Source organism: Protomyctophum bolini (genome assembly GCF_963924005.1).
Source record: "Protomyctophum bolini genome assembly, chromosome: 21".
NCBI classification, from domain to species: Eukaryota; Metazoa; Chordata; class Actinopteri; order Myctophiformes; family Myctophidae; genus Protomyctophum; species Protomyctophum bolini.
The window spans coordinates 8,655,087-8,784,365 of NC_137882.1; the positions used below are offsets into that span (position 1 = coordinate 8,655,087).

General features: G+C 42.1%; 8 protein-coding genes across 15 annotated transcripts in view; 5 read left to right on the plus strand and 3 right to left on the minus strand.

The window, feature by feature from the left end:
* The window catches only part of ctdspla (CTD (carboxy-terminal domain, RNA polymerase II, polypeptide A) small phosphatase-like a), a 35,617-nt gene extending 35,327 nt beyond the window's left edge, over positions 1-290 (minus strand). For both annotated transcript variants that reach the window (XM_080793379.1, XM_080793378.1), the window contains exon 1: positions 1-290. This exon is cut by the window's left edge and continues 153 nt beyond it. The gene's annotated coding sequence lies outside the window, so the exon portion shown is untranslated.
* A 4,934-nt stretch (positions 291-5,224) lies between these two features.
* Positions 5,225-13,356, plus strand: LOC308336595 (glycine--tRNA ligase-like). Its single transcript, XM_080794015.1, has 17 exons — positions 5,225-5,516; positions 6,708-6,809; positions 7,070-7,172; positions 7,862-8,003; positions 8,291-8,379; positions 9,408-9,484; positions 9,587-9,732; positions 9,832-9,981; positions 10,065-10,227; positions 10,572-10,736; positions 10,956-11,062; positions 11,187-11,333; positions 11,424-11,509; positions 11,739-11,848; positions 11,959-12,052; positions 12,165-12,355; positions 12,927-13,356. Exons 1-17 carry the CDS (start codon positions 5,244-5,246, stop codon positions 13,047-13,049), a joined length of 2,268 nt encoding a protein of 755 aa, XP_080650141.1. The 5' UTR covers positions 5,225-5,243; the 3' UTR covers positions 13,050-13,356.
* Positions 13,357-16,487: 3,131 nt separating this feature from the next.
* LOC308336141 (glycine--tRNA ligase-like) lies at positions 16,488-24,455 on the plus strand (the record flags this gene model as incomplete). The annotated part of the gene is made up of 17 exons (XM_080793400.1): positions 16,488-16,629; positions 16,835-16,936; positions 17,128-17,230; positions 17,358-17,499; positions 18,141-18,229; positions 19,080-19,153; positions 19,448-19,593; positions 19,720-19,869; positions 19,990-20,152; positions 20,770-20,934; positions 21,032-21,139; positions 21,857-22,002; positions 22,193-22,278; positions 22,365-22,474; positions 22,744-22,837; positions 23,043-23,233; positions 24,342-24,455. The coding sequence occupies exons 1-17, from the start codon at positions 16,585-16,587 to the stop codon at positions 24,453-24,455; spliced, it is 2,028 nt and encodes a 675-aa protein (XP_080649526.1). The 5' UTR covers positions 16,488-16,584.
* A 1,710-nt stretch (positions 24,456-26,165) lies between these two features.
* Positions 26,166-37,117, plus strand: hhatlb (hedgehog acyltransferase like, b). 3 transcript variants are annotated; one of them, XM_080793217.1, is made up of 12 exons: positions 26,166-26,387; positions 27,860-27,999; positions 28,926-28,993; positions 29,980-30,093; positions 31,242-31,436; positions 32,480-32,689; positions 33,198-33,369; positions 34,099-34,243; positions 34,367-34,402; positions 34,512-34,713; positions 34,839-34,980; positions 35,502-37,117. In XM_080793217.1, the coding sequence occupies exons 2-12, from the start codon at positions 27,894-27,896 to the stop codon at positions 35,753-35,755; spliced, it is 1,644 nt and encodes a 547-aa protein (XP_080649343.1). In that variant the 5' UTR covers positions 26,166-26,387; positions 27,860-27,893; the 3' UTR covers positions 35,756-37,117. The 3 variants fall into 3 exon arrangements, with proteins under 3 accessions (XP_080649343.1, XP_080649342.1, XP_080649344.1); XM_080793216.1 differs by having other exon boundaries at positions 26,166-26,383; XM_080793218.1 differs by having other exon boundaries at positions 26,166-26,383; positions 27,863-27,999.
* Positions 37,118-38,480: 1,363 nt separating this feature from the next.
* On the plus strand, positions 38,481-43,919 carry klhl40b (kelch-like family member 40b). The gene is made up of 6 exons (XM_080793382.1): positions 38,481-39,848; positions 40,745-40,905; positions 41,229-41,336; positions 41,422-41,607; positions 41,928-42,077; positions 42,224-43,919. The coding sequence occupies exons 1-6, from the start codon at positions 38,709-38,711 to the stop codon at positions 42,333-42,335; spliced, it is 1,857 nt and encodes a 618-aa protein (XP_080649508.1). The 5' UTR covers positions 38,481-38,708; the 3' UTR covers positions 42,336-43,919.
* On the minus strand, positions 43,400-76,487 carry zbtb47b (zinc finger and BTB domain containing 47b). Its single transcript, XM_080793381.1, has 10 exons — positions 76,340-76,487; positions 58,958-59,154; positions 57,053-57,412; positions 56,314-56,449; positions 55,402-55,780; positions 54,657-55,012; positions 53,527-53,674; positions 51,960-52,075; positions 51,701-51,845; positions 43,400-51,186 (listed from the first exon to the last, which is right to left on the minus strand). The coding sequence occupies exons 1-10, from the start codon at positions 76,340-76,342 to the stop codon at positions 50,750-50,752; spliced, it is 2,277 nt and encodes a 758-aa protein (XP_080649507.1). The 5' UTR covers positions 76,343-76,487; the 3' UTR covers positions 43,400-50,749.
* Positions 76,488-81,578: 5,091 nt separating this feature from the next.
* Positions 81,579-104,256, minus strand: nktr (natural killer cell triggering receptor). 5 transcript variants are annotated; one of them, XM_080793619.1, is made up of 17 exons: positions 104,168-104,256; positions 101,516-101,594; positions 100,494-100,568; positions 98,415-98,522; positions 97,958-98,002; positions 96,296-96,383; positions 95,024-95,053; positions 94,507-94,652; positions 92,505-92,721; positions 92,067-92,243; positions 91,307-91,394; positions 89,734-89,885; positions 86,458-89,220; positions 86,150-86,236; positions 85,613-85,669; positions 83,596-83,703; positions 81,579-83,083 (listed from the first exon to the last, which is right to left on the minus strand). In XM_080793619.1, exons 2-17 carry the CDS (start codon positions 101,571-101,573, stop codon positions 83,035-83,037), a joined length of 4,248 nt encoding a protein of 1,415 aa, XP_080649745.1. In that variant the 5' UTR covers positions 101,574-101,594; positions 104,168-104,256; the 3' UTR covers positions 81,579-83,034. The 5 variants fall into 5 exon arrangements, with proteins under 5 accessions (XP_080649745.1, XP_080649746.1, XP_080649747.1 ...); XM_080793620.1 differs by lacking the exon at positions 104,168-104,256 and adding an exon at positions 101,832-101,879; XM_080793621.1 differs by lacking the exons at positions 100,494-100,568; positions 101,516-101,594; positions 104,168-104,256 and adding an exon at positions 97,033-97,058 and having other exon boundaries at positions 98,415-98,483.
* A 360-nt stretch (positions 104,257-104,616) lies between these two features.
* sec22c (SEC22 homolog C, vesicle trafficking protein) lies at positions 104,617-115,310 on the plus strand. Its single transcript, XM_080793182.1, has 8 exons — positions 104,617-104,874; positions 105,251-105,462; positions 106,451-106,614; positions 108,361-108,549; positions 109,307-109,425; positions 110,486-110,551; positions 110,702-113,761; positions 114,089-115,310. The coding sequence occupies exons 2-7, from the start codon at positions 105,281-105,283 to the stop codon at positions 110,900-110,902; spliced, it is 921 nt and encodes a 306-aa protein (XP_080649308.1). The 5' UTR covers positions 104,617-104,874; positions 105,251-105,280; the 3' UTR covers positions 110,903-113,761; positions 114,089-115,310.
* The last annotated feature ends 13,969 nt before the right edge of the window (positions 115,311-129,279 follow it).

The window sequence follows — 129,279 nt, forward strand, 5'->3', positions numbered from 1 at the left end:
TCCCTGACTCTACACACACAAGGCTGCTAGAACGTCCGTCCACTGTTTGCAGGCAGGCAGCATTAAAATCCCATTTTATTCGACGTATGCGGTCACATATACTAGTCGCTTGATCAAAACAAAAACAGTCGTCGGCGAGCTGCGATACAGTGTCCAACATTTGAGACGAGAGTCCCGGGGTAGGTATGCTATCCTATTCTTGGAAGAAAATCAAATTCAAGAGTCAATCCTCCTGCTGCGCTTGAAACCGTGTCTGCTCTGCTCCCTGCTGTTGGTTGTTTTTGCAGGCAGCGGAGGAGCCCCCGCCTCCCCCGCTACTGTAAACCCTGATGGGTTCAGCTGTGTCATACGGTCGGGTAGGGAGTAGGGTATATGGACTTTTGTTTACTTCGACCAACAGTCAGACCAGACCACCCTGCACCCTCGACTCCTGACTGTGTATTATTCAATATTCTTCTGATCAGTGTTTCTCAACTTTTTCTCCCAAATAAAATGACCCTCAAAATAATTATTATTTTGAGGGGGGTCATCATAATCTGAACTGGGGGATCGACACTTGATAATCCTTGATAATCACTTGTGATTGTGAATATAGTCTATCTATATCCAATGTTTGACCCCCCTCCCCTCTCTCAAATCATGTGGGGAACTGATCCCTGGGTGTCCCGACCCACAGGTTGAGAACCCAACATGTTGAACCGTGATGACATAACATTAGCCTAACCCTGGAATCCTGGACTTTGGTAGCATCTTTCAGGCTAAATCAGGGATGCAATAACAACCAACAAAAACGAATTTCACTCACTCCTTGTAAATCTGTGATGTGAAAGCTGATTCTGATTCTGAAATGCACAAATAATGTTACAATTATAGGCTATAGGTAATTATCGATCGATTGATGTCTTTATTGTTAATATATATTTCATTTCATGGGTATAGGGTTCGCTTTTTTGCGTTATCCTGATCCTGTTGACATCATCATCATATATGTGTCATATATGTGATGATATATGTCAACAGGTTAACGTGTGTGTGTGTGTGTGTGTGTGTGTGTGTGTGTGTGTGTGTGTGTGTGTGTGTGTGTGTGTGTGTGTGTGTGTGTACGTGCTGAAGGGGGATACAGACACATTCACAATTTACCATCTACAATATAGTACAAGTACATGGTGCCAACTGCTGCCATAGGGTTCCCAAAGTCCCAAGCCAAGGCCCATATTATGAGTTCAGGAGCCTATTTCTGTAGCATGAGGCAGCTTGATGCACAAGTACAACCCCTGGACATGACGCTAGTTTTATGTCACAGGAACGTATCCCCAATCCACCCCTTGATATGCTGAGTGCCAAGCAGGGAAGCATTGGGTACCATTTTTATAGTTTTTGTTATGACTTCAACTTGGCCGGAGATTGAACCCTGAGCTCCCAGTCTCCGGCGACTCTAACCACAGCAATAAGACCCTATTCTTATTGCTGCCATCAGGGGATTATTTACTTATTTTTATGGGTTTTAAGAGGATGACATTTTACTCTTGTGTAATGCATGTGTTGCCTAAGCGTAGCCTAACCATCTATATTCAAACCCAGGTGTACTGCATGAAATAAAACATCAACTTGTCGGACAAAGGGGATTCCTCTTCCAAGGGACATAATATAAATTCATGTGCGTACTCTGCTGTTTGTAGAGTTGTACCGATAGCATTTTCTTTCTTCTTCCGATAACTATAACTTGCATATCAGTCGATACAGAGTATACCATTCCTATACCATTGTGTCATTAAAAAGAAAATCTAGGACGTTCTAGGAGGTTCCAGGGACCCTCAAGGTTCATTGAGGGTGTTTCAAATGGACCCTTACAAGTCTGTAACTCTAAGGGTGTAGAAATGGAAGTAAATGGACCCTTACGGGCAGTTCCATTTGTACAACCTCTGAGTTATTCCACTGATTACTAAATCTCCTCATGTGATAATCTGGTATCGTAATCGGAACATCAGACATTCCAGATTTGCACAATATCAAAAGAGCCCCCAAAAGTTGCAACAGCTCGAGAGTGTACACATCAAGGGAACCATCTAATTATATTAATGATGGCCAGTATGTTTGTCATAATATGACATATGTGGTCATCTTCAAATTACAGGTTTTAATCAACAGTGTGTTCTTTCAATGTGGGTCACATCTGTCTTGATGCTTGTAATAAGGGCAAAGTACAGTTGACACCACAATACACCTCTAGTGTTTCTGAACAACTTCACATTACAAACTCTCTCACTGCTTGGTCACTGCATCAGTCTCAGGTTACAATGTCACGAGACTGACCCGCTGAAATCAATCTGACCAGTGACCACACAGTAGCACTGTGTGATCAGTGACCACAACCTGATTATATTACAGAGGCAAAACAGAGATAAGCTCAATCATTCCTCAAATTAAAATGTGATAATTTATAGAGAGTAGTAGGTTGGAGAGGCTTATTGTCGGTATCAGCCAGCTAGAGGACGGGATTCTCTTTGCAATGCAAAAAAATGGGAATCCTCTCTGGGTCTCTCCCAGTAATAAAACCAAGGTGTTGCATAATAAGGGATAGGGAAAAAGCACAAGAGAAACACTGCTGTCTTATGTTAATATCACTAAAGGTTTTGATGTTCTTCTTTCCAAATATTACTGTACAATGATACTAGTGCATGAAAATCTGCACCAAAACTAGGGTGTTTGTGTGTGCTAAATATGACCAATTCTCCCTGATTCGAAAAGATCAAACAATGGAAAATGCTTAGGCCTGCTTATGAAGTGAAACACTTCATTGGAATTTTCAGCCTGCCACATTAAGTCACATCCACTAGGTTGGACTCTGAATAGATTTGTTCAAAGAACCTTGCCTAATTGGAGTCAGTATCAATCATTACCCTTTTAGATAGATGACCCTGTGACATCATTTCTTTGGGCTTAGGCCTATAGCAGTTGAGTCTTTTTGTTAGAGAAGCCATTAAGACCATCTTTGTTTGTGTTTGTCATGCACACATTAATTACCAGTAAAACGGTTCTCACTCTTGTTATGACTCTCTCTCTCTCTCTCTTCTGTCTGAAAACAATAGGGTGAAAGATTGCTGTGAGGAAGTGTCTCTGTAAAACCCAGCGTAGTCGCAAAAATAACATTCAGTGGAAATAATTAACAGTATTTTTTTTTTTTTTAATCTCTCTGGGCACACAAATAATCATTCTTAGAAAGATGACTGCAGGGCACCGGGAAGTGCTCTGGAACTCACCCTGTTAATTAATAAGAGCGTGGAATGGAGGAGCACGATACAGTATATACAGTACACTATACCTGATGATGAGTGAGAAGAACTGTAGTAGTGTGGGTGTGGGCAAGTTGGGCAACACTCTTTGCACGATGAGTCATATCTGTACTGATGAATAATTAAATCAAACATGGTTTTGATATTAAGTTGATGACATATACTCGCCATTCTTACCGAGTTTGGGTATGTCACTGGTGGATGATTTATGAATGTGGGTGTAGTGTAGTTGAGTGAGGAATTGTAATCTCATAATCCTCTCTGGGGCTTTTGGCAAGTAATTGAGTTATTCTGCTTTCTAAACACTGGCATGGGTGACAGTTACAGACTGATATCATTCAGTTAATCATACTGTAACTGGATCGGGAATGCATTCTCAACTCGCATCGTTCTTGACTTTGTATTGTTCCAGAGTTGGCCATATAGGCTACCACTTTTATTTATAGCGCATTTAAATAACAAAGTTGTACCAAGTGCTTTACAATACAAAAAAACACACACCTCATTAAAAAACTATGTTAAAAACATACACAGTGTCACTTTCAGCATGCTGTGCTTGGAAATGCCAAAGTATAAAAATTTGACTTGAGGTGTGATTTAAACACCTGAAGGGGGCTTGTTTTATGTGCATCATCATCCTCTTCCTTGCAGATTACAGGATATAACAACAGAATGAACAGATCGGCTCGTGACTGAGGCTACAGGATATAGAAAGTATACTATGCTGCATTGTGTGTGTACTGGATACTCTGGAATTGTAGCCTTTCCCCACACTGGGAATCTCTGTTTGTTTGTAATTACAGGGGGGAAAAGTTAAGGATCAATAGAATAATACAAGTATAACTTGATGTACTTAATATACGATGTTGAATTAAATTGACCACTATTTGGGTATTTACTCCTGAGGAGTCAAGTCTGACTCAGTCACGTGGTAAAGGATCTTTAACACTACATTTTCATCATAATAGAAATACAAATCTTACTGTGTGTGTGTGTGTGTGTGTGTGTGTGTGTGTGTGTGTGTGTGTGTGTGTGTGTGTGTCATAGACTGCTGTAGTGTGTGTGTGTGTGTGTGTGTGTGTGTGTGTGTGTGTGTGTGTGTGTGTGTGTGTGTGTGACATTCATTCGTTAGTGGCGAGGAAGACATTTTCATTTAATACAAATTTAGGGTATTGCCTCAGCATATTTATAGCAGTGTGCCAATGTTGCCACCTTGTGGGGAATAGTGGTTAGTTGACCAACCGTGCAACTGATCTGACACAAAACACTTAGGTGTAGCTGGCACAGTGGTGGCACTGGCACAATTACCAAATTAAGATTTGACCACACACTAGGTGGTTCTCAAATTGGGGTCCGGGGACCCCCAGGGGTCCTTGAGGAAGTTGAGGGTGTTCCAGGGGGTCCCTAGCAAATGTGCATCACAATATTGTAAAATTATATAATTTTAACACCTTGTCCCCTTTATATCTATATAATTTCATTTCATCATCATAACCACTACATGGGAATCGAACCCACGACTCGCTTGGAGCGTAGTCTAGAGAAACCTAGATTTTCTTTGCACCAAATAATTTCTAGTTAAAACCATAGGTTAATACAGGCAGCCTACTGATTTCAATCAAATAAATAAGTTTGTTCATTTCTACAATATAAATTACCATAACGTTTACTTTAAATGTTTTAACCATTTGAACCGCGGCCGGCGCCGTTAGCCCAAAAATAGCACAGACAAACTCTGAGGGGTGTAAGTGGTCAATTTAAATAGAAATATACAAAAAGTTGAAAAGTAAAAAATCGATCATCACATTCTTCGAATCTGCTCCGACATCACCAAGCGCATACATTTACCAAAATTGCGTGGCGAAAGTGCTTGCACGGAGCGGCAGCGCCATGTACCTAGCTGCAGAGATTTCATCATTCTTTTGGCACCGCGCTGTGGTGGCCAACCATATGCTTCTGCTCCGTAGCGCAACATCAGCACTGCTGAGGACCCGGAGCACCACTACCATCTCCTCCAACTTGTTCTGCCCGCCGCAGAGAGCCTCGCCCCGCCACCAGAGACCCTTCTCACTGTCGGTCTGCTCGCGGAAGAGGAAGAAGCACAACAAGGACTTTTGGTCGCAGCAGCAGCAGCTAGTCTCCCCCGAAGGACAACAAAACCACACCATGGATGGTAACATAGAAGAGGTTCTGGCCCCGCTCCGGGTGGCAGTCAAAGAACAGGTAAATCCCCGGGGCCGGTATAGTTTACCGTCCTGCCCTTGTATGAGATGTGGATGGTTTGTTATGTCACAGTCACACAACCTTTTTAGCACTGTGGTGGTGGTTCAATACTTGAATGAATGCTAGTGATAAATAGTCAATTTGAATGAAGCCTGGAGTTTAGTTAGCCTGCGTGGGTGTTAGCCGGCAACGTTAGCTGACATTTGGTAGTTTCTCTATCGCCACGTTTCAGCACGCTGCGTGTTGCTGTCTGACTGTGCGACACACATCTGTGGAGTGGACTGGGTGGGGTTCAGAAGAAGTGTGTGTGTGTGTGTGTGTGTGTGTGTTGGTGCTGCCTGCTACACACAGTAAAATCTGTAAAATAACAGTGTTAAAGCTGCGCTCACTGAGGATTTTATCTGATGATTGGATCTCTGTGACTGTGTAGACACTAGACAGTGTAGCCTACACTGGTTTAGAGAGCTCATAGCTTTGGATCAGAAGACGGTCACAGTCTTGCATCAAGACTAGAGAGCTAGTCTAAATCATAAACATGCTGTGATAGCAGCAGCCTGGAAGGATACATTAAAATCTAGCTCTAATGCGTTGGATTTGGACCAGAGCTACATTAAACCGAATGTAGACAATAGTCATATTAAATGTGTCTATTTGCTCGCATAGCTTTAATGCTAATGCTGATATTTAAGTTGCAATATTACCAAGTTACCAACCCTGAACCCTTGATGGCCCATTCAAGTCCCATTGGTTCTGATTGTATTAAACATTTATGTATACACTATTGCAGCAGCTGTAAGAAAAGCTTGGGTTATCCTCTTTGTATCTGTCAAGAATCAAGATACTGTCAAATTCTGTATGCAGGTGATTATTTTGTGTTTGAGTTGCAAGGTCCTGTTGCCTCCTGCATTGAGCAATTTCGAAAACATTTTAAAAACAGGTAGTACAGGTACGCACTACGCAGGACCATTGAGTGATTTCCAATGAGCGCTTCCAAACTCAAAATCATCTGCAATACAATGAGATGGCACTTTTTGGTTTCAATGAATGGGCTGTCATGGTTTGTTAATGGGTATTGCAACTTGATGCTAGATAGCATTATAGCATCTAAGTTGCTTGCGGCTAAAATGTTTCTATGGTTTTTCCTCCATGATGTCTAGTTTCCATCTATGTTTTTTTTTTCTTTTGTTTTAGGGAGATTTGGTGCGCAAAATGAAAGATGAAGGCGCCCCTGATGTAGACGTCGCTAAAGCTGTTGCTGAATTAAAAGCAAGGAAGAGAACATTTGAGGCCAAGGTCAGTCAATATTTCTTGCTGAGTAAATCGGTTAACAACTTAAACCCTATATACAGTACATACTGTATATATTGACTTAAGGGTTGTACATTTATTTGTTTAATTTACATCGACACATTGTGAGCTTGTAGCTCGGCTATTTGAACTATTTTAAAATGTTTTCAAAGGATGCCTAACAAGTTTAGCCATAAGGGGTATGCAATGATGGATGCAATTTGGCTAGTTGACAGACTGTGCCACAACTGTTAATATCTTCTTAGGAACTGGCCTTGCAGCCCAAAGATGACATTGTTGACAGAACCAAGATGGAAGACACTTTGAAGAGGCGATTCTTCTACGACCAGGCCTTTGCCATCTATGGCGGTAAGAAAACTATAGAACCGTGGGCCCCAAAGCATTTTTGAGCTACCAGTGATTTTCTGCCATGCATTTCTATGGTAAAGACACGCTGGAACGCTCATCTTCCTAGCGTGGAGCATTGCATTTCAGTGCTCTCGGCGTCCAGCGTTCTTTTGGCACTATGCTTTCTTCTGTTTTCTGGAGAGGTTCCTGCGCAGAGGATGGTTAGGAAGACACGCTAACAATCATTGAGCAGAGGGGTCTCGGTTGGGATCCTTTTAGGATTTGAATAATTCCCTCTCAAAAAGGTCCAAATGGACCCTTACAGGTCTGTATCTCTGAGAGTGTACAAATGGGGTCCACTAGGTTCCATTTGTACACTCAAGTGGTGGCCTAGAAATGATAAAGAGAGCCACCAGAATTATAATTGTATAACAGACATTGAAGTCCACATACCGGCTCTGAAAGTGTGATTAAAACCGGTTCAGGTAACTGTTCTGAATTTGATGGAACAGATTCCGGTTCCTAAATGTTGGATCCGGGTTCCTCCGGTTCCGGATCCCAACCCTGTGTGTAGTGCTCTGGACATGTCATCAATCCAAAGTGCTCCGTCACGCAAACGCTTCATGTGGACACGGCCCCTAAATCTAAAACAAGATTAATGACACACACACACACAGACAACTCTGTTACCCTACAGTAATATTCCTCAGGTGTGAGCGGTCTGTATGACTTTGGCCCTGTGGGCTGTGCCCTGAAGAACAACATCCTGCAAACCTGGAGGCAGCACTTCATCCAGGAGGAGCAGATTCTGGAGATCGACTGCACCATGCTCACCCCAGAGAATGTCCTCAAGTAAGTGCACCACACTGGTTCCTTGTTAAAGCAATGGTTGTCTGGTTTCAAACTGGAACCTGAATTTCATTCTTGCTTGTGAAATCAATGTATCCAGGCCGATCGGTGGCCGATTATTGGAGCATCTCTAAAGCTGCGTTCAGACCTGAAAAAATAAATAAAAATGTTACACTACATTGTCTGACAAATAATCAATACTTGGAGTGGTGCCGATCATTATGATGTATGATGAATGTCATTCATAAATCCCTTTTCAGGCCTACATAATAATTTATGCATTTCCCAAGGACCTCAGGACATGTGGAGAAGTTTGCTGACTACATGGTGAAAGATGTCAAGAATGGTGAATGCTTCAGGGCTGACCATCTCCTCAAAGGTAAGCCAGTCTGCCTGTATTCCATTGAGTTTACTCAGACTTGGGTTTCATTGGCCACTTCTCGGCTTTAGAAAGTAAATCCTTGTTTCACTCGCTTGCACCCTTTCCTGAAGGGTAGGATCTTCAGAAATTCAGTCGAGTTAATGTTCAGTATTTCATCAAGAGTGGATACTATAGTCTTGTTGTGTGAGGCCTCTGCTAGTTGGCTAAGCTGGAATATCAGTGATGTGCCTGAGGGAAAAGGGAAACTGCAGGATCAGCAAGGATCACACTGGATTCCCATAAGAATACAACATATCTGGCATGACAGGGGTTGGAGCAATGCCAAAGCTCGTGGACAGAGCACTCGGGAGGGATTTTCAGTCTGTCTTTTAAGTTACTTGCTATTTGAAAATGTGAAAGTTTAGATTTTTCTGACTAGTGTTTTCCATCATTTTTGTGGCATTCATGCTGCAAAAAGTATTTTTTTCTCCTACAAAGACTTTATCCTTACAGCATGAACCTGATTGCGATGTTAGTCAATGGGAAAATGACCCTATAGTTCTCTTTTGATTCATTACCTCTAACATCTTTCCTAATGAAGTCTGCCTATTTTGTAAATGATGGCCCCATTTAAAGTAACATTGTATGCTTGATTTATGGCGTGGCTACATTGTGAATGACAAGTCAGAAGTCACACTACCACATTTGTTGTTGGCTTGCTGCTTATTCTTGTGCTATGGCTTGCTCAGGCTGAACAGACAGCTCTCCCTCCCCAACTCCGAGTCCCTACGCCTACGGGCCTGATTCAGTAAGCCCAGACAGTTGAGTGATTGAACCCTGGCTGTTAATGTCTTACTACCACCAACACGTGTCGGAAACTCCACAAAACGTGTCTGCTACAGATGCTCGATGGCCCTACGTTCGCTTTTTGTGTTTGATTTTTCCATTTAGAAACTAGTCATCTTCATCCAGCCCTAGATATAAAAGGCATGCTACACAAAATTAAGAGAAAGCCAAACTGTTCTTTCTTTATATGCATCCCACAGCCCACCTCCAGAAGCTGATGTCTGATAAGAAGTGTGCTGCAGAGAAGAAGGCTGAGATGGAGGAATGCATCACTCAGGTCAGTACAACTGAAGACGAGTGGTCTTGAAGGGAATCATGAGCAACATTCTGTATGTGGGATGATGTAACAATCTTGAGTTTGTTTGTGTTTGATTTCCAGATGGACAACTTCACCCAGCAAGAGTTGACTGACTATTTTGTGAAATACGCCGTCAAGTCGCCCACCTCAGGAAATGACGTCTCCGCCCCCGTCGCCTTCAACCTGATGTTTCAGACATCCATTGGGCCATCAGGCAATATGAAAGGGTAAAAAACGAATATAAACACTGTAAACAAACATTGATTTTGGAAGGCTTGTCTTGTACGTGTTATCTGGCAATTAAGTGAATGAATCCAAATTTTCAGCTATCTGAGGCCCGAAACCGCTCAGGGAATCTTCCTCAATTTCAAACGTCTGTTGGAGTTTAACCAGGGAAAACTTCCGTTTGCTGCTGCTCAGATTGGCAACTCCTTCAGGAATGAAATCTCTCCCCGCTCAGGACTCATTCGTGTCAGGTGAGTGCTTCTGTGGAGACGCACTGCACACTCTGATTCACATGGTTATGCTCATACAAGACCTAAACCCGATTCTCTTACAGAGAGTTCACCATGGCTGAGATCGAGCACTTTGTGGACCCGACTGAGAAGGTCCACCCTAAATTCTGCAATGTAAGAGACCTGGATATAATGCTGTACTCCTCCAAGGCCCAGACCAGTGGCCAGTCAGCCTGCGTCATGAAGCTTGGTGATGCTGTGGACAAGGTAATGACATGCTGTACTTATTACTGAGATTACCTTCGGGACATTGTGGAAAAATCCATTTGATGGCCCCCCACCCCCTTACTATATGTTTTTTCCCCTTTTAAATTTGTACATCTCTAAATGTTCTGAATTGAAAACGGTGGACCCTGTTGTAAACAAGTGTAATGCTTTACCAGTGTGTTGTCCACAGTAACAGTTTTTGTATTGAGTTGTGCTTTCATTTGAAATGTACCCATTCTGCAAACTGTTAATAAATAATAATAATAAATACTTCAATAATTCATATTGGTCATAATGCTGCCTTCGGGGAAACCAATCTGATGTCAATGTTCTGTCTGTTTTAGGGAGTAATCAATAACTCCGTCCTGGGATACTTCATTGGTAGGATCTACCTCTATCTCACAAAAGTTGGTGTTTCCAAAGATAAGCTACGCTTCCGTCAGCACATGGACAATGAGATGGCCCATTATGCCTGTGACTGCTGGGATGCAGAGACCAAAACCTCTTACGTAGGTCCTCCTTGGTGCTTTTGCAATATTTCTCCATTGACCATATTCACACAGTTGCCATTTTGCATAATCATCATATCCCGCCTGGGTGGGGTTTTCCCTTGAGTATGATGTTACAGTAAAATGGCCGCTTGTGTCAGTATGGTCAACTAATGGATGCATCTAAATGTAAGTTGTCTGTAAATTGTCTTTGCTCATCTTTGTTTGTGTCCCCTGCAGGGATGGATAGAGATTGTAGGATGCGCTGATCGTTCATGTTTTGATCTCCAATGCCACGCACGGGCTACAAAGGTCCCTCTGGTTGCTGAGAAGCCTCTGAAGGAGCCCATATCCTTTTAAACTCCTGCTTATGCCAACACACCAGTTAGAGCATAATAAATCTTTTAACCTTTTATTAGGAATGCTAAACTGCCTCTTAATTCCTCTGTTGTTCCCCTTAACATCATCACACAAGGTTGTAAATGTTGTACAGTTTGAGGCCAACAAAGGGGCCCTGGGCAAGGCCTACAAAAAGGATGCCAAGCTAGCGATGGAGTACCTTGCTGTGTGTGATGAGTGCTTCATTACGGAGCAGGAGCAGCTACTCAGTGAAAATGGGTGAGTGATGACAATCTTGATTATATCGGGGCTGATAATCTGTGTGACTTCTTAAATTATGATATCAATAATCTCATGTGTTTCTTACAGAGAGTTTACAATCGAGACTGAAGGAAAGTCTTTCAAACTCACAAAGGACATGGTCAGTGTAAAACGCTTCCAGAAGACACTGCATGGTGAGTTGAATGATTACCCAATACTGTGCAGTAACTTCTAAATCAGTAGTTTTCGTGCCAAGGACCCCCAAATTGTATGCATTTGGCTGCTGAAAATGTTTTGTGCCAGTGACAAAAAGCAAAAACAGCAGAAGCAAAGCTTGCAGCATGGCATTAAGTGACGGTGTATTGGGTTAAGAAGTAACGAAGGGTGAATGAGAGACGACTAACTTTTTATTTATTTTTGCAGTGGAGGAGGTTGTTCCTAATGTAATTGAGCCCTCGTTTGGAATTGGCAGAATAATGTATAGTATCTTCGAGCACACATTCCAAGTCAGAGAAGGTGACGAACAAAGAACGGTAAGTAAGCAATATTAACGAGAGTAGACGTTCAACAGTGCTACTAGTTCTTGAATACCGTTTTCCGAGTATTCTATTCCCTCCATACTGACACTGATTTGTTTTTTCAGTATTTCAGCTTCCCTGCCACTGTGGCTCCATATAAATGCTCCGTCCTTCCTTTGAGTCAAAATCAGGAATTTGTGCCTTTCGTGAAGGATTTATGTAAGTGCCAGCATAATGATCATGATATTTGTTTTTACCAGCGAAAAATAAAAAACATACTCGTACCATGTTGTCACTCACTGGTTTTCTCTCTCATCCCCCCTACTCCTAGCCGAGGCGCTGACCAAAAACGGTGTTTCTCACAAAGTGGACGACTCTTCAGGATCCATCGGGAGGCGCTATGCCAGGACGGATGAGATCGGGGTGGCTTTTGGCATCACCATTGACTTTGACACAGTGAACAAGACGCCTCACACAGCTACTCTGAGAGACCGTGACTCAATGACACAGATCAGAGCCGAGGTACACATGGATTTTACTCTCATTGGCATTTAAAGGGGTTGAGTTTGCAGATACAAGGCTCATTAAACCTCTTGCCATCACAACTTGGTTTCATACTGTTGAAGGGCAACTTCCCTTCTATGCTCTTCCTTGGCATCAGGTGCCAAGAAACAAACAATTCCTATTTAACTGCTGACAAATTATGCAAACATTCAGGACTCACTTTAGTGCAAATATAACATACCAGGGAAAAGTTGACAACACAACCTAATTTATGTATTGAACTACCGTCTGTTGGTCACATCAGTGCTGGCAGCTCTTGGCAAGCTCAAAATGGTTTTGGTTGTAGTGAAAATTTATATTGATTGTTGAATCGATTATCAAACGGTAAAGCTGTGTGTAAGAGAAGAGTCTGGGTTGATAAAGAAGAGAGACACATTTGTATTAATGTTTTTGTGCAACTTGCATAAAGTTATCGTCTGATAATGTAGTTTCAGGTTATCAGAAGAAAATACAATTACGAAAATCTTTGTTCGTTTGTTTAGAATAGACTAATCTAAAAATAAACAAACTACTTTGCCTCTTTTCTTAGGTCAGTGAGTTGCCCGAGATTATCCGAGATCTGGCCAACGGCACCTTGACTTGGGGAAACGTCTGTGAGAAGTACCCTATTTTTGAAGGACAGGAGACCAGCAAGAAAGACACTGAAGAATAAACTTCACACTAATCTGCCTGTCGGGCCTATGAATACCTAGAGACGTTTTGCATATGAACCCGCAGGAAGAGTCTTGCAACTGTAATTTGACAAGCAACTGATTGACTTGACTGCACAGAGGATGTCCTTATTGTGTTAGAACAACTTATTCACCGAAATTCAGTGTTATGTATAATCATACGTTAAAAGGGAGACCACCTGTCAATGTTATTGAGTCTTGTGTGAAAGAAGGCTTTCACCATTCCAGATTTCAGGCAATTTGAATTTATTAAACACAACCAGCACTTAACTGGACATGGGCTTGTAATCATAGTATGTGTCAAGTTTCTGAAGCACGATACCACAAAGAATATTGTTCCTTGAAACACATGCTCTCCTGGTACAGAGAATGTTCCTAGGATACTAGGTGGTATGACAGTTCTAATCCATGTATTCTCATAGGAGAAAGCCTGTGACAAAGCTAATTATGTCAAGTGAGTGTTAACACTCATCTGGTGTAGTGTACTTATGATGGTGTAGTGCAATGTTGATACTATTTCTACAGGTAGCGGTTCTGTAATCTAGGTCTATCTGTCTACAAAGCACCACCCAATAATCAATATTATAAAGTAATTTATTCTCTTACTACACCAGTGGGGAACTGGAAAGAAATCCAGAAGAACTTCAAAGTTTGTTTCCAGTAAGAAGTAAAACTGTTGAACTCTTCATTCCGCCGCTCAAATATTAGGACGTTTCAAATGTTAAGTCGCCGGAAAAAGGGTCAAACAAGCAGCTGTTTGACTACGGTACAACTTCTTGCAAGTCAGCCAATTTAGGTTGGATAATAGACTCAAAGAATATCAATAACTTCCATTCTGCTAGAGAGGTTAGGGCAGTGATACTCAACCTCAGGCCCGCGGGCCACATCAGGCCCGCGGGACCATTATGACTGGCCCACCAATGAAAATCTAAAAAAAAGGAAAAAAAATCTGGAAAATGAAAAAAATAAATAAATCTGAATGAAGTTATCTTTAATTACATTATTATAAGTAATACTATTAGAGTTGTACTATTACTCGAACGAAAATAAAAGCTTGGGGGGGGGGGGGGAGATCCAATGCAAATGAAAGACATACTGTGTATCCCTATTCCCTGACATAATTTTATAGCTAAACGGACAGAATTCTATTTTATTTGAATGATGAAACCCAGCTGCCATTAATAGTTGGAAATGGAAATGGAAATTGCGGAAATAATGGAAATTGCGGAAATGGAAATTGCGGAAATGGCTCTTCACTTATAGCTATCTATTTTCAGGTAGATTGTTTTATTTTACTCAGTCAGCCATATCACTACTCATTTTTTTTCATGAAAAAGGTCATAGCTGGGTAATCTATTTTCAGGCAAATTGTGTTTATTGTATTTTATTTTACTCAGCCATAACAATTTATTTTCTGTTAACCAACTTGCTGGCTGGCAGGCAGGCAGACAGCTACTCATAGACAGGCAGACAGACAGACAGCTACTCATGGAGAATTGGACAGGCAGGCAGTCAGACAGCTACTCATAGACAGGCAGACAGACAGCTACTCATGGAGAATTGGACAGGCAGGCAGACAGCTACTCATGGACAATTGGACAGGCAGGAAGGCAGACAGCTACTCATAGACAGACAGACAGCTACTCATGGACAATTGGACAGGCAGGAAGGCAGACAGCTACTCATAGACAGACAGACAGCTACTCAGACAATTGGGCAGGCAGACAGCTACTCATAGACAGACAGACAGCTACTCATGGACAATTGGACAGGCAGGAAGGCAGACAGCTACTCATAGACAGGCAGACAGACAGCTACTCATGGACAATTAGGCAGGCAGGCAGACAGCTACTCATAGACAGGCAGACAGACAGCTACTCATGGACAATTAGGCAGGCAGGCAGACAGCTACTCAGACAGGCAGACAGACAGCTACTCATGGACAATTGGACAGGCAGGCAGGCAGACAGACAGCTACTCATAGACAGGCAGGCAGACAGCTTGCACATTGTACTTTGATACATTTTGCGAAAATAAAGCAATTGAAAGAGAGAAGTTATCAAGTATCATTAATGTCGTCATTTTATCTACTGGCCCCTGGCCCCTTGCCATTTTTGTAATGTGGCCCACAGGTAAATCTATTTGAGTATCCCTGGGTTAGGGTGATGTGTGAACATTAAGATTCAGGGCTATGCCTCCCAGTCTAGGTCCTACAAAAGCCTTTGAGACAACAGACCTTTTTAATTAAATTTAAAGAACAGTGTGTCCAACTTCCAAGCATTTCTAATTGTTAAATCAGTAATAGACATCTTTGTTAAAATTGGCTTGTGGGTGACCAGGGGGTGTCACACAAAAAAACTAAAAGACTGAAAGTGAAAGGTTTAATGTCTGGCACTCAGCCAAAACACCAGAACAAGGCCTGTCCTGATATAGAAATATATAGGTTTGGTTTCAAAGTCCATACACTGATGATAATTAATCCATCACAGTGAAACCAAAAGACAGTGAGAGACAAGTTCAGACAACGTGCCCTGAAATTTAAATCTAAACCGTAAATTATAGCCATAATGTGTAAATAAGTTACTGTAACTTAAGCCTTTTATAGTATCTCATCAACAGCCATCATACATCTGACTACTTTATGAGGTCAGGCATCAGTTTCTCTTAACCACTACCCATTTTTGATAAAAGGTTATACAGTAGGTATTATGGACATAACACTTTCTATTGTTTCTAACCATAATGGAGTGTTATGGCAAACATGCATGGTTTGGTTGCCTTTCAAATATTGTGCTGTAGTTAATTAGGTTAGATCACGTTAAATTAAATCAGTGTCCCAACAAGTATTCCTATTATGTCTTAAGGCACAACTGAAAGTGAAAGGCTTGACATGATCTGACACACTGACAACTGTCATGGTTAATAATAGAATATAGAGTTGGCTATTAACAATGCCACCCCTTCAGTAGAATTCCATCACCAAGAAACCAAAAGAGCTAAAACCAAAGGGGCTAGAGAGAGAGAGAGAGACAGTATGCACTCAAAACGCTTGTGTCAAGATCTCATGTGTCAAGAGTTGCTTAAAAGCTTGACATTACTGCATAATGTCAACCTCAACCTACAAGCTGCATAGCTTGTAAATCGATAACGTGTGAGCTTGTATGCCTGTATTTTCGACGCGAGACATTACAACCTGGTATGATAAAGTTATGAATCGTGCTTTACGCATAGCTCTCTATGGCTTTACGCAGTTGGAAGATGGGTGCACAGTGCCCCCTGTGGGCTGGCACAGTAACCTGACAGCAGTTAACCTGTTTCTCCTATTTTTTCTTCATGGATGATGCAACAAAAGGACCGGTTACAGAGACTACGATTTACTGCTGGCAATGCGCCACTCCCTCCTTCTGCTCAGTGCTTATGCATGAGACAATCTCCAGGTCCAACTGAACTCAGTCACAGTTGAGTTGTAGTAGTAGTAGTAGTAGTAGGCTACGCTACCTGTGCCTTTTTGTCAAGATGGAAGAGGTTCTGGCTCCTCTGAGAGAGGCAGTAAGGAAACAGGTGAGCTGACAACTAAATTACAAATTAAATGTATGATTTTTGGGAAATAATTTAACTACACCTGTGGATGAAGACTATAATAGATGTATAGAAGTCTTGACTTACTTTACTGTATCTCCAAATGTCAAAACCGATAAAATACATCTCTATGACAGACATAGTCATAGACAGTAAATACTTGAGAAAAAACTTTTCTTTTCCCAAGGGTGATTTGCTGCATGAAATGAGAGAGCAGGGTTCCTCTGAAGCAGACATCAGTAAAGCAGTTGCAGAGTTGAAAGCACGGAAGAGAATCCTTGAAGCCAAGGTGAGGTTCACATTACAAACCTATATTTCCTCCTTTTCACAGTAAATTTGTCAGAAATGAGAACGTTAATGTCAGCTGTATAGGGCCTAGGCTATGCAGATCGTCTTTAAATTAGAATTGATTGCCCAAGTTTTCAATAATGCCATAAGCTGTCTACTGTATGAATAATTCATCCATTCTTAAATCTCCAGGAGCTGGCTTTGCAACCCAAAGATGACACGGTGGACAGATCAAAGATGGAAGATACCTTGAAGAGGAGATTCTTCTATGACCAGGCATTTGCCATCTATGGAGGTAAAAGATCACACAAATTCTAAATCAATAATAAAGGAGCATCCGAATGTGTCACTTGAACTACATCTTAAAAAAGCATTTAAGGTATACTGCCAATGTAGCCCAATAGAACCTGCTTGTTGCTCAGGTGTGAGCGGTCTGTATGACTTTGGCCCTGTGGGCTGTGCCCTGAAGAACAACATCCTGCAAACCTGGAGGCAGCACTTCATCCAGGAGGAGCAAATATTGGAAATCGACTGCTGCATGCTGACCCCAGAGCCTGTCCTCAAGTAAGTACCATCAGTCAGCAGTGTCTTGTCTCCCCACTTCCCCCGTGTACTCGCAAGCCACTTATTTTCACCTGACAGTGAGGCGTTTCACTGGGAGGATGTAGCTCATGTGGAGTAGAGGTGCTCCGATCGATAAAAGTCAATCAGATATATACAGTAGTAGTATATCATTTTGCATCTTTGTGACAGGCCTAAACATCCTCCCCTTCCTCCTCACACACACACACACACACACACACACACACACACACACACAGGGAATCATTTTGACGTGGGTTTTATAATAAATAATATTGGAAACGGCCGATCGTGAGAAAAAACAATCGATGATCGGGATCAGTCTAAAAAAAACCTGATCAGAGAACCTCTAGTGGAGAGACACGCTATTCTTCCCAGTTCTGCCCCCCCACCCCCAGTGAACTACCGTATAGTATAGCCTGAATGTCAGACTGAAGTCCACTCAGTGACTCGGCGGAGTGAGTCTGGACTCTGGAGCCAGGCTACCACTGAACAGGCACCCACAGCAACCTGTATGACTATGACTCACTCGCAGCGACAGATATTTCCCTGCCCTTCCCCAAACACGGCCAATTATGTCTGTATTGAACAATAAAGTATAACTAACAAATGATCCTTTACAGGACATCAGGGCATGTGGACAAATTTGCTGACTACATGGTGAAAGATGACAAGACTGGGGAATGCTTTCGTGCTGATCACCTCCTTAAAGGTGAATAATTATGTTCTCTCTAAAGCCATAATGTTGTTCTAGTCTAGTGCAGCCCAGGACCTTTTATCATCCTACTGTTCCTACCTATATTAGTAAGACCTAGGCCTAGACATCTCATGTCAGTGTACAGCCCAGATGGGGAAGAGAATGAGCAATGTTTCTTCAAGAAAGCCCAACTTATAGGCCAAAAGGCAGCTGGGAGTGTCTATTTCATAAATTGTCCAACACAATAGGATCACATCAGACATCATCAGCTGGGCATTTTAACAATGACAAATTCTGCCGAACTGTCTTTTATTTGAATATTTACTAATATATATATATATATATATATATACTAATAATATTTACTAAGTTTTTAACAAGGGGATCTCTAGTGGGCATGATTTAACCTGTCAGCAAGTTATTTAGCCTCCGGTGTTAGGTCAGGTGGGAAGTTGAGTGGTGGGTTTTTCAAGTCTGCCGTTACTGAGAATCAGCTGACGTCACATCACCAGCTCAGACCCTTCAGTCCTAAACCAAACCAAAGACTTGAGTCAAAGATTGTTGTGCTTAAAGGGACACTTCAAAGAAAATAAACTTTACTATACAGTATGTTAGTTAAAACCCATTTTGGGCGGGAACCCCTTTTGGTGTTTTAAACATCATGTTATAATTTAGCGATTGAAAAATACTACGAGCTTGTAGGCCTGCGATCTTTGAAAAATCGTGAAAATATTTATTTCAGAAAACTGGAGGATTTAGAAGATTATTTTTAAATTTTGAGGTCAGGCCTAAATGGGTTAAGCTAAACATCTGCCTGAGTCAGTTGCCAAATCTAAATAAAGTTGCTAAATGTGTCTAACCACAGCTCACTTGAAAAAACTGATAGACAACAAATGTTCAGTGGAGAAGGCAGAAGAGATGGAGGATGTCATCACTCAGGTCTGACGCACACATGCACACACACACACACACACACACACACACACACTTATGTCGAAGCTGCAAAAGTCCAAAGCCTTTACGCGAAGTGAAACTTAATAACCTATATACTGGTTAATTAATAACATATACTACAGCTAACGCATGTCTATTTGAAGGAGTAGAGCCATAGAATATTAATAACCGCCTCACTCCAAGCATCCTTTCACCCCACAGCTCTGAGATAAAAGATATGTTCTGCTCTTCCCTGACATCTGCTGACATGTCAACATGTTTTCGGCTTCTCCGTTTCAGATGGACAATTATTCTCAGCAACAGTTGGCAGATCTCTTTGCGAAATATAATGTGAAATCTCCCTCAACTGGAAATGGCCTTACACCACCAACCTCCTTCAACCTGATGTTCCAAACATCCATTGGCCCAGCGGGGAACATGCTAGGGTATGGATCATCACAACACAACAACAAAGCATGCTACAAAATAGACCAGCCTGAAGGATGGGACCATAGCCTGCATCATATTGATTTACCTTCATTCATTGTATTACACTTTTTTTAATTTTACAGATATCTGAGGCCTGAAACTGCCCAGGGAATGTTCCTTAACTTCAAGCGTCTGTTAGAGTTCAACCAGGGCAAGCTTCCCTTTGGTGCAGCTCAGATTGGTAACTCCTTCAGAAATGAGATCTCTCCTCGCTCTGGACTCATCCGTGTTAGGTAGTCATGAAACAAACAAAGTCTGCCATTTATAACTGCAAACCTAGAGCACTAAACATCATTATGGGTTTATAGCTTTCTAAATGTACAGCATAAAACATTTGTCATTCCTCCGTACAGAGAGTTCACCATGGCTGAGATCGAGCACTTTGTGGATCCAACTGAGAAGGTCCACCCCAAGTTCTCCAATGTGGCCAACCTTGAGATCTTGCTGTACTCCTCCAAGGCCCAGACCAGTGGCCAGTCAGCCCACATCATGAGACTGGGCGATGCTGTGGAGCAGGTATAGTAGTCCGGCAGCCAACAGGCTTTTTTTGATTCGAAGTGGGAAATTTTGTATATTGTTTTTTTATTGGCCTAAAATATTGTCTATATATATATACAGTCATGAATCCACGTGCTGACCGGCTGTTAGCGTTTAGCAATTTATTTTATAGGGGGCTATTATGTCACCATACCATTAACAACCTATGGGCAACATTTACAACATTTCATTATGCTTTCATTATGCTTTTACATGTGACATGTTAAAACTAGGGGGTTTTCATCATTCTAAATCCATTCCAAGCAATAGTTTTGCACGAAAAACACTCGTTGGGCTCAATTCAGCCATAGCTTAATTAATGAAATTATCCCTTATATACACACCGGTAGGTTGTTAATGGCATGGTCACATAAGTTAACCCCCTATATACAGCCGTGGATTCATGAATGTATGTACAGTATATATTTTAGGCCAATAAAAAATATATATATACCAAATTTCCCACTCTACGCCCCCGGCTGCTGGACTATAGTGAAGAAATATCCTCGTCATAGACTAATTAAGGAGGCTTGTGATTATGGCCTGTTAAGCATGAATACAGAATTCACAATGTTTGTCTCTGATCGTGTCTCCAGGGAGTCATCAACAACTCTGTGCTGGGTTACTTCATCGGTAGAATCTACCTCTATTTGATCAAGGTGGGCTTGTCTAAAGAGAAAGTACGCTTCCGTCAGCACATGGAGAATGAGATGGCCCATTACGCCTGCGACTGCTGGGATGCAGAGGCCAAAACATCTTACGTAGGTTCATCCTTGCTATCTTATACTAGGTTGTAATTATAAACAAATATCAATACCTATATTTAATAATAGTTCATACTTTTTGTTCCCCCATCAGGGCTGGATTGAGATTGTAGGATGTGCCGACCGCTCTTGTTACGATCTCACATGTCACTCAAGAGCCACCAAGGTCCCTCTAGTGGCCGAGAAGCATCTGAAAGAACCCATATCCTTCCATGCAGAGAACCTGACAAACTGTGATGTCCTACAGTATGTTTCAGATATTCTGTCCAGTGTCCACTGTGTCCCAAATTAATGATCCCGAGTCAATTACCATGTATGTGTACCAATATGTGGTAGTAGGGTATTGTAGTCGGTCCTGTCCGTTTGTGTGCTTGTTAGATAACTGCAGCTCACAATCAACAAACAGGTGTTGGTGCAGGCAGGGTTTTCACAGGATTGTGTTTAATTAACACAGTAGTGGGAATACTAGTACAATTACTTAATTCCCCCCTGTTCTGTTCCACATTATTCCTTAGTCATCACCCTGTGTCCTACAAAGTAATTTAAGTACAGGGGGCACGGTGGCACAAAAAAAAACATGCAGTAATCCTAGTCTCTAAAACTACCACCCCTTGGCCAGCCAGGGTGCCTGATGGAGGGGAAAGGAACTGGTCGGAATAACGCTACGTCCGGCCAGGGAAATTCCCCCCTGTCAGGTGAAAAGAAGCAGCTTGGATTCCTCATGCATAGAAGGAGGCATGAGGTCAGTCCTGCAGCCTCCCCCAGGTTGGCAGAGAAGTGTAGCGTCCAGGATTACATTAGATAATTGGCACTGGGTGAAAAAAACTGGGTTGCAAAATCGTGGGATAAAAAGTCATGTAAGTAGTAAAGTACTATGTTGCATTTCCATTCCACTTCATTGTCCTTAATATATTCACACAAGGTCGTAAATGTTGTACAGTTTGAACCCAACAAAGGAGCCATAGGCATGGTACACAAGAAGAATGCCAAGGCAATTCTGGAGTTCCTGGCGATCTGTGATGAATGCTACATTACTGACCAAGAGAAGCTACTCACTGAGAAAGGGTGAATATTGACTGAGGTGGTTATTGTCGGTTTCAGTGGCCCATGAACTTTCTTACCTTTGTGAGATATGTTTTTTTTAAATGTTATATTAGATCTACAAGTGAAGTAACTTCCACTTTAGTTGACGATATTTTGCACCGCTATAAAAGGATAATTGGTAACTGTAAAGGCAACTATGCTTTTTATACAGGGAGTTCTCCTTTGAGACAGAAGGCAAAACCTTCAGTCTCACCAAAGACATGGTCAGTGTAAAGAGGATCCAGAAGACCTTGCATGGTAAGAAAGTACTCCAAACACAGACTAAGACCTGTACCATTTTGTTTTCTCGTGGGAAAACCCAGCTCTCCATTTTCCCCACACAGTGGAGGAGATTGTTCCCAATGTAATCGAGCCGTCCTTTGGCATCGGAAGAATCATGCACTGCATCTTTGAGCACTCATTCGGTGTCCGGGCCGGTGATGAACAAAGGACGGTAGGATTTCTTTGAAGCTGAACTAAAATGCCCAGTAAACTACAACCATATCCTCATCCATCAATATTTTGTCAAGCTAGAACGTAATTATTGTATGTTATATTACACTCTAACACTCATTACATAACTACTAAGTCAGCGTTTATATTTTACAGTTGCATTTATATTGTATTTTACACCCTCAGTGTACTCTCAGTGAACACTATTAATGTAACTAATAATTAGTATGTTGCTCCTTTCCAGTAAAGCTGACATTATCTGCTCTCCAGTTTTTCAGCTTCCCAGCTACGGTGGCACCATATAAATGTTCTGTCCTTCCTTTGAGCCAAAAAGAGGAGTTCATGCCTTTTGTCTGGGAATTATGTGAGTAGTGACGGTATCTCATCTTACTAATTTATTGTACTCATTAACGTTCATATTTTACAAAATGTTGTAAAATATTTGTATAATTGCTTTTTTATTTCAATAATTTAGATAAATTATCTAATCAATATTTACATATTGTGTACTAGGTGTGAATCAAAGCCTCCGTTTTACTTTTTCCTCTCTCTGTTAAATGTATTCCCAGCCGAGGCGCTGACCAGAAACAGTGTGTCTCACAAAGTGGACGACTCTTCAGGATCCATCGGGAGGCGCTATGCCAGGACGGATGAGATCGGGGTGGCTTTTGGCATCACCATTGACTTTGACACAGTGAACAAGACGCCTCACACGGCTACTCTGAGAGACCGTGACTCAATGACACAGATCAGAGCCGAGGTACACACTACAGTGACTACACAACGCTCAACATTTAGCTCAGCTTTAACAGCACAAAATAATATGATTGATTCCAATCAATTATGCCGCTATATAATACATATTCCTATTATACTAAAGACTGTCTCTTCGTGGTAGTGTTGTAAAGTAATGAAGTACACATACTTTGTTACAATACTCAAGTAGTTTTTGGGAGGATCTCATTCTCTCTAGATACTTTCAGTTTATATTTTCATCACAACCTTTTCACTTTAACTTCAGTACATTTAAAATAAGAACATTTTACTTTTACTCCATTGCATGGACACCTGATAACTAAAAATCATGTCTGTCATGATCTTGGATTGTAAAGACAGTTCATATTCATGTGAGAACGTGTACCCTACTGTAAGTGCATTTAATGTGAGCTACTTTAAAGGGATAGTTCCGTTTTTTTTTATAACTTAAGCTGTATGAAATACTTGCCATTAATGTAGTGGTTGCAACTGTATTAATTGATTGCCTGAGTCCCGTGGTGGGAGTTCTGCTCTGGTTTTATATTACCGGTAAGTAGTTTGTCATTTTGTGGGGGGCACTGGGGCCACGCAGTAAAAGTAAATTAATTCACAAAACTAACGTAATTTGTATTGACCCATTTCTAAAATATCAGCGCAACTTTTGTTCAACTTTGACCCCTCCATCACATGGAACAATTTTTTGGGCGTAGTGATATGGACACAAAAAACATAGTTCCGAGTGACAGAGGGGTCAAAAATATTGTACTTTTTACTCCACTGCAATTATTTGGAAATTGAATTACTAGTTACATTGTAGATTTAGATTATTACTACAAAATTACTACAATTACCACTTCAGGCCTATATACATTTCGGCCATTTGAAAATAGCTAATCTACAAGCTCCCAATGCCCATTGTGTGCTTGTAGATCTGCTAATTTCAACATTTTATTCATTTGAAAACTTGTGAAATGGGGACATATTCTGCATATCAAGTACTTTCTGCTTTTGGTACATTTTGATATCGATACAAATAGTATTGTACCACTGCACCACTGCTTTCAAGTCAAAGGTATTTACATTTACTGAGGTATAAACCACTCTGTCCACAGGTCAATGAGTTACCAGGAATTGTTCGAGATCTGGCCAGTGGGATCTTGACTTGGGCGGAGGTGGAGAAAAAGTACCCCATCTTTGGGGGACAAGAAACTGTCAAGAAAGAATAGAACGTAAACCTCTCTGACCTCTACCTCTGAGAACATTCCGCACTCAAGTTTTGATTTTTTATATACACGCACACACCGGTATTGTCATTTTGATATAGTCTCCTAAAAAAAACCCTGTTAAGAGTACTTTTTTGTTATTTACATGGAACTGGTTTTAAACGCATACTCAAATTCTCAAAATGTATGGAAAGGTTCCCAATGTTTATGCGGCATCCAGTTATTTCTTATGTAAATGCACGTGTTACAGTAATACAAAGATGATGCAACGAAATCCAAAAATAGAGAATTTTGTAGCACATCAGCTGCATGATACAGTATACTAGTAGTAGTAGTAACTGCTTGTGTGTGTGAACACAATCCCTGGTGGCCACCAGGGTTTTCTTGCAGAGTATAATGGTCTCTTCTTCAGCAGCAACCTTACTTAACTCCCACTAGGCCTGCTCATACAATAACAGAGCCCAATCACATGGGAGCTTTCATTTTACTCATTTGCAATGCATATACTATACTGTTTATATGTATTTATTATCTTTGAGAGCCGTTTAGTGATACTAGAAATTGCAATGTTTTCCTATATTGACCAATACACTGTCTTATACGGTAATTATTCTTTTTGTAACAATTGAAAATACTGTCCTATTCCAGTCTTTGATTGGTCAAATATTCCATAGGTCTTATAAAAGCACAATTAATGTACCTCATGGTTGCTATCATATTTCTTTGTGTGAACATATAATGAATATACAGTAGGCTACGACATAACCATAAACGGACCCCATACGCCCATATAGGCAGGACAATTTAGGCATTTAGCAGACGCTCCTAATCCAGAGCGAGAACAAAAACATATAGTAGGCTACTATACATAAATCGTCATCATGAATCATACATAAGCTAAGAACCTAACAGTGGAATATCTATATATTGAAACTATGCATACTCTATACTATAGGCGGAGACATAGATGCTCCAGGATACACTTTCCTGCTAAATGTGTATCACTCATGGCACTGGCAGTCTTGCACTGCACCTCCACTGCCTCCAGTCAGATGAGGTTGTTTTGAATGTGAGACATCAGACATATGCTGCTGGGCACTTGGTCAAAGCTCAACAATGCCTATTGCATTGCTTACTAGGCTAGGCCTACTCTCCCAAAACGGAGCTGTCAACAATGTTGAAAATAGCTAAAGAAGAAAAGAAAAGTGCAGCTCCCTCCTTCTGTCGTTTTGCCAGAATTTGCCAGATAACATGAGTGGCAGAATATTTTAGGACATTTCACCGGAGTCCGGACACTCGTCGATATCAGAATCAGAAGAAAAATGAAACGGTTTTCTCCATTTCTTTTTTTTTTGCATGATCGAGAAAAAGTTATAATTTCTCACAAAACGAGCAGTGTAGCCTACCACTTCTCAATGCATGAGCCAGAAGCAGATCCATAACAATTTTAGATGAGCTCTTTATTTATATAGACACTGACTGCAACACGTGCGCACACAGACTTGCTGTTGCTATAGAAATACGCTACTCAGGCTACTGAACTGTTCAACTGTAACTTCACTCTAATGGTCTAACAATTGTTTGACACAAAACAGTCTATTGTAGTAGGCTATGTGTTCCACCCCTCGGAGCAAATAGTAAGTATAGCTTGCATCATGTAGCGAAGCCTACTATAAATATACATGAGCGCTCACCTTCAATCGTTCGCAACTCCCTCACTGGGAGACATGTGAGTGGGACTCACCAGTCACCACACCGCCCACCAGCTCCGCTTGTGGAGGCACACAATTTCTGCCTTTAGAACGCTTTATTGGGGGCGTTTTAATTTATTATCACATGAATAACCCATTACTCATCTTTTTATTCTGAAGGGAATTAGATTTGTTTTTTGCAGAACAACTTCTTTGGGTTCACCACATTGCGCGCTCAAGGTCAGTAAGTATCACAAACAGGTGTTGCTGAGGACAACTTGAAATGAAATGCATGACTATGGTATTTCAACAGCTTGTGTCTCAGTTGGACATTGTGCAGGAAAGAAACGACTATACTATAATGTTTAATTATTTTTACTTTTCTAATTCATCATAACCACCATCAATAGACCTACTTTTCTAATTAATCATAACCATCAATATACCTAGCATAGGCTAATTGTCAGTTATCCAGATAGCTAATTGATGATGCATATAATATTGTCTTGTAGCCTATATGGTAAATGTGACAACATTTTGTTTATCGAGATGGTTTCTTTCTCATCCATAAGGCATGGAACAGGAATAATAAATGCATTTATTCAATTGTGATAAGTAGTTAAAAATAGCAGACAGCTGCACTTTAAATGCCTCAATGCCCCAGAATACTAATCAGTGGAAAGTTGCACATTTGCCCTACACTGCTTTGCTAAACACTTGAGAGCTCAGGATCACAAAGCTAGATAAACCATGATAATGGCTTTACCGTTTTATACATTTGATACACTCTAAACAACTTTGAAAGCTTAATGTAACGTGAAAAGAATACTGATCCAAAAGAGAACATGACTACCATACCTTTATTGCAGATTTGACTTCATATTCAAATCATGCAACAGGGTTTCTTTTATATATAGGCCCTATTGGGTAATTTGGGTAAACACTAGTTGATAAGTTTATCTGGAGACAATGTTTATGGCCTGTGAAACATACAGTAGCCTAGTTGACATATGACACTGCCCTCAATGATTTGAAGCTTAAATGATGCACATACGTAGATAAGTCTATATTTGGATACATTGACATGTCTGATGACATTTTACTGGGCCATTGGATTGGGACGAATTATCTGACCTGCAGTATGCAGATAGTTAGAATCCTTGATATTCTTTTAGTAAGTGTGACAAACAGGGGTTTTATAGTGATCAAGCGCAGATACAAAGATAAGATGCGATAAAATAAGTCTCCATATTGGCCTGTAGATCATAGGCGATGGCAAAGTCTGAAACTGTAAAGTGGTAACGTTATCTAAAGCTCACCATCACTGTCTAGACATGCATGTAGTGCAGTATATAGTAGTCCTAAATGCAGTGGTTCTCAACCTTTTCAGGCCGTGACCCTCCCAAATAACCATATTTGAAGTTGAGGACCACATGTCCTAAATGGACTATAAATGACTACTTTTTGGCTACAGATGCAAAATGCACAAACACACAGACCTTCCAGGCTGGTTTGTGATTCTTTTTGCTTTCTGTGTAGTCGGGAGTCTAGGGACTCCTGAGCTGTCAGTTTCTGTGTCACCACCATGGGGGATCAAAGGATCAAGTTGAGAACCACTGTCCTAATGGAATATAAAATCCTACATTTTTGTCTACAGAGGCGAAATGCACAGACCTTCTTCCAGACTGGTTTGTGATTATTTTGCTGTCTGTGTAGTAGGGGCTCCTGAGCCGTCAGTGTCACCACCACCATGGGGATCAAAGCTGCACTTCCCAAGTATGAGCTCTATTTCTACAACACTGTGCTATGCTTGGCCATGTTCTGGGCCACCAGCTGGATCGTTGAGGTGTCAAGCTGTGAGTATGGGGACGACTGGGGAAACAACTGTACCATATTGACAATAGCTATTTTATATTCTGTCGAATAGTAATTAACCTCAGAGTCCAGCTAGTAGGACATGTTGTAAACCATGCTTCTCCCTCATCCTCTGCATTTACTCTCAATAGTGTTCATGAAGTAGATACATGTACTGTATATGGACTGGTCATTGACATCTCCGATAAAAGTATAGGTGTTAGTCAGGTCCAAGTTAGACTGCATATAAACACTGTCAAGCATTTATATTGCAGGAGCCTGATACATCAATCCATTGTTTTACTCTTAACAGTAACGTTTAAATGTTATTCTGATGTAGACACCTAAAACAGTAGTAGTAGTAGGAAGACATACACATACAGTATAATATATACAGTATGTGTACCCAGTACCACCAGACGTGTAAGGTACCCACAGGGACAGATGGTGTTGCCTTAAGAGTGCGGTACAACAGACCGCTGCAGTGTATTGTGTCAGGAAAATAACAGGGGTGTGTGTGTGTGTGTGTGTGTGTGTGTGTGTATGTGGGGGGGGGCATTTCAGTGGCGAGGGCCAAAAGTAGTAGCTATGCAGGCCATGCAGAAGTCAAGAGATCAGGTGTCTGCAATAAGAGGAAAATAGCATTGTATGGCCCTGCAGTTATTGCAGTGATTATGTCACCAGTGAACTGAAGCATCCATGTCCGTTTCCAAGGACATCAAAAGGGAAATAAAGACGTTGTGGTGTGATAAAAAAGGAACAAGTTATTTATTTCGTGGTTCACGTGGTTGTAATGGAACTGTATAGTATCGTACTGTGTGTCACGTAACAAAGGTGCTGCTTGTTTGACAATATAGCCACATGGCATCTCTTTGGATCTTGATTTCACAGTTTTCTGTGACTTTTGTCCTTTTTGATCTTCTTCCAGCCAATGTAAACAGAAAAACTTTCAAATCCAGCGTGAAGCCAGGATGGTACTACTTTGGGAGGAAAATGGTAAGGTGTCTACAGCTTAAATAAAGTGAACGCACAGTCGCACAGCACACCCATCAAAATTACAAGGTGCTGGACCAACACACTGATAATCAAATGTCAGGTGGTGTATGGCAGCATTTTCTAGTTCTAGACTTTTTTTTCCTCCCCCTCTCTCTCAAGGTGTTTATTCAGTAGCTATCATTTGGGTCAATTAAGACTATTGCAAGACCCTGTCAGAAACAAACTGGTCAGGTTACTATTTGGCCTACACCTAGAACTCGTGTACAGTACCTCACCCCTGCTCATTATGCAATAGGGATGGCACAGGGAGGGTACAGTAGCTCTGGTTCAGCTTTAATGCCTTCATGGACCAGAGCTAGGCAGAGCTATAGGCACATGGTAGACTCCCCTGAGTAGCCTACAGCAACTTACAATTTTGGAATCAGAACAGCTAGACTCATAATGCAATGGGCCTGGTCTTCAAGATCTCAAGACACGGACACCCATGTACCTGTCAAACTACTTCAAAGTAAAATAAAAGACACACACAGGCACAACACTACAGAAAGCTCCACTTATCTCGTTCAACCAAACATGGGGTTAAATTCCTTCCATTGCTATGCTTTGTACCAAAATGTACAAACAGTCAAAGTGTGACTTTGTAACGGTCCTAGTAAATTCTAAGCTTAACACCAGAAATAACCCCCCTCCTCCACTGTAGGCCTATACAATACATGTTATTGCTACTAGTGCTGTCTTGTATATTATTGTATGTCTTCAAAGATCTCAATTAATTGAATACACAGGATCACAATTTATACAAACCTTTAGCTCCATTGTATAATTGTACCACTGTACTATGTGCAAACAGTAAAGTATTCAATCAATGAATCCATGTTAGTCAACATAAATGCCACATTTTCAACTGAAAGAAAGTGTTGCATCCATACAGTTAATTGATAAACAAATCTTTCTACTTACTGTGACTTACTCACTTTGTTCTGCAGGATACAGCTGATTTTGAGTGGGTGATGTGGTTCTCCACGTTCCGTGACCACATCCTGTTTGCTCTCTCAGGACATGTGCTGTTTGCCAAGATCTGCTCTATGCTAGCTCCACAGGTGCGTGCACAGCTGATTGATTGATTCAATCATTGATTGGCTCATTGGATGATTGATTTTGATGGTTAAAATGTCTAAGTTTGCATTTATTTATATGCTAGTATAATGGCAATTGGAACTTTGGTCTATTCATATTAAAGGACCACTTCAACACTTTTCTGATAGAGTGTATGAACATTAGTATATCTCAGGCTGCCATTAATCTCCACATAGTGGAAGCTAATAATGACTGATTATGAAGTTTATTGTCACAAGTTTACAGTAAAAGAGTGGGCCAACTGTTCTGCTCCAACAATTTGCAGTTACAGAATGTAATCATAGGAATATGAGGCGACTGCGTTTTGGGTGACCGTTTGGTATTCTATTTATAGTTATATCCCTTAAGTGATGATAATGCCTGTGTGCTGAGCTGTGTCATCAAGACTGACATGGTGACAGGGATCAGCACTTGTTTAACAGTCTGATGGCTGACAGGTGGAAACCAGTCCATAGTCTGATTGTGGCTTTTTTGATACATACAGTAGGTATCACTTTCCTTTGAGCGAGCCAGCGACCATGTTGCCAGTCCAAAATCTGTTATGGCAGCTGACATTGTCTTTTAGTTTTCATTTTGTATCCCACGGTTTTGCAACCCCTTTTTTCACCCAATTTCAATTATCTAATGTAATCCTGGGCGCTACACTTCCTCTGCCAACCTGGGGGGGGGGGGGGGGGGGGGGGGGGCAGTGGACTGACCTCATGCTTCCTTCTATGTATGAGGAGTCCAAGCAGCTTCTTTTCACCTGACAGGGGGGAGTTTCCCCAGCCGGACATAGCACGTGGAAGGAACACGTTATTTCCGACCAGTTCCTTTCCCCTCCATCAGGCCAGGGGGAGGCAGTTTAGAGACCAGGATTTCTGCATGTTTTTTGTGAGGGTACCCCGCCTCAGGTATGGGTACTGATGATGCGGAGGAGGGAACACACCCGCAGTGCCCACAGCATCACCAGCGGGAATCGAACCCAGGACCTTGTAGCTGTGAGACGACACCATTACCGACTGTGCCACCGTGCCCCCCCCAGCAGCTGACATTGTTGTACAGTGCATCTAAGTATAAAGTAGATAAGCAAAGGCTTTGTTAATCCTTTTGGATGTTGTCTGTACCACAGCACAGGTCCCTGGTGTACATGACGTATGGGCTGCTGGCCGTGTGGACCAGCATGGGCTGGACCTACGTGTCACTGCTCCTGTCTCACTGCATCCTGCTCTATAGCATCTCTCTGGTCAAGCTCCGCTGGCTGTGCTTCGTCACCGGCCTCGTCACCCTCGCTACCTTCAGGTGTGAGCCCTTTGTGTCCTGGCAGGTAAGCTATAAGCCACGTATGGAAAAAGGCCTGACCTCAAAATTTAAAAGAAATCTTCTAAATCCTCCAGTTTTCTGACATTTTTCAAAAATAGCAGACCTACAAGCTCGTAGAGCGCCACTCGGTGGAGCTTGTAGATCTGCTATTTTTCAATAGCTAAATTATAACATAATGTTTAAAACACCAAAAGGAGTTCCTGCCCAAAATGGGTTAAGAATCATTGCTTTTACTGCGGTGCTACCATTGGAGAATGTTAAGTGAAATGTAGTGCAAAAGTAGCAAATGTAGCCGAGTTGTGCCCTGTATGTTCTTTGTAAAGTTACTATATTATGTGGTGCTTGTGCTTTGTGTTCAAAGTTTCCTTTGATAAAGTTTTCACAAAAGTAGTAGGCTAGATAAAGGTGCTGTAAATGATATTTCTTTGGTTAAAAACTTAAAGCTCTATGTTCTGATAGTATAGAAGAATGTTTCTTCAGTAATGAGTATCTCTGTCTCTCCAGCTCTTTAATAAACAGACAGATTTTCATGTATTACATCAAATGTTTTGATTTATAGATTGATTGAATAGGGTTATGCTAAAAGGAGAACACAAAAAGCCCCAAGGGGCTTGTTTCTATTGTGGTCCATTGTACTCAATTCATCAGTAATACATATTGATACTAAAATACAATACAATGCAATTGTATTGTATCAGGATAATAAAGAGAGTACCCATTTATCAACTTCTATTTTATAGTGTTCCAGTTCCGATGTTGTCTGCTCGCTTTGTTGTCGTTTTGAGATATGTATATACACATTCACTTGTTTTATCCTGTAGGAGTTATCACTGATTGGGAGACAGAGATACCCATTAGGGAACAAACACTAGCACTATGGGAATAGAGCTTTATTTTAAAGATCTAGCTTACACTCTTTTCCACTCTTTGTGTATGTTGCCGCCCCCATGTGGCCACAAGACGTAATTGTTTTGATAACAAAACAAAACAGTGCACGCCGTTAACGTTCCTCTCTGCCACATGTGCTTCCTTCTCTGCGACATTTAGAGTGGATTTGTGGAAGGGGACTTTGATCTTCGTCATGTTCTGTTCTATGGAGGTTGTGGGTTCACCATCATGCGCTGTATGAGCTTTGCTCTGGAGAACTGTGAGAGGACAGATGGAAACTACAGCTTCCTGGAGTTGCTGAAGTACAACTTCTACCTGCCCTTCTTCTACTTTGGCCCCATCATGACCTTTGATAAATTCTATGTGCAGGTACAGTACAGCACAGTTCCATACTATGTATTAAGCAGTTTCAGACAGTATCAAATAATTATCTCAAAATCTACAGTAAGGTGAACTAAGCTTTGAAAGCCTATGATCAAGATACATGGAAGGCTTTCTCAAAAAGAATAGGCTAATAATAATAATAATAAATAATTTAAATATGCAACACAATTCTATATGTATGGGGTTCCCTAATCCCTACGTCCTTGGTCTGAAAAACAGAAGACCCCTGGCTTATAGACCGATTCACAGAGGGGTGCCCTGGGCGCGGCCATTACTGAGGTGTAATCCATGGAGCAGGTGCTCCGTAGGCCAGGTGTAGCTAATCAGTGCTGCTGTGCTTAATGGTACACCTCAGTAATGGCCGCACCCAGCCCCAGGAAACCCTCTGTGAATCGGTCTATACACTACAACAGTACAAACATGGACAGTTCTACTCACAGCTGTCGATGAACAGAGGTAACCATCACCATGTGTCTGCTGCTGCCCCTTGCAGGTCAACCAGTCCAACTTGACGAGGAAGGAGGGTGAGATGTGGAACATCAGTCTCCAGGGCCTGGTCCACCTGGGCGCCATCCTCGTGGTGGACACCCTCTTCCACTTCATGTACATTCTGACCATCCCCGGAGACATGAAGCTCCTCAAGCACCTCTCGGACTGGGCTCTAGGTCTGTGTGAGCCGGTTCCTGCTATTCCTGCTCTCCATTCCGATGCTGTGGCATGTAGATGGTGTGTTTGCCAGCTGGCCATCATGATTGTTAATTGGAATCATGATTAGTGGTAATATACATAAGTAGCAATATAAAACGTTCATGTAGATCTGGATTCACTTCAATTCAGTTAGTGGATTTCCTGACTTTATTTTGGCATAGGAAAGCGGTTATATCCAGGCATTTGAATAGAGGGTATGCGTGTGACATCATCATCATACCCGGAAGTTAATGCGGGAACACCTACTGAGTGTCAAAAAACGACTTTCTGGCCTTAACAGCCCCATAAAAGTCCTACCTGATTGTATTAAACAACGATAAACTACCGGTACGTTAAATTCGCTTTGCAACTCACTTTGCCATTCACTTCATTCATGCGTATACCCTCTATTAGCTATCATTATGGATTAAATTAAGAGTCAATTAATGCTGGTCCGTGTTTCAGTGGGACTTTATACTCTAACCTGGTGTGGTTGTGTTTCAGTGGGACTTTATACTCTAACCTGGTGTGGTTGTGTTTCAGTGGGACTTGCGTACTGTAACCTGGTGTGGTTGTGTTTCAGTGGGACTTGCGTACTGTAACCTGGTGTGGTTGTGTTTCAGTGGGACTTGCGTACTGTAACCTGCGGTGTGGTTGTGTTTCAGTGGGACTTGCGTATTCTAACCTGCGGTGTGGTTGTGTTTCAGTGGGACTTGCGTACTCTAACCTGGTGTACGACTGGGTGAAGGCAGCCGTCATGTTTGGAGTCATCAACACAATATCCAGACTGGATCATTTGGACCCACCGAAGCCCCCAAAATGTATCACCATGCTCTATGTGTTTTCTGAAACGTGAGTAATGTTTACACATCAGGATCTGACTAGTTTATTTCAGAACCGTCTAATGTATGGGCCTCTATAATAGTCTTATAGTCTGAAATGCTAAAGCTGTTCTTTACTTCATCTCCCTTGTAGTCATTTTGACAGAGGAATTAATGAGTGGCTGTGCAAGTGAGTATCCTAACAACCGCTAAACTGCGATACATTCAGATCTATTTAATTGTATTGTACTAAAGCGAAATCGGAGGGAGCAGAGACTCATTCTGGTTTATATGCACAGGTACGTGTACGATCACCTGGGAGGAAAGCATCAGAATGTGCTGGATGAGCTGGTGGCTACACTGTGCACCTATGGCATCGCCATCCTATGGCTGGGACCCTGCCAGGTGGTGCTGATCTGGGCCTTCTTTAATTGCTTAGGCCTCAACTTTGAGCTGTGGACTGCCACGCTGTTCTCCATGGAGCCCTTTGCTTCATGCGAGGTAGGTTGAGACAGCTAGGGCTTCCTGGCACGGCCCCACTTCGAAAACTGTGGGTAATAATAATAATAATAATCGTTGTTATATTTTTATTTAAAACACTAAAAGCTTCTTAAATGTCTTTGCAGGTGGCGATGTCAGAGGGAATGTCTCGCAGAATCAGAGCTGTTTTCAACACCTTCAACTTCTGGACAATTGTTTTGTACAACGTTCTGGCATTGAACAGTTTGGACTTTGCGTGGTTGGTAACCAAGAGACTGTTTATTAAAGGTAAATGTTCTTTTTTTATTTGAGTCAATTATTTGAAATTTCCTGGGAATTGTGGCAAGCTAATACTGAAAATGTGAATGTTCAGGATGGTATTGGCAACTGACACTGATAAGTGTAGGGCAGGCCTATACTTGTATTCCTTGTACGGCCTACGCACCGTAAAGTCTACATATATCCTCTGGGATTGAATGCACCTAATTAGTCTTTCCCCCCACTTTCCCCCCGCCTATTTTGTAAAGTAGAGCTTAAAGGCTCATACATAGTCTGGATTTACGGTGGTGGGGTGACCACCGAACTACAACATGACGTCACGAGCCGCGGTGAAGAGCAAACCACCGCCACCGCTCCAGCCCTTCTCTCCGTTTTTACTCACCACCGCTCAACGTTATTTCAGCTCCGGTGGTCAGCTCACCACCGGAGCGGTGGTCACCTTACCACCGAAAATCCAGACTTATAAATAGGCCTTAAGTAGTGACTACTGACTTGTTTGTGATTCTCATTTTGATTTGTTTCCATTACAGGCTTCCCCATAACCACCATCGTGGTCATGTTTGTGACCTACTGCTTGATCCAAGTGATAAAGGAGATGGAGAGGAGCCAGGCCCTGATTGACGACCCTGATCCCATCCCTCCACCCGCCCCAGTAGTCCCACCCCCTGCCACTGCTCCTGCCACCGTCACCACTGCCACCGTCACCACTACCACCACCATCGCACCACCTACAGCCGCTGCTGTTCTGCCCGTCGTAGACCCCAGCAAGGAGAAGGCCGAGTAGAGAATGGATGAACAGCGTAGTCTACACCTCCTGCTCAACACAACAAAACCCCAAAATGCCCCGTTCAGCAGTGGTGGACAAAGTGCTCAGCTCAACTCCGGTACTTGAGTCAAATACTCCTGGTCAAATATTACTACAAGTGAAAGTTGCTCAGTCAAATTTGAACGTTTTTACTTGAGTTAAAGTACTGAGGTACATGCTTTTAAAAATATGCCAAAAGATTTTCCAGAACTTAAAAAAACAAATGTGAGCTTGTGGATCGTCTATTTTTTCCAAATATGTACTTTTTTCCGTAATAGCTCAAAGGAAGGAACCAACTTTAACTAAAGTTAAACGAAAACAAAAAGTACTAGATTTAAAACGATAAAAAGTTGAACAAGGGTTGGGGAGACAGCCTGACTAGATCTCAACTGAGAAAGGCTATCCTGAAGAAATGTGTTTTGAGTGTGGTTTTGAAGGAAGTGAGGGAGTGCCTGTACAGTTAAAGTAGTGGAGTCAAAAGTAATTGTACTACATTTACATTACTAGTGGAGTGAACGTTAAGTATTCAAAAATACAAATAATCAAGTACAGATAGTCCTACTCAAAAAATGCACTTTGTCACCATCCACCACTGGCTATTCAGTCATAGTCTTCTTGGTTATATCACGCGGATAACAAAGCAGCAACAGCCAAGATTTGAATGTGTGGAATGTATAATCGGAGAGATCTGTTGTTTACATTAAGGTGCTAGAATGAAGGATAATGCATGCATACTGTACTGCATAGTGCCAAGCACGGTCTGCAGATGATATGTATTATTATTGCCAATTTTAATTTTAATGTTTTAAATGGAGACTGATTCTGCTGGTAAGTGCCTTAACGTCCTACAAACAAGCCAAACAACTGTAAAGACACAAATATAAAAAATGGTTTATGAAGAAAATACAGTCCTATTTGTTGTAACATATCATAGGCACTAAAGTGAACTGGACTGTTGATGTGCCTTCAACTGCCTTGACATTTTTCTTCCTGGTTTTATATTATGTAAACATTATTCTTAAACTGTGTCAGCTATACAAACATGAAATTACAGACATATGCAAACTTCTGTTATCACGTTCTCAGCCATTACAAATAATGAAAATAAATGTGGCTATGGCTCTATGTTTATTTATTCATTTACATCTCATTTGGTATTGGATTTGGCTACAAGAATAGTATGAGTAAAAGTTACAGTGTATGTACATTTATGTGTGCATATGTTTGTGTGCAATCATAATGTATAAAAGCATAGTTGAGACAGTGTTTTTTCTTCTTCTTTTCCCCCCTCCCTATCAATACAACAGTCAGTGAGTGTCATTAAAGTCTGTTTGACATGGGTATTTCTGTACCATTACATTGAGCAACCGGCAGCCTTATTCCTGCTCATTGCATGCTCACTGGAAACACTTCCAACACTGTCCTCTGGGATATGTCAAGGCATGCCAGTTGGAATAGTGTTTGTGTTTAAATAAAGGTGTTTAGTAGGGTCTGGAAAGTAATCTAAGTTTATTATAGTCTATATATCCTTTTTAACTACTAAAAACCTTTTATTCTATCACCCCAATTTAATCATATCACCCCAGTCCCCATGTGTATTAGTCCTTGTCTCTGCCAAACCTACCGTTGGTCTAGGACGGGTAAAGGGTGAATATTTGAACTGAGGACCCCCCCCACCCTGACAAGTACTACAGGAATTGTAGGCATTACATTTAGTTTGACTCAGATAAATATTATGAAAATAGCCTAACTACAAGCTTGTAGATTGGCTATTATCACAATGTTTGCCTATTTCTTATGTAATATTTGACAATTTGGCATTAAAAAGGTCTTAAAAGTAATTAAACTAACTTTACAAATGTGTAGATACCCTGTATAGTATACAGGGTATCTACACATTTGTATGGACTTTACAGTGTATACTATGTGTATACTTACTATACTATAATTGTATACTATAGTATACACTTATAGGCCTAGTGTATGTTGGTTTGTTTACTGTTGAGTGAGAAAACAATGTTGCACAATTAAGCTAATCATCTGGGGACCCCCCCAAAATAAATTTGGGACCCCCAACTGCCAGTTTGGGAAACACTGGTCTAGGGAGAGAGTAGACAACCACATGTCTCCTCCAATACACAAGGTGTCGCCAGCTGCTTCTCTTCACCCGACAGTGAGGAATTGACCAGGAGGGCATGACACGTGCAGAGGAACATGCTATCCCTCCCAGTTCCACTCCCTGCTGAACAGTAGTTGCAGTGACAGAGGATGCCCTCTACACCACAGTCGGCCTAAAACCACACGTTACACGGTCAATTTGGTCCGTGGAGGAAACGAATGCAGTCCTTTTAGTAAGGCTTCGAAAATCTTAAATGATATGTGACGGTGTTACCCAATATATATTTGTTGTGCTTACAGGTTGGTATGATGACTCAGTTGAAGAAAAAGCCACAAGGGGGCAAGCTCATGTCTGAGCTGTCTAGTAAAGAAGTTAACATGACTCAGGAAGGACGTATTTCCCATGAAGCATTGTGTCAGCTGTCAGGGTGGGTCAGGGTCGGGGGGGGGGGGGGTGGCCCAGTGTGAAAGAGTGGGTATTGCATTTCACATGTTCTAGAATGGTTGCTGCCACAGCTTCACACCAAAGACCCAGGCCTATAAATAAGCCCCCAGCTGGGGCTCAACTGAAGGCTCAGGACAGCTGATGAAGTGGGCCGCCCTGGGGTTCAGCTGGTGTGGGTGAATAGCAGAGTGATCAACCCCCTTGCCTCCTCTTTGCAGCTTAGACAGCAACAGAGCCTGAACTCTGCTCTGGAAAGAAGACCCACAAAGACCTACGAAAGCTCCACTTTTGTGTGATTGGAAACCCACAAGAGGTCTCTTCGCCAAAAGCCATTTCGACACCACATTCCTCGCCAGAGGACCAGCGACGATGGCTTTACCCATAAACCCTTTGGACGAGCCCAGGCTGTACCAGCAGACGCTGCTCCAAGACGGCCTCTACGACCTGCTGGAGAACGACCATCTGGTCGACTGCGTTCTGAAGATCAAAGACAAAGAGTTCCGCTGCCACAGGCTGGTCCTGTGCGCCTGCAGCGCCTTCTTCCGGGGCATCTTCCTGTCCGACCTGGACGAGAGCAAGAAGAAGGAGATTGTCTTGGAGGAAGTGGAGCCAGGCGTCATGGGCCTGATCCTCAAGTACCTGTACACGTCCAGCATCAACGTGACGGAGCAGAACGTCCAGGACATCTTTGCCGTTGCCAACATCTTGCAGATCCCCTCCATTTTCACCGTATGCGTGTCTTTCCTTCAGAAGAGGCTTAGCCTCAGCAACTGTCTGGCCATCTTCAGGCTGGGCCTGATGCTGGATTGCCCCAGACTGGCGGTCTCCGCGCGGAACTACGCCTGTGAGCGTTTCAAGATCATTACCAGAGCCGAGGACTTTCTCCAGCTAGGGCCCAGCGAGCTGGCAGCCATTTTGTCGGCGGACTCACTGAACGTGGAGACGGAGGAGACAGTGTTTGAGGCTGTGATGGCCTGGGTGGCGCACCAAGACACAGAGAACAGGGAGAAGGCCCTGCCGGGTCTGCTGGACTGTGTCCGCCTGCGTCTGGTCGACGAGGTGTACATGACAGAGGTGGTGGAGGAGCACAAACTGATCTCCTCCAATCCCGAGATAGAGGAGAAACTGCAGCTGGTCCGGGACGCTCGCGCTGGGAAACTGCCGGAAGTGAAGAAAACCAAAAGCAAGAAGGAGAAAAAGACAGAGGACAATGGTGAAGAGGAGAACGATGGAGATGAGGAGGAAGAGGAAGAGGCCCTCCTCCCAGGTATCCTGAACGATAACCTCCGGTTCGGCATGTTCAAAAGGAACTTCATATTCATGATCAACAATGCAGGTGCGGTGGCCTATGACCCGTCAGGAAACGACTGCTTTGTGGCGTCACTCTCCACACAGATTCCTAAGAACCATGCCAGTCTGGTCACCAAAGAGAACCAGATCTTTGTGGCCGGTGGATTATTCTTTGACGAAGACAACCCAGAGGACCCAGTCAGCTCTTACTTCCTGCAGGTTGGTGTCTATTAGAATAGCTGTCCTAGAAGCCGGATAAATGAGTAGATCCATTTAAATATATTTCAATTGAACTGATTGCGTTACAAGAAAATGTACGAGTGGCTATTTTATCAATGTGCATCAATAACACCACTATGAATTTACCTCTGTACATTTTCATTCATGAATAACATTTTCATTTCATTAAAACCAAAGCATATTTCATATTCAACTCATACCTGTTTACCTATAGGAAAGAAACATTTGATCTGTACTTTTACTTCTACTTCTACTACATCTCAGAGGCAAATTATGTACTTTTACTCCACTACAATATTTGAAAGCTTATTATTAAATTATTATTACAAAACACACATTAACCACTTCAGCTCTATTTAAACTAAGGCTACTTGAAAATAGCCGATCTACAAGCTCACAATGCATCGTGAATCGTGATGCATGCTGGTAGATCTGCTATTTTCAAAAGATTTTAATATATTTTAAAACTTGTGAAATGGGACATTCTGCATAAGTACATAAGTACTTTCTACTTTTGGTACTTTTTAATGTTTGTTTTTTTGCGGCTTCCGCCTTTATTTTATATATATTTATTTATAGAGGGACAGACAGTAGGCTGACAGGAAATGGGGAGAGAGATGGGGGAGTGACATGCAGTAAAGGCCGTCGGGATCGGGGGTCGAACCACTTTTGTACTTTTTTACTCAAGTCAAATTTTAATTCTGGACTTTTTTCTACATTGCGGTATTGATACTTTTACTTAAGTAACAAATGTGAGTACTTTTCCCACCACTGCTTAAACTCAGGTAGGGCCTACATAAAACTGATGAAAGCATGATGAAACACTTACGTGTACTGTACTACAGCACAACGGTTTGACTCTGGTGATTTCACAGTATGATCCGGTCAGTTCTGATTGGCTGGGGATGCCCCCCATCCCCTCCACGCGCTTCCTGTTCGGGATGGCTGAGGCCAAGAACTGCATCTTCGTGTTGGGAGGGAAGGAACTCAAGGAACAGGAGGTTACGCTGGACTCCGTGCTGCGCTACGACAGACAGTGAGTATATGGGTCAGAAACGTGCTCTGGAAATAGGGTTTTACATTTGGTGAAGGTTAGAATAGGGCTACTGGTATGATCCCACAAGTCTGACGCATACAGTATATCCTAATATTAACAAATCAACACATTTCACGGCACTACACATAAGCCATTTCTTGAAAACACTGGAGAAGACTTAGAATGTTTTACAGAAAAGGCACCTCAGATTTTGACATGAATTAATTTTTTCCATGATTATTATCAAGTGCCTGTAGTTGTTTCGAGCTGATGGTGGTCATGTCACATGTTCACATGATGGACCCTTTATTTCTTATCCACAGAGCCCTCAAATGGGGAGAGTCAGAGCCCATTCCTTACCCGGTCTACGGACATGCAACAGTGTCCCACAATGACGTGATCTATGTGATTGGAGGCAAGGAAGACAACAAGTGAGTATACAGATACAACCCGAGGAATGTTGGCAGGTGTGCGACACAACAAAGCTCCATAATGTCACACTCTCTGTGCACACAGGCAATGCCTCAAGAAGATGTGTGCGTACGACACCAAGGTTTATAAATGGAAGGAGCTGGCTCCTATGAAGATCGAACGCTCCCTGTGTGGAGCCACCGTTCACGAGGACAAGATCTACGTGGCGGCAGGAGTCACCGACACCGGACTGACAAACAGTATCGAAGTATACGACATCACTACAAACAAGTGAGTTCCTCTGCATATACAGTATATATATATATATATATATATATATATATATATATTATTTTTAAGTGTAGAGTTCTCAACAGGCCCAAAAATTAAGGCCCGGCCCTACCTGGGCCCTAACTGGGCTGGCCTTGCCCTACTAATTAGCACACATTTACACTCTACCCGGCCCGAAAACGTCAATAAAACAATATGAAAAGATCCATATATTCCCAGACCTGCTGTTTTAGCGCTTCTCGCCCTCAGGTCGTCTTACTGGTACTTAACAGTCTTGTTGTTTTGTGTGTGTGTGTGTGTGTGTGTGTGTGTGTTTCTAGGTGGTCAGACTTTGTCGACTTTCCCCAGGAGCGCAGCTCGCTGAGCCTGGTGTCTACTGGCGGGTTGATGTACGCTGTGGGTGGATTCGCCATGATGCCCGTGGAGGACAGTGATGAGCTTCTCCCCAAAGAGATGATGGACATCTGGAGGTGAGAACAATTCAAACTGACACTCACAGTGTCAAATAAGCTCTGAAATGTTAGTTGTTTTTTAAATCACCATGTTACTGTTGAATAAATGACAATCTGACCAGGGCTTTCAGCAACTAATGGCAATAATGCACTGACCTCTACAGATTCAATGAAGCCGAGAGAACATGGAATGGAATCCTCAGAGAGATCCAGTATGCTTCCGGGGCCACTGTCCTGGGAGTGCGTCTCAACAGTCTCCGTCTCACCAAGGTGTAAACCATTATCATTATCTGGTTAAGGAGTCCATTGTGGTTAATAGAAGTCCAAGGACAGGTACAAACTAATCTGTGCATTGATATCAATAGGTCTGGAAAATTGTGCTGCATTTTTGCTTGAGGGCTACAGTGAGTTTCACTAAAGTTGACAAAGATATTCAGATACAAACTGTAACATTTATTGAATATGGACAAATAAAACCAAACCAAACAGAAAAGCAGTTTTGGAGAAAATAGGTGAGGTCTGGTAAACCAGATGGCCAATAACATGTAGTAATAGACTATATTCATTATTCAGAGGGGCCATTTTGCTCTCACGTGATATTTGCGGGTGGGAAGAGATTAAGAAACTAAAAAATAAAGAAATATTTACTTAATAGCAAAATGGCCACAGAGTGAACATGATGAGCATCATGTACCACGGCATGATTTCTTAATTAAGTGTCAGTGTAATGTATTTGGGCCTTATTGCTAAAATGGTTCGATTTTCTTTTATACAATGATATACAATTGCTGTGTAACTGTGTGGTGCTGGCTTGATGTTACCATTTATTTTTTTCTGTATTGATCAATGTTTTTATACATGTATGTTTCCAACGTTTTTTGGAGTGATATTGTTAAAAGTAAGAAATCCATGAAGCCGAATTACTTTTTTGCACTGTGTGGGATACCGATATGTGCACTTTGTTGACAATGTATAACACAGTCACCAAGATAATAACTTTTAAATGTTGGCACTTGGCAGGAAGCTGTACACATCCAGACACAGTAGAGGGCAGCGAAATCATTACGTAGTGTAACACCAGAGAACATAGCTTGATTGAATACCGTACTACTAAACAAATAATAACTTTCATTCTTGCACTGGAAGGGTTGGATGCACCTTCCCAGAACAAAAACTGGAGAAATTGAGGCAATGTCCCTGTGCTTTTAAGTTGGTGACTGCCTTCATACATCCTTGAATATTGAGTATTTTAAAATAAATGTAATTCTTTCAGTGTCTCTGCTCTGCTGCACAGAAGTAAAACAAATAAAAAAAATAAAAAAAGACAACGCACAACTATATTTGCAATAATATAGATCTATATTGTTTAATATTGAAATGATTTAATTACGCTCTTCTGTGTTATACAGACAGTAAACACTATAGTCAATAATACAATAAAAGACAAAGTACAGTCTAATGTTAATAGCACCTCTAGACACAATTGTCCTTGTGTTTTAGTATTCTGTTTATAGAGTCGACAACTACTGCCTACACATGGTCTTTGTACATCAGAGTTAACTAAGACATTGTGTTTACATTGTAAAGTAGAGAATCAGCAAATAACAGTACACATTATGAATTCTTGAATACAGCTGCGATATGGGTTAAATACAGCAAAAATGGAGGGGTATATGGATTATCCTAATACATCTTTGATTTGAGTATAACATTGTCTATGGTTTACCACATTATATCTTTGCCCAAAAGGGGAAAGTCCAAACATTTAATGTGCAAAATAACTTATTCTCTCAACACTTTGACTTCAAATGTCATATTCTAGTTTGCACCTAAAATATGAGCTGAATAAAAAAAAGGAGAGAGAAAAAAAAAACGTGTCTATTCAGAAAATGACTTGTGTCTACTGTAGTTCTTTATCTTCAAAAACAACAAGGTCTTTAAAATCCATATATACAAACTTTCTCTCTTAAGTAATACTATTTTAAGCTAGCATGGATGAAATTCCCACCAAGGCCAGAGACACAATTCCTATTGGAATTCACTTCCTCTCTAGCAGTGGTGGAAAGCAGCTACATACACATGTATGTAAGCACTGTACTAGCTACATACACATGTATGTAAGCACTGTACTTAAGTACAATTTAGAGGAACTTTTACTTCACTTGAATATTTCAATTCTTTTCAATACTTTTATACTTCTACTCCCCAACATCTCAGAGGCAAATATTGTACTTTTTTACTACACTACAGTTGAGACAAATAAGTTAACAGTCTAAGTATTCTGACTCCTCCCCGAAAAAGGCCTAGCTGTCCTGACCCCTTACCCATAATTTATACATTATGGACAATTAGTGTGGACTTGGACTGTTATTCGTCTCAACTGCTTAATTACTTGTAGTATTAACTACCGGTTTTGTGGATTTAGATTATTACAAAATACACATTAATCTTCATTAAGATTGTAGATCTGCTAACTTTGAAAGATTTTGGCAAATTTTGAAAATCATACTTTACCTTTTGGTACTTTATTTATGCCAAAAAGTTTGTACTTCCACTAAAATGTGTAATGCAGGTCATTTATTTTATTGCGGTAATGCTACTTTTACCTAAGTACAAGATCTGAGTACTTCTTCCACCACTGCTCTCTAGCAGCTGAACCAGTACACACACACACACACACACACACACACACACCCTTTCCTTTTGACGACAAACATTTGCTTCAGGTGCATCGCAGAATGCAAAGTTATTGTGGGTGCTAAGCACCACCTAATCGCTCACGTACCCTAATTTTAGGACAAGGGCAGGTCCACCTTTGCTTAATGAAAAACAATCCTTTGGCTGCTAGCCTTTAGAAAAAGGAAAATTTGGCCATTAAAAAATAAAACATAAAAACTTGTCTAGAAGACAGACACGTATCAGACTGTGCAAGGATTCCCCTCTCAATTTCTATATCTCTATTTAATTATGTCAAAATAACATTAAAATCTATGTCAAAGCACAATTCACATAGTTGTTTATTTTTGCTCTTACTGTATGTCAGTCAGGGTGGAACCCCGACCCTTGCTTGCGGGGTGGGGTTTCCCTCCCCCAAGTGTTACATAAAAGCAAAATATGGCCATGGGGAGCAGCTGAGCAAACAGACCTCAGTCTTGTCATCCCTGTTGAAGTTCAAAAGGATTCTAATCTATTTTGTGAATTCTGTTTCAGCGTGAATTCTAATCTTCAAGACCCAGACCTTTCTCTAACACTTTGAGCGCTGTGCCACGTTCTAAATATGTGCATAAAGTGCTAACACCAATGAATATTATAGTCAATCTATAACCAATTTGGCAGTAGCCTATGCGGTTTTCCTTTACGTTTTGTGATTGAGGAGACCAATTACAAACAATACATATTAATGTACTGAATAAGAACAGTGCAAAGCAGGCATACTGTACTCCACAGTCCACAGCAGCACACACGAATATACACAGTGTACATTGGCTTTGTTCTAGGGGGGGGTGACATTCTGATTCCTCGCAGATAAAATTCTTGCAGTGCACTGCAGTACTATGCCCCAATGAACAACACTGTTATTTATACAGCAAAGTACATGTCAGAACTGAACCCACCACATATTAGCATGGCCATAGACTTCCCACATAAATAATAAACCCGACATAATCTGTACAACCATGTCCAAAAAACCTGTAAAGGTTGATTGTGGTTTTAGACATTTTTGTCATGCTTGATCAAAACCTTTTATGAACACAATAAACTCCCCCAAGGTACATTTGAATATAAAATGGCATACCTGTAGATTGGGGTTTAACTGTTGGTCACTTTGTATCTGCATACATGTTCCCATCATGCGCTAGCGTGGCAACATAGTTCAAAGTGCATTTATCAGTAGTATTAACTACTATTCCTCCTCACCTTAGCCATCATCTACATATCCAAAAACATTCAATTCCATGGCATATACTTTCCTTCTCCGTATAAGGCAAATGTGATCAAGTATCACATTGGATCCAAATATCACCGCAACATATCAATAATAACTTTTGGGCTTGTGTTGTCAAAACAGCCAAAACACATACATGATTGTGTCTTCTTGGTATTCTCTTTTTTATTATCTTCGATCATCTAAAGTAAGTACAGTCCTATATAATGATGACTAGAGATGCTTAAGGATAAGGTTCTCTAGAGAGCATTTCTTTCGTATCCTATTCTATTCCCTAAGGCAGTGCAGTACACTATGTTGCCACATGAGGGCAACATGTCTCAGAGATCTGTGCTGTGCCAACAACAAGCACCCATTAACCAATGACAAAATTAAGCTCCAGATATAGGAATAAGATGTTGACAACACAATAAAATACATCCAAATATCTGTTGCTGTTGTTTTAAGTGTATTAAAAGTAAGGGCTTTACCTAATTTCTGGCAACAGTGCTTGTAGAGCTTATTCTCCAATAAGGATCAGTTTTCTTTACTCTTTTTCCCCCCTTTTCTTTTCTTTCTTTTTTTTTTTTTTAAACCACAGCCAAAATATAGCATTCAAAGTTAAACAGCTCACCAGATCTAACCTCTTATTTAAAGGGCAGTCCCAAACTGGACCCTGTACAAAAGCAGCAAATCAAAGAACAAAATGTGTTAGACACATTGAGAAAACCCCTCAAACAAAAAAAGTACCATTATCAATGTAGTTGATCGATTAAATGGCCCTAACCCCATTTTACCATGGCAACTACTATATAAACACACATGTAACTACCAACTGGGGTGACACATAAGCTACCGTATGCTAAGGTGCAGAAGCAATTCTTTTAAAGAAATTAAAACATAACGCAGCTTATTACATATAAAAGCTTATCCACTTTCAAAGACTTTCAATAGTACCAACCAAGACACGTGGGAGTAGGGAGGGGGGTATTAATTTGAATCCAAATGTAAACTTGAGGAACTAAATCACAAAGATCACACCTTACAATATATATACACAAGTTAATGCTACAAGTACTGTAGGTCATTTAAAGATAAAGTGAGCATCGATAGTGCACAGGGCGTATTTTTGTGGAAAAAGTTATCGATCGATCAGATTCTAATGATTAAGATTCAATTAAAATTCTATAAGTTCTACTCCTTCAAATGAATATCATTTGTCAAAAGTGCAAGTAGAGGCACAAGTTACATTTTCTGTTTTTTTTTTTCCTTTTCTTTCAGCACAATTAAATTCACAAAGCAATAAAGCTTAGGCTACTTTATATTTTAGTGATGAGCTTCACTGTGCAATACTATTAATTGTTTTGACTCAGTGCTCTCTAAAAAGCTCCTTAAAAAGGATTCGGCACAAGCATACGACACTATGCTTATGATTTGGAAATATCGACCACATTGCAATACAACGCACATAGGTATTTAAGTCAACCACCTCAAAGGCAGATTGAAATAAAAACTTTTCCCTGTGCTCTTGGCTTTCTGCAAACACATAACACACATCAGGAGTAAAAGATTTAGGTGGGATGTGAACCGCATACAAACTATTTAACACTATATGCCAGGTTAACAAGCGTCCCACAGTTCAACGTGGGATTAAAACCTACAAATACAGGGATTGGTATATTGAACTATATACTGTAAGTCACAGAAAAGTGCCATATATCATCTCAAGGCCAGATCTACAGGGTTTGACAGCATGTTGCTTAATGTAAGCAACAGACAAGAGTCAACATAATTTTACTTCCCACCTTGGGGAACATCAGGCGGTGGTTGGCTGATTTTTGGATCTAAGGATCCCAGTTTCCCACAGCACCTATACTCAATCTTTTCTGCTTCATATCTCTCACACACACACACACACACACACACACACACACACACACACACACACACACACACACACACACACACACACACACACACACACACACACACACACACACACACACACACACACACACACACACACACACACACACACACACACACACACACACACACACACACACACACACACAGGGGTGCACTGTGGATTTTCTAACTAGTGGAGAGCTACATCACACGCACATACACGTGTGCGCAATTGATTGCCGGTTGAAATAACCTCTCTAATATGTAGGCCAATTTATTAACCAACAATATCAAAATGTATTCTATTTACTTGCATAATGGGGATACTTTAGCGTTGTCATATGCTTTTACCTTGCATACATCACCTCTGTAATGTGATTAGTTCGTGAATCCATCAGCCACTGTTATCCAAACGTTCTCTTTGGACTGCTTCAGAACATCTGACTGTATGTCCTACACCTACAGTACTGATAAGTACTGTAGGTGTCACACAATGGACCATTGATATGCATCCAGCCAGGGTCATTCGGACCTATGTTCACGTTGGATGACACTCGCAAGCTTTTGTAAGCTTTGGTAAGGGGTGCGAAAGCCGTTTGGTTGGTCGACGCACACGGGTACGCATGTGCGGGCACACGTGCAGGTCTGAAGTAGTGGAGCGGCACTCCACTTTGCACCACATCCAGTACACCCCTGTGCGCGCACACACACACACACACACACACACACACACACACACACACACACACACACACACACACACACACACACACACACACACACACACACACACACACACACACACACACACACACACACACACACACACACACACACACACACACACACACAGGGGTGCACTGTGGATTTTTTAACTAGTGGAGAGCTACATCACACGCACATGCTCGCACATACACGTGTGCGCAATTGATTGCCGGTTGAAATAACCTCTCTAATATGTAGGCCAATTTATTAACCAACAATATCAAAATGTATTCTATTTACTTGCATAATGGGGATACTTTAGCGTTGTCATATGCTTTTACCTTGCATACATCACCTCTGTAATGTGATTAGTTCGTGAATCCATCAGCCACTGTTATCCAAACGTTCTCTTTGGACTGCTTCAGAACATCTGACTGTATGTCCTACACCTACAGTACTGATAAGTACTGTAGGTGTCACACAATGGACCATTGATATGCATCCAGCCAGGGTCATTCGGACCTATGTTCACGTTGGATGACACTCGCAAGCTTTTGTAAGCTTTGGTAAGGGGTGCGAAAGCCGTTTGGTTGGTCGACGCACACGGGTACGCATGTGCGGGCACACGTGCAGGTCTGAAGTAGTGGAGCGGCACTCCACTTTGCACCACATCCAGTACACCCCTGTGCGCGCACACACACACACACACACACACACACACACACACACACACACACACACACACACACACACACACACACACACACACACACACACACACACACACACACACACACACACACACACACACACACACACACACACACACACACACACACACACACACACACACACACACACACACACACACACACTACCAGTGCATCGTACATGAACTCTTCTTCTCCTCTCTGCAATCCTTACAAAGATAACGTGCCACAACTTACGCTACCACGATAAAAAAAAGAAAAACAGAAGAGAGAAGACATTAAGAGTACAGACAATTAAATATCACTAGGGTTAATAATAAGGTGCAGAATTGCTTATAAATGCTGTATAACATTACCTAAATATAGCAGGTGCTAACAGGATTTGGTTATTGGCCAACGCCATATAAAGGTATACGTTCAAACATATTAATCAGCATTTGGTTATTGCTGGGTCAGGTCTGAACCGCACTCTATTTTGGTTTAGGTTTAGGGCAAGCGTTCATTAGTTCCCACTCAACAAGTGTTGCTACTACAATCAATGCAATGTGAATAGAAGAGGACTACCGTATGTAAATGTGTGTGTGTACGCGCGTGTGCAGTGGTGTGTTCTAGTAATTGTTTTGGAGGGTATACCATAATTATTCCCTCCCACATGCATGGCACGTGTACATGTGCACATACTGTATATACACGCATGTGGTCACCGAATGAAGTAACCACTCTAACGTATATACGTATGTGTGAACTACTTCGCAAACTCTCATGGCCAGCGGTCATTATCACCTCAATAGCCAGACATAAGCCTTCACCTCGGACGTCACATTGTCCCAAGAGAAAGGCTACCGAAGTCTGCATGCCCCCAGCGTAACACGATAGAACACACTACTGTGTGTGTGTGTGTGTGTGTGTGTGTGTGTGTGTGTGTGTGTGTGTGTGTGTGTGTGTGTGTGTGTGTAACTGAAAATCAGGGTTATGGTTAAATGAAACCGAACACTATAGAGAGTAAATGCAGAGGATGAGGGAGAAGCATGGTTTACAACATGTCCTACTGGACTCTGAGGTTAATCTACTGTATTCAACAGAATATAAAATAACTATTGTCAATATGGTACAGTAAGTGTATAATAGAGTTATACTATATTGTCACTAAAAAGCCTCCAATTAATGTTAGCCGTCACTTGTTCAGACTGCTAAGACTAAACAGTGGAAACCAATCGCCAGCACACTGCAGTAGCTGGATGGGCTTCACATGGCAGTTGTTTTCCTCTGTGCAAATGTCACTGATGTATATATGTATACATAATATATATATGTATATATATACTGTACATCGCTCTCCTGTCTCAGGAGTCTTCTCCAAGGTCAAGGAGTCAAAGCAAAGAGGGGGGGGGGGGAAATAAACCCAACCATTATAAAATACCAAAGTGCTCTTGACGCTACCGTTAGTTGTTGGAGTTCATCCTACCAGCAGAGAACAGGGGTGGCGGCGGGGGTAAATGCGCCGTGGGAGGCAGCCCCCCCATGGAGTGTAGCAGGGGGTGTGACAGCGGGACGCCATGGAGGGGATGGGTGGCGGAGGCGGCAGCGGGGGGCGTGGTCGCGCACGCGGCAGAGAGCGGCGCTCCCAGCTGGACCTGAACGGCCGAGTCCATGGAGCGGTCGAGGCCGAGAGGGTCGCCGACGTCGCCGACCATCATCGGGTTGCTGACGCGGAAGCACTTCTCCTTGTGGGCCTTGAGCATGTTGGAGAAGCGAAAGCGCTGGCCACAAACCTCGCAGGGGTACGGCTTCTCGCCTGTGTGCGTGCGGCGATGCCGTTTCATGTTGGGCCGGCTGGTGAAGCTCTTGCCACAGATCTCACAGATGTACGGTTTCTCTCCTGTGGACACAGTGTGATGAGATTTGGGTTAAAATGCTTGAAAAGCTTACCTTTCAGCAACACAATAAATAAATAGCAATTTACTAGTAATAAATAATTTTGGTCTCCAATTCCTTTTTGGGGTCACTGTATATTTGCACATACATGACATTTGTCCTCTGCATTTACCCGTCCTATATGAACTCCAACTACTGAGCAGCCATACGGCACTCAGGGAGCAATTTGCTCAGGGACACGCATTGCTGGCCTGGCCTGGGGTCGTGTCTGGGACGGCCAGGGGCTCTGGCTCCCCAGGCGGGCTCATTAACCACTCAGCTATGGCCGCCCCCCACTGGTTCTCAAACGTTTTAATTTCATGGACATTTGGTTCCATTTGTACAATCTTAGAGTTACAGACGTGTCATTTGAAACCCTGTTCCTTGATGGTCCCTGGACCCCCTAGGAAACCACTGCTATCGACATTGCCTTGCTGGGAATCCAACATGGTGTGGAAAACTATCAAAAGTCTCCTCACCAGTGTGTGTCTTCATGTGCTCGTCAAAGTACTGCTTCATGTTGAAGTCCTTGCCACACCACTGGCACATGAACTGCTTGTGTCCAATGTGGATGCTCATGTGGGACCGCAGCTGGTACTTATACTGGAAACGCTCGCTGCAGTTCTAAAGTGGCAATGAGTGCAAACAAGCAAGGGTGAGAAAGCTAACTATACAGTATTAGTAATGCATGTGTGTGTGTATAACGAAGCAGAAGAGCTTAATGAAGAGAGTTCAGACCTCACACTTGAAGGGCTTCTCTCCAGAGTGCTGCAATGAGTGAACCTTGAGGGACATGCTGCGCTTGAATGACTTCCCACACGTCTCACAGGTGAATGGCATGTCCTTGGTGTGGGCTGCACACACACACACACACACACACACACACGTGCACACACACACACACACACACACACACACACACACACACACACACACACACACACACACACTTCCATTAGCTAATGGTGATTCATGAACAATCACTTTTGATCAAATGTCAGCAGTGCAGTATAAACAGGCTGAAAGTTTAAAAATAAATAGCTGTTAAAAGTAGACCATGCTGCCACTGACAAAGCAACAACCTTGAGATCCTTATAGGCTTAATTGGTACTGTATATCTGAGGACAATGGACTTGTTTGATCTTAGTAGGAAGTCGTTTCAGGATAAGGTATTTCCTCTGCCGTGTCAAGGAGTGGGACTACCTTTTACGCAGAGCCTCGGTTTCGATGGGCGCTGATGGGACGCTTGTTTTACAGCGCCGGCTACTAACGAACGACAACCCTAACCTAACCATAACCGCAAGCACGGAGCAGCGCAACCCGCACCAATCTTAATCCGGTCGTTTTAACGGACCCCTCACCAACCTTAATCCGGTCGTTTTAACGGACCCCTCACCAACCTTAATCCGGTCGTTTTAACGGACCCCTCACCAACCTTAATCCGGTCGCCTGTAAAACAAGTGCCCCCTCAGTGACCATCGACTACCAGGCTCTGTGTAAAAGGTGATCCTGTCAAGGAGTCTAAACAATTCCATGATGTGGCCACGCTCAGTTGCCAACAGCAGCATCTGTGCACCCACCCACTAAAGCGGTGTACAGTTACTAGGACAGGTCATTTGAAAAAAAAAAAACCATCAGTGCCATTGCCATAGCATAGTGACACGGGGCCCCAGTGCAGGCTATTTAGGACTAGACTAATTAGTAATTTAAGTGAACATTGTTTTTTAATAGTTTGTTAAGTTTTTAATAGCTTGTGCAGAATGAGAAGCATATTTTGTCATCACGTTATTTTATCAATACAAATTTAAAACCATAACTGTGATGGATTTGCATTTTCAAGGGTATATGATGCATGTAGTAGAGACATTGATTGTAATTAAATGTGAGTTGTTCATCTTTGAACAGAGGTATACTCTCAATCTCAATTATTCACAAAGGGCCATAGGGAAATCCCCCCCCCCCCTTTGTCAAGGATGATACATACACTTATCATTATGCTTCTGGGCTTCAATCAGGGCATTCACCGCCCGATCTGGATGAGCTCCCAATGTTACCAGCTGAATTCAAACCCAAGTCTCCCCTGTGACCATTGCAGATATTAGGCTTCTGTGCTACATTGGCACAAACTGTTTCATTGTTGACTTAATGGGCGTGTCAGTTCTATCAACCAGGAGCCGCTGGAAATGGGGTAAACCCAAAAGAAATGTAATCAGATGCTATCTCAACATTACACTCTCGACAGCAACCCACAAACAGTCTGATGTACACTGACTGGACCCACTGGATCCTTCATGAAGTGACTCACCGACCATGTGCTTCCTGACGTGGGCCATGGTATAGAACTTCTTCTCGCAGATCTCGCAGGAAAACTTCTTCTCAGCATAGCCATGGACAATCTTGTTATGTTCATGTAAGGACCACAGTTTCTTGAAGGCCTTGCCACACGTAACACACTGAAGCACAAAGATAGCAAATGTAGGGTGTACTGTAGACATTGTTATTTTATTTTTAAGTTAATAGTCCCACATCCAAGTGTATGTGGTCACACAGACACTTATGCACACACTGTACGTACGCAAGTGTGAGCAGAATGAATCAGCAGTTGATCATGAAAATATTGGAAGTACTGAGAGATTGTAGAATGTATCACTGACTGTCCAAAATTCAAATACTGTCTACAATCGGATTGTATACAAAAACAGTCTAAAACATTATGAATGTATTCGTAGTGCTAAAGGGCCATGCCAATAGTCTGGCATGTTTAGCCAACAATGGCTCAAATTGTTTTTGGTCTACCATTTCCCAAAGCAAAATATGGTGGGTTTGATTCTCGAGAAGGTCTGTAAAGTTCAGTGAGATTCGAAGATCTACTTTCAGACTTTAAACTTGCCTGAGATACTGTAGCTAATCCAACACATTCAATTTCAATGCACAGATATTTTGTCAAAGTTATGTTGTTGTTTTAATGCAGTTAAGAGACGGTTTTGAAAAATCTAGTCTTTGGAGATGTCCATGAACGTGCACTGATGTTTAGCCAACACTGGCTCAATACATTTTGTTTTAAAGACTTAGGAAAAAACATGAACATGCTCCATGCTGCATGATACAGTATAGTATGCCTGAGGCTGTATAAAGACATTGACATTGTAGTACTACTGACAGCAGTATCGTCCTTTTAACCATGTTAAACTATAGTGGCCTTTTGGCTAGACTCTAGCCAAAAGGCCACTCGGCTTCGAGATATAGTTTAACAGAGTGTCCGCCCTAAGAGTTAGGGAGGGAGTTGGGTTTCAAATCCCTGGCCGGGCCAAACCAAAGAGGACCATCAAAAACAAAAGAATAATGGGACCCAATGCAAAACAAAAAGTTGAGACATTTTCGCCTGTAATGACATGCTGCAAGTTGAACAAGCTCAAAGGATCACCATTACAGTACCTGGATGCTCTTCTCACAGTCTGTCTGGTGGTGCAGCTGCAGCTCGCTCTCCAGCAGGAAGCGCTTGCCGCAGTTGTTGCAGATCTGCATGCGGTTGTGCGTGACGTTCATGTGCTTCTCCAGGTACCAGCGGTTGTTGAAGACCCGCGGGCATTTCTTACAGGCGAAGTGCTGCTTCTCCTCCAGCCTCACCTTCTGGCCCAGGCTCTCCGGGTCGGCCGTCCTCTTGCGCCCTCGCCGCTGGTTGGCCATGGCGGCCTGGCCGAGGGTCTGCCGCATGGAGGCGGCAGCAGCAGCCATGGCCAAGGCCCTGGTGCCGCAGCGGCTTCGCTCCGGTATGGCAGCTTGCTCCAAAGCTGGAATGTTTATCATTATTCAATCATCTTTGTTGAATTTATAACCATATTCTATACATACTGTACACACAACGAGGTCGACTGTTTCCCAAAGTGGGTTTAATTTAGCTCAAGAAGGGCAGCGTTTCGATCCAATCGGCATGGGAGAGGGGAACGTGGGCACACACACACACACACACACACACACACACACACACACAAAACCAATTTATTACTAAGATTGAAATATTTTGCAGTACAATAACAAACCTGGAATAGCTTCATACCGTGCAGAAGGCCGTGCTACACATGGTTTAGGCCAGTTTTAATTTCTACTATGAACTAGCCATCTCAATAAACTTCTTTCCCACCAGAAGAGTGGCTGGTTTCTTTCTCCTTCGTAAACAAACCTGGAATGTTTAGGGTGTTTTCCTCCTCTTCCTCGTCCACCACATCCTCCTCTTCCTCGCTGCTCTGCACCAACATGTCCTCGGCTCCTTTGCGCTCGTCATTACCGTCGCCCTCCTCCTCCTCTTCCTCATCCCTAAGTGCGTCCTCGCCATCGTAATCCTCGTTCTCCTCCTCTTCCTCCTCTTCCTCCTCCTCCGAGTCCCGGCGGTGGTGGGCACGCGGCCGGCCAAACATGGAGCCTCTGCCGAGCTTGCCCTCTGAGCCCTTGGACACGTTGAGCGTCTGGTTGTTGAGGTTGACCTCCACGATGATCTGGTCTCTGTTGAAGGATGCGTGGAGGTCTGAGGTCTCCGAGGACTCGTCCCCGTTGCCCTCCACCTTTTTACACAATGGTGGTAAAAGTACCGCAATGTATAGAAATACAAGTGAGAAAGTCCGGAATTCAAAATGTGAAAAGTACAAAAGTATCAGCATCAAAATGTACTTAAATGGGGAATACCACTCATTTTCAACATTGAACTATGTCATTAATAGAATTAAAAAAGTCCCCCCCCCCCCTTCCATTTAGCCTAGAACTGGAGGGCTAGAACTTGGATCAGTGACACCTCATCGGTGTACTCTGCAGGCCAAAGAGTATACCGAACCCAAGTTCTAGACCTCCAGTTCTATGCTAAACAGAAGTACTCATTATGCAGAATGTCACACATATCACAATGCATAGTCAATAGCTTGACTATCTTCAAATGGCCTAAATCTGTAGGGCTGAATGTTTTGTAATAATAATCAAAATCTACGATGTAGTGGAGTAGAAGTAAAAGTATTGAAATTTCCACTAAAGTGAAACATACCTCACAATTGTACCTAAATACAGTACTTGAGTAAATGCACTTAAGGTACTTTACACCACTGACCTTACACAACCCCCCCATGGCCCCTGAGCCTTCGTCTTTCTGGTAGTACTGCGAGGCGCGGTCGGTCATCTTGCCTCTGGGCCCTTCTTCCTCCACCCTCACGGAGAACGGGCTGCTGCCTTCGCGCGTGTACACCCTGCCGATAGGTGTGTACACAAATTCAATTTCAATATTGATCTTAAAAATTGGCCCGAATATCGAATATATTTGAATATTATAATTTTTTATTATATATTTTTTGCCCATAGAAAATTACTTGTAAAAACAGGATACCAGTGGAAGAGTGTGTGCTGCTCGAATCAAAAATATTATTTATTTATATTATTTAGTTTGTTTTTATAACTTGATACATATAAGCGAGACCGAATCAGCCGTTGGCAAAATAAAATTGCCTGCCAGCGGATTACGGTCTGGAGAGGCTCAATTGTATGCCCATTTCCTACACCAGAGAACTCGTGTGGCCAATCGGGACACGGTATGCAATATGGGCGGGCTTTTGTACAGTGACGTTCAATGCTTGAGACCTTTGACTGACAGTAGCTCTGACCAATTGCGTCAAAGAGAAAATGTTTGACTTACTCAAATACCACACGACAGTGTGATTTGAGTCTGGCTTATTAGCCAGGCTAGTTGGGATCAGCAGCCTAGGTGTCCAGCCGGTTGAGCTAACCGTCCGGGCAAAATATTGTTTCTCTCCCCATATTGGAAATTCAAATATTAATTCACCCAGCAGCCATACCTGCCGAGCTCCGCCTCCTGCTTGATCTCCCGGTACAGCTGTCCGACGGGCAACGCCATCGAGTCGTTGCCGGCGCCGCCGGTCAGCCCGTCGCGACTAGCGGCCAGGTCGGCGGCCGAGGCAGCGGAGGCCCTCAGCGACTGGCTGCCGATGAGGTCGCGGCACGAGGCGGCGATGTCGCCCATCTGCAGCAGCGTGGCAGCGTTGAGCACGTCGCGCACGGTGCGGCCGCTCACCAGCAGCCGCGACGTATAGATGAAGTTGAGGATCTGCTGCAGGCCCTGTGAGGTCAGCGCGTCCAGGGACAGGTCCACGCGGCGCAGCTGCTTGCTCTGGGCGAACAGGGAGTGGAAGAAGGGGCTGTAGGATCACAGAATTCAGAAGAAGGGGCTGTAGGATCAGATAATTCAGGGAGGGTTTTATTGGTCGCGACTCGTACAGTACGCAGGTTTCAAGAAGCGAGGCGCAGTTTCCCCCCCCCCCCCTCACGCACATGCTTTATTTATAAATTATGGATATTTATTATGGACATAAATGGTTCTTCGTCTCAACTTGAGAAACCTGTGAACATTCCCACCTCAGAAGATCACTCTTCTTGAGCAGCTTGGCCTTTCTTTCTCCCTGTGATGTCTGCTCCTGTCCGGTCATCTCTGGTGATGGCAGATCAGCTTTATTTATTTCCAATTAGTCAGGGGATATTAATAAAATCTGGGAATACATTTCTTACCACTAACATATCCCACATTGACAACCCTAGGGGAATTTTTGACAGCTGCTGAAAGTTGGGGTACCATCAACAACCAATATAAGGCAAAATGTTCTACATTTCATTGTGCTTCAATTCTTTCTTTCCAATGTCCGTATACGTACCCCACCGCTAGGGGACGCTATATCCCAGGTCGGTATATATACGGACCCAATGTATACTCTGTCTATATAATGGTGGAGTCCCACGGCAGCTTTTAACATTGGTCCGGTTGCTATGGCAACGCCCCACCGCTCCAGCTATGGGATTGAACATATAATCACTGTGTAAAGCAGTTGAAAGGAAATAAATCGTTAATCCAGGAGAGCTGTCCTTGGTGAATCTTCTGCCATCCAAATTTCGGATTTAATTTGTGCCTTCGTACAGCGACGCTCCCGCCATGTAAAAGCTTCTGACGAATGTAAAAAAAAAGCTAGCCGCAATAAAAGAGTTAAGTAGCATGTGTAGCATGTCACACTAGGGGGTTTTCATGATTCTGAATCCATTCCAAGCATTAGTTTTGCACGGAAAACACTCCTTGGGCTAAAAACAGTGATAGCCGTCATCACAAATGTGATGAGCTCAGCACATTTGGGCAAGTGGCTATAGCCGAATTCAGCCCAAGGAGTGTTTTTCGTGCTTGGAATGGGTTCAGAATCATGAAAACCCCCTAGTTTGACCCTTAGTTTGGCCATAGACCCCCTAGTTTGGCCATAGCCATAGCCACTTACCCAAATGTGCTGACCTCATCACATTTGTGATGACGGCTATGGCCGTTTTTGGTGGACAGTCACAGACTACAGTCACGGTAAGTACAGTTGTTAATTATCACAGTATCACTAAAGCCTGTACCCCGTGTGTGCGCGTGCACGCTTGGTGGTTGTGCTGGAGTTTTGAGGCCAAACACAATCAGGCTTAGGGCCATGAAAATGCTAGGGCCGACCCTGTGTCACACAATAGCAGTCACATCAACCTGGTAAATGGGCAAGAAGATACCATGTATCTATATCAGCAATAACAATCGTTTCCCTGTATTTTTATTGTTTTAATATAGCAGCTGTGGTAGCGTTCAACAGTACATGTACATTCATTGTGCAATGTTGGCTTGATAACGCAATCAGAGAAGAGTCAGAAGACTAAGGTTTCTAGTGCCAACTCACCTGTAGGCCGCCAGCACCCCCTTGTGGGCGGGGAAGGTGCTACGCTGGCGCACCAGGACGATGTCGACGTCACACAGGTCGGGCTGGAAGAGGCGCTGCTCGTTCAGCCTGTCCATCAGACATGTGAAGTGCAGGGCCACATCCTCCACCAGAGAGAACTCAGTAGAGGGGAAGTCTGTCGTCTTCTCCACTATGAGCTGGACAGTGGACACACAAAACAGAAGTGGAAGAAGCTACTTAGATGTTTTTTCGACCCAATTATGCCACAAATACCGCAACATATTACCTGAGTAGAAGTACAAAAGTATTGGCATTACCAATGCCCAAGTATAAAATGTGGCAGTTAATTGCATTGTTTTGTATTAATAATATAAATCTACCAAGTTCGTAACTCATTTTCAAATAATTGTGTTGACTATTAGGGTAGGAATTTCCCTGTGAGGTGTAATTGAGTATTAGTGCATGAAGTAGTAATGTAGCCTAATGAAAAATGGAAATACTGAAGTATATATAGTATAATTCTACCATAGAATTTGACCTAAGTACAGTACTTGAGTAACTGTACTTTCCATAAGTGCAAACGGAGGGAATTGGGGATTCAGCTACCAGTACCACTCATTCCAGTGATGGGAGCATTGTAAGCAAGAACAAAGCCTTCATGTTACTGAACAAAAAGGCGATTAATAATAACGCTTAACTCGAAACACCCAAGAGTAATTAGCATGTTGTCATGTTAATACATTCCACGGTGTTAAGTGTACAGTACAGCACAAAGTCACAGACTCACAGCAGTGGCTGGCTGCACAGTAGGGGTCATTGAAAAAGGTATAGAACCCTCAGCACTCTGCAACAACTAACAAGGTCCACTGCTTCCCAAGGTGGGTTTAATTTAGCTCAGGAAGGGCAGGGTTTCGATCCAAACGGGATGTGAGTGGGGAGAGAGCAACACACACACACACACACACACACACACACACACACACACACACACGACAATGACTGTCTGGCCCGAGCATTGATATTCAGTGCCACCTCTTCCCATTAGCTCGCTCTCTGAGAACACCCACTCACTATGCGGTCCCCCGGGACCTGCGAATTATGCACAAGACAAAACATGTCCGGAGAAATAATTAGGGGGGAAATCACAATAAATAAATATTAACTAAACACACACCCCCCGCCCCCCCCCCCGCCCCCCCAACAATTTATGGAATTTATCAGTTTCCTGCCATTTTTTCCTTTGAGGCAGAATTGGAACTCTTTCTCTCTCTCTCTCTCTCTCTCTCTCTCTCTCTCTCTCTCTCTCTCTCCCAAGTACAGAAAATGAAGAAAATAAACGGTAGACTCTCTACACGTGGTTCCCAAAGTTTTTAGCTCGAGATCCAAAAGAGAAATGTGATCATGTCTCTCCCGGGTCCGCAGTGTTGCGATGCGACTTGTTGTGAGCTTGTAGATCTGCTCATTTTTGAGTGGTGCATGTGTGTGGCTGGCTGGCTGGGTGGGTGGCTGGGTGGGTGGGTGCCTGGGTCTGAGCACGAAAACAGCATGGTTGTTTTTCACCACCTGTGCACAAATGTTATTTAATTCACCAAACATACATTTTGTAACAGAGGATCATATCGTTTAGAGAAATGAGCTACAAATCAACTTGCTTGTTTTCGTCCAAAAAGAAGAATCCAAGATATTACGACTCTGAAAACTGCGTTCCCATAGACAGCATAAGCCAGCAGATTTTCTTTTTTTTCCACAACCAGAGTGTTACAGAACAGTACGTGAACAGTACATAGAAGTTGTGAACCGTAATCAATTGAAAAAAAAGGCGATCTCTGGGCCAGGTGAGTTAAATAGGTCATCTTTCACTCAACAACTTCCGCTGGGCAAGAAATATACGCTGTAGAGACGAGTGCATTCCTGGAATTTGAAAAGTAGCGGGATTTTGGCGGAAGTACCGCTCAAGGAAATTACGTTGACGCTTTACAAATGAAATTACATTCGCCGTGTATGAAACAAGTGTTGTGATTGGCCCCACACTTCCGGCAATGCAGTCTCTGGCTTTTCTCTTGGCCGATGAGTAAAGCTGGGACAGAGGCTACTTTGGGAACCACTGCTCCATCATGAGCCCTCTGCTGTGTGAGCAGTACGTTCCAGTCTGTGTAACTCTACAAATTACAATTAAACTGCAAATGATCAATTCTTTAGCTTCGCCTGCTGCTTAACGATTTCACCCTTTACGATCAATGTCGAGGCCCTTGCATTTTAACCTTGAAAATCCTGCTGCCTCTTTGAAGAATTCAATTATCTAATGCTAGATTTATTCATGGTTTTACGCACTTGTTTTGTACTTGGAGCCAAAGTGTAGAGTAGATTGGGTTATCTTTCAGCGCGAGGCTACAGACATGCCCAAGGGCAAATCTCGACACGCCAAATCGCATCCAATGAAAAGTTGTAGACTGGGCCAAAGCCTAAACTCCTGGATGATATGAATAAAAGTACAATAGGTGGACTTATTATGTAAATAGAATAGACTCCTGGTGCTGCTGGGATAACTGACCCCAAATATCTGCATCGGAGGAGAGTGTTTAAATCAGTGGCTCTCTCTGAACATGTGCGCCGAGGCCCACTGGTGGACCATGAGGATATTGCCAATGGGCCTCCAAATAATTAGCAAAACACTACGATGTTAATGATAATCTAACATTAAAACGACATTTCTTTTAGTTTTTTAATTGTGATACTTATCCACAAGAAAGTCAGTTACAAGGCTTGGCTAGATGTGGTTCAGCCACAGCTGTTACACATTGCTGTATACATTGTGATACTGCTAAATAGGAACATCAAGTACACTACATCACTTCCATCGACACAAGCCGGAACACCCAGCCGGCCATAACCCATCTGCCCAACGCGACTAGATTGGTGGGCTTACTGGGCTGCGAAGTTTTACGTCCATGCCACCCACATGCCCCTGGCTGGCAGAACAATTTTGAGTGATGACCTTCATCCTATTATGCGTTTCCTTCCCTGTGGGTTCAGCAATCTCTTTCCTCCTCCGCATAGCCAGGATTTTAATTTTTTTTAATAAAAATAAACTCAAAATGATGCACACACCGATGCTTTTCAAATGTCAACTTGCCTCTAGTTTCATCAGTTTAAAAAAAATATTGTTCTTGACTGTATCGTTGTTATTGTCAAATTGGATTTTGTATTGGATTTTGTGACGGCTTGGCGACACCCTGCCCAGGGACTGCTTGACGCTAACTGGTGCATTTATTTCGCCTCAATTTTGCATGGGCCCTGGTAAGTAAACAAAATGAAATCTGTCCATGGGGTTTGGAAAACCATAATGAGCCATCTGCTATAATGACATGAATATGGGTTGACTCTAGAAAGATGTTCTGTCTGTGTGTATAGACTGTCCTCTCTGTATCGTACATTTCTACAGTCTACATACCATCTGAATGCAATGTATTATGTGCATGTAACTCGTCAGTAGTCTTATATAACTTAAATAATTTATGCTTTATCACAATATTACAACAATCAAAATCACATACGATACCTAGTCTCATAATTTAATTCGCCCCTTCGTCAACTCCATCTCTAATCAGACCATGATCAAAGGCCTTGCACTTCACACTTATTTGTATTCATACAATGTGAAAACCAACATCCAGTATACCCTAATGAATGACAAACACATTCCTGCCGGTGAACTGTTGCACCGTTAATTCCATCCAGACTCGATTCTCCAGAGATATTTCTGCCCCAGGCAGACATCTGCGGTGGCCCGTTTGTTGTGTCTGTAACAATGATAGTCGCTGTCTCTTATCTGTACTGTACCTTTTTGTGTTTTTTTCCCGTAAATTAACGCCCTACTTAACCCATTCTGACCTGAGATCAGATTCTAAAAATGTCACAGTCGTTCTTCGATTTTTCAAAAATAGCAGACCTACAAGCTCGTAGCGCGCCACTCGGTGGCGCGCTATGAGCTTGTAGATCTGCTATTTTTAATTAGCTAAAGCATAACATGATGCTTACACCAAAACGGGTTCCCGTTCAGAATGGGTTAAACCCTACCCATCATACCACAGCGCATTTGAATCCTGAAAAGTAACAGTTTTGGAAATATGAGGTTTCCCCACACGACAAGAGACGACGACATGCAACACTAAATGCAGAAAGAACACAAAAAAACACAGAGCTAGCGCTTTTCAGTTTAAAAAGAGCACATCCATCCTCTTTCCGATCCCCTGTCTGTCTTCATTGTCCTCACCTGGCATCACCCCTGCCACTCTCCGCTCCTCCCCTCTAAATGTCAGCGAGGGAGAGCGGTCAGAGCATTTGTTTCGCTGTCATTACAGGGAGCACCACCTTTAACCACCCTCTCCATCACATGGCATGAGGATTACATTATTATTATTCATTAAACAGCGTATACCGGCGACAAACACCTCTAAAGGCTGGATTAATGACACACCCAGGATGTGTCATTTAAATGGGCTCCGCTCAGAGCATTTACGCAGCATATTATGTGCCATCTGACATGTTGCACTGGCTGTGTTTGGTGAAGATGCCTGAAATAGTATAACGGCCTCCCAATGTATGAATGAACAACCCATTGTAAAAGTGCACTAGCGCTATAAAAATGCAATTCATTATTATAATGTATCTGTGAAGCTTTTCTTGTCCTCATTATCAGTAAAAAAAACCACACAACATGCAGTATGACTAACATTTGTAATACATATTGTTTGATTTATGGAGAAGGCCAATAGGCAATTAGAAGGCTCTCCAGAGCGTTAAGTAGCCGCAGACAGTCACAGAGGTGCATGGAGTTCACTCAGTGTCTCTATCTCAGTCAAATCATTGTCTTGGCAGTGGTTTGTTCTGTAAGTAGCAGGAGAATACTTATAGACTTCAGCCCTGGCCTAGGCAGGCGGTATGCACTCAGCGCCTGGCCCGACGACTAATGGAACCACGCCAGGCGGGGACGAGCCTAAGCATTTCGTAGAATTGGGAGTGAAAAAAAAATCCCTCTTCTAATTTGACTTTCACTGGTGGCATTCAGGGGAAAATGCCCTCTTCCCCCCCACACACACACCAATGCCCTGGACGGGCCAACTAGATTTACTACTCTATAAAGTCGGCATTTCCTCCATTGAACGGCTGGCCCACTGTCGATGTGCTGCGTGACGTCCCAAGAGCTGCCATTTTAAAACTTCTCTTGTCCATTTACTGCAGTCTGGTGGTGCAAGCTTATCTGGAAAAGCGCTGTGAGGCCACTGTAAGGGAAGTATAAACTATAAAACATTGGAACCTTGCGTAGCAGCAATATCCTTCCTATTCCCCCTCCCTTCTCCCTGGCCAACATGCCTTTCTGTGTATTTTTGCAGGCTTACATTTGTATCATGGCGGATGCTGTACAAATATATTTCAACATAGTCTTAGATTTCTTATTTGTATGAAATGAACACAGATCTGGTATCGGGTGCAGTACTTAGTTTAGACAGTACCGGTACTTGGTTTAGACTAGTCATTGGTTAGACCAGTCATTAGTCATTCAACTACAACCCATCTCAAACCCTCACCCTAACACTAACCTCCCACGGAGCAGCACACCTAAACCTAACCTTAACCCATGTCTATACAATGACTAGTCTAAACTAAGTATGCACCCCCTGGTATCACATCAGAAGTACAAGTTAGGGAAATTATTAATGAAGGCTATGGGCACTATTTTATTCAGTGCCTTACCGCTTATCCCTAAACTTCTTTGCCTTTTTTTCTTTTTACAAGCTCACAACCTGTCGATGCCCCATCTCTGTTGTCTGTGTTGGTGTAGTTTGTGATCAAGCTATTAGCCCAATGTCACTCACAGCACACTGCAGAATCATGCATAAATGAATCAAAACAAGACATGGTCTAATAGTGGCTTGTGGATCTCAGACGTCATGTGTCCTACTAGCCGGTCTATGACGTCCGTCATCTCCATAGCCTATTTGGGTAAAGATTCAGCACGGTCCACCTCCCTTTGACTTTCAGTATGAACCTAAAAGTAAAACAATAAATACAAAACATTCACAATCAGAAAGATATTCAGGGATTTATGTCCTTGGTCTACTGGCAGCATGCCCAATAGACTGATTGGTCAAGTGGTTTTCTTGATTAGCAAACTGATTCACTCACTCACAGACAGACAGACAGACAGACAGTGACAGACAGACAGACACTCTTCTAGATGTCTCGCCATGCACCACGCCTTAAAGCTCCCTAAAACTATCATAAACTAGAAAGGTTTATGCGCTTAGGGGAGTGAATATCTCTGGCAGGAAGTGTGGCCAGTCTATTTCTGTTTCAGACCTCCAATATAAAATGTAAGTCCTAAAAAAACAAATATTAACAATACGTGATCATGGACAAGAAATCTTGTCCCATGCTCAACCATCCCAGTGGTTTACGAGATGAGCTGTGGACACAGTGAGTGAGTGAGTTAGTAACCTATGGACAGAGTGGCTGAGTGCAGTGAGTGCGTGTCCTTTGCATATCTTCAGAAACCGATTGATTTCAAATAAATAAATAAAAATCACACGTGAAATGAGGGGCGCTTTTATCATCATCATACATCATCACATTCCGGCCAATCACAATTGGTGTCCTAACTTATCATACCGGTTTTGATTGTTTTTCCTTAAACAAACATTAAAAACGCCATTGACATGGACAGAGTTTAATGTTTGTGTCCTTTATATGCCCATATATGGAGATCCCTGATGTCACCAATATGACTTACACTGTGATATGAGGTATATTGGCAGTATACACTTACTGGCCTGTACAAGTACAACAGGTATTGCATAACCGATGGGGGCATTTGTTCCGCACAGGCATTGCGCAAGTAATAACTAGTCACTGTGGCCAAAGAACTGTTATGGCATTGATCCATTGATCTGACGGCTCTTTATTCAGAAGCAAAACTTGGTCGAATGTATTTATTGATTGCTAAACCCTAACCTAACATTTGTCAGACTTTCTGGGGGTACGGAATAATGGGCTGTCAGACCAATGTGCCATGTCCCGCCACAAATGCCTCATTAACTGAAAGAATGATAGCTATGTTAAATGGTGCATTTATATAGCACCTTTATCCAAGGCGCTTTACATGGTTTGTGCATTACATTCACCCATTCACACACCGATGGCAGAGGAAACAATGCAAGGCACCAACCTGCACATCGGGAGCAATTCAGAGTCTTGCTCAAGGACACTTCAACACAAACTCTGGGGGAGCCCGGAAACCTTGCAGTTCCCATCTGGCCACTCTACCCCTGAGCCACTGCCGCCCCTATCAGTTAACGGATAAAATGACATGCCCGCAGTTTGCAACAGCAAACCATAACCATCCATCAGTAGATCATGATGGTGCAATGATGGGGCACCTACGCCTATACGTTGGTCCGACGCAACAGTCTGACACATGCATGGCTGGTGAAGACTCACCCGTGCCTCCCGACATGCGTTGCCGGTTAAGACACATACGTGGCTTACTTCCATGTGAGGTTAGGGTTAGGGTGTCGGACTAATGCCTGTCGGTTAGTTAGTTAGTTGTTAGTACGTCAGACCAAACTCATGCACCCGGCAATGATCACACAAGTTCACCCAGACGCGTTTGGGTGTCATACAGTACCTGGACTACGCCGGTAGCAGCCAAGGCCACTTTAAGTTCTCACTCGCGGAAGAAAAGCGCACACTCAGCAGTCTGCTTCAGACCGACCACTTCCTGCTGAGGGGCCCAGGTTGGGGTTCTGTTTGAGTGACACCGCAAGGAAGCAGAGTGGGCACGGTGTCAGCACCACTCTCTCTCACTGGGATGAGGATGGCAGGCGTAGTGCGCACGTCACGCGCACGCACGCACGCACGCACGCACGCACACGCCGTTAGAATGACAGAAAGACCCTACATACAAACCCAGCCCATTGCCTCTAAAAACGCACATACGTACTTTTATGTCACAGGCAATGGATCACCTCATAAATAAACAGACAGGCAACATTAAGAGAAGGTGCACAGGGCAGAACAAGGGCATGTCATGATGGGGGGGAACTCTAATCAGGCAGCTATTAAAAAGGCATCAGGTTAATGACAGACACCGGTGACCTCTGTGTGTCCAGTGTCCGCCACTAAATTCTCTCAGTTGCTGACACTGACTGAACATACGGTCAAAGACAGCCCAGAGATGAGATGGTAAAAGAAGCGGATTCCGTCTCCATGGCTGAGAGAACCGTGGCTGTTCCATGCCAACAGAGAAAGAGAAAAGAACCCGCACACTCATCTGCTCCAAACGTTATACTTTATTGACGACTTTTCAAGCCAAGGCTCTTCATCTGGTCAAACCCATGTGCCATGCCAAAACCATTATACAAACCCTCCACCTATCCCTCTATGGTCCCTTTTCCACTAAAAGAACATTGGTTCTAGAACTGGTTCCGTTCTAGATTCTTGGAACCTTGATGCCTTCACAAAAACGGCGGCCATTTTTTTGGTTCCAGTTCCGAACCAACTTTTAGGGTTATGAAACATTTCATTTTCAGTGGAAACACTCTGAACTGGTTCAATATTTGACGGGAAAAAAAAGAACCAAACCGGTACAACCTCGGTTGGAAAAGTGACTTTTTACTGTGGACTAGCGATGGCTAAATGCAGTCGCCCATACCGCTAGCCTGCATCGGCAGAGGACTCATGCCACACCACCCCAGTGTAGTCAACTACCATTGACCGGGGAGAGAGGGGTAGATGCAAGGTCTAGGATGAGTGCATCGATGGGTTGCATCAGCTCGAGCGACGGGGAGCCATTGTGAGCATTCTGAGAGCCTACTGATTACAGTCAATAGCCCTCAAACATCACAGTAGCAAGATGGCGAGTAATAATAATAATAATAGTATCGCAGTAATAATATTTCCCTCAATTTACAATTTAGGCATTTAGCAGACGCTCTTAATCCAGAGCGATTTACAGTAAGCAAGAACAACACATGGTAATCATCAAATCAAATACATAAAAAATTGTCATCAAGAATCATAAGAAAGCTAAGCACCTATAGCATCTGTCTAACGGTAGAAAATCTGTACAGTAAAGCTATGAACTATACACTATAGAGTGCTACAGTATGTCTACATAAAAAGCTATCTAGGCAAAACATACTGTACGTATGGCTACCGTTGGACAAGGCACCACGAAGCAAGCTCTACCGGCCATTGATAGAACCAGGTTCCACAGCGCCACCTATCGCACAGCCTTTTGGTACTGGAACCCACTGCACCAGGCCTATTGGAAGAGGCCCGATCACCTGCTTTGAAAAAGACATTCTACAAGCTCAGAATGCGATGCGTCGTGAGCTTGTGAGATCGTCTATTTTCAAATAGCCGTAGCCTAGGATTTGCTTCTTTTGGGCTCGTTTTCATGGACCTGGTTGCTGATTTCTCTTTTGCAAAAGGGCGCTGCCATAGCTGAGTGGTTAGCAAGCCAACCTGGGGAGCGAGAGCCACCGGTTGTCCCAAGTTCAATTCCAGGCCAGGCCAGCAACGTGTCGATGTGTGTCCCTGAGCAAGACTCTTAACCCCCGATTGCTCTAGAGTGCCGAGTGCCGTAGACAGGCTGCTCACTGCTCCTAGAAACACCCCAAGGAGTGGGGACATTCTATCCATTCTAAAATCGGGCAAAATACTGGTAGTCTACTCCACGTGGTCTGCAGTCATCATCCCGTACCATCACACTGTATTTGGCCACATGTTCAGGTCTCCCCCCCCCCACGTCGGTGAGAGTGTGTTGTCAACGCGTTAAAACTAGACTGGGCCAGGTCCTGTCTGCTTTCCTTCAGTTCCTGTCTATTGGGGAATTTCTTCCTCGTCTGCAGTCTGCTCTCCTCTCAATCCAATCAGCGCAGAGACCCATAGCACTGACCTTGAGGTAAGAATATACACAGTAACAGACCTGCATGCGTATGTATCCCACCCCACCCCGTGCGACCGACACGCGCACGCACACACACACACACACACACACACACACACACACACACACACACACAGTAGCCATATGGTCACATACAGTATGATAATGAAGGTACAATGAGTTCAGCAGTTTTGTAGAACATTAGACTGTTTTTTGCTTTAGTTTCCTTTTACAAATATGATATTAAGGTGACTATGATCATTTTAAAAAGTTCATAAAAATGTACAGAGCTCACACCCTACAGTGGCACGAACACGCAAATATTCAGTAAAACGGCAGAGCTCTGTCAGATGATGAAGTTTGTGTGTTTGTGTGTGTGTGTGTGTGTGTGTGTGTGTGTGTGTGTGTGTGTGTGGGGGGGGGGGGCCCGGGGGGGGTGTTCTCCCTTGTGTGCAGTGCACAGAAAGAAGTGTGTTCTGTTGCTTTTAATGAGACAGACGGTATGAAAGACAGCCCTGAAGGAGGATGTCTCTGGAGGAGTGTGATCCTATAGGCCGGGGGTTCTCAACCTCCCCACATGATTGTCTCCACCAGGCACGATATTTGCTCCGATTATGCTGTCAGGGAGCATTTTGTCTGTCGTCATCAATATTGGCCAGCAACTCTACATCTGATCTCCATATATGAAGCTGACCTGTTCTGACATTCCATACGCTGATCCTTCCCCATCCATCCTTCCACTTCGACGTCTCCCTTTTGACTGATACCGGTCCATTTAAACTAGAGTTCTTAACAGGCCTGAGAATTAAGATCTTACCCCCTCAATGCCAAAGCGCCAGTGCTCGCCCAGGAGTCTGCTGTCACCCAGGCGGATATATTGATCTGACCCCTCATTCTAAAGCGCCAGCGCTCGCCCAGCAGTTTGCCGTCACCCAGGCGGATGCGTGCACGTGACCTCAGACGTCTTACTGGTACTAATGCATTGCCGAAAGCATTACGTCATACATGCTATAATCATCAACAGCAGGTAGTTGACTAATATACAGTTAAAGGGACACTTCACCCTTTTTGCAAAAACATATATGTTAATGACGTTTAGAAGCTTTAGATCACTTTCCTGGGGGTATTTATGTGTGTAATATGTGGTTTTAGATATTTTAGATTGTAGCAGTGAGCCTGTTGTCTCTGATGTCATGGACACTGGTCTCACTACGTTCCTGGACTACAATTCCCATAATTATTTGGTGCACTGCTCCTCCTTGTGGATAGGGGGGAGAGCTGTCTTACTGAGACATGTAGTCCAGGAAGGAAGTGAGCCCAGTGTCCATGACATCAGAGACAAAAGGCTCACTGCTACAATCTAAAATATCTAAAACCACATATTACACACATAAATACCCCCAGGAAAGTGATCTAAAGCTTCTAAACGTCATTAACATATATTTTTTTGCAAAAAGGGTGAAGTGTCCCTTTAAGTGTTATGATACACACGTTGTAGTTTAGGCTATTCATTGCCAAACAGATTGACATGCATGACACACAAGTATGCCGAATCTCGATGGTCATTTCTGCCTGAAAGTCAATTATCTTATTACTCCAAGTACAGCTTACTAAATCAACAGCAGAATAAACTGCTGGCTCCAGTTACAATACCATCAATATCCATTCTGCCCTAATCCCATTCATTCAAATCAGTGATATGCATAAGAGTTATTATGCAGTTATATTACTACTATAGTCTCGGGGTGTTAACCCATTCTGACCTGAGATCAGATTCATACGAGGTTTCCACTGGACACACACTGGTCTGATTAACCCGTTCTGACCTGAGATCAGATTCCAAAAAATGTCAGTCGTTCTTCGATTTTTCAAAAATAGCAGACCTACAAGCTCGTAGCGCGCCGCTCGTAGCGCGCCACTCGGTGGCGCGCTATGAGCTTGTAGATCTGCTATTTTTCAATAGCATAACATGATGCTAACACCAAAATGGGTGCCCGTTCAGAATGGGTTAACTTATTCTAGATGTGTGGAGTTTACACACCACCACTCACCATGAAATTTAAAATACAATTTCATCTATATGTTAATGCAACCACAGGTGACAAGCCAATCTACAATTGATATGGGTTCAGTCAACCATGAAATTGGGATGCACAAACAAAAGTAAGGATGAGAAAATAGCATGTGTCTCATCGGAGACTGTAATCTCATCTGTAAACTAAAGATTCTGGTGGCCCGAATGAGGGTAACCGTCACACAGGATTTGGATTGGATTTCGGAGGTTCTTTCACCCCTTGTTGTCCTTTTGAGCAAAAGTGAAATTATCTTTGATTTGCGCGGCCGTGGCGGGAGACGGAGTCGCAAGTTGGACGGCGTGATGTCGAAAGAAGACATCACGCGCTGACGGGACCCGATATGACGGAGCTAGACTCAGGAGGTGTAGGATAATCAAAAGGTACTGCCTGGCGGGGCAGCGACGAGGTTAGAGTGTCCGCACTGAAGCTCTGCCAGGAAGTTTGTGTCTGGGCCAATGAGCGGGGAGTGGAAGCGCTGAGTCAGGAGGCCTGGCCAAGAGAGGGGCCTGTGGTGCTGGCATCTCCTCTTCACACGCGTGTGCGCGTGCGCACACACACCCACACACGCGTAAACACACACACGTAAGCGCTTCACACAACACTGCTCTGTTGGAGGCACAACGCACTATTCCAAGCCAACAGGCACAGGTTTAGGGCACGCAAGTGTGCAACACACACACACACACACACACCATTTTTCTTTTCTTTTTTAAGGCCAAAAAATAATTCCAAAATCCAATAACCAACTACCCTGCAAAACACAAAATAGAATCAGGTGTAAACTCATAGTAAATCAATGTTGCCAAGTCGGGTAGGAATAATTAACTGACACCGGGCCAGAGACTAAAGCACATTGTGACGACTAAAGAACATTGTGACGACTAGAGCCTAGGAGAGGTGCTGACAAAGCCATACCCAGGGGGTAGGTATTACAGGGGATGAAGCTATGATATCTTCATCATCATCGTCCCTTTCATACCATGGCACAAAGCCTCTAAAACGCTGCTTATCGGTGGCATCTCTGGTGTGGGGAAACAATGTGCGTGTGGAGTGAAATGATATGTTTGATGAGAAGCAGTGTTGCCATGATTTTGCAAGAGAAACAAGCGGCCAGGTCTATGAAAACAAGTCCACAACCGATGCGTTGTGACTGAGTGTTGTGTAGATCTGCTATTTTCAACATCATATCTTGGGGGAAAAAGAAGGTAATTTTGGAATAGTATTTTTTTTAACATTTTATCTTGTATGAGCAGGAAGCAAGCCCAAATAAGCAACTACACTTTAGAAACACGCCAAACACAACCTGCAACTATACCAATATTTACAAGCAACTTCACAGCAAAAACAAGCCCAGAGTGGCTTATAATAACAACCAGGCATGGCAACCCTGGATGAGAAGGTCAGCGAGGACAGTGGGGAACTAGCGGAGGAGGAGCATCGTCTTTCTATCACAGCCATGTCCTCCGGACCAATCAATGTGTGCAGCCGCGAATCGGGGAATATGAGCTTAAAAACTGAAATGGCATTGGGTTTACTGTGAACTGAATGTCAATTGTGGCCTACAGGAGAGAGCTTATTGGTGTATGTTGCTACGATATAGGTTCAGACGGGAACTGTATTGATAGTCCAGTGGTTCTCAACCTGTGGGTCGAGAACCCCAGGGGGGTCCTCCCATGATTTGGGGGGGGGGGGGGCAACTTTTAATGCCCTTTAATACCTAAAAGAAAAAAAGAAAGAAAAGGATGAAAAGAAAAATACCATTACTGCATCAAAGGTAATCAACAAGCTATGTTGTATACTATAACAACTTCAAATATTGGCCAAATTGTCAAATAATATGAGAAAGAGGCAACTGATCTACAAGCTCACAATACGTCGCAACGCTATTTTCACAATATTTATCTGCGGAACAGAGTCAAACTAAATGCCTCAAAAATGATTATTTTGGGGGGTTGAGAACCCCCCCCACGACAGAGTATAGCATCTTGCAATGGGTCTGGTCCACAAAATTCGCTACACCACCAAGATACCCATGTACCCGTCTAAATACTTCCTTAATGTCAACAAAGTCCACACCCACAACACCAGAGGGAGTTCAACAAACCATGTGCAACCAAGATTCGGCACTAACAAGGGACTAAATTAATTTCGCTCCTATGCCACAAAAATGTGGAACACCCTACCCTACCAACAGTCATTAAGATATGCGAAACTGCTCTCAAAGGCCACCTACGGACGGCTGCAATTCGAAACTTTTACCCTTTTTACCTCCTTTTATGATGATTTATGATGAATTGAAAATGGTGGACCATATAGAGGGTATGCGACTATGCGTGTGACATCCTCATCATACCCGGAAGTTATGCTGGAACGCCAACTGAGTGGCAAAAAACTACTTTCTGGCCTTGACATCACATACATCCACACAGAAAAGTCCTATTTGATCGCATTAAATGACTTTAAACAACATTAAATTCACTTTGTCACTCACTTTGCCACTCGATTTGCCACTCAATCTGCCATTCACTTTATGCATGCGCATACCCTCTATAGTAAACAAGTGTAATGCTTTATGGTGTCGTCCCGACAGTTTTTGTATGGAGTTGTGCTTGAAATGTACTGCAATTCTGCAAAACTGCTAATAAATAATAAACTTCAATCAATCAAACTGGCGTAGGCTATTATCATAATTACATGGGCTATCTTCTAAAACAAATTACAAGTCGTGTTTAAAAAATCGTACATGTTACAATGACATTTTACTTGCTGTAGCATTTCATGTACCGGTAGGCTATAGTGAGTACCGGTCATTCCTGGATATAATGAAAACATTCAACAAGGTGTGTGATTAAAAGTCAACCTCCTGTATTTGCAGTACAGTACGCAATGGTCTCAGTTGAGTGATTCTTCAGTCCTGCGTGCTAAATATTCTCTTAAAACAAGAGTTTAAACTCATGCCCATCTGTTTTAAATCTCCTCTTAAGTATTTCTGGCCCAAATTCAACTAAAAGCCCATGGAATACTTGGGTGGGACCCCGATTATTCCTCGAAATATCTTCAAATGTCTGACCATGAAAAAAAACAAAAAAACATTAAAGTCTCATGTCAACTTGAAAGCTATGTGGAGGATTTTTGACCGAGGTTCATAAACATTCAATTATTTTTTTATCGTTTTTAAAATTTGAGGACCCCTCGAAAATGAGATACATCTCAAGGGGCTTATCCTCTAAATACATTTAAAATAAATGAATTAAATGTGGAAGAAATAGGAGTTAAACTTCAAGAACTGTCCCGTCTCTGCACAATGATGCGCAGCAGTGGTGTGATCGTCAGACAATACGAAACTCCTGACAGCACTTATTCTGAGAGAGACTTGAAGAAGTGACTTCAAACAAACTCAATCTATTTCAACCAAAAAAAGAAAGTGCTTACATAAGCCCAGTGAGTTTGACCCTGCATTCTGCAAAGGCCCTGTCTAATGTTTTTAATCTCAGGGGCATAAATTAGCGGCACCTAAGGTCTTCGTTTCCAAGGAGAGTGCCCTCCTACTGTGGGCCGGAGATGTCTGAGAGAGTTTGTTGCTGGGCTGTGGGATGACTGCACTTGTCACAAGGACTAAAGCCAGCTCTTTGCTCAGCACCAAGAGACAGCAAAGCCTCAAAGTCAAGGGTGGGCAGGAAGGAATGTCCTGAATAGTCCATTACGTAAAACCCCCAGTGGCCCAGAGAGGATACAGGGCCAATAAGAAGGAGCAACTCAAAACTTGGCCACGAACTTAACTGATAAAATATAGTCTGAATAGTAAGAACATCATTACTTTCACTGTGTATGAATTTCCTAGATTCATTGTGTGGCGCACTATACTCAGTAACAGTTTATAGCTGTCATTACTGTGCAGTTCAACAAATGAAGCTATACTTTTCCCATCAATTCACACAACATGTGTTGGCCATAATCGTCTTTTGATATCAACAGAGTAATTACCTAAATTATCTGGGGCATGTCAGCATTTACCAACATATTCAAGATGCAGTATCTCTGATCACATTTACTGGGACATTTCACCCGCCTCTTTGCAGCTTGCCATCACAGCTTACCATCATCCGTGCAAAAAAGGGAAAAAGAAAAAGGTAAATGAAAAGGAGGCTGTGGTTGCGATGGAGGGGATAGAATAAATACAAATATGAATTATGCTAACAAGCATCTCTCTCTTCCTCTCTCTGCTCCCATGTACCAGAAACCACCCAGCGAGCACCATGGCTGACCCCACTGACCTGACCCAGTTATTAACCCAAGCCTCCAGATGTGAACGCAGCGCTGCCTGGGATTACTCCACCACTGCAGCCAGCTCCACATGCTTTCCTAAGGAAGCATCCTAACATGACCCCAGAGTCCATACTGACTGGCTGCCTGCATGTCTGCCTGCCTGCCTGCCTGCCTCTCTCTTTCTGCTGCTCGCATTTGTCCAATTTCATGCATCCTTTCATCGGCCTGAGAGAAGAGAATATATAAATGTCATGCCTGCTGTAGCTTCACAGAGTTGAATAAAGTTAGTTATCACTGAAATGTATGCATCTTTTTGGATATGCAGTATTATAAAAGGTATCATGTAAGGTAACAGATTACTATGATATTAAACAATGATGGGCACCTACAGTATGAAGACAAAGTACAATGCTTGCAAAATAAATAAAAATGTATAGCCTTGTACCATTAAATGCTGTGGATTTTAGCACCACAGAATGTAGTCTTCAAATGTAATAATATTGCACGGGGCACTGCAGGGCAGATAAATGACTGCAGACCTTATTTGTCAGAGTTCCTTCAACCTACGTATACTATAGCATGTACAGACACCTGTACTGTCTGTTATCTGAGGTCCCTACAATTGAAGACAAGTCAAGGAGAGGAGACTACCAGACAGTAACAGCAAACCATACTTGCATACCAACTCCTTGCATTAGCCAATTCTGCTGTGCAAAAGGAGGGGCAACTGTTTATAGTTATAATATTCACTTACAGTTCCACAAATACGCACCAGTCACGATGATCCTTGCTGAAGTACCCTGATATGAAAGAATTTAACTCTTCCTTTGCAACAATGTAGCTATTGTAGCCATTGCAATTCTTGTAGCAGCTTTACAATTTCCAACTTACGATATGCATTATTAAGTTGCAAACTTCGCCCTGAGAAACAATACAATGCAAAAAAAATCATTTTACACGGAGATTGGCACAAAAGCATTCGTGGGACAGAACTGTGGGCAAGTTTGATCGGCCTGCTAAGAAGCTCAAATTTGCAAGAGATCAAGAAGGGACAAAAAATAAACAGAAATGCAGCGCTCTGCCGAAGCCTACCATTTTGATCCGGCGTCCAGAGGCTCAAAGGAGTCCCAATATAACTCCTTTTGCATCCGCTTTCCGTTCGCCATGAAAATGACCGTTGCTTATTCACATTTCTTCAGCTTTTCTTTAACCTCCTCAGTCTTTTTTACCCCCGTGCTACAGTAGCATTCAGACAGACAAAAATGCAGAGGCTTGCTTTTGCTGAAGGAATTGGTGATTGGAGCTCGGGGATCATATGGGCTTTTTGTCAGACGTTTTAAAGGGACATGGTACTGTATTAACGTGGAGTTGCGAGACATGCATATTTTCTCTGTACTGTAGTCTGTCTGACATTATTTACATTTTAGCAAATTGCAAATGTTATTATGGACTGACTGAACCTGAAGAAGGACACAATCTTAAAAGTGCGCTTCTTATGTGCGCTCCATGTAAGGGCATGACGTCAGATGGAGATGCTCTCTGTGGAATTTAGGGTTTCGCGTGCGACGTGCGTGTATGTGTGTGTGTGTGTGTGTGTGTGTGTGTGTGTGTGTCTGTGCTTTATCATTTCATAAAGCATGACATGCTTTCATATAGGATATTGTAGAGGGACAATAACCAAGGGCAGGGAGAGGGGAAAGACATACCAGACAGCGAGAGTTGGATTTTGACAAACAATACAATATGCATAATGCGGGCTATAGGCCTACACCAGTTTTTCAAAACTTTTTCATGTCAAGGACCCCCATTAGTTTTGATTGGACACAAAAAGTCCCTGGGGCCTTGTTTCCATTGTGGTCAATCATATAGGTATTCAATTATCATAGCACAAAAATAATACATAGTCCATATGGGCCAGTTCAGATATGGATACCATTTGAGTGTGCAAAACAGGTTCTATATTGGGGTCAATATAAGTAAATTAATATAGCCTTTCCACAGGAGTAGTTTTTCATGTAGGCATATTGGTCATTTTGTTCCGCTTATTTATATATATATATTTCTTAAAAAAAAAAAAAAATCACACCTGTGTAAAGTGAGGAATGCACCCAGGGTGCCGGCCCGGTTCTGGCGAGCCGTCCGTCCCATGTCCGAAACAGCAGAGAAATGACAGAGTTACCATGTGGGGGTCCTTGGGGGGTGGGGTTCCAGACCCCCAGGAACGTGCCCAGGGGGCCGGGCCGGTTCCGGCGTGCTGCCTCGTGTCCAAAACGGTTGAGAAATGACAGAGTTACTGTGTGGCGGCCTCTCTACTGTACTGTACTGTCACTGTACTGGCACACCCGAAATCATCATATATACAGTTAATACGTGCGTGTGTGTTTGTGTGTGTGTTAGGTTGCGCACAGGGGGTGAAAAACAACCATGCCGTTTTTGTGCTCATACCCAGTACCACCCAGCTAGCCACCCACCCACCCACATAGCTCCGTAAGGAGACCACTCAAAATTGTTTTTGAATTGGCATGAACATTTGGAATTCTTTTGGGGGAAAAGGGAAACATATAATTTGACAGGTGGCCGCACACGCCAATAGCCAGAGTGCCAATATTTTATTTAGGACGTAGCAGGTCTTGTTTTTTCAAGATTTCCTATGCAGTTCTCTCCTGTGTGCCGGCACCGCTACACGGACTTTGGTGTGCGTTAGCATCTTTGTACACACTATATGTCAAGTAAACAGAAATAGTGTTACACTATCATCAGGATGGGGGAGTTCCACTCGCAGTCTACTTTCTTTAGGGAAATGATTCCAAAGATGCAGGGTCGAAGGTATGATAAAAGAAGGTACAACAGAATACCAGCACATTCTTGTCTATATAGGCCTACAAAGCATTGATGATGCTCCGGCTAAAGGGCAAACATGATAAAACAGAGGTTCATTCCCCTGGACAAAGCCCTGAGGAGCATTTTATGGCTTCCAAAATTGGCTTTTTGAGCTGTTCCAAGTCTACCTGGACATGGTCTTTCAGCTTCCTGGATGTTCTACTTTGATTCATACTTCTGGAGAAGACAACTGGATGTTGTACCTCGCCTGTACCCAAGAGGGTTAAAGGTTAGGATATACTGTACTTCAAGCTTACAACAAATAATTGTGTTTTCATCCGATTGCCTCAAGTCAAGACCTTATGATTTCTTCCCCTATGGTGCCACACCGTAAAAGTTCTCATCATAGCTACATCATACAAAATCTAAAGTTTTAGACTTCCATGTACCACAGCAGGTCAATGCACACAATGTCCAATTGTACGTCTCTAAATGTTCCGATTAATTGAAAATGGTGGAATGCTTTAGTAGTGTCTTTATGGTGTCTTTATGATGTCGTCCACAGTAACAGTTTTTGTATTGAGTTGTGCTTTCCTTTGAAATTGACCCATTCTGCATACTGTTAATAACTAATTAAATCAATCAATCAAGATTCAAAATGAAAAGACGAGAGTCTGAATATTTTAACAGACACAGGGTCAGTCCAAAATAAATTGCAATTCGGCATTTGGCTCTCGGATAAAACGGACACTGTCCCAGTTATGCCAGGAACAAACTTTGTGTGACGCAGACAGACAGGCGCACACACACACACACACACACACACACACACAGGCAGGCGCACACACACACACACACACACACACACACACACACACACACACACACACACACACACACACACACACACACACACACACACACACACACACACACACACACTCCAAAGCCTCGCCTGTCATTCAGAACAAATTATTTTTGGGGCAATGTGTTCCCTCTTTGGGTGTTTTTTGAGCAGTAATGCTTTCTGCTGCAATTGAATCCTAACTGAATCATGCCAGAAATGCAGGACTGAACTGACCACCTACAATGATTTTATTCCCATCAGTCGGGCGTACAGCCGAAGCCATTCCAGAGGTCACAGCAGTGGTCCTCCTCGAGAACCAATATACACCAACTGTATGAGCCTTTAGAAATATTCAACGCATATAGTTGCCTGCATGTCAATTTAGATGTTAACACATCTAATTGAATGTGTACAGAGAGGGTGTTCCGTATTTGACACCAAACGTGGTTTTGGTACATGTGTGCAAAGTTCTGCTATCCTCTCTACAGTTTTCACTGCTGCAAAAACCTTTACATTTTAAGGTCCCCCATAACTCAAGAGTTACAAACCTGTAAAGCACAAACCACACCGGTAGGGACTCCTGGGGACAAAACTGTTTTAAGGTCAATCACACCAATGCAACAATAAGGAGTTCTGCTGCTCCGCCCTGTCCCCAGTTAACCCCTCGGGTCAAAAAAACTGTAGGTTTCATTTTCGGCTAGGTGGCCCAGCACTGCAGTCATCCATCAGGATGGAGAGGGGCCTTCCGCCAATCATGATCGAGCGGGGGCAGACCTTGGTGTGCGTGCTGTTGGCCAGTTGCGTGTCCCCCACTGTAGTGCGTGCATGTGCACATCTTGTTACCGGGGCGGATTAGGGTTTTTTCCAAATCACCCAAATCGCTGACATGTAAAGCTCGTTTAAAAACCGTCTCATCCTGATCCGACCCTTTTGGCGTGGTTTGGGCTTAAAGGGCCACTTCACCCCTTTTGACAACTAGAGCTTATTGTCTCCACCAGGCCGAAAGCCTAGGTGGAGAGTATCTTTTGCACTCCGTCCGTCTGTCTGTCCTTCCGTCTGTGTGTGTGTGTCCTTCCGTCCGTCCGTTATCAGATAATCTCCGGCAGCGTTGTTGTCTCCACCAGGCCGAAGGCCTAGGGGGAGAGTATGTTTTGCACTCCGTCCGTGTGTCCTTCCGTCCGTCCGTGCGTGTGTGTGTGTCCTTCCGTCCGTCCGTTATCAGCTAATCTCCGGCACTGTTGGCCCGATCCATGCCAAACTTTGCACACACACTCCCTGGATGCCAACGACGGACCTCTGCCCCAAATATTCCTCAACGGCCAGTTATAGTGCCACCATGAGGCCGATTTAGGCAAAACACACGTCCGTTATCAGCTAATCTACGGCACTGTTGGCCCGATCCATGCCAAACTTTGCACACACTCCCTGGATGCCAACGACGAACCTCTGCCCCAAATATTCCTCAATGGCCTGTTATAGCGCCACCAGGAGGCCATAACCTGACCTGCCCAGGTGGAGACCTGTGCCGATTGGCACTTTATCTTTTTAATGATGTTTAGGACACAAGAAACACTTTCTCTTTTCTGTGTGTTTTTATTTTTTTATATTTTAGTTATGACGCCATGTTCATGACCAACAACCTGGCATGAACATGGTCTTACTTCCTTCCTGGACTACAAAGTCACACCACTCCATGCAGCCTCCCACCTCTCCACAAGGAGGGGTAGTGCATTAAAGCATTATGGGCATTGTAGGAATTCAACAATCTAGTCAAACAGACTTCTTATTTTTCTGGCCATAGGGTGCACATTTCAATTTGTGCTACTGTTATCTACTACAAATACTATTAACATTGAGTGACTGCAGTTTCTTCCAGCAGTGAAATGTCCTTTTAAGGGTCCATTTGTAACCCAGCAGGGAAGCCCGAGGCTACCTGGATCACGAGAAACGGAATCATATTCTACTCTAGCCAATGTTGGTTCTCCATGCAGTACAATCTTGTATTAACCTATACAGCAAAGGCATACAAGCCCATGCTAACGATGGTAGAGAAATTCTAGACTTTATACTGACCTACATTTGTGTAGAATAGTTAAGTCATACATGCAGTTGGACACTGTTGCAGACAAATATTCAGTCGAATACACAATGTGCAGCCCTCTATAATTCCACGGCGAAACATTGGGTGGGTTCAATTACCAGCATAGCTCGGTATGCAAATGTTGGCACTTTTTGCAGCGAGGGAACCCAATTTTCAATTAGGCTAGTACTAAGTATGCTATGATAAATGATTTATTACATTTGTAGCCCCATTCCCTTGTTCTGGTGAAGTCAAGTGCTTTGGGGGGTGTAATTAGTGTTAGGCTACATTATTCTGCTACTTCTAATTGCATTGTATTTAGGAAAATTAAGTCAGGAAAATTAAGTCACTTTCAATCAGGTGAGCCTTTGATGCATTTTGATGCCAACACAGCAGCTTATGATTTATTAGCATATTTCATTTATTGTCAGTGCAAGTTTGTGAATGCAAATAATGCATGCAGTTCCGTAGAACATGCTAGATGGCGCCATTGACATTATTATTACCCATATAATACTTTTGCATATAACAATCAAGTATGTTTTTCTACTAGTCTAAATTCCAATTTCGATTCTCATTGAGAAAATACGGAGAGAAATGGTGTAACTTGTGATGGCATTTATTCAGTTTATAAACAATGCAACATTCTCAGTGTAATCAAGATGACAGACAGCTACTTTATGTTACATTCAAAGAAACTATACGTTTTCACTTTAAACAATCACTCAGCGGCAAAAAAAAGAAAAGAAAAGAAAAGTATTTTCACATACAAATTAATTAACTTTCAAATCATCTGCCTTACCTTTTAATTCACTTTCAAATCCTCTGCCTTACCTTTTAAGGCAGCTTAAGGCATCATCCTTGTCTGTCATACACTGTGTTGACATGCTATTATGACAATACAAAGTATAAAGTAGTATATAAATGTACAATAGAAAATTGTTGTTACGCCTCTCAGAATATTTACATTATTAAAAGGGAGGTTTCAGGAGTGGGTGAGTCCTATGCTGCTGAGGAAAGCACGTTCCAAAAATGTATCTAAAGCCTAATTTATACTATTTATATGCCGTCAATCACCACAACTATCCAGTTTTCAAGCTAAAAGATGGTATGTGTTCTTTGGTCTTTGAAGCTGCGACTCGTCGCTGCTGTCGGGCAGTAACCTTGTATGTCCATATTACAACTTTTTATGATTTATTTGATTTAATGCCCTACTTTGTCATACTACAGCGTCACACAAAAGTAGCAAAAACAGCCGATTGATCCACAGCATGAATTGTTTTAAATAAGTGAAAGTGGTCAAGTGTGCCTGTGGGTTTCATAAAACACACATATATATACCGTATTGTCCCGAATATAAGACTCCGATTATAAGACGACACCCATTTTTCCAGACTCATTTGTGAAAAAATAACATTGAATGTCAAATAGTCTAGTCCCCGATTATAATACCACCCCGTTTGTTAGGCTATTTCCATTGGAAAAAAATATTAAATTGCTTCTTATATTCAGGCGTAAAATAAAGGGGGGGGGGGAGGGGCCTCTAGTGGCGACGCATTTGAATTCATCACAGCAAGCAGGGCAGTAGGTATTGCGCAAGAACGTGTTTTCATAAAAGTACAAAGTGTACAGTTAATAGGACAGTTGCATGGATGCAATGTAGTGCGTTGTATTTCCTATGGCATGCATTACTATTTGTGCATGTAGAGATTTGTGCAAACTGGATGCTTTGGTAGAAGACAGACGGATAAACGCTTCCCCCTTTTGAATTGAGGGTAGAAGGATATCCAACCAATGAAAAGTATTAACAAGAGCTTGTGACTAAATAACGCCTAAATAACCTACTGTACATTGGATCCATTTTGAACACAGGTTCCGTGTTCCATTTCCTATTAAAAAGTAACCGTTTTCCGGCCCGACAGCAGCATCGTCTACAGTACATGCTCCTCGTTCATGTGGTTGAGACACGGTGGTGGCCAGACCTTGTGCTTGTGTCCCTCGTCCCGCTGTTGTCGACAAACTGTCCCTGAAGTGTGGCTTTCAGCTGTACCTGCTGCTTCCACTGCTGCCACTGGAGGAGCGGTAGGACCTGCAGATCGGGGTTAGAATCGATCACATCACATTTAGAAAAAAGGAAAGGTACGTGGGATAAGCTGGTAAACAGAGATTTGAAACCGGTCACAGGGAACAGAAACTGATTTCTGATCCATGCTACGCTACAGTACATGTGTAGTTTATAGTATTTGGATAGTTGTGAGCTGCTGGATTTGTAGTGTCGTTTGTCTAATTTAGACTTTCCTTCTATGCTTGCACATGTATTCGTAGAATATCAGACCTAAACAGACCAATTAATACATTGTCGGCCTGAAACCCAGGCCAAGCCCATCGGCTCGTGTTGAAATTGAGAACTCTTGAAAGCAGTTGTGGTACAGCTTTAAAGGCTAAAAACATGCCATGTGACTTTGGCCCACAGTGAGAAGAGTGAAGGGAAAGGAAAAGCAGAGGCAAGACTTGCCACCTGCTCGTTGTCTGCAGAGCTGCACCAGGGAGCACCACCTGTTCGTTGTCTGCAGAGCTGCACCAGGGAGCACTCCGTCTTACCTGGAGCGGCGCTCCGATCTCCTGGAGCTGTCACTCCGCCTGCGCCCTCGTCTTCTGCTCACACTCCGGCTACAACTCCGACTGGAGTAGCTGTCATAGGACTTCGACCTGCATTACCATAAAGACGGATGAAAAGTCTACTGTTATTCGGGGGGGGAAATGTGATCTAAATAGCTTTTTTTCCCCTTTTTTTTAAACTAGCTTCAGTCGAAGCAACGATGGAACGTTGGCAGCATTCATATGCATCAATTATTTATTTAATGATTTGTTTACATACACATCAGTCTTTTAAAGTTGCAATCCTTTGCAGTGTGCCAACTAAAATACCATAAATCAAACGATTAAACTACAATGAATATTTGTGACATTAGGTGTGTGTGTGTGTGTGTGTGTGTGTGTGTGTGTGTGTGTGTGTGTGGGGGGGGGGGTGGTAAATGGTATATATATATATATATAAATAGACTTAAAGAAAAGTAATAAATGTCCCAAAACTTAGTTCTGATGCAGTAATAGGACAATGTTGTCATTGGTGCATCAGACATACCACAGACAAGTTCTTTTTTTAGTCAGACCAAGATGTGTGTGTCTCACACCTGCATGTAGCCATGCATGTGCAGGAGGTTCTGCCTTTTTGGTTATAAATAGAACCAACTAAATTACCATGTTTGCTAGATACTGTAGGTACTGTAACGCACCTTGTGAAATAACTGGGAGGCTTACTTAAGTCATGGTACAAGTCATTGCAGAACACAGACTAATATTGCAATATACAGTGTGAGATTGCTCCAATTCTAAAAACAAAATCATGTTTGTAAAAAAGCAATGAAGTCTGTATGTAGGCATAATTAGGAAGGTCTACATTATTGAACAGAAGTAGTTTTTTAACCCTGTATTATAGTTAGATTTTTCCTAGATGTTTCCTTACATATCCTATAATATGGGCTAGCACTCATTCATCTCAAAAAGATTTGTTAGACTAGAAATCTCCTCAGATCGATTTGAACCATCTGCTCCTCTTTTCAAGAAATTAAACATTTTGTCTGTCTCCGAGGTAAATTCTTTACAGATATGTAGTATACTTGTGTACAAATGCATTTATGACTATCAAAATCTTCCAATTGGTTTTAATCGTTTTTCTTTTAATTCAAATATTCATTCATATGCCACACGTCAATCCAAGGACCTGCACATACCTTATTGTCGTACTTCAGTTCTCAATAGGATATAGAGGGTCTACTCTTTGGAATGCTGTTGATTCTAGACTGAAACAAATCTCCATCTTTGCTAGTCTTTAACCCATTCTGACCTGAGATCAGATTCATACGAGGTTTCCACGGGACACACACTGGTCTGATTAACCCATTCTGACCTGAGATCAGATTCTAAAAATGTCAGTCGTTCTTCGAATTTTTCAAAAATAGCAGACCTACAAGCTCGTATCGCGCCACTCGGTGGCGCGATATGAGCTTGTAGATCTGCTATTTTTCAATAGCTAAAGCATAACATGATGCCAACACCAAAATGGGTGCCCGGTCAGAATGGGTTAAAGCAAACTACAAACAAACACTCTTATCCAAAACATAGTAGTTCAATTCATAGTTGGCTACATGTGTGAGTAGATCTGCAGATGGGTTGTTATTATGACTGTTATAATATATAATATATACTGTATGTATAATGTACTGCATGTAATTTTGTATTTAAGCATATCTATTTGAATGTATTACTGGTATTGTTTTGTTTATATTTAATGTCTGATTCTTCAAATTAGGGGGAAGTTCTCAATAAGCCTTTTGACTTTTAACTTCTCCTGCACAATATTAATATGTATGAATTTTTTTCCCCTGCTTTTAACCTTTATGTGCGAATAAATAAAACCTAAAAACCTAAAATTACATTTAGGTAATAGTACATGACACAATGTCAACGTGGTAATTCTATTAAGAGTAAGAGTGTCCCTGTAAACCATCGCTGCATAATTATATAAAAGTTAATATAAGCAAAGAGTTTTACAGACCTGGATCTCCTTCGTCGACGAGAGTGACCTCTGGAATGGCTTCGGCTGTACGCCCGACTGATGGGAACAAAATAATTACAGGTGGTCAGTTCAGTACAATATTGTACGCCATTTCATTAAAGCATGTATGATTTAGTTAGGATTACATTTCAGGGGGGATCACTGCTCCGGACGGTATGCTATAATATCCCCAAAAAACAACCAAAGGGGGAACACACTGCCCCAAAACGTATTTGTTCTGAATGACAGGCGAGGCTTTGGAGTGTGTGTGTGTGTGTCTCTATACGATATGGATGTTGATCATTAAGATCGGACCATCCTGTAGCGGAACGTTTCCAGCTCTGATCTCCTGCGATTTCAAACAGATGTCCTGCTTACAGCATCTGTGAACACGACACTGACACTCTCAGCCAGCTCCAAGGACATTGTTCTGTCAGGTTGACAGCACGTTCAATGAATGAAAAGGATTTCTCCTCTGGGATCAATAGATATCCAGATTATCCACCCATGGGGGGAAAAAAAGGTTTCAGGTTGTACCTGTGACTCCTGTAGCTGTGGTACGTGCTGCTGCGTGAGTGTGACCTTCCCCTGCCACGTCTTCTGCCGCGACTTCTGCTTCTACTCCTAACGAAAAAATTAACGTTTTAACGTCACAAACTTCTATTAAAACGACAGACACAAATTTCCCCCAAAAAAGAATATTCTTAATCTGTTAAAAATGTAATAGCCTTACTACATGATCCACATCATACATTCCACACAGTCAGCAGTTAGGAAGATTATAATAGCTAAAACCCTGTCGAATGTTGATGTAACAAAAAACGTCCAATTGTTCCAACTCTAACCTGGAAGAGTAGCTGGAGCTGCGCGATCTACTCCTGGATTTGCTGTAAGAGCGGGACTGCCCTCTGGACCGGGACCTGGACCCGGATCGAGACTGCCTTGTCCCCGACGCCGTGGGGGACTTGTCCTCACTGGAGCTGTCTTGGTTCCTGGGCCTCTGGTTAAGTCGTGCCGTCTTACGGACCTCGTCAAACAGGGATCCTGGTCGGACACGGCTTTTGCTCTTAATCTCCATTCTGACACTTTGGGACTTGGGGGTCTGGTTCTCTGCAAGTCTACCGCTCTTCATGGTGATCGGCGGCAGACTCACTGACTGGAAACCTGACGTTCCCTTCAGAGGCCTCCATTTCATGTCAACAGCAACTTTGCCCAGGCCTGCTTCATCTTGCTGTCCGACAGCTCCCGTCACAGAGGCGGCAGGTGGTGCAGATTGCAGTTCTTTGTTCTGCGCCTGACAGACGGAATCACCATCCTTGCTCATCTTATTTGGAGAGATGGAAGTGGTTTTCAGGGTGAGTTCAGAGTGTTTGTTGAAAGAATTGTCAGTGACGCGAGGTTCAACGATGGTCTCAGTATCATGTTCTGGGGTGCATATATCCATATCTTCATATGACTCGGCCTGATCTCGAACAATGGGCAGGTTAGGACTGTTCACACTATTTCTGTTAGACTGCCTTTCTGAATCTGCTTGTTTGGGGTTTTCATGGACTGTCGTTTGTTGGTTGCTCATTCTTTCCTGATGTTCTCTTCCGTGAGATTCTGTCTGCACTGAACTGCTCTGGTTGGGAGGAGAATAACCTGGGCCATTCTTATCCGGGCCATCAACAACAGGGGATCTGCTGGGCCTCTCTTTACTGATTCCTGCACGGCTGTCTATCCCTTTCACAAGCTTCAGTTCGAGACGTTTCTCTTTTTGGGATTCATCTTCATCTTCTTCCTCTCCAAACTCTAAAGGTGGCTGCCAATGAAAGGTTTCTTTTAACTTCTGATGTTTAGATCTTTTTGCCTTGTCTTTAGTGCGACGAGACCCTGATTTGGACTCACCTCTCCGCTTGTGTTTATGCTTCCGTTTGGCTTTTTTCTTGCTCTTATGTTTCTCCACCACTGTGACCTTCAGAGGAGTCTGCTCTGATTGGCTAAGGGCAGTGGCAATCATGGGAGCCTGAGCGATTGCTCCATCTGACGCTGCAGTGTTTCTGCTGGTCTCATGTTCAGACTCTGAACTAGCCTCGCCCTCCTCTTTTTCAGAGATGGCTGGTGCCTTGCTTGGCACCTTCTCAGCATCACTTTCAGAATCCCATCCCACATGGGCAGAAAATGCCTTATTACAAGGTTCATTGACTTGAGCTGCCATTTTCTGTTTTCTTGATAGGCTATTGGTACTGCTCAATTGACTATCTTTATCACCATCACTGTCCCATTCCGTCTTCAAGTCTTCCAAAGGACAAGGATCATGAAGCTTTGCCCCCTGATCCTGAGGGATGCCCTTCTCTTTCAACTTCCCTAATGAGTCACCTCCCTTGGAGCAATTTAGACTAGGACTATGGTCGCCGTTTGTGCCACCCTCTGACTCCGAGTGGGGCTCTTGACCGTCGGGAATTGAAATGTACTTATCTACATTTTTTATCCTCCTCAGAGAGCTGTAATATTTTTTCCACTGCTTGTCTAAAGGCTTTTTTTTACCACTGCCTTTATCGTGTCTCTTCTCAGAGCCTGACCGGCTGTAGGAGGACGACCTGCTGTCATACAGGCGAGGGGACCTCGACCTGGAGTCACTTCTACTCCTCGAGCGACTGTACGAACGGCTCCTCGAGGACCTGCTCTGTGACCGCCTTGTGGGCCTGTGGGTCTTATCGGTCTGACCATATCCAGCCTGGGAACCCCCCGAGAGGCCAGCTGATGCGGCCAAAGACTTTATGTTTTCAGTAGAACCAATGCCTGCTTGACCAGTGGATGGCAGGACGGCTGAGGCGGGCTTCGCCTTTATTTCCGGAACATGAACATAGGTCGACTTCCACGGCTTCTGGCCTGGTTTCCAGCGTGATGGTGGAGGACTGTCACTCAGTGGTATCACAGGCACACTTTCTGGTGCTGGAATATTAGAGAGTCTTGGGACAGGTGTGCTTTTGCTCTCAGGGACATTCTCTTTTACTTGGACCGAGGCCTGAGGCTTTGGCTTGCTTGACATTCTGCTTCTCGGGGATCTGGCCAAATTCTTCCGCCTGGATCGCGATACAGACCTGGATCTGTACCTAGATCTCGTCCTGGACCTGGACCGTGAAGGAGAATAGGTCTGAGATCTGGATCTGGACCTAGACACAGAGCGACTTCTAGAACGGGAGGGACTCCTGGACCTCGAGTAAGACCGGGATCTCCTACGAGATCTGGATCGGCTGGCGGTGTAGGACCTGGAATAGGACCGTGAGTCTCTCGAGGACAGCGAGGACCGCCTTCTCCTGCTACTCGAGTGTCGATTACTAGAGGTTGAATGAGACGGAGAGTGGGATCTTGTGATCTTTGACCTCCTCCTTGAAGAGAGTGATTTTTCACCATCTGGCAGGTGAGACTCAGGGCGTTTGTCCTTGGTGCTCTTCTTGCGTTTGCGTTTTTTCGATTTCTTCTTGCGTTTGGCTTTTTTCTTCTCTTTCTTGAGAGGGCGCTGCAGACTGGATCTTTCAGAACTGTGGTCTGAAGAGTGTTCTGGTGACTGGGACCACACAGAGTCACTTCCGTCGTCCCATCGGCTTGAGTCACGGTCATTCAATCTGTTAAGAACAATAATAAGTCAAGCAAACAAACTACTATATAACGTTTAAATTGTGAATAACTTTGTTATCATCATCATTCACTAACAAACCATAAACATTTTCAATGTTACATAAAAAAAAAGATTTGTAAAAATGTGAATGCAAAGGATATTGTTTGTTTATGTTTATTAAAGGACCTCATTAGAGACACATGATATGAATGAGCCTCTAGTCTTCCTGGGGTTCTGAACAAAGTACATACTACAACCCAAAACTTAAATTAAAGTGTGTGTGTGTGTGTGTGTGTGTGTGTGTGTGTGTGTATGCTGCCCCTACTCCCTAAGTTCAGAGTTACAGACCATTTGGAACCACTCCCCCCCCCCACGAACCCTGAGGGTCACCACTTTGAGAACCACCGTCTTAGATTTGTTTAAATAACACACTAGAATGGTATCAGAAATGGTATCGGGTCGGGAAGAAAAAACGGATCGGTACATGAAAACAGCTTTTAGTTCAACATGTCAGTCATACTTGTCTCCTTTGCTCCAGCGCTCCACGCTGGGAGGAGGCTGGTAAAGCTGGGTTCTCTTCATCTCCTCTTTCCAATGCGGCGGCGTCTCACTGCTCCCACGCTCCTCCACAGATGCAGAGCGGGATTTAGACCTTGTGGGAGTATGGTATCTCTGCAGAGAGAGAGAGAATAAAAACAGATTAAAAGGTTTAACACAAATTGTCAGCCATTATCTTATGCACCACAAAGGTAACAGAGGTTGTGATAATTTGCAGATTGCCTAATTTTTCTTTGAGGGGTTGTGGGTGTGATTATGGGACATAATACAATTAGTGTTGTCGAAAATATCGATATATCGATAAATATCGATTCTGGAAAATTAAAACGGTTCGATATGACTTTTCCATAGTATCGATACTATCGATACTGTCCCGCTCCGTGCTCTCGTTGGTTGAGACCATGCTCCCCAGCGGCCAGCGCACACAAAGATTACAGCCCCCTCCAAACTGAGCCTTGAGGGAGGGGAGGGGCCGTCACCGTCAGTCCTGAATACTCCTCCTCAGTCAGACAGAGCACAGGCGCAAATGAGCGCAGCAGCACTCACAGACACTAGACACGCTGTGTTAACTTTTTTAACGCTCGTATTTCTTTATGTAAGATAAAGAATCCGATGTACACAGAGAGCTAAAGAGGACAGTTGCAAAAGCCCGCATACAATAATCTTACTTGTTGCTGTCATAGCGATAAGCTAACTAGCTAAAGCTATCAACAGTCAACAGAATATAGCTACTAGCTAGCAAGCTAACGTTGCAATCGGTTGCTGTGTGTGTGTGTGTGTGTGTGTGTGTGTGTGCGTGCGTGCATGCGTGATTCTGGATATTAATAATACTACTAATAAAAATAATAGTTTGAGTAGGCTGGCCTTAGACAGGATGCATTGAATAATATCTGAATAGATTATAAAACTTTATTTATTTTGATTTATTTTTTATAATTATAAATGATAAAGAGTATAAAGTATAAAGTATAGTTATAAATAAGGAATAGAAACCAAGATGATGTGGTTGACTGGTCAGAAATAAATTAAATGCTGTTGTGCTTCACAACTTTACTTTAATGTGTAGGCCTATAGTGGTTTATAATCCATAGTTAGTTATAATAATAATAATTATTATTATTATTATAATAATAGGCCTAATAATACTATTTAAAAAAATATATGAAAGTGCATAATACTGCACAGCTTTTATTTGTAATAAATGTTAAACCCTCAGAAATCGCCGTGGTTGCGTGGTATCGAAAATGGTATCGAAATATCAATACTTTTCCAAATATCGTATCGAAGTTGAAAATCCAGTATCGTGACAACACTAAATACAATACAATTGCCAATCTAAAAGCTCACAACACGTCACGACATGCTGTGAGCGCGTGGATCTGCCATTTTTACCGAGATGTTCTCCTATTTTAGCCTATATTTTGCAGAACGTTCGCCATAGAATAGAATAGAGATATAGGGGCTCATGTGGTTAAGCTTCACAAGGAAAAATGTAATCGACAATCTTTGTTTGCAGCTTGGAGACATGAGCGTACCATTGTTCCTCTGCCTTTGATCTTCCGTCCAGATTTAGTGACTGCTGGTTTCATGTCACTTGGAAGAGATGATTCTTCTTCTTTGGTCCTGAAATGATCAAGCTGAACATTTAATCACATTCACCGCTGTTGGCGTAAATTTACGTTGAGTCTAAGCCAACGGTTAAGAGCCGATGACTTAAATTTACATCATGTGGTCTTTTTGGTTTCTCCCACTTGCTGGAGTAGTAAGGTGACGTATACTTTGACATTGATGACAGTGCCAATGCAAAGTTTCTATTCAAAGACCGTAAAATGCGAACAAACACCACATATAGTGGTGACTACAGAGGTGCTCTTTGGAGAGGGTTTTTTAGTTTCAATGGACCCTGATGAAGGCCGAAACACATACAGTACGTAGGTCAACAGCGTTTTGTAACCCTCGTTTATGGAATAAATAATTTTCTACTTGAACAGAGTTGCCTTGGACCTTCTTTAAGGTCGCCACCATCATTCTTTTTCCACATATTTTTTTACAAAGGTAAACTTTAAAATAACTCTTCTGTCCTGAAACACTACACGTATTTTAATTGTTGGCCATGGTATAATTGGAATTCCGAGTTGTGTGGTTATTAGACAGGTTTAGTATTGTAATTAACCTCCATATTGTGCATTTAGTTTGATAATCACACACCCTTACATGTGTAAATGAAGGCCCATAATGAGGCCCATGATGAGGCCCATAACCAAATTACTTAAGGTACATAAAAATAGAACTCACATCTCTGGCTTCTCTTCCTGAGCTGGCATGTCTCGTCTCAGTAGGAAGCGGTTCTCTGGCACGGGAGGGATCTCTTCTAGCCGAACAACAGGCTTGCCTCTCTTCACACCTTGCTCCTGCTCCTTCTCTTCCTTTTCTTCACCCTCTCCAACCTCTGCCGTCTCTCCCTTCACAGGACTGTGGGAGCAAAGGCAACATTTATTTGCCTTATTCGTTTGCTTTGACATTACGTTGGGAGCTTGTAGATCTGCTATTTTCACTAGTCTGTCCCGCAGGGAGACATAAAATGTCTCTTTTGGGTCTCGAGCAAAACATTTTTGGAACCACTGGTCTAGAACTCTCCAAAACGGACACATTCTGGCATGGGTCAGGCTCTAATGTTGCAATGCAATTGAACAATTCTGTCATTGTTTTGACAATCAACAATGATGAAATCACCTTTGGACAGAAGGTGCAACGTCATTGTGCTTCTCCCGCTTCGACACTCTCCTTCTCTTCCTAGTCCTCTTGCTCTTGCCATGCTTTTTATGCTTGCGATGTCGGTGCTTTTCCTCCGATTCGCTTTCGGACTCGGTGGAAGAGGAGGATTGAGAGTCCTGGGAGTTGAGGGATGAGTCTGCTGAATGGGCAGTTCTTTTCCTCTTGCCTTCAAGTACTGAAGTAAAATGACAACACGCATGTTATCTCACACAACAATTTGGTAAAGGTTCAGTTAGGAAGACATCGTTTGTATTTTAATAGCAACACTTTTGCAAGAAGACGACGATAAACCTTTCTGTAAAACGTCCAGAATCCAACCAGACAATTGGCTTTTTGATACAAGAAAACATTGCAGAGTCAACACTGTGAACCATTAAAACCGGGAAAGCATCTGTGCCATTGATTTAGATTTTAGCATTGGCTATTCAAAGATGGCAGATAGAGCTTGTACATCTGCTATTTTTGAACATTTTTAAATAAATCTTGAAAATGTAAGAACTTTAAATGATTTTTTTAGACTCAGTCTCAGGTCTTAATGTGTTAAGAATACAGCCATGCTGTGTGCCTTTGGGACCTAAATGCACACCTAAGAGGTGATGACAAGTTCAAACGCTCAGGAGTCATTCTCAGGGTTGTATTACATGGCACCACAAGAGAGGCTTCGTCTTGCCATGTTAGAGGCAATGAAAGCAGTTCTGTTAAGAGTTGGAAAGGCAGTAGCCAGCTCAGCTCCACACAGATAGCATCAGTGACCCTCGTTAAATAGCAGATCGAGTTACGTGCCCTGTTCTAATGCCAGGCGGAATGTCAGCAGATAAATGCCATCCTCTTACGGAATCGACACAAAAAATGACCCAGTTACATTGATAGGCAACACACACACACACACACACACACACACACAGCCATTTTGCTCTGGGGATGAAGACAAAACAGAAAATAAAAAGGCGTAGGCCTAAAGCTATTTATAGATTCCAAAAATTATATAATTGTCAAATCTCTTTTCTGCTCTGCACGGGTTGCAAGGTTTAAACTTGGGAATGTGTTCTACAACGCAAAATTGTTAGTAATTTATGTAAGAATGCATGCCATTACCATGGTATACAGTACAATAAACGTTTGTTAACATGAACAACTCTCTCCTTAAGCCACAAACCAAGGTAGAGTTATTCATACTCACAAATGTTGTCTGGGACTATCTCGTACCATACCAGAAATAGTCTTCAACAGAGATGCGGTTCCCTTCAGGCTGGGCTACATTAGTTAAGATTACATAAATAACTAATTAATAAAATGAATAAAAGGAAGGCATAGGGCAGATTCACACTCCTATTTTACAGGAGAAAAACTCGGTCCGGTTCTGTAGAGACTACAATGTGCCGTCATTCGAGGTTCGGTGGGCTGGAACTGTCTTAAAGTCGGCGCCACTGAAAATTTCTGACGAGCCGAACAAGGTAACTACAGCGGTATTTCCTCATTCATTCAGCCCAGCTTCGAGTTCAATTGGTCGGCTGTGAAGCCAAGGAAACCCCGGTAGACACAAGTCAACTTCCAAATGCTTGTGGCCAGGAGGTGAGCTCCGCAGAGCGGGCAGTAGCATGCCTCTTGCTGGCCGTGCGATCCATCTGGCTGCAGTGTTGTTGTTGTCAGACCTGCTCCTCTCCTCCCCCACTCGCTCTCAACTTCTCAACAATAAAACAAATACTGTCTAAAATAATTACAAATAAATAAACAGCACGTTGTTCACATATGAAACAAAATGTGTTCCAGACTTTTTTCGGCACTAAATAAGAGTATGAATCGGCCCATAGGGTGGGTTGCGGTTCTAGGTCAGCAATCCCCCAGCAAGGAGGACCACAATGGAAACAAGCCCCTATAGGGCTTTTTGGGTTATCCGTTTAAACAATCATTGTAAGTATTCAATCAAAGACTTGAAGATTATTTATTGATGAAAGCCTACCATCATTAGCAGACTTGGTGATCAGTTGTCCACAGTCGACCACTCTCACGTCGGCGTAAGGCCTGCTAGCCGAGTCGGCCTTCAGCCCCTCGATCTTCTTTATCACCTCAAATCCGGAGATGACGAGACCAAAGACCACGTGGACTCTGCAGTGGGATATAGCAGTGGTTCCCAAACGTTTCAATACCCAAAAGATACTTTTGAGGTCTCCCCGTCTCCCCATACTTCCAAATAAATACATAGGCCTACAAGAACTATTTAATGAGAAAATGTAATGAAAATAATTTACAAGCTCACAATCTTGAAGACCTGCTATTTTAACAATTACGTTTTATTTATTCATGGAACCTTTGATTTTTCACTTCATCACATCTCAAAACTTTTTGAATGATTCTTTCAACAAGCATTGCTTGACAAAAAAGGTTCTGTGACACTTTCTGTGTGAATAAATTGGTAACATGTCCTCATTAAAAATGAATTACTGATTCATTAATTATCCCTGATCAAGGTCATTTACCCATCTAGATGAGGCGCCATCTTCGTCGTGCTGTTTGAAGAATGGCCGGTCATTAATCGAGCCAGTTTGGGTCAACCGAGGGCAGTGTTTGGGTCATAAAAAAAAGAAAAGGAAAGGGGATGAGTATAAGCAAGATAATTGAACCAATTGTTAATACCATGGACTTACTGTATGTACAATTCCACAAAAGGAACAGAATTCATGAGACTCATTGTCCATGATTAAGATAACAAAATAAATTGGACAGAGCAGAGAATCCCTGTGTGTAAATCTGAGTAAATGAATAAATACACACTGAACAATGGGTACTGGAAATGATCTACTCAATTTCGGATTATGCAAAGTGTGCAGTCTAAGTACCAAGCAGTTACAGTAAATGCATCAACACATTTTTGTTGACGTAGCCTAGTACTGAAATGAGAGGCCTGGAAAGTGTGGTTGAATTAGATGTGGCAGCTGTAACCATTGGTGAATAATATCATTTATATATCCAAAAGTGTCCAACCTACTATGTAGGGCAGGGCAATTAACCGAAAATATATCAATAAGGGTATTTAGAACCAATAACCAACTTATAACAGAAAAATAGAGAAGCACTAATTGTTTAATATATACTTCTATCAACGAATCCACACAAAAAGCTTCAAATAATTTCAAATTTTTAATCAACTAAATTGATTACTCTGAGTAACAGCTTGACCTTGCATTATACTTTGTTGTACAATGGTGGCATACTTTTTTTTACATTTTTATTTGCAATTATATATATTCTTTAGGCTCACAATGATCGTAATCGAGACAAAAAAGATCGTGATATTGATTTGAAGTCATATTGCCCAGCCCTGGTACTGAAAAAATTGTGTTAACACAAGACTACTTAAAGATACAGATACAGTCAGGAGAGAGAGAGAGAGAGAGAGGAAACACAGCCTTGGAGAGACACATTACCTTGGAAGGGCAGGATGCTAGAGTTTCTGCAAATGTTACACAAAAACGGCAAGAGAAAAAATGTAACACATTTGTAGACAAAAAGAATGAATCCATGTTTCTCTGCACTTTGAACTCTAACTGCACACAGAGAAGGGTTGTTGACACTCTCACACAGAATGTCAAATTCTACTCTGAGGAATCAAAATAGTTGAGGGGAGAAAAAAAAAAAGGGACAAAACGCACAACCTAAGCCAAACAAACCCAACAAAAGTTTAAAAAGGACTGGCTCACATGCACAAAAAAGGAAACCAATACATTTGCAGTTTAGTGAATGATACTCACATAAAGAACTGTGAACCGTTGGTGTCCTTCCCGCGGTTGGCCATCGACAACAGGAATGCTCTGTCGTGTTTGAGAATGAAGTTCTCATCTGTTGGGAGGAGAGACAGAGGGGGGGGATGTCTCAGAATGTAGCCGTTGTAGAATGATAAGGGATGTGGTGCGAGGCTGAGAGAGAAAGGTTTTAAGTAAGCCTTGCCACTGCCTCACCCATCTGCCTACCCACACCATGTTAACAATTTTGGCAAACCATAAAAACGTTTGGGTTTCAATTGTTCAAATTAGACAACCAACCATACACACCTGGATATGAAGAAAAGCATAAATAAGTCTCAATACACCACCTAAATTACAGGCCTTAGCTGATTGACTTGGTAATTCAAAACAAAAGCTCTCAGTGGAGAGCAAATTACACTACGCTTTTAAATGACCAGGCATAACACTGTGAGGATTAGTACCTTATTTCCATTCGATACCTTAATGGGATCTTAACAGTGGTCAGAGAGACCACTAGTCACAATTTAAAATAGCAAAAGAAGGCCTGTAATTACATGTCAGAACAATCAAAGTGAACATGCCTATGACACCATACAGTTAAAGTATTCAGTAATACAAGGAGCCAAAGTATTTGGCGTCTCAAAGTCATCAGATAGCTCTATGAATGGTGACATCCATCAACACCAGGGCTAACATTTATCCACATGATGACATTGTGTTACTGAACTGTGTACATCTCTTACCTTCTCATTTTGCAAAAGACCACACTCTATAAATAAAAGAATACGTTGACAATTTTAGGCAGGAAGATTGGAGCTTTTAATAAAGAGAACGCCTACCCTCCATGCTGATTTGTATAAAACCCATTATTTCGTCTGGACATTTATGCAGAATAAGACAATGGAAAGGGAAAGTCGGCATCGGGTATTATTAGGCATATTTGCGGGAGTTAACCTGTGCTTAACACTACAGGCACATGCAACTGAATGCTCATGCATAATTAGCTTTGATGGAGGTTCCCGGATATGTATAGACACGTTCAGAAACGGGTCCCCTGGTCGCAGTGAACGCATTTCCTGTAGGCGGAGACGACATATCTGCGGTGTAAACTTGCACAGTAGTCGCAACATTCAACTTTGGAGAAAAACGGAAAAATATACATACCTCATACTTTAAATGCTTAGTATGAGGTATAAAGTACAGCAGCCTTGTGTTCATACAACAGAAAGATTGGGTATCGGGTAAGATACATATCGCGTATGTATCTTTCAGGACCTTTCACTGCTTCGTCTCAACCATTACGCTATGGCTCTGGTCTCAGCCACTGCTGTGTATTTTGTCACATTCCGTTTTTCCCCAAAGTTAAATGTTGCCACTACTGTTGAAGCAGCCATAAACTACACAGGTTCATCCCGATGTTCTGGGCATCTTTGTGAAGTTAGTTCTTAGTAAAAGCAGATTAAAGAGTAACGTTTGAGCAGACCAACATCAGTCACTCTACCATTCAATGTAGTAGAAGACATGTGAGTTTACACCGCAGATATGTCGTCTCCGCCTACAGGAAATACGTTCGCTGTGACCAGGGGACGAGTTTCTGAATCGGTTTATAGGTTTGTGAATTAACAATCCTCAGGGTTTATCACATATCACACAAACACTCCCGCTTACCTTCAAAGTAGCCCCCATATATGGATTCCCCTCCTCTTCCATTCCCTGCAGAGATCAGAATTATGTTTTTTATTGTTACGTCTTAGATTGTCGCTGTCAGGTGTAAACCTTGTATGTGCAAATCCATTTCTTGTGTTGCAGAACATATGTTGCAATTGATCCAATTATTTAATCACAATCTCTTGTTAATACTTTTTTTTTGTTAAATATATACAGTGTATATATGCTTCTGCTCGACAGCAAGATATAGAAGTACATGAGAGCTAAATAAATAAAATAAAATAAAAATCACAAAACTGTGAAACTGTGTTTTAAATATGGTCAGTCAGTCCTAACTCAAGTCACCTTGGAAAAGGTGACTTGTCACATTTCTTATATGGTTCTCATGAACCCAGTCAAGAGTTTGGGAGTAAATGACCGGTTATTAAATGGTCATTATTTTAAAATGCATGTTAACCTTCAGTGAAGTCCCCTCCCTGGATCATGAAGTTCTTTACAACTCTATGAAACGTGGAGCCTTTAAAGCACAGCTTTTTCCCTGTGGCTTTGCCAGTTCCTTTCTCACCTGAAAAGAGAAGTGAGTTACTAGTAGTACAGAACAAACCACATAAAATATACTAGCCATTCTGTGGGCTTCAGGGTAGTTGCAAGTTGTCCCCCAAATAATTGGCAAACACTAAGATTTTAATGATAGTATAAAAAAATAAAACTTGAGGGTTTTCATTGTGATACAGATATATAGTAACCTGACTTTGCCAGATGGGGGCGGTATTGGGTAACCATGTTCCCCAACACCACAACCATCTGGGATCTCTCAGGGAGTTGAGCCAACACCGAACAGCTCCTGTACCGAACCAATCAGCGTGAGCTAAAGGCGGGATATGTGCGAAACCGGATGTGAAGCTATATAGACACGTCAATATGATTGGTTGTGTTTGCACGCCCACACGGTGGGCAGACGGACGGTCCCATCCAATCATCTACCAAGTATCTTGAAAAAAATGAACAGCCCCGTCATCGAAGCTGTGAAACAAACTTGTGTAGCAAGCTTCTTGGATCTGGCAGCGTCAGGTTAGATATATAGTCCCTGCGACATACTAGCACCATGTCCAGGGGGTGTACTTGTACATCAAGCTGCCTCACGCTACAGAAACAGGAGATAGGCTCGTGCCCTATGGACATCATGGCTCAGCAAGGCTTACTACTTACAGATGTATAGCAACTTAACTTACACTACGTTGGTTCAATCGATCCAAGCCAGAACACATGACATGATTGATGATAAAACTAAACAGGCTCCGAAAATGTACAAAGACCTTCCATCTGACCACTTAAAGCAGCGGCCGACAGGCTGCTGTGTTAAGTGGTCATATGGGTGGGCCGTGAACGCCCTTAAGATTTTTTAAGTGGGCAATGGTCCAGAAAGGTTTGAGAAGCACTGGTTTGAGAAACAGGCCTGCATTTGTAGAAGGTGGTAGTGTGTACAAGGAACCAGAAAATACCCTGCAGGTCTAAGAACTCCTGCTCTTGCATGTTGCCACGTCGTCCACAAATGCTTTATTCTAAACAATGCAGTGAAACCACAGGTGGGTTGGGAGGGTTTGAATAAACCAGATGACCTTGTTCCGGCATCTTCTTGTTAAGTCTGCAGAGGAGGACTGTGTCGTTCATTAAAGAAAAAGGGGATCCTTCCCTGCTGGTCTAGTGTGTGTGGGGCCAGGATATTGGACCAAAGCACCCCTCTCCCTGACGCCCCAAGGTGTTGCACTTTGGTCAAAAAGGAGAGTTTTCATGAGACAGGCGTTTGGAATTCCTTCTGGGTACAGAGGACTGACTGTGCAACAGCCAAGCTTAGGTTGCTAAATGCACTTGGGATTTTACTTTGCTGGCCCCGGCATCGTCACAAGGGTTTGGTTTCCTTTGGTGCAAGCTGAGCGGCTCCTAAAACTGACACGCTAAAAAGCTTTCACTGAGCCAGAGCAAAGTGACCACACTAATGGCGTGTCACATTGTAGGTGTATGTCAGTCTGCCCTTGACAGCCTCATGTTCCCATCCACCAGGTGGGGTTGAAAACTGAGAGGGTGGATTGATCTGCCTCCTGTCCAGAGATTTATGGCCATTTCCAGTTAGACCATCTCCACTACAGTGCAACGACAACTACTGTATCTAGAGTCAGACTATAGAGGGCGACCAGGGCTCTCCATCCATCCATTAACTTCTGTATGCCATCAAGTGATATACTGTGTACATTTTTGATAATTTCCTCTGGAAGTTATGGGAACGTTTTTTACAATATACAACTATGACATTTTTATACGACTATTCATAAATAGTGCGACTACAAGCTCACAACAACATGTTCCGGAGTAGTGAACTTGTAGATTGGCTATTATTGCTGCAATACACTGTCATTCAACAAAGTATAAAATAGGGTATAAGAAATTAATCTCTCGTCATTATATTTTTTTTTAAAGCATATTATGCTATGCTATGTTTTCAGATGTATAAGAACACCTCAGTTGGAGTTCTACTCACCAGTACTCAAACAGAGGAAGTTTTTACTTGTCTTGGGACAGATATCCGAGTAAAGTTGAAAGACTATACGCCCAACTGTAAAAAAAGAAAAAGAAAAAGTAAGAAAAAGGGAAATAAAAGGTTAACATAGGAAAGTTTGTTTTAAGTTTAGAGAGAAATGGAGATGGTTGGAATCATAAAGATGTCTTGCTGCTGATTGGTACAATACTGTAGATTTTGAAAAACATTGATAATGGTACAAACTAGGACGTCTTTTAAATGGGCCATGGATATAACTACGATGTTCATTAATTATTCAGACAACACGATTATTATATTTATATAACTTTATGTCATATTATAACTTCTAACGATTAGAGGGATTCTGTGGTGAAAAATAGATTTTTAGAAGCAATGTTATGGGAAGTGGTGAAACTGAATAATAAACAATGCTTAAGGGAGTTGGAGGGAGGGTGAGTTCATTGTATCCTACCGTGCCCAAACAAAGTTAATTTAATTATTTCAGACAGAACTGTCACCAAAGTAGTTCTGGTTTTCATTTTAGGTCAGACAAGTGAACTACATTTTCCATTCAAAGTAAATAATATCAGACCCCTCTCACAATGAATTGATAGCCAAGTTGTTCCACTTTGTTGTGGATTCTTTTTTTATATTTTGAACCCAGCCACATCAGGCTCACTATCCCTAGTAGCCCTTGTATAACTAGACAAGACTTTCTTTGAGTTTAACTTTTAAGTGTTAAGTCACAATATCTGCAGTAACTACATAACTACAACATCCAATTGAAACATCTTTATTACATATTATCCTTCTACAGGTTCTACAGAGAAAGAGGACAATGATGTATTTGTATTCATGCTGGGGGGGGGGGAAGGTGTGGGGAAACGAAATGTTTTGTTCTTTAAAATGTTAAAAACCTAATAAAAAAAAGATATATATATATATATAAAAAAATCTACAGGTTCAATTCACACAATTTCAGCGGAAAAGGGAAAAGTATTGTACAATTAGGCATCTCCTACCTGGTTCCCGGTTGAGCTCCACATCAAAGTAGCACTGAGGGCGGTCTTTAACTCCCATTGTGATTCAGGTCTGGATGACCTGAAAAGTGGAATGAGCAAAAAGTGGTATAAAGATATAGTCTTCCCTCAGTCCAGCGATAAGATATGCAGCAAAACAGTTAGTTCATTCTTCTCAGAGCAAGACAAGTACAAGGAAAAGTATAGTGGGAAGTGGGCTGGAGTAGACTGTAGAGACAAGACTACGGCAGGAAGGAGGGGAGGGAGAGAAAGAGAGGGAGAAAAGAGAGAGCCCAGTCAAGCCTATGGGGAAATGTACCACTATGCAAATCCAGTCACAGCACAACTTCCTCAAAGCATGTTTTTCCCTAGTCCTCTTCCCAATCCCATTGTCCCTCTGAACTATCAGCGATAGTAGATACTAGATGGTCTCTAGTGAAATGTCACTAGAGACCCTCCCCTCCTTCCCACACTACTAGTGGACGTGTTTACGACGTGATGAAACTGGGACCGGACAGATGAGATAACGCTTTAGATTTAAATCGCGGAGGTGTCAAGGTCCTGCTAAACTAAGAAACCCTGTGTAACCAAAGATGCACTACTAACTAGTCTAGGGTACATATTGTTCTGCAGCTGCCCTGGCACTATGCGGCTTACATGTGACAGATTCTATCATTATAAGGGAACTGTTATTTCCACAATGCAGGGAGTGGACTTAACAACAGTCCTCAGACAGCTGACAACATATATCTTTTGAGCCCTAGAATAAAATGACAAAGCAACTTGTTGCCTAGGCTTATCTGCTATAATACATATACCTGCTTTTTAATGTATTCAAGACCAGTCTTGTTGACAATCCTCTCTATAAGCCTACATACCCGCAAACAGATCCTATGGAGCAATGAACAAGAACAGCAACAGTCATTGTTCATAGCGAATACCTGGAAGGCTATAAAAGCAAATAGTTTGGAGGGCCTAGAGAATCTGCGTTAGCAGAAAGACATGTGTTTCATGTGTACAACTGAAATTCTGAATAGAAAATATTTTATCAGTCCATCCCTTATTTGTAACCTGCCCTGAGACGGTGACAATGACCTTGTTTACATACGGCCCAGCCAGCCACACCACAAATCTCTTTAGGCTTTAGTCTAGTATCTGTCATCTAAATAATAGTATCTGTCATCTAAATAATAGTATCTGTCATCTATTCTAAATAATAGTATCTATAATAGTTGCAGGCATTTTGAAAGATACTCAAGTCAGACTACGGTTTTCTGTTTGATATTCAGACAGGGGCCTGCAATTACGGAATTATAACACCAGTGACAAAAATAGTACAAATGCACTGCACATGCCATCTTATTTTGACTTGGCATTGAATCAAGTACGGTATATAACTTAATAAGACAACCCAAGCAGATAAATCAAACTTATGCCTATAACCATTAAGACGCCTTGAGGGCGAGAAGCGACCTAAAGGGCGAGGTTGCGCTGAAACAACAGAGCTTCTTAATACGGCACAGTTGAGAAGCAGTTGTTAAACTATAAATCTGGTGACAGATGTAGAGTTGCTGGACAATTTACAATTTAGGCATTTAGCAGACGCTCTTAATCCAGAGCGACTTACATTAAGCAAGAACAAAAAAGCATGGGAATACATCACATAAAAACATTTATCATGAAACATGCGTAAGCTAAGAAAGTAACAGTGGAATATCTATAATGAAACTATACATATAAGCTATACATCTACATACGTCAAACTATGTATGGCTATCCAGGGTTTGATGAGGTCAGTGTCGTGATCTTCATATATGCATGGACCCAGGTGATGATAGACAGCTCCACATATGGAGGAGGGGGGGGGGGGGGGGGGGATCTGTGATCCGTGGCACAAACTCTTTTCAGATGGTATAGGTCTGCGGCCAAATACTTTATTAATTTGTGGGTCCTTGACATGAAAACGTTAAAAGAACCAGTGCTGTGGTGTAAGCATTTTGGTTTGTATTAAATGCCCTAACTCGTAGCATAGAAGCTGGATGCATTGTGTTAAGTGTTATTGTGTTAAGGATTCCATGCTTAGTTCGACAACAATCACCTTCAACTTTCAGGGAAATGTCACCCATTGTGCTTTCAGTTTCTTTTAGACTGTAGTCTGTAGCTCGTCTTCACATTCCATGCAATGACACCAACTCAATCAGATCAAATGCATACTGTCTCTGTGTCTCTAATGTGTTAGAATATGAGACCCACACGGCCACAGCCCCCCTAAAGCCCCAGCAGCGATTAACAAGTATGGGTTAGAATTCCATTCTAGCAATGCTAGCCTGCAGCCGGGGGGGGGGATGCATCCGTGCAACAAACTGTACCTCACACCACCAGGAAGGAACTGGTAGAATAATCAAAACTAAAGGTCTATAGTGAGTTAACTTGACGGTTTTACACACATTTTCCATCAGAGATGCATAAGAAAACAATGCAACATAGCCTTTATCCTTCCACGGTTCCACCCAAGATGGTAGAGAGAGAGAGAGAGAGCTTAGCAGCTGGCAGCGAACGTGTCTCTTTCACAATAATAATAACGTCTTTACAAGGGGATCACTGTTATATACCTAATGCAAGATGTTTGATCTTTGATCATATGTCTTTACCAACCTGTATGCAGTAGCTAGCACGGCAGATAGCTAGTCACTGACTGGTCACCGTAGCAGCAGCATGTTCTAACTCCATAGGGCTTGGTGTGGTAGAAAACACAAATGTTATACCGAAATTGGTGACCCTTCGCTACTTGACTACATGGCTACACAGAGAGGTCGCCAAAATTCGCCAATCAAGTAGCAACGTTTCGCAAAATTCGCAATGCAACAGGTTGTGAGCTATTTTCAAATAATACTAATTATTTTATATGTTGAAATTTTGTGAGATCATACAATCTCTCTTCAAGCTGTAGCGCTGCTGCTAGTTACATGATTCGATAGGTCACTAATATATGTATAACACACTATCGGCGACGTCGTACTAAATCTCTTTTGTCCTTCTTGACTTCCCGTACGAGATACAGTGTTATGGTGTGGTCGTGTTCGCAATTCGCATGTTGTTTTGTCTCCTCTGTCTACACCCAGTAGTAACATTGTTATTTAGCTAGCTTGTTTGCTAATCTGATTAAAATCTGCTGCTCACTTATTTTACGAAGTTCAAATTCTGTTCACAGTTGATATTTTGAAAGTCACATCCGTAATGCACAGTTAAACTGTTGCTTGCAGATGGTCTTTATGTTATTACATTATGTTGTAGCTAGTAATACAGCTAGCCTATCTATAAGCTATCCAACCATTTGAAATTATGACTCCAAGGATAATGAGGTAAGGGATAATAAACACACACCACCAGGGCAGGTTACAGCATTGTATTTACATTTGAACTATTGCAATACATTGCCAGTCAAGAGCAGATGGCACCCATTGTGAGAAAGAGAGCCATACAAGTTTAGTAGTCACAACTACAATCAATTGATTGATTAATTTGATTACTTTAATACTTTATTAGTCAGAAATGTAAACTGCACGAGGTACAGTCAGACATTTAGACTAAAAGGATAACACAAAAAAAAGGGCTGGGGACTTGTTTCCATTGTGGTCCGACTCCTAGCCTATGGATTCAATTCAAACATATACTCGTAGACAATTACATTAGGATGATGTTGACTCGTCCTGTCAACCTGGTGTCTACTGTCTCTAGGTTGTCTCTTCACCATGGACCTTGTGGATCATGCCTCTGATCCTGTTTGCCTTCGTGGTTCGGGTCAGGGATGGACTTCCCCTGTCAGCCTCCACAGACTTTGAGCACGAGCAGGAGCTCCAGGAGAGGAAGCAGCAGCTCAGGACCATCAGCAAGGCCCTCGGCCTGCTCCCCGAGAAGGGGACCTTCAAAGGCCACAGCCTCAACATTTAGTAAGGACTCATGAACACCCACATTAAGACTGTTTCATGTCACATGTTTATAGTTTATATCTTGGGATATAAACTAGTGCTGCTTGGTACCTTATGGGGCAGGGTGCCTATGGATAATTCCATTTCTACTTCTAATTGAAAAACAAAAGGCACCCTGACCCTTATGGGGTGACCAGAAGGCTCGCCCTGAAACACAATCGCTGAACCGCAATGGACCGCTTGCCCCCAGAGGTTCAGAGGTATTTAATTTGTTTTACAAATATTAGGTTTAGGAATAAAATTAGGTTTAGGCATAGTTTACAGTGGTTACGGTGAGAAATAAGGTTAGGCTTATGCATAGCTTTACTGCGGTTACGTTTAGAAATAAGCTTAATGTTTTGAGTTGACATAGTTTAGCTGAGGTTACGTTTAGGAATACCTGGTGGCGGCCGTTCCGTGGTCGCCGGATTTGACCCGAGGCGAGCGTGTTTTGGGGGAGAGCGTTCTTGTATTCCCTAATGGCAACCCAAGAGGATGGGAAGAAAATCAGCTTGCAGATGGTCTTTATGTTATTACATTATGTTGTAGCTAGTAATACAGCTAGCCTATCTATAAGCTATCCAACCATTTGGAATGACTCCAAGGATAATGAGGTAAGGGATAATAAACACACACCACCAGGACAGGTTACAGCATTGTATTTACATTTGAACTATTGCAATACATTGCCATGCAGTCAAGAGCAGATGGCACCCATTGTGAGAAAGAGAGCCATACAAGTTTAGTAGTCACAACTACAATTGATTGATTAATTTGATTACTTTAATACTTTATTAGTCAGAAATGTAAACTGCACGAGGTACAGTCAGACATTTAGACTAAAAGGATAACACAAAAAAAGTGCTGGGGACTTGTTTCCATTGTGGTTTTGATTTGTGGTGTCCATATATTGGTCAAGCCGTGGCCGGCTGTTTGTTCACTAAACACCTCTCCTCTATCATTCATTCAGCTTCGTCTGCTCCGAGGGTGTATCCTACATGACTGTGTGTCACAGCAGCCTCCCTGTGGCCATGGCCTTCTGCTTCCTGGAAGACCTGCGCTGGGAGTTCACTGCGCGCTTCCACGGCACCGCGGTGGCCTTGGCAGCCAGGCCGTATCCATTTTTGGAATTTGGTACGTGTAAAATGTTCAGTGTTTTTAAAGGAGTAGTTCACCCAAAAATGACTTATTTTCTATCAGTCACACACCCCATGAAGCCTTGTATTCGTGGAGATTGTCATGTTTTTCGTCGCATTTTTGAGACAATAATTTGATGACTTATCCGATACGAGACTCAAAAAGTCTCCTATTGATTCTGCTACTGACCGATGACCCGGTCATCAAATTATTGGCCCACGAATGCAAAGACCATCTGCCCTGAGACTGGGAGGTTGGGTGTTCGATGACCCGTCGATGACCCGGCCGGGTCATACCAAAGACTATACAAATGGGACCCAGTGCCTCCCTGCTTGACACTCAGCATCAAGGGTTGGATTGGGGGTAAATCCCTGCGACATACTTGTGTCATGTATGTATCAAGCTGCCTCACGCTACAAAAACAGTAGATAGGCTCCTGCCCTATGGGCCTCATGGCTCTGCAAGGCTTACTCCTTTAAGCCCTATATATTTCTTTGTAAGCAGAATAGTGAAAATAATAGCTAATCTAAAACTGTCACAGTGACAAAATGGCGGCACCCCAAAGTAGTGCACTATATGGGGCATAGGGAATGAATTTGAACGCAGCCTATGATTTCACACATACTGGCAGTCATGTGGCAACACACACATCATGTGACACTTCTAAGATTCCTTCAGAGATCACTGTCAGGCTTGACATAAATGATCAACAACAATACATGGATTAGAACTAGACTAATAATAACATTGTTGCAATTATCCACTACAAGGAAATTGCGATGACAGTTTCAACTGGGAGACCATAGCAGTTGACTTGTAATTTTACACCAACCTTGAACCAAGTGCCAGCTGCATAATGTCATCAAATAGCTTTGTGACATTGCACAGAGGCCTGACCAGTGATGGAAGAAGTACTCCCATTTTTACCTAAGTAAAGTATCAATGCAGAAATACTCTGTTACATGTAAAAGTCTTTGGTATTCAACATTTACTTGAGTAAAAGTACAAAAGATATTGGCATAAAATTATACAACTCATTGTCCAGAATGAAAGAAATTTTCAAAATGATCTACGCTTTACGACACATTGTGAGCATATATAGTGGCTCTTTCCAAATAGGGGGGGGGGGGGTGTCCCCGGAACATCCAGACCCCCAGGAACGCGCACAGGGCGTCGGCCCGGTTCCGGCATGCCGCCCCGCGTCCGAAACGGTTGAGAAATGACAGAGTTACTGTGTGGGGGTCCCTCTACTGTACTGTACTCAGTGTACTGGCACACCCGAAATCATCCTATATACAGTTAATGTGTGCGTGTGTGTGTGTGTGTTAGGTTGTGCACACACAGGTGGTGAAAAACAACCATAAGGGAGTGGTTGCACCACTCAAAAATCACACCCGTGTGAAGTGAGGGGCGCTAATATATTAATGTCTCATGTTGATTAGGTGATGAAATTGTGATTTCAACATTAAACGCCATTAACAATAAAGAGACAATATGACGTAATGAGGCATATTATGATGTAAATTTTCGCTTCATTGTCAATGGCGTTTACAAAACAAACATTGAACTAAAGACAAACATTAAACCCGTGTTTAATGGTGCCCCTCAAAAATAAAATTAACATATTGCTTATAGCTACTTTAAATCATTAATCGCATTTATTTGTATGACAATGAATCGTCAACTTAAATTGGGTAATCGTCCATAAGCACTATGTTTGGCATTATGTGTTCCACCGGACAGACGGCACCATTCAGAAGCTGAAGCAGCAGTACAACCAGAGTGGTGGTCCGGCTCTGGAGGTCACGCTGGCTGAGGTCCAGGAGGAGCTCAGACTCCGGCCCCCACAAGTCCTTACCGTGGAGGATGTGCAACTGCAACTAACTAACGGGGCCACCAGCGAGCAGATAGAGCAGCAGCTACCTGAATCTGGTAAGACTCATGCATGGCATTGATTCACACCCAGCGAGCATATAATATAAAGCAGCTACCTGAATCTGGTAGAGGCCTAATCATAGTCCAGCATTCGGTGAAGAGGTGACCATCGAAAACTGCAACATGTGGTCACCGGCGCTAACACAACACATCTCTGTTTTTACTAACCACCATTTCGGTGGTCACCTCTTCACCGAAAACTGGACTATGAATAGGCCTTAAGACTCAGGCATGGCATTGATTCACATACACCTGTGATTCTTCTCAACCGTTTACTTTCAAGGACCCCCAGTTTTATATAGATTACAGCAGATTGTCTGCATCGAGGCACCACGTTGTGTGCTTGTAGATCTGCTGTTTTCACTAGTTTGGGTCCCGGGCAAACGTCTACCGGTAATTTCTCTTTTGGGTCTCGACCTGAAAAATTTGGGAACCACTAGACTAGAACAGTGGTGCAGCTAACACATGTGTATTTGAAGGAGTAGAGCCATATAATGTTAATAACTGCCTCACTCCAAGCATCCAGTATTAAACCTTTCACCCCACAGCTCTGAGATGAAAGATATTTTCTGCTGACAACATGTCTTTGGCTTCTCCGTTTCAGATGGATAGTGTTAATTTAATTCTGCCTGGTCTAGCTGCCTAGTTGTTCCCTACAGAGGAAAATACAATGTCCTGCAGAAAGAAAAATAAATAAATAATATCAGTGTGTTTTGTTTACTTATGATCGTGTGTTTTTCCTTTTGTCACTTAGGTCAGAATCTGAGACTGGCACCCGTTACTGCGCCAGGCATCCTCTCCCTGGTACTTAATATCATGTGTGCATCTTTGAATCTCATCCGTGGTGTCCACCTCATAGAATACAGCTTCCAAGTATGGGCCAGTATTGACTTTTGCTTTGCAATAAAAAAATATATCTCTATAGCTGTCTGGAAGAAACCACCTAAGCAAAATGTACATTTTTCAGGAAATGAAAAAACATCCAGCTCAAATAGTTAGGTTTTTGTCAAAGCACTTTTTAAATACTTTCTATTGGTTCAATATTGTTTTTACTCGACACACAGACGTAGATGGTGTTTATAGCATTGATTTATGCAACAAAAGAGTGTTAGGTGTTTTCATCCAGACAGCAACGAATTATATATTTTATAACATTTTACAATGTACCTGTACATTAACAAAGTTTCCATACTGAAAACTAATGGTAGCAAAAAGGAAGAATGACAAAGCAGGGAGAAAGGAAAAACAAAGAGCTGACAATTGTTAGAGACAAACCACCAGAGAGTATTTGTTGATTTGTATTTAACCAAGGTACTTTTGTAACTATAAATGAAGTAATTTGTTTGGAAATAGTTATAATGTACATACCAGCAAGCTAACGAGGTAACTTTTTTTGCCTTGGGCACAAACAGTGTACAACTGTGTATTGTATTGCCACAGAAATGTTACATTAATGATTAACCTGTTTGTGCAGTTAACACCCTGAGCGGCATAAGCGATTAAAAGATTAATCACAGGACAGATCATTAATGATATGATATCATAACTGAGCACACCGCTCCACAGGCTGGGAGCGCCTGTTGGGCAACATTCAATGTCATGTCCGGTTGGGACGTCATCCAAAGTGGTCCCCCTCCATTTTAGTGGATGAGAGGAAAAATCTTAAAACGTGAATAACTCTTGATCTAAATCTAAATCAATCTGTCCAATTCTAACTCCATCTAGCTACTTCAGCTACATCAAAGATGGCGCCTGGTGCATCTTGAAATGTGCTCCGTAGCTGCAAATCGCTGGGCGCCCTGATTTAATGGTCCTAAATACCCCCGGGCGTTCGGGGTGTTAAGGGTATCAGCAAAAAATGTAAATCTTAGGAAGTAGGAACGCCTTTCATTTAAACACTGCTGATATTTCTATTGTTTTCCTCATACTGTAGGACGACAATGAAGGCATATGGAATGTCGTGGCATTTCTCCTGGCATTTCTCTGCTGTGTTTCTCAGGTAAAAGTGCACGTCAATCATTTTTTTTTATTTATGTTATTTATGTTTATTCATGTTTAATCATGTTTATTTGGCGTGCGTAATTAACACAATGAAAACCCTCTATTACCGTCATCCATGTATTTGAATGATTCCTATATATGCCAACAGTGCCATCTGTACCTTTTCCACTCATCCCTGAAGAAAATCATGGCCTTTACTCTGTGGAGTGTGAATATCCTATGCAATGCCTACCTGTTTGGCCTGAGGAACATGTGGCAGCTGCTATTCCATGCGTCCGTTGCATCCTTCTCCGCCGTCCTCATCGTCTCTCGCAAGCTCCAGGAAAGACCAAATGACTGTGGCGTGTGAGGAGCATGGGGACTGCTCAAGGTGTGGAACCTCTTCTTGCCTCGCTGGGTTTCCGTACAGGTGAGAAAGAAAGGAAAGCAGGTGACTCCTAAAATTCATCAAGACGTCCAGTACATATCTTTTAAAGGACAGAACCTCGTCGTCAATGACCTGAAGGATTATATATTTGTCATATACAGTAATTGGTTGCACTTTGTTTGTTTACATTGTATCCAAGACTGTAAAGAGGCTATGCGAAAATGTTTGGCATATTGAATCCTCAAAATACAATCATAAGAACTCCAATTACTCCAAAATATATATTATTAATAGTTAATCAAATAATAATGAGTAGATCTTTATAGACAAGCTTAGGATGTAGTAAACAGAATTTCTATATTAGAAAAAAGTGCTTCACCGTCCATTCGAGACATTTCTCGTAACTTTTAAGCTAGGGCGAGGATTGGGACCAAAGTTTCTCTTTTGAGAAAACAATGTTGCTTCAGCTGAATTGTTCAAGTTGATGATCTTTTGCATTTTGGAATCAGGCTGTATGTCTATTCTTATTCAGCACAGTATTATTTTTTTCTACCAAGGGTAATTAATTATTGTCCTGTACAGTATTCAGGATGGAAGCGTTTACAGTGCTAAATGAGGTAAAATGGTTGCTAAAGCTTGGGTCTAATTGTATAGGTTTAGGTGGCATCCTTGATTAATGAAGATCTGGGCAGTCTAAAGATACATTTAAATAATTGGACATATTTATCATTGTAGATACTGTACTACTGCATTTGTTGTTATAATTGCTGCTTAGGATAGAAGGTAACAACGCTGTTGTTTAGCTCTGATACTGTACATACATACAGTATTTTTCATGTCTTACTGTTTGGCAAAAAAAATAGAGTATAATGTATCTCTAGTATTTGATCAAAGTGCTCAACTACTTATTGTATATGCTCAAAACTAAGGGCTCGGCTAATGACCTCATAGATATATTACATTCTGTAAAGCGCCAAACATTTTTCTTACTGTATGTCCATTTAAGGCATAAGATTTGATATTATCTTTTAAACATTTACTGTTTTAACATAATTTATGATCTGGGGGGGGAAAAAAAAAACATTTGAATTCAAATTGTTCAACGTTTTATAAAATTAAAGCAGTAACTAATATGTAACTGTGAGTCAAACCGACGACTGGGCCAATCACAGCACGTCCTCGACATGCTTGCAGAGAATCTTGGGTAATGAAGTCAAAGTCCTTGGCTGTTATGTGTGTCCAAAGTGGCCACCAGGGGCGTGCACAGAGACACGAGATAGTGCTAGAGCACCTGCTCTTTTGCCCTCTGGACAGCAATTTTGTTTTTTTTACAGTGTACACTGTACAGTATGTGGTACATGGTCACATCGACCAATTCTGGATTAAAAGCTGCCAATATATTATTTATGCCCCAAAATCTATAAATCTCACATATAAGGCAAGGCAGCCAGCGGTTCCACACGCCACACAAGGTGCCCTTTTTTTCAATTGAGCACCTGCCCCTCAAAATGTCTGTGCACGCCACTGGTGGCCACTGATGATACCCCAAACTACATAGTGCGGCTTTAAAGTAAACCCGGTTATTTATCCTCCAGGACGGTTATGTAGCTGGAAGCACTGAATTTGATGTTCTAAATTATTATGAAATGTGTTGAACAGAATACAATACAACAAGTCTGCACTACTGTTAGGCACATATTGTTTTTCCTTATTTTGTTTTGGCTACCACAATACCAAAATTATATTTCATTGAATGACCATGTCATGTAACAAAAGTGTGTTTCATATCAACACATTTTTGTCACATGACACGGTAGTTTGACAAAATATAAAATAGCCTTAACAGAAAACATCCATTTCAATTGATAATAGCGCTGCTAATGAATATGAATGATAGGCTAGGTTTATACCTTTAATTTATTAATTGCTCAGTTTTTGATATTGTGTATACGGTTAACTTAACTACTTATTTACTGTATAAATGTATCTCAAATAATGCACTCAATGTCCAACACGAGAAGCAAATAATTGTAGTCCTAGTTTTTAGGAGGGCTTTATGTCGAAGAATTAGGGTTGTGGTTGCTTTGGAAATGTATAAAGTCTGTCCTTTCCTTTATTTTTGAGTGCTCATATAGACAGCTATGTGTGTGGGTCTGTCCCTGGCTGTGTCCGAGCACGAAAATAGCGTTATAGTGTTTGTTCACCACCAAGTGTCACTGTTGCACAGCCTAACACACAGACACAGACAGGCCATACAGTACAGTACAGTACAGTACAGTACAGTACAGTACCACTCACTTCAGACAGGTCTGATTTTTTCTCAGCTAAGCCAGATTTTGTCGTCCTTTGGTACATTGAGGAACAATGATCTGCTAATAATTCTTCAAATGATAGACATTGGACATCGAGTCGACCCTAGATGACACATTTAAATAGACTTTGATTTAATTGTTGCTCAAATAATGAACGAGTAGTATCAATTTTGTGGTATGTGTTATTCTGCTTTGTTTTTTTTAACAATATAAAGCCTGAAGTAAAATAAATACATTATACTATAACGGTTGCGACAATAACAATTGAAGACGCAATTATAGCAAAATGAGGGAGGTGGTGGGTCAGTGTAGAATACAAATCACTAAAGGAATCAGTAAATAAGTTTAACTGCAATTTATTAAATCAAAAGCAAAATAAAGTTTAATAACAAAATGTTCACTTAATGAAATCGAAATAAAATAAAACTGCCTCAAAAGGGTTTACTGGAAAGTGTCCTGGCACTGTCTGAAACTAAACTTAAATGTCCAAAAATAAATCCAAATGGAACCAGTCAATGCTGTGTGTAGTGTAGCTGCAATTTGCAACTCTAGATTTTTTTTTACAATTGGCTGAATCCAGAGTTGCAATAACCTCCATCGACTTCCTATGCATGTTTTTTGGTTTGTGATCTCCTGGTCTTAAATTACGTTAAACTCACCAACTTTGCAGCTGCAGTCCAAGCTTGAATTATCCTCTTTCAATCTGGTGTCGCTTGTTTATCATAAAAGTCCCCCGTAAAGATGTTATGAGCTACTTTCTGTCCAAAATATTCCAAGAGTGACAATATCTAGCCGCCATTTTGATTTTCAGCCAATTGTAAAAAAATCTAGAGTTGCAAATTGCAGCTATGTGTAGTGGTAAGTCTCTTACCACCCTTACACTGTTCCGCAAAGTCCATCCTTAATCGAAATCCAAACTCCAGGGAAATAATCCAAAAATGGAAATAAAGTTCTCCTTCTCCAATGGCATAAATCCAAACGATCCAACAAACGACTATAGCAAGACTTGGGATAAATCCTCTTGCTTCTCAGTATAGACTGTCTGGCTCTCTCTCTCTGTTCACCTCCACTCTGGACTGACAGAGTCAAACTCTCCAGATGGCCCCCAACATTTTGATTGCCATCACTCCATCAGCCAGGTGAGCTGTGGGCGGGGTCTCTCAATCACTGCTTGTTGCCATAGCAACACATGTATCTCACTGGCTTCTTGTGGCATATAGTCCAGCGGATAAATAGCAAAATCTCATAGAGTAGCGGACACAGAGGTTACAATACATGACTATGACTGTAGGAATGGCATGATCAGGAAGTAAGTTTAAACCAAATTACAAGATTTGTAGACTCCTGATTCCTAAATCCTACAGATATAATTTTTTTATTTTTACATTGAAGCTATATACGTAGTGGTTGGCACTCTGCAATTGTTAAAGGAAGGAGTGTTTGTGAACATTATGTCATTGTGCAATAAAAGTGCTGTCCTGTATGTAACCAGCCCCAACAGTATACTTAAAGGACAACTTCACCAGTATGTGTCTCAGTGGAGGGCTTTGGACAGTTCAGGATCCCTCCTGCCAGTGACATCATCGTTAAACATGTTTTATTTAATTTGGTATTAACGTGAAAACAATAGCTTCCATTATAGCAAGCCAGTTTTTTTAGGGGACGGGACTGCGACGCTCTATTGTAGTGTCAATTTGTATTGGGGGTCGCGAGACATGGCCAAAGCATTTCCGGGGGTCCCCAGCCAAAAATGTTGAGAACCCCTGTATTAGCTTGTATTCCTCATCGATCACATCACTGGTAGATACGTTTCTGAACTGTCCACAGCCCTCCTCTGAGTAGACTATAGTACCATATCATGAGCATTAGTATCAAATGGGTGAAGTTGTCCTTTTAAACGGTTAGAAAGTTTAATTCCCTAGCTGAGTGAATCAAGCGAATGAACTTCTATTGCCAGCCTATTCATAAGAACATAGAATATTGAGTTTGTTCATTGTACCTGCCAAATGTACTGATGATGACAGGGATTGATGTGGTATTTTATGTGGTGAAGGGTGAAACTGACATTATGATCAATAAACTGCCTTTTCTCACTTGCTGTTTGGTGTGACATTTTTTGCCTTATATAGGATGTTAATGGTGGCTACATGGATTTAGCTGTTGTGGAGACCCCAAAGGTCGCCAGCTCGGGTGCCCCTATAGCTAAATCATTAGAGCATGTCCTGGTCTACATCTGTGCAAAATTTGGCGCTTTGTGATGAATTAGCACCCAATCACCCTTATCTCTCCCTAAGCTTTTGGACCATGGGCTATAGCCCATATCGTACGGCATACTATAGCACATACGGCATACTATAGCACGCCGTTTTTCATCATTTTTGAGGATTTGAAAAATAATTAAAAAAATAAAAAAACGATGGGTTATAGCCCATCGTTTTTTGAATTTTTGGAGAAAGAAAATCCAGTCCCATGAATTAGAGGATAAAGCTCACATGTTACCCAAATAGTTGAATACACAAAAGCTAAGGCACTGGTACTGGTACTTCTGGTTTACCGGAACGGGGTTCAACTCCCTGCAGTGCCCTGCTCAATGTGTTGTATTTACCGGAAAAATTGCGGTGTTGCGGAGGATGAGAAACATTAGCAAATTGATTGTTTTTAAAAAAAGAAAAAATTGGCGGAGTGTTGCGGAGGAATTGCTGAGTATTGCGGAGGAATTGCGGAGTATTGCGGAAATTGCAAATTGCGGAAATTGGAAATTGCGGAAATTGGAAATTGCGGAAATTGAAAATTGCGGAAATTGAAAATTGCGGAAATTGCAAATTGCTGAAATTGTGGAATTTTTTAAAATCCTCAACAATGATGAAGACTATAGCGATGACCTCTGAGACCATGGACAAATGAACCATGTAAATACAACAAATTGAGCAGGGCACTGCAGGGAGTTGCACCCCGTTCCGGTAAACCAGAAGTACGACACCAGTGCCTTAGTTTTTGTGTTGTCATTTACAGGTCCTTTCGTTGAAATGTAAATTTTACATTTAAACAGTAAAGTAATATATAAAGAAGAGAAACACAAAAGTACAAAAATAACATTTTCGAATTACCTGTATTTGCTTTGATTTTTTAAACTTTCTCTAACCATTATTTTACACTTTTGGTTGTTGAAAAACAGCTTCTAACCATTATTTGACACTTTTGGTTGTATGAAAAGGTTTGTCAAGAACTGCTGCATCCATTTTCCCAGTATGTCCATGACAAACGACTTTAAACAACTTCGCTTATTTCCATCGATATAAGTAGTAAACTGTGCCGCTTGGGATATTATTTACATTATGAAGAGAGGATATATACAAAATAATTATAATTTTGAGCGATGGAAATAAGCGAATTAGCACAACACCCCATAGCCCCATTAAATTCCCATTCAATTCAATGCAATTCATTTAGGGCTTATGGTAGGGGAAATAGCCAATAAGGAGCTTTTGCACAAAATAACACCTGGACCTCTTTGGTGGGGACGTAACGTAACAACTACAAATAAAGGTAAGAAAGCCTTCTAGCATGGAATAGCCTTCTAGCATTGAATAAATGACGAAAATCACTCAACACAATGGACTTCCGCCCATGGTCTTGTGTGTGATTTTCGTTTTTTTTCTTCAAATCCTCGTATATCCAGTTCTCAATTGAACCAGTAGGTGGCACCATTGCTCCATGTGTTGAATTAACTGCACATCTATCACTTTATTTGCTGTGCTCGCTGTGACTGATGTTTGATGTCATCAGTTATCTATTCCAGTATGCTGCTGCATTGTCTGAAGGAAGCCAAACAAAAATAAGTGTTACTCTTATGTACCAGGCTGTACACAAGATGCAACAACAAAGTCCAACCTTGAACCTTGAAACAACAAATGAGGCAGATGAGACGGCTTCTTTTTTTGTATTCTTTTCAAAGAATGTGTCTTACATTTTTGCCTTTTGTGTTGTACATATTTCTGCTTTAATGGTACTGCAGAGCAAACAAAGCTGCTTTATTTTTTACATATTCACACTTTAACTTACCGTTCAAAAACAGTTTCTTTCAAAAAACATATATATATATGGGCTATAACCCATCGTTTTTTTTCTTTTTTCTTTTTTTTCAAATCCTCAAAAATGATGAAAAACGGCGTGCTATAATATGCCGTACGATATGGGCTATAGCCCATGGTCCAAAATGATGAGAAACGAGGATAACTTTTTTTTTTTTTTCAAAATTTCAAAAAACATGGGCTATAACCCATCGTTTTTTCATTTTTTTCAAATCCTCAAAAATGATGAAAAACGGCGTGCTATAGTATGCCGTACGATACGGGCTATAGCCCATGGTCCAAAATGATGAAGAAATTTTGAGTGTGATTCCATGTCCCTGTGTTGTGTTGTGCTGTGCTGTGCTGTGCAGGCCTGGCTGGCTGGCACCACCGGGGTTCCAGAGGGGGGCCTGACAATTCTGCCCCCTCTGTTTACGTTTTATATTATTTTACTATATAAAAACGATGTGTGCCCCCTCACCATTTTCAACTGCTCCCCCCTCAGTCATTTCATCCTGTAGCCCAGCCTGATGCTGTGTAGCAATGTGTACTGCAAGGACGGTGGTTTTACTGTTAAGACTGGGGGTTCATCCACATAGTAGACCACAGTAGACAGTAGACCTGGCCATACCTGTTTTTCATTCATCAAGTTGATCCCATTATGGCTGCCAAAGCGACAGCACTCGCCCAGCAGTCTGCCGTCACCCAAGCGGATGTGCGCACACGTGGATCTGCCCCAGCAGCGCGACCTCCACACTCTCACGGAGGAGACTGCCAACGAGCGAATTTGAGTCTCACAAACTGGGCTGTATTAAGAAGCTCTGTTGTTTCAGGCCTGAAAACATCAATTAAAAAAAAAGAAAAGGTCCATATTACCACCAATATATATATCAAGTATATCAATTTTAAGCCTGAATATATATTTAGTTTCATGATAACCAGTGTGGTTGCCGCAACGCGAGTCACACTTGCAAATTAACCAAGTTGGTACAACACATGGATCTCCATATATGTGGAGCTCAGCTGACTGTCATCACCTGGATCTCCATGAAGATCACAATACTGACCTGGTTCATCAAACCCTGAGGATAGCCATCATGCATGGTTTGACATACTAGATCTGCAGATCTGTGGGTGAAACGGTTTTCGAGTTACATGCATTACACACACACACACACACACACACACACACACACACACACACACACACACACACACACACACACACACACACACACACACACACACACACACACACACACACACACACACACACACACACACACACACACACACACACACACACACACACACACACACACACACACACACACACACACACACACACACACACACACACACACACACACACACACACACACACACACACACACACACACACACACACACACACACACACGCAGCAGAGACGTGGCGCATTTATAGTAGGATTTCATTGGAAAAAACCGTCTTATATTCAGCACAAATTGGATACTTCATTCTTTAATCGTCCTTCTTTGCACAGCCATCACGTGACATGACTACTCTTGCCATGTCAGTAAGGGTCAGAGTAAACGTTTCACCTCTCTGCTGACCCTGGCCATTTTAGTTACTGCATCAGAATGACAAATTAAGTTAAGGTGTAGGTCTAATAGGCGACTGCATGACAACAGCGTCTTACCAGAAGGGGTCAAACCTGTGAGTGGCTGACCTGAATATGAATGTGAAAGCCCGTCCACCCGTCCAGTCTATGTACTCGCAATGTTGTCTCTGCCCTGGCTGGGCGTAGCAGTTGGGGATGTTTTCCGAATGTGCTCTCTACTCTAGTCAACCTTGTATTTTTTATTTTTGTAAATTAATGCATCACTTGTCACACTAGTGTGTCACACAAAAGTAACAAAAATAGCTGATCTACAAGCTCACGTCTGGGTTTCTGAGGCTAATTTAACGAAGGTCTGGTATCATGGGCCAGCATCCACACTTTATTTAATTAATAATAATAAAAACTAAATTTTATTTTTTGGTACATTTTTTGGTACAGTCCGACATTTAGTCCTACTATAAATAATTGAAAGCAGCACTATCCTTTTAGCCTAAATGTCGGACTGTATACCTCATGCATTCCTCTATAATAAAGTATTCAATCAATCAGTCAACGTTTTTATGAATAAAATGTAATTCTGTATGGTAAGAGAGAAGAAAACCAATGAGCATGATAGGCACAAGTTTTGCTTAACAGAAAAGAAAAGACAACACAAGAAATAAATCAATTAAACGCAATAGATAAAAACAAGACAAAAACCAATAAGCATGACAGGCAACGTTTGCTTAAAAGAGAAAAGAAAAACAACACAAGAAAGTCCTCAGTGATGTGACACAAGAGTAACTACTCACCTACCTCTTGTATCCCATGATTGATCTTGGGGGGTGGGGGAATATTGTTCTTGGCTTGCCTTGGACATTGATGAAGTGGCTGCAACAGCAACAGGTTCCCACAGGAACAGGTCTGCCACCTTGCTTGTGACCACCACTGTGTCATTTGCAGATTTGATGATAGAGGCAATCAGACTACACAGTCGTGCAGTTAGGGTTAGTAATGGGGTGAGTCGCACCAACGCAGCATCAGATTAATGATGACACTAATGATAGCCCTTTGGCAGATCCTTGATTTTTGCACCTCACCCTCTCTATGCACTCCTTCCAACATTTATGTTACTATAAACAGTAACACTCTCGCTCACACTATACACTAATCCACTCTTGCACACACGCATTACACTACTGACTTTACTGATTTCCCCACTTCATCTGTTTATTCCTAGTTTGTTTATTTAATAAATACCAATTTTCCTTTTAAACTGTGTCTTCCCTGGTTTTTGTTATGTGCGCTGGTACCCCTATTAGCCAGGGCCATAACAAGCAAAATAAGAAACAACAGAAACCATCCTAACTTATTATCTATCCAAAATACTACAACCAAAAGACTACAATTACCTGACCACAATTACTTAACAATTACCACAATTACCTAAAATGCTAGCCACCCCTGTAGAACGTTAGTTCAGTATATCTTTGCACAATACAATCAATGAGCAAACAAATGGTGTGGTTGCTGCCTGGTAGTCAGGCTGCGAGATAGGAGCGAGGAGAATGCAGGAGTTGGTAACCACCGGCCTCTTATTATACCCTTCGGTAGGTTGCACCCAATCATCTCCTGTGCGGCACTTACATCTCAATCATCCCGTCACTCAATCGGCACCTGCAGCACAGCACAACAACAATAGTCACAGACAACAGCAGAGAGTACACACTACAGTACACCGCGTCACCCACACACACAACCCCACACAGGGGTTATAACTTATAAAGAAAGTTACAGCATGGCCGTGGCTCAGCGGTCCAGGCACCTTGGCTGGTAATCCAGTCTGGCAGTGTGCCGCGGGTTCGACTCCCGATACTGACGGCCTTTACTGCATGTCACCCCTCCATCTCTCTCCCCATTTCCTGTCAGCCTAAAAAATATAAAATAAAGGCGAAAGCCAAAAAAAGAAAAACATTTAGAAAGTTACAGCACAACCTCACAACTCACATACATGACATGTCACTTAACCCCACGACAACAGGCTCATAACAGCTTATTTTTACAGCTCTAACAGTGATTTTCAACCATTTTACCCCCCAGTGTTCTATCTCAGAGACCGGGGACCTTCTATCTGAGTCCGGGGACCCCACTTTGAGAACCACTGGTTTAATGGATGTAATAATTACACCATAACATTGTAAGTTTCTACAAAGGCAACAAATCTGCTCATCTACAAAGGCGACAGGCACGTAGGAGAAGACCAAATGAGAGCCCCAACGTACTGAAAGAAAAAATTCCACCACGCTGTCTTCAAATGCAAAAAGACCTTCAGGTTAGCTTTCTTTTTTTCTTTTTTTTGCCATTTGAAGACAGTGTATGGGAGTTTTGCTTTCGGTATGAAGTAAAAGCATGCAATTAAAACATTTCCCTTGTATACTTTGGTAAAAGGTTTAATTCAAAAAAAAAAAAAAAAAAAAAAAACGTACATTTTAATAAATCAATTGATGTGCCCAAAATGCACTTTGGCTGCATTTTCAATACTGAAACAAAGTTACACACAGGCAACGTTTTAGCAACAAGGCAATTCAATGTGCTTTAACCCATTCTGAACGGGAACCCATTTTGGTGTTCAGCATCACGTTATGCTTTAGCTATTGAAAAATAGCAGATCTACAAGCTCATAGCGCGCCACCGAGTGGCGCGCTACGAGCTTGTAGGTCTGCTATTTTTGAAAAATCGAAGAACGACTGACATTTTTAGAATCTGATCTCAGGTCAGAATGGGGTTAATCAGACCAGTGTGTGTCCTAGTGGAAACCTCGTATGAATCTGATCTCAGGTCAGAATGGGTTAATTGAAAGAAGGGTGAGGGCAAGGACGTACATGCACAGACTCATTGGCAGAGAGCCATCGTGAGAAGAGACAGGGGAAAGTGCTGTCAGAATGAAGCCACATTAAACTAATGAAAATGTGCAAATGTGTGCTCTCTTGAATATTAACAGTGTTGTCATTATTTGGGAATGTTTGAGGATCGGAGGCGCATCAGTCTAGTTGGCATGTAGTGCAAATGCCCAGGGTTTGTCCAAAGCACTTCATTTTTACCGCTTTTCATTGGTTCAATATTGTTTTAATTTAACCAACACACAGACGTAAAGGGTATTCAAAAACCTCAAAATGGAGTTAGGAGGTTTTCTCCCGACAGCAACGTTATGTTCTTGTGTGCGCTGTGTTCCAAACCTCAATGAATCTAGTGAGAACTCATTCATCCATATAGTTCCAGGCATAATATACAATGATCACTTAACTCAGACGGGGATGTATGCTTTAAATAGTAGATGTGAATTATGTATTTGTGTCAAAAGTAAGATCAAGCATCCTGTCATTGTATAAATGTGTGGGACAATTTCCCAAGCCGTTTTTCTTTAATGTGTATCTCCATCACTGCAACTATAGCATTGTATTAGTTTGTTAAACAAAACATTGCAACTTGCCTTTGACTAATTACTATACATATGCTTGAGGATATGTTTGTTGGCAGGTAAAATATGACTCCTTTTAATGAATTAGTAGAGGAGGGAAAACCGGGATCACAGTCAAGTGGAGGTATAATAGAGGAGGAAGTTCAGGGGGAGTTCATGGAAGGTGTAGTATCAAGATATGACTTAAATAAGCTCTAGTCCAGTAATGACAGGGTGACTCTGAAATACTGACATGTATTGTTATGCCATGATGAGGGACACCAGTCTTGACCACACTGCCTCACCTGCCTGCAGGCATAGAATGTAAATGCCATGTGCTCAATATAGGAACAGAGATTCCATTACATTTTGACAATCAATTGTGTATTTAGATGCATGTAGACAGATGCCAGGTCATTATTGACCTGGCATCCTATAGTGTTTCAAATGTACAAATTATATTTCTGCTGGCTTTCCTATTTTATTACATTATTCAAGTTCATTACTCCCGACACACCGTAGGTGTGCAAAAGGACATTTCTCTTCAATGCCATGGACATAAAGTACACAATCATAGACTCTTCCGGCTCTGGGGCGTGTGTTTTCGAAAGGGGGCAAAGCTTTCCTGAGATTCCTTGCGAAGCATAGCGGAAGCATCCTATAAACAATTTAATATAGGTAGTATGGTTTTGCCCACTCAAATCATAATAACGTTCCAATTTTGGAGGTCTGGCTCATGGACTACTGGTTCTGAACTGAACCAGTTCCCAACCAGTGGAAAAGGGGTGTTATGCGGGTCCTTCAAAATAAAACTCCATGGACTCCCAATGTGGCACAACAGCGTGTCATAATAAATCAGAGTCATACACACTTCTGAAGAACACCTGGAGACTGACATTCTTATTTTGCCACATGAAAGATTAACCAGCGGTATGAATATTGGAAGATGGCCCCATGGCAAGATGCCCGTCTAAAATCTTGAGGAATCTGAATAATGTATGACATTGCGCCTAAGGGGCAAACAGTAAACAGTGTAGAAGATGTTTGTGAGTGGGTTAGGGGTTCAGTTCAGGTAGGAAGGGGCCAAGCAAGGTGCATTTTTGTATAGTTGGTTGAACTCATCGGTATTATGCCAGTACAGTATCTGTGCATCGGCATCCCCAAACTACCAACACAATGTCCATTTGAAACCACCCTTCATATTTCCATTTGGCTGGACTGGCATCTCTCTTCTCTTTCCTTCTCAGTCACGGGTCAACTTCAATTTTGACCGCTCATTTGTTTCTTTCAGCCCCTTTAATTTTCCTTTGTTTTGTCTGTGTGATTGTGCAGGGCGCTGCTGAAAAAGAGCATTCGTGCTCAGCATAATTATATCTATGGGTAAATCAAGGTTAACCCCTGCAACCCCAGCATCCATATTCTGAGGGGGGGGGGGTTCTCTAAAACTAGAGAGTTTTTTAACTCATCTACTGACAAAGTAGACAAAGAGTTAAGAGTTCGGGTTCTTTTCCCAGATTGCGCTTTTGATTAAAAACAAGCTATAGGCCTATGCATGGCTCATAACTAAAGAGTCACTGGTCGTGGTTACAAAATGTATGTTTCGGGTGAATTAAAATGAGATCGCTGTATTGCTCAGGCAGCATGTTTTGCACTTGCCGAACATCTGCTTATAAAAGCAGATGTTCAGTATGAAAAGTTGCTGGCAAATGTATTCAAGTACACTCAAGATCCAGCCTGTACAAGTAGGCTTGAAGTGTGGGCATAATATTGGTGTCACTCATATGTTGATGCATACGTTGCTGCATACGTTGCTCCCAACAACGGTTAAAACTAACCTGTGGCTCCCGACATACGTGGCAGGTTAAAACTAACCCATGGCAGGTTAAAACAAACCTGTGGCAAGTTAAAACTAACCCGTGGCTTCCTGTGAGGTTACGTTTAGGGTTTGGGCTTTGGGTAGGGTGTCAGACTAATGCCTGTCGGACTATTAGTATGTCGGACCAAACACATGCACCCCTTTCAGATCATAGCCTACTGTAAATGCATCAACATCTCTTGTTCTTTTATGGAAAACTGTGCAAATATAAGAACAAATCTTGTCCTTGAAATGAAAGGCTTCATGTCCAACATGTTGTAAGTGGACAGGATGCTCTGTTGACTCCAATGGGATTAGCAGAGAGGAGCTATTCCCTATTAAAATAAAGAGGATTTAGTGTAACATGAGGGGAAACACTGGTCTACTGCCAGATACAGTCTTCTAGGCTGGAGAATAACAGCCTATGTAATGATACTGATACAGGTGTTTATATAACACGCGGGCACAGCACTTATTGTACAAGCAGGTATAGTGATGTTTATTCAAAATGTTCTGCAGAAAAACATTTGTATCCATTTCACACAGATACACATCTCTTTCTGTTTCCATGTGCCATCTGTTTAACAAAATAAGTGGCTAGGCTACCGTATATATTTTTTCATGAACAACTCATGCTTCTTTAAAGCTTCAGTCATTTCTCTGGGAGAAAAGGGAACACCATTGATGGGCTCTGCCATTGCCTAAGAGACGGGTGCAGGCAGGGCTCAAAGTATTCAAAAAATTCACAAAAAGTACATAATGTTTTTGCCAGCTGCTTGAAAAGCGGCTGGACACCATTTACACATACCTCTAGTGTTGACCGTAGTAGACCATAGTGGACACTTTTTCATCTCTCTAAGCCAATGGGAGACTTACCCATAAAGAAACTAATCTGAACCATAGAGTAATAAAAGGATAGAGACTGAACCGGTATTTAATTAATTATCATTATATTGCCAGGGTTTTCCCCCGTTCAACCCTTATCATGAGAGAAAGAGGGAGAGAGAAAGCAATAGAGAGAGAGCGACAGAGAGAGACGGGGAGAGTGAGAGAGAAGAGCTGGCAGAGCATGATCACTAATTTTGGTGTTGTAATATCTTTGCCGCACACAAAAAAATACCGCCATGAACTCGGTATCCTCAATGGTAGTGACGGCCATGAATGACATTGCTGTCAAACAAGTCTATGAAGATAGTTTCAAGTCTACCAGGGAGGGGGAGGCGGGCGTCCGTTTCCAGCGCTAGGTTGATCCGCCCTAACCTGACGCTGCCAGATCCAAGAAGCTTGCTACACAAATTTGTTTCACAGCTTATTGGGATCTGGGATCGCGGAAGCAAATTTGATGACGGGGCTGTTCCTCTTTTTCAAGATACTTGGTAGATGATTGGATGGGACCGTCTGTCTATCACCGTGTGGGCGTGCAAACACAACCAATCATATTGACGTGTCTATATAGCTTCACATCCGGTTTCGCACATATCCCGCGATTCCCGCCCTTAGCTCACGCTGATTGGTTCGGTACGGAACGGATTGGTGTTAGCTGAACTCCCTGAGAAATCCCAGATGGAAGCTGTGTTGGGGAACATGCCCAATACCGCCCTCATCTGGCAGCGTCAAGTTAGATCCGCCCCTCTATGCCAAGAAAAGCTCAGGTACTTTCAGGCTATGCTGTGTGTACACAACATGTTTTGCCACTGTGCCAAACTGTGTTCAATTTATAATTTAGGCATTTAGCAGACGCTCTTAATCCAGAGCGATTTACATTAAGCAAGAACAAAAAAGCATGGCAATACATCACATACAGTACATAAAAGAAGTTATCATGAATCATGCGTAAGCTAAGAACGTAACAGTGGAATATCTATATAATGGAACTATGCATGTATACTTTATAGTGCTATGTCTACATAAAATGCTATGAGTCTATATAAAATGCTATCCAAGTCTATATAAAAATGTTGGGGCTAGGGCAAGTGCTACGGGCCATGATGGAGTCTGAAGAGGTTGGTTTTCAGACCATGGCAGAAGGTTGGGAGTGAGGCTGCAGTTCTGATTGCAATGTGAAGTACATTCCATAGTTTTGGAGCTAGAAGGGAGAAGAATTTGGGACGTGTGGAGCGTTGTCCCGGCGTTTTTAGCGACGGTACTTACAGCTTCCCTGCGTTGGCTGATCTGAGCGAGCGGGAGGGTTTGTAGGGTTCGATCAGACTTGCGAGATATGGGGGAGCCATTCCTTTGGTTGCTTTGAAGGCCAACATCAGAGTGTTGTATTCTGTGTGGGTAGCGACCGGGAGCCAATATAGGGAGAGGAGACAGGGGGAGATATGAGAGAATTTTGGCTGGTTGAAGACCAAGCAAGCTGCAGCATTTTGGATCAGTTGGAGAGGCTTAAGTGTGCATGGCCAATAAGGAGGGAGTTACAATAGTCAAGTTTTGACAAGAAGATACAAAGTGTTCACTGTTCATGTTCTTCTTTTCTTATCTAAAATGCGTTCCGGACTTGAAGGGTAAAAACACCAAAAGTAGGAAACCCTCACAACATGCAAAACATAAATCTAAAATTAATTAGGAAAATGTACAATGTGTCAGTATAGACTCAGAGCTTAAGGTTCGTTTTATTTGTAGTTTCACCATGGTTTACATGACATCAGTGCTACATGCATTGCACTGAAGATAAATCAATTCCAAATACAGTATATACTGTAGGCTACAACACAATATCCAGTCTGAGCAGTTGAATAATATAAATCAACTCATCAATATACATATTACATATATTAATACTGAACAGTTTTGTGCACACTTATGAGTACTTACTGACTTAACAGACTTTGTATTATCTCATGATACACCACAACCACACCAGAAGTGACAGCCACTGAAATAATTTGGAACAACAATACGTATTCAGGTTGATCGTGTAAAAAATAATACATTCTTCATAATGACGTGGCATGAGAGGTACATTGGCTGATTCATAAGTACATTACACCTTTCTGACAACAAAGAACAGGCAGGCACACAACACACAACTGTGATGGACAATCAATTGAGGCTTTAAAGCAGTAGTTCACCCAAAAAAGGACTATTTTCTAACAATTACACACCCGATGAAGCCTCGAATTCATGGGGATGTTCTGGTTTTTGCCACATTGCTATTTGCTGAGCCAACAATTTGATGACAGGTGTATAAAAAACAAAAACGCAAATGTCTCCGGTAGGACTGTGGACTGTGCCGGTCATGAAATTATTGGATCGGGAATTTGACAAAAAAATAATATCCATATTCAAGGCTTCATGGGGTGTGTAATTGATAGAAAATAAGTACTTTTTTGGGTGAGCTAATCCTTTAAGCAGTTGTAAAAGCCACCATTGTGAAAACATTTCAGCATCAACCTTTGCACGGTTAGTCCAGAGGGCACAGTCCTTTAACTCTGTTTAGTGCCATTAAGCAGATGACTGCTTTTCTTCCTTCAAAGCAGGGTCTTATACTGTTTTCTTTCTAGTAAGGCCATCCAAGTGAGTTTCGAGTCTTACCTTAATCTGAAAACTGCATGCAACGAGACAATCACTGTGACATTTCCACTAGGCTTTGTTTCCTTGCTCAGTTTTACATAACGGCAAGAGTCTCTCTTGACTGCAGACTAAAATAAATATAGAAATGTACTTCCACTGTGCTCATGCACCATCAAAGCCTGTTGAATCCTAAACTTCTCTTCTTTAGGTAATTCACAAGCCATAAACTGCCTAGTACATTAGTGGTTCAACAACAGATCTGTTTGATGTTGTACAAAGTTCTCATGAATACTACAACTACACTTATTATGGATAAGAATACAATATAAATTGCAATTCGATTGGCACAAACATCTATTAAGTAAAACAACATCAAATAGTCTTGAATTTACGATAGTCAGTGACCTCACCACCAAGTAAATGTAAACATTCATGGAATGGATTGTGTAAAGATATTTTCCTTGCCACACTTCTGAAAGCCTGTAAAAGCCCTCAAAACACGGAATCCAGGCACTCTGTATACTAGCCTATTGACGCCTGGTGCAACGTATACGTTGTTCTACCCTTGATGCCGGCGCGCTCTCTGTGTCTCATCAGCTATTGCTATACATGTAGCAACATAACTATTAAAAAAAAGAAAATCATCAGAATTTGAAGGTTTTCAGAAACCTTAGGTCAGGCCCTAGAAGGCGTTCCCAGATTCGGCCTCAGGCATCAATGGGCTAGACCACCATAATGCCTGAATTAATACAAAAGCCTCAAAATAATACAAAGCCACACAAAGCCGCACAGGAGAAAGTGGTGTGAAGAAGGAGAAGACAATGGTCTGTTATGAGAATGATAAGTAGTACTCTAGTCTAAACCCATCGTTACGAGTCAATGTCACATTGGTAGCCCACTCTAAAGGCCCGCCCACATGGTATTTACCGGTATATAAATAAAGGGTTTCTGCTTTCCGTTTCCATCTGCCCACATACACGGACACATGCAATGTACGGCGTAGACTTTGTAGAGTTTTTATAAGTACTCCCCCCCCCACTACTACAAAATACATCGTGTTTATATGTGGATATGTTTTCTTTTAAAAATGTTTAGAAAATACTTTCTGCAATGGCTCAAAATAAACTTCGGAATACTCCATGATGTATTTCGTCACGTATAATCACTATATTATAGTTTTGCACATATCACATGGTTATGGATATATAGATTGTGATGCCATGTCTTGGCACAATTGTGGAGTTCTGATCCACAAACAGATTTTGCCCATAATGCCCAAAATGGGGATGAAAGTGGTTAAGGTAAGTTAATTAAATGAAGTTAAAGTATTATTAATTAACCAATTAAAACTAAAGCATGAACAAGAGCTTGAGACTAAATAATAACTAGCCTGTAAACCAGACGAAGCTGCCAGTGAAAAAACAAACTAACAAAAAAAACACTCGGCAGGAAGATTAGTCTGCCCCCGAAGTTGTGGGGAACCAATCAGGGCCCAGCATGCAAATATGGGACATAATATCACAAGGGGCATCTTTTTAACCCGCCCCTTGGAAATGCAGGTTCCACA

What these genes read in the sequence shown, in the direction of transcription:
- LOC308336595 (XM_080794015.1), top strand. Translation starts at nt 5,244, where the DNA reads ATGCTTCTGCTCCGTAGCGCAACATCAGCACTGCTGAGGACCCGGAGC. An exon ending in GGGTGGCAGTCAAAGAACAG is followed by an intron (nt 5,517 to 6,707) that starts GTAAATCCCCGG and finishes CTTTTGTTTTAG; the next exon opens with GGAGATTTGGTGCGCAAAAT. An exon ending in AGAGAACATTTGAGGCCAAG is followed by an intron (nt 6,810 to 7,069) that starts GTCAGTCAATAT and finishes ATATCTTCTTAG; the next exon opens with GAACTGGCCTTGCAGCCCAA.
- hhatlb (XM_080793217.1), top strand. Translation starts at nt 27,894, where the DNA reads ATGGGGATCAAAGCTGCACTTCCCAAGTATGAGCTCTATTTCTACAAC. An exon ending in CCTCTCGGACTGGGCTCTAG is followed by an intron (nt 33,370 to 34,098) that starts GTCTGTGTGAGC and finishes GTTGTGTTTCAG; the next exon opens with TGGGACTTGCGTACTCTAAC. An exon ending in ATTAATGAGTGGCTGTGCAA is followed by an intron (nt 34,403 to 34,511) that starts GTGAGTATCCTA and finishes TTATATGCACAG; the next exon opens with GTACGTGTACGATCACCTGG.
- klhl40b (XM_080793382.1), top strand. Translation starts at nt 38,709, where the DNA reads ATGGCTTTACCCATAAACCCTTTGGACGAGCCCAGGCTGTACCAGCAG. An exon ending in TCAGCTCTTACTTCCTGCAG is followed by an intron (nt 39,849 to 40,744) that starts GTTGGTGTCTAT and finishes GTGATTTCACAG; the next exon opens with TATGATCCGGTCAGTTCTGA. An exon ending in GGAGGCAAGGAAGACAACAA is followed by an intron (nt 41,337 to 41,421) that starts GTGAGTATACAG and finishes CTGTGCACACAG; the next exon opens with GCAATGCCTCAAGAAGATGT.
- zbtb47b (XM_080793381.1), bottom strand. An exon ending in CAGGAGGCGGAGCTCGGCAG is followed by an intron (nt 56,450 to 57,052) that starts GTATGGCTGCTG and finishes ACCTATCGGCAG; the next exon opens with GGTGTACACGCGCGAAGGCA. An exon ending in GCACATGAAGACACACACTG is followed by an intron (nt 51,187 to 51,700) that starts GTGAGGAGACTT and finishes CTGTGTCCACAG; the next exon opens with GAGAGAAACCGTACATCTGT.
- nktr (XM_080793619.1), bottom strand. Translation starts at nt 101,573, where the DNA reads ATGGGAGTTAAAGACCGCCCTCAGTGCTACTTTGATGTGGAGCTCAAC. An exon ending in CTTCCTCTGTTTGAGTACTG is followed by an intron (nt 98,523 to 100,493) that starts GTGAGTAGAACT and finishes TTCTCTTTTCAG; the next exon opens with GTGAGAAAGGAACTGGCAAA. An exon ending in AGCTCCAGCTACTCTTCCAG is followed by an intron (nt 86,237 to 86,457) that starts GTTAGAGTTGGA and finishes TTTTTTCGTTAG; the next exon opens with GAGTAGAAGCAGAAGTCGCG.
- sec22c (XM_080793182.1), top strand. Translation starts at nt 105,281, where the DNA reads ATGCCTCTGATCCTGTTTGCCTTCGTGGTTCGGGTCAGGGATGGACTT. An exon ending in GCAGCAGCTACCTGAATCTG is followed by an intron (nt 108,550 to 109,306) that starts GTAAGACTCATG and finishes TTTGTCACTTAG; the next exon opens with GTCAGAATCTGAGACTGGCA. An exon ending in TCATAGAATACAGCTTCCAA is followed by an intron (nt 109,426 to 110,485) that starts GTATGGGCCAGT and finishes CTCATACTGTAG; the next exon opens with GACGACAATGAAGGCATATG.